Source organism: Lactuca virosa, chromosome 6, assembly GCF_052849685.1.
Source record: "Lactuca virosa cultivar CGN04683 chromosome 6, Lactuca_virosa_CGN04683_v6, whole genome shotgun sequence".
Taxonomy (NCBI): Eukaryota; Viridiplantae; Streptophyta; class Magnoliopsida; order Asterales; family Asteraceae; genus Lactuca; species Lactuca virosa.
The window spans coordinates 122,514,016-122,658,194 of NC_136431.1; the positions used below are offsets into that span (position 1 = coordinate 122,514,016).

Here is a 144,179-nt window from a genome sequence, read left to right on the forward strand (position 1 = left end):
CAAATGGACCATAAATTAATTCTTTTATGCACATTGGGCCGTGAACCACCTCTAAAAGCCCAATGGGCCGAAAACCTACTTAATGGGCTCATGGTTTCGAACAAAATCAAACAATGGCCCAAGATAAACTACTTCCTTCCTCCTAAGCCCAAGAATTCGGCCCAAGATAAAAAAAAGAGAAAAGAAAAGAGGAAATAAGATTAATGGGTGGTTAAGGGGAGGTTGACACCTCATAATTATACATGGGATATCCATGCACCAATCTCATACTTCCATGCACCCATCACCTCAAGACTCTTTCCCCTCTCTTTTTCTTCTTCGGCTGAGAGCACAAGGAAACACACATACACACACACAAAACACTTCAAACTCTCTCAAGTATCCTCCTCCTTCCCACTCCAAAATCTCGAAATTTTGTTTGTGTATCAAGAGGATCTCAAGAGAATATCATCACTTCTTGGTAAGTTGTACTTAGATCCATGGTTTAGTTTCTTGATTCTTTCATAAATCTGCTTCTAACTCATGAAAGTTCATGATCATGCTTCTTAGAACACATATAAGCCAAAGACCTCTCAAGAAGCTTGCTAGGCCGAAAGACCTCATCATTTTCTTCCATTTCTCTTCAAAACCGAACCCACAAACTCAAGGTGAGTTCATACCCCTCTATTTTCGGGTTTCATATGTTTTGTGGGGGAGAATACAAGTAAAATGTGAAGATCTATGTGTATTTGTATGTTATGTGTGATTTCTTATGTTTTTGTGGTATATGTGTGCTAAAAATGAAAGATATTTCGAGATCTATAGTTCAAGAAGGAAAAATATGTAATCTAGGTCATATTTCACTTAACATGTCAAGATAAACTAATATACAAGCCTTAAAATAACACACTACAACATAAAACTCATTATTGGGCTATTTTTGTCAAATAAACAAAAGTTTGGGAAAAAGTTGTCATTTACGGTTTTTGCAAGGTTCAAAATGTCAAAACAGTTAAAATGGAAATTTCTATGAACATTATGTTTTTCAAAGGACTAAAAGTGAAATTTGGGGCTTATTGGGCAAAATTTTGGACTTTTCGGCCCATAGGCCCAAAGTTGCGAAAAAATTGGATTTAAGGGGGCTGAAATGGTAAATTTCTCAAAACAGTGGGTAGAAAGGTAAATAAATCTATTTCTGGGGTTTGAAATGATCATATTTGTTAAAAAGGATTGAAAATGCAAAGATTTTGGATTTTGGGTAAAAAGTGTAAAAATTGCGAAAAAGGTGGACAAAAATGCAAATCTTTTAACTAAAGGGTTGAAAATTTCTAAAATTTACTTTTGGGCTTAAAACATTATTTAAATAAGTGTTTGGGTCAAAGATGTCAAGAAAAAGGGTTCAAGGACCTAAAATGTCATTTTTTTATAAAAAGGGCAAAATTGCCAACTTTACAAAATAAGGGGTCAAAATGTCAAACTAATGTTTTTGGTCAATTATGTTGATAATAATAATAACTGGGTCAAAATATACAAAACTTTATAACTTATGGGTTGTAAATAGAAAAATAACTATTTTATAAATCTATAAATCGTTATAAAACAAATGTGTGATTTATACGACATATCGATTAAACAACTCGCAACATTAATTCTATGCAAAACAAGTAAACGTTCAAATGGTTGGGCTTGAGAGATTCTAATCATGCCTAATGGGCCTTCGTGGCTCATTAACATGGCTTTTGGGCCCAACATAATTAATACATGTTATTGGGCCTCCTGCAACCCAATTACGTGCTTAAGGGACCCTCAATGGTTTTTACATGCTATTGGGCCTCAATGGCCCATTAGCATTACTAGTATGGTCCAAATAAATCGTATGCGAAATGGGCCAACGCGCTTTTCGTATACTCGACAGCCATAAATAACATACGAAACTAGTAGGGCCTAGTAGTCCTCTTCTCCTCGTCTGTTAGGATTATCACCTCTTCAAGTAAAATAAAAATTAGATCATTAATCAAGGTTAATCAAATTCATGTGGATTGAGTGAGTAATAACGGGTGACACCAATAGGTGTCGGTCGTAGTCTGTAGTTGTAATCAAAGTCTCCTGGAGGGAGAGCGAGAGTTTGTGTATAGATCTATACGGGGGTGACTCCCCCACACCTAAGCTGTTCGCTACAGTTAGACTCGGCCAGTCTAGGGTGACAAAGTCTTAAGATCAAATTTTGGTGTTCATTAGAATTCCAAGACAGACGAACTAGTCATTATCATGCATGGTTATAACGACTCACGTAGAAATCCGACATCATTAATCAAGGGAAATCATATTCATTCGATGTAACGATTCAATAAAGCGAAACTATCATAACTTTATATCGGAAAACATCGGGTTTTCCGGGGAAACAAATCTTACTCATTTGTACTTTCAAAAACTATAATGCAAAACGTCTCATTTATTCACGTATTGAAATCACTCACGCACATACTTACAGGATCATCACTACATTTTCAAGAAAAGTTTTAATACAGAAAACATCGGATTTTCTGGGTTTTTCAAATGACATAAACTGTTTCACATCAAACACACTTATGAACTCACCAACATTATATATGTTGACCGTTTTCAAAATAACTTGTATTCTCAGGTAATCGTTAGACAAGGAGGCATCCAGTGTGATGAAAGTTTCTTTTATAGTTGCTAATCACCAAACACTTTATATTTCGAAATCATGTAATGTAAACCTTGTACTTGATGTAAACAATGCTAGTTGTACTATGTAATGGTTGGTGATGCATATGTTATGTTTCATATATATTCATTGTGATGATATTTCAATTTAAGTCACACGAGCCCTCGGACGTGTCCGCCGTCTGGTTCGGGGGTGTGACAGGTTGGTATCAGAGCACTGTTTATAGTGAACTAGCATATCTAACCACACATTGATATGCAACTATAAACCCATAGAGGGACTAAATAACTCTGAACAACACAAATAAAATACACTAATAAACACTCTTATTTGTGCGGCTTAGAAAAATGAACATAATAACAAATCGAATAAGACGATTGGGAGAACCTGACATCTCGGTTAAGCCAGGACTGTTCACAGTTGTATTAGGGATGAATGTAGCCTGATCAACTACATTTATTCGTAATACAACTATCACATGCCCTGGAACGATCGCGGTGGTCAGTAAACCCAAGGCATACCCTATTGTTAATCAAGAAGAATGCATCAACCCAATTTCATAACAACTAAGAATATTTTAGGATTAATAATAGCTTATTCATATACCTCATTACGTGTTCCTCCTCACAGTCACCATGGAAGAAGAGCATCAGGGCATTTAGTTTCACCAAGTCTTGGTGAACCAAGGAATGATTGAAGATTACCCCGAGGAAGGACAAGGGGCAGCAAGCAACGTTGGATCCGAAGTGGAACAGGAAGAATATGTGGTAACTGATTACGGATATAACGAATCTGACCAGGAATTAGATGAAGAGAAGGACGCAGAGGAGGCACGTAGTGAACCCTACCTATCGAAAGCCCCATCAGATCCTCGTACGGTTCAGAAGGGTGATACAGACTATCTACGCTCTCTCGAGGAAGCAATTATCAGCCTCAAGCTTCAACTTTTTACGGCCAAAGCAAGGGCTGTACGAGCCGAGCAAAGGGTGGAGGTAATCACCCAAGAGGCGGATGAACTTGCTGAACTCCTGATATGTCAGCTCGATGATTGAGTGTCATCGTCATCTCTACTGATAGGACTTGCTCTACTACTTGCTATATAGGTCTCACCGTATGAGGAACAAGCCATATCTTTCGTCAGTATTACGCTAAATGATCCATGTTATGTACTGCCGACTCCATGTTTAAGTGATTACACTACTCATAGAGTCGTTATGCTGCCGAACTTTATGTCTGCTCTTTCGAGCAAATTTTCGTGTATCAAAGTGCGGATAATATTAGTGGAAAATATTATGTGTTTATTTGTGATGTTGTTATCTGTTATGTGTTTTATGTTCTTATTGATTAGTGTAAATTATTGAAAGACTTAGATGCGCAAACTGATTCACGAAATTCCCAACTTAAAAACAACACATACTCAACATCTTTCTGTTCCGTAACAGCAAGATGCCTCAAAGACCAAACCGCGGAAATAACCAACCACCGACACCACCGAAAGTCAACTCAGCCGCGTTTCAAGCCGCTGTATCTGCTGCGGTCACAGCAGCCATGGCGCAAATCCACCAGGGGAACAATGGCGGAAGAAACGGGCAGGGAGCTGGAACTTCAAACAACGGAATAAATCAAGGACCTACCAAAACATGCTCTTACAAAGACTTCACCAACGCCAAGCCACGAACCTTTAATGGAACGGGAGGCGTCATAGCCCTAAAGATGTGGATTGAGAAAATCGAATCCGTCTTTGAAATTTGCGGGTGTCCAGATGGGTGCAAGGTCAAGTTCGCAACATGTACCTTTGTCGATCAAGCTCTTTCATGGTGGAATGGTCACATTGAAGCCATGACCCTTCCAGTGGCAAACGCGATGCCCTGGGAAGAACTGAAGGAAATGATGTTGGCAGATTACTGCCCTAGAGTCGAGATACAAAAGATGGAACAGGAATTGTAGAACTTGACAGTTCAGAACTCCAACATCGAAGCATACATATCCAAGATTAGCGAGCTGTCCCTTCTGTGTTCGAGTATGATCACCTCAGAAGGGAAAAAGATTGAGAGGTTCATCTGGGGATTGACTGCACCTATCCAAGGGAATGTCATTGCGGCAAACCCTGAGACGTTTGATAGCGCCAAAAGATTGGCCAAGAAACTGTATGATCATGGAAACAAGAAGAGCGTTAAGATCGTGGAAGCGGATGTTAAGAATGAAGAAGAGAAGAAGAAAGGAATGAGTAACAAGAGAAGAGGTAAACAGAACTCAGAATCATCTAAGAAGCAACAGACAGTGACTGTCCACGCAGCAACCCAAGCTACTCCAGCACCACATGCTCCAGCCTCATCCACGCCAAATACTCCGAAGCAGTACATAGGGAATCTTCTCAAGTGTAACAAATGTAACTACCATCACCTCGGGGAATGCAGAGAGATGATGTGCACGAGATGCAACTGGAAGGGCCATACAGCAAAATATTGTAGGACCCAGTTTCCACAAAACCAGATGCACAACAACAACAACAACAACAACAACAACAAAAAAAACAACAACAACAACAATAACAACAACAACACCAAGGACGGAGCTAGTTATACCTGTTATGGGTGCGGGAAAACTGGACATTTCAGACGAAATTGTCCCAATGCAAACACCCAGGCGACAGGAGCAACAGGAAGAGTGCTGACTATGGGGCAAGGAGAAGCAGTTTAGGATCCCGCTGTTGTCACCGGTACGTTTCACCTTAACCACTCATATGCATGCATCCTGTTTGATACCGGAGTAGAGCAAAGCTTTGTGAGTAACAAATTCAAACACTTGTTAAAACAACAACCCCAAAAGCTTAATGAAACCTTTACGGTGGAAATGGCTAATGGGAAAACATAATCAGCCGGGGAAATCTATGTAGGATGTACCCTAACTTTAAATCTGTTGGATAAGGTGTCTAAGTCCATAACTTATTTGGTATATACTTGACCCGACCCGGCATGGTCCATTTGGGTTGCACTTCACCCGAACTAGTTATGGATAATTTTATGAGAATTGTATACTTATGATTTATTAATATAATATATTAATATATAGTTATGTTATTTAATTAGTTTTAATCTTGAATTAATTATGAATTAATTTAGTGATTACAAGGAAGACTAATTAAATCATGGGCTATTATATTTATATAGTGTGGGCTAACACTCATTTGGGAATGGGCTAAGCTTATATGGAAGTCCATGGATGATCCATGGAGCTTTTACCCATGGATCCTTGGAAGAGGAAAAGACATGGGTTATTAGGGTTTCACCCTAACCATGTACACTATATAAACAAGCTTATGTTGCATGAAAAAGACACTAATATGTGTGTAAGTGTGGTGGCCAAAATCAAGAGTTAGTATACTCTCTCATATATTTTCCAAGTTTGTGGTGATTTGTGATTTCCATTTGAGGCATTCACATTATTGGTGCTTGGCTCTCAAACTCCAAGGAATCAACAATCAACAAAAGGTATGTAATTCATCTAGTTCTTTTATGGTTAAAAGTACCCCATGCCATGCTAGATAGGTTATAAGCCTTGGAAAATAATATTTTGCATGTATCTTAGACAAACATAGATCCAAGGTTTAATAGGGTTGCATGTACACTTAGGAAGTGTTAGAATGCTCAAAACCCAACAGTGGTATCAGAGCCTAGGCTTGTTTGTTTGATACTTGATGCAAAATAGTGATAAAAAGTCAATTTTTTGCTGTCTGACTGATGAACTCGCCGAGTCCATGGGGGGACTCACCGAGTTCATGTGTAAACTCATCCTACTCGCCGAGTAGGTTCGTGCACTCGGCGAGTAGGAGCCTCAGAATGCAGATTTTCGACTTTTGCTGCTGGAAATGGACTAGAAACATTACCCTAAACTGTTTTGGTGTTTTAAAACTTGTTTTAGTTGGTGTAATGGTTGTTCTAATCCATTTACAATAGCTTATATCAAAATTTCATGTTTTGTATGTGTTCATATAATTCTTGAAACTTTGATGATCATGTTCATGTTCTTATGAATTCAGAAGATGATAGGAATTATTTGCTGAATTGTTTAGGATTAATTCTTGATCATTTATGTGTTTTAATGGAGTCCATAATTTGTCCTCAAGTTATGGATATCCAAAGGTCACTTCTTTTAAACACACACTTAAAACACATAAGTTACATGGAAATGAAGAGTCTTCATTTTTATGAACCTTTAATTCATAAGTTATGAAATGAAAAGTTTTGAATAGTTTCAAAACTTGTCCTCAAGTTTTGGAATTTGTAAAGTTACACACACTTTAATATACTTTAATTCCAAACCCTTAGAGTTTTAAAAGTTAAAATTCAACCCTTATACTATTTATAACATTAATGGTTAATTATTATATATATGTATAAGATCAAAGTCGTCTTACCGCTAGTACGCCTCATTCACGAAGCCAGTCTATAAGGTGGGTATAAGGTTGTTGCCTATAAAATGGCAACTTAATGGGTGTCCACTCTCACCCACCGCTTGCTTGACTGGTGGAGGGTCGTTAGCCGAACGGGTAGGACAAGGACTTATAAATTCTCATTAAAAGTATGATGAATATTATAAAGTAACTAAACCTTTTATAAATTCCCAATCTTAGTTACTTTAGGAAAATGTGATTATGGTGCTAACCCATGAAATTCACACTTTGTACCTTACCAAGTCGTTGGTGGAGCGTGTGTGGTTAACCGGCACACTAACTTGGACTAGTAAGGATCACGAAGGGTGACTTAATGTTTATCATAGATCGGTGGAGCGTGTGTGGTTAACCGGCACATTGATTAGGTGATAATATTAAGGGTACCAAGTGAATTTGCATGGTTATTCACACCTTGTTTTGTGATCCTCGGCATCCCAGTCACAAAACTTGAAGAGCACAATCGAGATTGAAACATGCCATTAAAAAGTTCAATGAATCTCAAAGGAATCTAGGAATTTCAAAACCAATTAAACCTAATAATTCATTTCGTTTTCATGGTGGAAATTGGTGAATCGTCATTCACCTACCTTCAAATATATTATAGCTTAGATTACGGCATCCATCTTCTAAGTTATAATATATTGTGTTGGATCCTAGCCTTAATATTACATTTGGGTGTATTATTAAGGATTCGATATATCTAATCTAAACTTGTTTTCTTCTTTTCAGATGTCTTCCCACAACAAAGCTTCGGGCTCTAACCCTACTGGCTCCTTTTCCCTCATGAACCTTTGTGGGAGGGTCATCTTTGATGGTTCCAACTTCATGGATTGGATCCGGAACATCAGGATGGTTACTCGTTACGAGGACAAGGAATATGTCCTCGATAAGGAGCTAAAGGAGCTTGATGAGTCCACTGCTACTCCTGAGGAGGTCGCTGAGTATCAGGCACATGAAAGAGATGCCACCAAGGTGGCATGCATCATGATGGCCACCATGACAGCTGAACTCCAAAAGTCCTATGAGGACTATTACCCTTTTGAGATGCATCAGGATCTGATGGAAAGGTATCATCAGAGTGCTCGTCAAGAGCGGTATGAAATAATCTCCTCCATGATCACTACCCGTATGAAGGATAGCGAACCAATCACGAGCCACATGCAGAAAATGCAAAGGTATGTGGACCGTCTAATGAAACTGAATGTGAACTTCCCTGAGGAGTTGGCAATTGATATCATTTTGCACTCCTTGCCCTCGTGTTATGATCAATTTCGTATGACATACCACATGAACAAGGAGGAAGTTACACTCAGTAAGCTTCAAGGACTTCTGAAGACGGCCGAAAGTGGTCTTAAGAGTAAGTCGGTTGCTACTCCTACTCCTACTACTACCCCTGTTTTGGCTATCGGGCAAGGCAAAGGGAAAAAGAGGAAGCACCCTTCGAAGGGTACCAAGGGAAAGTCCCTTGAAGGCTCCTCATCTGGAACCAAAGGTGGTTCTATCACTCCTTCTGCCATCCCTAAGGATGCTGAATGCTTCTACTGTCAAAATAAGGGGCACTGGAAGCGAAACTGCCCAAAGTACTTGCAGGATGTCAAGGATGGGAAAGTGAAACCATCCCATGCAGGTATTTACACTATATTGTCTAATAACTCACCATATTCTAATTCTTGGGTTCTTGATACAGGTTGTGGTATTCACATCTGTTGTGACTTGCACGGCCTAAGAAGAAGTGAGGATGTGGAGCACGGAAAGATAAACTTAATCATGGGGAACAAGAAGGTTGCACCTGTTACCAAGATTGGAGTTTATACTTTGTTGCTAGATAGTGGGTTAAAGTTAGATTTGAATAAATGTGTGTACTCGTCTGAAATGGCGAGGAATATTATTTCCTTTCATGCTTTGTGCAAACAAGGATTTACCTTTTCTTTTGATAATGAAGTTGGTAGTATTAATGCTTTCTTTAATAATGTTCTTTATTTTAAAGCATTACCTTGTGATGGTGTGTATGAAGCTGTATCGGTTGTAGATAATTTAGGAAATAATGTATTATGTATTGATTCTTCTACTAGCTTGGATAAAGCATCTTTGTGGCATTGTCGTCTTGGACATGTAAGCAAGAAACGCATAGGCCAGCTCCAAAAGGATGGAGTCTTGGAGTCGTTCGACCTCAAGTCGGATGATAGTTGTGAGTCTTGTCTACTTGGAAAAATGACAAAATCACCCTTCAATGGTACTTGTGCAAGGGGTGAGGGTTTGTTGGACCTTATACATACTGATGTATGTGGACCATTCAAAACCGCCACAAGGGATGCTAATCGCTATTATGTGACTTTTATTGATGATTTTAGTAGATATGGTTATGTCTACTTAATCAAACATAAGTCAGAAACTTTTGAAAGGTTTAAAGAGTTTAAACAGGAAGTAGAAAATCAATTGGGCAGGAACATTAAGATGTTTCGATCCGATCGAGGTGGTGAGTATCTTAGTACTGAGTTCCTCGACTATCTTAAGGAGTGTGGGATTGTCTCACAATTGACACCTCCCAGGACACCACAGCTGAATGGTGTAGCTGAGAGGCGCAATCGAACTTTGTTGGACATGGTTCGCTCTATGATGAGTCGAGCTTTGCTACCAATCTCTTTTTGGGGGTATGCCTTAGAGACTGCCGCCCACATCCTTAATCTAGTCCCTACAAAGAAGGTTGCCAAAACACCTCATGAGATGTGGACTGGGAAAGTTCCCAATTTGGACCACATCAAGATTTGGGGTTGCGAGGCTTTCGTGAGGCGCGAGACTCATGACAAGCTCGAACCTCGAAGTGAAAGGTGTATTTTCATCGGCTACCCACAAAAATACTTTGGTTACCTCTTCTACAGACCCAGTGAGAATGTGGTCTTTGTGGCTAGGAGAGGGGTCTTTCGAGAGAGAGAATTTATAAGCCAAGGAGACAGTGGGAGGCAAATTGACCTTGAAGAAATTCAAGACTCGATTGGTGAAGGAACCTCAGACACTAGCAATCAACTTGAGGAGGAAATTCCTGTTGATCCAGCTGACGAGTCTATACTTCCGAGGCGTTCCACAAGGGTTAGGAACACACCTGAGTTTTATTATGGATTTCATATTACTACGGAAGGTGATACATTTATCAGTGACAGTACACTGGTAAATCTGGATGAACCTAACAGTGTTAAGGAAGCCATGGAAGGCCCAGAGTCTGCTAAATGGAAGGAGGCTATGGACAGCGAGATACAGTCCATGTATGACAATCAAGTTTGGAACTTGGTTGACAATGTACCAGGCCGTAAGACAGTCGGGTGCAAATGGATCTTCAAGAAGAAGACCGACATGGATGGGAAGGTGCACACTTATAAGGCTCGACTGGTTGCGAAGGGGTTTACTCAGACTCAGGGAATTGATTATGATGAAACCTTTTCACCAGTAGCAAAGATTAAGTCTATTAGGGTTATGCTAGCCATTGCTGCATTTCATGATTATGAAATATGGCAAATGGATGTCAAAACCGCTTTCCTTAACGGAAAGTTGGTTGAGGATGTTTACATGAATCAGCCAGAAGGTTTTGTCAGTGCAGAGTACCCCAATAGAGTGTGCAAGCTTGAGAAATCCATTTATGGATTGAAACAAGCATCTCGAAGTTGGAATCTTTGTTTCGATGAGAAGGTCAAAGAGTTTGGTTTCTCAAGAAGTGAAGATGAGTCCTGCGTGTATGTCAGAGCTAGTGGGAGTATAGTTAGCTTTTTGGTACTGTATGTGGATGACATACTACTCATAGGAAATGACATCCCAACCTTGCAGGAGGTTAAGTCCTGGCTTGGGAAGTGCTTTGCTATGAAGGACCTTGGAGAAGCTACCTATATCCTAGGGATAAGGATATTAAGAGAAAGGAGTAAAAGACTAATTGGACTTAGTCAGAGTATCTACTTGGATAAGGTGTTGAAAAGGTTCAACATGCAGAATTCCAAGAAAGGAGAATTACCGATCCAAAGCAATGCCAAACTGAGCAAGGCTCAGAGCCCGAGTACAGAAGATGAGATAGCTGAGATGAGTCGATTACCATATGCTTCCGTTGTTGGTTCGATCATGTATGCTATGACTTGTACTCGTCCTGATGTGGCCTTCGCTTTGAGCATGGTCAGCTGATATCAGGGGAACCCTGGCAAGGCTCATTGGACTGCGGTAAAGAATATTCTCAAGTACCTGCGGAGGACTAAGGATTGGATCCTTACCCTTGGTGGGAGTGATGACTTGAGAGTAGTAGGGTATAGTGATGCTAGCTTTCAGACTGATAGGGATAACTTCTGCTCTTAGTCGGGCTGGGTCTTTACCTTAAATGGAGGGGCAATCACTTGGAAGAGTTCCAAACAGGAGACTGTAGCTGATTCGACTTGTGAATCAGAGTACATAGCAGCGAGTGAAGCGACAAAGGAGGCGATATGGCTGAGGAACTTCATCGGAGACCTTGGAGTTGTACCAGCTATTAAGGAGCCTATGGAGATTTTCTGTGATAGCAATAGTGCGGTTGCCTTAGCAAAGGAACCAAGAGATCATGGCAGATCCCGACACATTGACAGAAAATATCACTTCATAAGACACAAGATAGAAGAGGGACTCCTCGTGGCAAAGAGGGTATCGTCAGATGAGAACCCTACGGATCCCCTTACGAAGGGACTGACGAGGGTTAAGCATTTGCAGCATGCGAGGCGCATCGGGCTGAGGGACGATATTAGTTTTACAGATTAGATAATTTTTCTGAAACTTGTAAAATGTAATCGACATTTGATGATGAATAAAATGTGTGATTTATTTATGAGTAAAGTGTTACTATCATTGTCAATTATTTACTATTGTTTCAGTTTTGCATGTTTTGACTTCCAGAATAATTAATTTATTCAAACCTCCACAATCGGTCATACGTCGGAAGTAGGTATGAGTCAAGATTGTCATGAATTGGGATTGTAGATGACTAAAGGTGTTTAGCCATAGCAATGGTTGCTACAACATTCATGAGTACTCATAAGTTATGAGTATTGGAATAAACCCACGCTCACTTGTATCACTTCATGGAATTTATCTCGAGTGATCGTGAGACGGTAATATCATATAAGTCTTCAAACCTAGAGATATGAGTTGTTACCTATGAGTTGGTTGTGCATTGATTGCACGTAAACGCATCAGTAACTTGATGTTATAAAACGTGCCTTTGTGTGCAATTCAATAAGTAGTAGAACAAGCATATGAGTCGAAGTTTATCTGTTCCTTCTAGAAATAGAAGCGATATCTGGGCCCCTCGATGATTTTGTGTTGACCCATGTACCGGGCCCGGTCAGAACTAAATTGATGTGTTCAGTTAAGTTCTTTGTCAAACAAATCGGAAATCGAGAAACAACTGCTAGACAATAAGTAAGACATTGTTCCATGTATTTGTCCGGCTGATATCATGAGAGCAGAGGATTATATGATCACTTATCTAAAATGGCGCTTCATAGTTCACAAGAGTTTTCGAGAGCTACGATTGCCGGTTGGTTCCTGAAGTAATATAGGCAAATACAGTTATTAGACTTATCCAAGTGGGAGTCTGTTGGATAAGGTGTCTAAGTCCATAACTTATTTGGTATATACTTGACCCGACCCGACATGGTCCATTTGGGTTGCACTTCACCCGAACTAGTTATGGATAATTTTATGAGAATTGTATACTTATGATTTATTAATATAATATATTAATATATAGTCATGTTATTTAATTAGTTTTAATCTTGAATTAATTATGAATTAATTTAGTGATTAAAAGGAAGACTAATTAAATCATGGGCTATTATATTTATATAGTGTGGGCTAACACTCATTTGGGAATGGGCTAAGCTTATATGGAAGTCCATGGAGCTTTTACCCATGGATCCTTGGAAGAGGAAAAGACATGGGTTATTAGGGTTTCACCCTAACCATGTACACTATATAAACAAGCTTATGTTGCATGAAAAAGATACTAATGTGTGTGTAAGTGTGGTGGCCAAAATCAAGAGTTAGTATACTCTCTCATATATTTTCCAAGTTTGTGGTGATTTGTGATTTCCATTTGAGGCATTCACATTATTGGTGCTTGGCTCTCAAACTCCAAGGAATCAACAATCAACAAAAGGTATGTAATTCATCTAGTTCTTTTATGGTTAAAAGTACCCCATGCCATGCTAGATAGGTTATAAGCCTTGGAAAATAATATTTTGCATGTATCTTAGACAAACATAGATCCAAGGTTTAATAGGGTTGCATGTACACTTAGGAAGTGTTAGAATGCTCAAAACCCAACAAAATCAACATACCTTTCAAATAAACTTGATGCCTGTAACTATTAGGAGTTTCGATGTGATTATCGGCATGGACTGGTTGAGCCCCCATCATGCCGAAATTTTGTGTCGCGAGAAGGCCGTTCGCCTTCATCTCCCTAACCACGAAACCCTAATTATATACGGAGACAAACCCAGTATGAACCTTCGTCTTATCTCGTGAATTAAGGCATAAAAGTGTCTACAAAAGAAGGACTTGGCGTTTCTGGCACATATAGTGGATAAGTCCAAGGAAGAGGTCAATATTCGAGACATCCCAGTGGCTTGCGACTTCCCGGACGTCTTTCTCGAAGATCTTCCAGGGATACCCCCAGAAAGACAAGTCGAGTTCCGAATTGACCTGGTACCGGGAGCTACGCCAATGGCCAAATCACCCTATAGGTTGGCTCCTGCGGAGATGCAAGAACTGTCAAGCCAACTCAGCGAGCTCTTGAGTAAAGGATTCATCCGACCTCGCTTCTCACCCTGGGGAGCTCTGGTTCTTTTTGTTAAGAAGAAGGACGGATCTTTTAGGATGTGTATCGATTATAGAGAGTTGAATAAGCTCACTATCAAGAATCGCTACCCGCTTCCACGAATCGACGATCTGTTCGACCAGCTCTAGGGAGCAAATTACTTCTCTAAGATAGATCTACGGTCCGGCTATCACCAGCTCAAGGTCCGGGAAGAGGATATTCCCAAAACCGCTTTCTGAACAAGCTATGGACATTACATATTCGTTGTAATGCCCTTCGGTCTAACGAATGCCCCTGCCACATTCATGGACCTGATGAATCGAGTCTGCCGACCATTCCTCGACAACTTTGTCATCGTTTTCATCGACGATATTCTAGTCTATTCTCGAAGCGAAGAGAAGCATGGCCGACATCTCCGGCAAATCATGGAAACCCTACGAACTGAAAAGTTATACGCAAAACTCTCTAAATGCGAGTTCTGGCTCCGAAGCGTAAACTTTTTAGGTCATGTTGTCAGCCAAGAAGGGATACATGCAGATCCTTCTAAGATCAAAGCCATTGAAGGATGGGCAGTCTCAGCGACACCCACAAAAATTCGTCAATTTTTAGGTCTCGCAGGCTATTACAGGAGATTCATTCAGAACTTCTCCAAAACAGCCAAGCCACTCACCATGCTTACACAGAAGAGTGTACCATTTGAATGGACGGAAAAGAAGGAGGTTGCCTTCCGAACTCTGAAGCGAGCTCTCTGTAGTGCACCAATATTATCACTACCAGAGGGAACAGAGGACTTCGTAGTTTACTGCGATGCTTCGAATCAGGGTTTACGCTGTGTACTTGTGCAGCGTGGGAAGGTGATAGCTTATGCATCCCGACAACTAAAAACACATGAGGTGAATTATACCACCCATGATCTCGAATTGGGAGTTGTGGTCTTCGCCTTGAAAATTTGGAGGCACTACCTTTATGGTACCAAATGCACCATTTTCACCGATCACAAGAGTCTCCAGCACATTTTAAATCAAAAGGAGTTAAACATGAGGCAGCGAAGATGGGTTGAGCTGCTAAACGATTATGAGTGCGAAATCAAGTACCGCCCATGCAAGGCTAATGTGGTAGCTGATGCCTTGAGTCGGAAAGAATACTCCAATCGTCGTGTAAAGACTCTTTCAATAACCATCCAATCCCAGAGTATATAATTGAAATGGCTAATGGGAAAACGTCCGGGGGCTTGAGCGTGACTCCATTTTTGTAGTATCATCACAGAGTATATAATTGAAACATGACATCATCATCATCATCACACATGTAATATAACAACATTCATTGTTTACATCGAGTATTGTATTTTAATATTACATGCCAAAATAATTAAAGTCTGATGAAATAGAAATATAACAAAACATCCATTAGTTTGTTCGTCCCAACTTGCTTCAACGGTTTCCTGAGAATACAAGTTAATTTAAAAAGGTCAACATAAAAATGTTGGTGAGTTCATAAGCATGTTTGAGAAAATGATTTGTATAACTTTGTAATCACAAGAAAATCTTGTATTTTCTTAAATAGTTTAGTATGTTTGTGTCCGATCTTGTATTAATGCATGTGTGTTATTGATTAATAGAATGCCAAAAGAGAAATGTAAATAGAATGTCCCCAGACAACTCGATGTTGCCTGTAAAAGAAGAAAAGAGAAAGCTGTTGTACCAACCCCGAGGTTGAGTACCAGTGTGAGTAAGTTTCCGAGTAATCCAAGAGAAAAGAGAATGGTCTTCCGCAAACTTCATAACGTTAATTCCTCTAAGTGAGCCGTCATAACCATACTAAATAATGACAATTTCGCCTGTCTTGGCGTTTGTGAACGCTGACGGAAAAAATAGAATAAGGTTGTCGTCACCCTAGATTGATGTAGTCTAACTGTAGCGAACAGCTCAGGTGTGGGGTGTCATCCCCGTATAGATCTATACACAAACCCCGCTCTCCCTCCAAGAGACTCTGGTTATAACTACAGGCTACGATCGTACACTCAATATGTGTCAACCGACACATCTCACTAGATCCTTAATCGAATTTACGCGAAGAAAAACATATAAACTCATTCCGGTCCCAATGAACCATGTCTGCGGACCACTGAGTCTCACTGAACACGCAAGTCATTTTCAGGCCCGGAAGAAATGAGATTATATAAAATGGGCCCAAAATATATGTAAAAGGACAACTAATGCCCATTTCACATGTAAGGTATTTATAGGCCCAAATAGCATGCAAATAGTATCGAAGGTCCGTCGCGCATGTTAATGGGTCAGTAAGGCCCAATAAACAATTAAATAGTATTTAGGACATATCAAACATATTAATGGGCCGCTAAGGCCCAATATTATACGAATGACAAAATTAGTCCGTTTGTTATTTTATTGCAAGTATTAGCCAAATTATTTACCAAAATAGCATATAAAGCCCACTTTTTGTAAAAATGACATTCTTGGCCCAATAAGCCAAAAATTTACAATTAAGGTCCAATCTTAGTAAGAATAACACTTTAGTCCCTATTTTGTTCAAACTTGTATTTATGGCTAGTTTTTGGTAAAAATAACATTTCTAACCAATTTTTGTCAAAACTATCATTTTTGGTTTGATTTTTGTGAAAATACACATTTTTCTGGTTTTTGACTTTTCTGACCTGGTTGTTGGAAAAATTGTAGAAAAATCATCGTGAGTCGAAATTTGGATCCGTAATTTCTGGAAGTTTGGAAATTTTGTCTACTTTGTTCACAGTTTTTCTCATAATTTTTAATGGCCTCTATCCTATGTGAAATTGCTCACCTTCACAGGCTCGTCTGAGATTATTTCAAATATGATAGGAAGTTTTGTAAAATTCGCCAAAAATTGTAGAAAAATCGTATGAAAACATGAGTGTAGTCATTTTAAAGGTATAAATCTGAACGTTTTGCATGTAAAACAGTTTTGAAAAATATTACCATTAAGGTGGTCAAAACAGTTCGAGATTGGACCAAAACTTTTCTGTCAAGGGCTGATTTTTGAGTTTAAGTTATCCATGTTTGTACACAACACTTGTTTTTGCTTTTTAAGTGTATAAATCCCAGATCTACAAGTTTACATGTATTATATGTGATAATACTTCCTTTTATGAAGGTTTTCATGTAGATCCAAGTGATAAACTTCATATTCTTAACATATTTTTAGATCTATGAAGTAAATAACACATAACCACCAAATAAATCTTGAAAAACACACATATTCATGCATACACACATAGATCTACACAAAGCAACTTGTATTCTCTCCCAAAAATTAGTAAAAACCGAAAATAGGGGGTATGAACTCACTTGGCTTTGAAGTTTCGGTTTTGATGAAGAATAAGGTGAAGATCTCGGCCCTAGCAAGTTCCTTTAGGTGGTTTTCGAACTCGGTAAAGTTCAAGAGCATGGATCATGAAATGTTATGATTTAAGAAGACATTTTTGAAGAAATCAAGAAGTTAAACCATAGATCCAAGTAAGTACTTACCAAAGATGATGATCTAGATGAAAATCCTCTTGAAACTACACACCAAAACTCGAAAATTTTAGAGGAAGGAGGATGAGTTCTTGAGAGATTTTTGGAGGTGTTTGAAAGGAAAAATGGAGGTGTGTGGTGGGGGTTTTGGCCTAGGGTAGTAGTAGAGAGAGGAAGAGAAGATTGAGGTGATGTTTGCATGGCAAACCACCATGCAAACATGAGGTGTCACAAGCACAATATTCCTCATTTTTCCCCTTTTTTTTTGTCAAACTTATGGGCCAAGCATGTGGGCTAAAGAAAATGAAGATGGAGAGATCTTTGGTCCCATTCTTTGCCTTGTTCGAATTCATGAGCCCCATAAAAAATTTCGGCCCATTGGGCCCTTATGGAAGTTCACGGTCCAATGAAACCCAAGGGAGTAGTTTACGGCCCATTAGGATAAAAGAATTGGAGTTTGTGGCCCAATAGGGATAAAATGAATCATTCTAGGCCCATATGGCCCAAAGTGCTATAGCTTCATGAATTGGGTCCAGTTAGAGCCTAAAATTGGGTTCCTTGGCCCAAAATAGTCAACTTGAAAGTTTATTGGCCCAATAGGTCCGATAAGAGGATTCTAGTCCAAAATAAACTTGAACCGGGATTTTTAGGGTTTTCCATCCATATGAGATGTATTGTATTAGGTTTTGAACTTAAATCAAGAGTTTGGATTCAAATGGATGGTTTTGATTAAGCATAGAGTATGATTTTCACTTAAAGCACATGCCTTACAATAGATGATGTTTACATGAGAATAGAATTTCCTAGCAAAATGCTAGTTGTGACAGTTGACACTATGGATGTTTTCAGACAAATTGTTTTTATATTATTAAATGAAAAATGAAACTTTTCGTCTTAAGTTTTGGGATGTTACAAGTTGGTATCAGAGCCTTGGTTTGAGGGATTCGGACACACCTTCGCGGGTGTCTAGACTTAAATTGAGGGTTTGAGAAATTTTTACAATGAAAATAATTTTTCAAAAATTTTAAAATTAAGGGTTTTTTAGAAAGAACAAGGAGTGTGATGCGTGCAATCAGCCGAGCTCAAGTAATTTTTCCCCAAGATACCCTTACATGTTTGCTATGATATATGATATGATTATGAGAACGGCATGCTAGATTAGGGCTAAGGATCTAGGTAGGATGCCTTATATGCCTACTGTATGTGTATGAGAACTGCATGCTAGATTAGGGCTAAAGATCTAGGAAGATGCCTTATGTGCCTGCTGTATGTGCTTATTGAACTGCATGATAGTACTGATTAGTCAGTAATATCATGGCCTGATTAGGATATGCTTGGTTTTGGTTACTCAACGCTCGCATGCTGCTTGCTTTGTGCTTTTAGGAGTTCTAGTTATCTTTAATTATCTAGTAAACGAATACATTAAGTTACATATTACGAGGACTAAATAATTTCAGAAGGTTAGGTTTAGCCCTATTTTGCAGCTCTCGTTTGAGTCTAACCTGTGACGACCCGGAAATCTCTGTCTCTAAGTTACCTCGATAATTGAAAGTCAAACTCGTTTATGCTATCTTTTAGCATTGTTTAGGGTCTGTTTGAGTGTTCTCAACCTAGTACATTCAAGGTTTGGGTCAGGGGATGAGTTCTTTTCAGTTCATCGAGTCACATTCAATCCGAACACTCCTTCAAGAGGAGTGTACAGCCGTACACATGGGTGTACGGCCGTACACCCATCTATGGATGTGAACTCACCCCATGAGCATCCTATTCCTTCACTTTCACCTAAAGAGCTTCTAAACTTAGTGTTTATTCGAAGCTGGAGAGTTTGACTCATTCCGGAAACCATTCCCAAGGTGTGTACGACCGTACACAGGGTCCACGGCCGTGCACCACCTTCTATATATATGAAGTGCTCATTTTCTCCTCATTTGTTTCCCTCCTCCCAACCAAGATCACTCCCATTCTCTCTCAACTATCATCGGCTGTGAACACCCCAAAGGATCCAAAAACGTAAGTATTTCAACCTTAAACTAGTTATACATGAAAGACCAGTAGATCCAAGCCCCGATTCATCATATTTCTTCATAGTTCGTCACCTTGAAGGGTGTACGACCGTAAACCCTTCATGGGTTGGCCGTACACACCCAAAAAGGGTCCAAATCGAGTGTTTTCCCCACCTTCTTTTTGAACATTAGACCCACTAGCTTCCCCTTGGATCAAATCACATATTTTTCATGTTCCTTCTATGGGTGTACGGTCGTACACTCCATGGCCGTACACTCATGGCCGTACACACACCTTGACCGTACTCCATTGGTCGTACACTCTCCTGTATGGCCGTAAACCCCTTTTAGTCAATCACATGTGATTGTAACACTTAGTTTCAAGTGTTTCCTAGTCCCTAAGGGTGTTTCCTTGCATGTTAGTTGTCCAAAACACTAATTACATCCCTATATATTCTATTATATGTCATTTAGGACTTGTTGTGTCTCGGGAATTCATTCGTGGAACTCCTCATCCATACACGAACTTTCAATCGAATCAAACACATACGGTGAGTTCATATCCCTATATTTTCCGAGTTTTTAATGTTTTCAGGGGGGAATACAAGTAAATGCACAAGTAATCTTGTGTTTAAAATATAATTTGATTTATTATATTTTCCTATCGCTAGTATACATTAAACATAGAACTTACATACATAGTAAAACATCGTCACTACTAGACTTGAAATCGGGTTTACAAGACATGTTAAGATACAGTTTTCAGAACAAAGGAAACAAACTTATGAATTATGAAATAAAATATATTATTTTATAAGGATTTATAACAAAAAGGGTTTTCATAGTATTATTCGTGAATTCGTTGAGAGAGCCAGCAGTGTGAGACGCCTTGTAACCAGAGTCTCCTGAGAGGGAGAGCATGAGTTTGTGTATAGATCTATACGGGAGTGACAATCCCGCACCCTTACTATTAGCTACAGTCAACCTAGGGTGACAAACGTCATTTTTATCGACGTACGTCCGAGTACGTCGTATTGTTGATCGTCCATAGTATGGTTATAAGAATCCACAGGTGAAACAACGACTCGTTCACATAATAATACACCTAACAAACAGACACTAGGGTTAGTAACTATGTGATTACTTAGTATATACACTAGGGTAATATGAAATTAACATCCAACTTGCAGTGGGATGTGTGATCTCCGCCTCATTTCCTGTTCCTTGTTTGGTTGTGGGCTTAGGGCGGAATCACCCAATCGACTGTCTGTTCGATCCAAATTTCTATAACTCGTATGTACTAAGTGATCGCATGAGGGTATTCACACTACGGTATTCATACAAAGGTTTTCATATTGGTTTTCAAACAGAACAATGCTTAACAACATAAGTATGGTAGATGCTTATACTTTTTCGGTTTGGAACAGATAATTCAATAACTTACACTTAGGGAAAATATAGGACTTTCTAGGGTAAACATTAGTACTTTACAAACAAACAGTTATTCATTTCACTAATGAACATTTACTAATAATTCTGTAATTCCTTAGTTTATGCATCTAGGCTATGCGTGAGGAATATCCTACAAACCATGGAATGTGTGGTTTCCGCCTCATTTCCTGTTCCTTGTTTGGTTGTGGACTTAGGGAAGATCCACACAATCAATCGTTTGTTCGATATTGGTTTATACATAGCTAGTATGAGCTAAGTAGTTATAAAAAGAATTGGTTAATCATGCATTCAATAAGAAAATAATGGATTTTCTTGAGGAACACTTTCAACAGATATCAAAGAATCAATACAGTTAACTTTGTAAGTATCTAGTGAATACTTCAGGATTATGTACATAAGGATCCGACAACCAGTGGAATGTGTGGCCTCCGCCTCACTTTCTGTTCCTTGTTTGGTTGTGGGCTTGGGGCAGAACTACACAATCGATTGTTTGTTCGATCTGGTTTGTATATGATTTGTATACACTAAGTACTCGCAGGAGGAACTGGTAGGAATCATTTTACTTAAGGTTTATACATTCATTACATTAGAAAATATAAGTTTTTCTGGAGAAACATAATGTATTTTCGAAAGGACAAAGAACAGTTTTCTACAACAAAAAGCTTATGAACTCACCAGCTTTATGCTGATACTCTTTCAAAACCTACTTGTATTCTCAGGACATTAGTAGACATGTACACGCACCGGATTCGACAAGACGGAGCATAGTAGCTTCGAGTCTTTATATGCTATTTACTTTTAGAGTCAATCATGTATTATTCAAATGTAATGTAAACAATATACTATTAGTACAATGGTTGTTGTTGCTTTGATTACTATTATTCAATTTTTGTGATACTCTACATGACGTCCTCCGCCCCCGAACGTTTCCGTCGTTCCGGTTTGGGGGTGTGACAGATTGGTATCAGAGCATTGTTTATAGTGAACTTAGTATATTAACCCGTAAAAGATATACAACTATAAATAACAATGGGGCCGGAGTGCTCTGACTAAAAGTATACTTTTAAAATATAAGTATTTTACGATAAGTATACTAATAAGCATACATACTAAGAACAAGTATCACAATCAGAACAAGTAAGAACAAAACAAACAAAAGTATTTAGATGTTGGACACTACAGTCAAACCTAAGCAATTATGTAATCATATCTGGAATAAATATAACATGATCAACTATATTTATTCGAGATACGACCAACATGTGTTTGGGAGTGATAGTGGTGTCGCAACGAGTCTAAAACTTACCTAACTTCATATACAAAAGTATCATTAGAACAAAACATAAAGATAAAATACTATAGGAGTATTTTAGGCACTATAACAAACTTGAATGAGAACTAAAAGACCTTTACTGGCAGGTCTATGATTGTGAAGTGCATGCTTCCAGGGTTATATATAATTGGGATCTTATAGACTTAGAATTTGTGATCTTCGCTCTACTACCTGTTCCTTGCTTGGTTGTGGTTTTGGAGTAGGATCACCTATTCGAATGTCTATTTGATCTTGGTTATATACAACTTGCATGCACTACTTGACTATAGGAGGACCCAGTTTGGATCATCAATAACTATAAGAAGAAATGTTTACTTAATCTCATAAGATTCTTTAGACATCCCCATTCTCGCGCGAACAACCTAGATAGAGATAGCCACTCCACTACAATCACCAACAGAGAAGTCAATGAGGAATAAGAGAGGGTTCATAAAGTGGATTCCGAGAAGGAATCATACGAGGAGGCAAATCTCCCATCAGGAGGTGATGGAGATCTGCGGTAGAACCCGAAGCATGAAACTACAGTGAATAGGAAAACTATAGGAAAGTTCAGAGACAACAAATCCCCACGACTGAATTCAGAACCATCATAACTAGGACAGGAAACCCCTACCGAGGCGCGCAAGGTGGTAGAGAACCATATACGTCATACTAATAATTAACTAACTAATATGATCTAGCGAGTTAGTGATTACACTGCTCACACTATGTGTTAGGCTTATCGCCTTTAACATATCAGCTAGTAACAGTAAACCAGATCCCATAACTTCATTAAGAGGGTAGTCGCTATCAAATTCATAAGTCTATGTTTCATATACCTCTGTTATGAATTACTTCAAACGTCAGAACATGAAAACACTCGGAACTAAAACAAATTCGATTAAGATAACACTCGACTTGTAACCACTAAAGACTTACCCTCGTTTCGTCTTTTAAACCTTCTGACAGAAATATGCCACCGAAGAAGTCGACCAAAAACAAAAACAACACACCACCGCCGCCACCCCCTCAGTATGACCCAGTTGTCTTTGAGGCGGCAGTAACAGTCGCGGTGACAGCTGTCATGACACAAAGCAATGCAAGTGTACCAGTGGATCAGGTAGTGGAACCAACAACTCTAACCACGGACACACAAGGGAGTGCTCATACAAGGACTTCATGATCTGCGGACCCAAATCCTTCGATGGAAGCGGGTGAGTTATCGCCCTAATACGATGGTTCGAAAAGACAGAATCGATTTTTGAGCTCTGCGGGTGCCCAGAAGGGAGCAAAGTGAAGTTTGCTGCATGCACCTTCTCTGACAGAGCCCTTACATGGTGGAATAGCCATGTCAAGTCATTGACTCTTCCGATAGCAAACGCAATGGCTGGGAGAATCTAAAACAGATGATGCTGGAAGACTACTGCCCGAGGGGCGAAGTGCAAAAACTAGAGCATGAGCTATGGAATCTTACCATGGCAGGCTCAGACATAGATGCCTACTCAGATAGATTCAGCGACCTAGCTGCTCTATGCCCTGGGATTGTTACCCCAGAGAGCAAGAAGGTTGAGAGATACATTTGGGGACTACCTTCTCCAATCCAAGGAAACGTAATAGCAGCGAAACCTCTTACGTTTGACAGTGGCAAATGCCTGGCTTGAACATTGGTGGACTATGGGATCCGTCAAGGCATAATGGACCCTGTACAGGAATCAACCAAAGGAGATGATGATAAACAAAGGCTCGAGAGCGGGAAGAAGAGACAATCAACACAAGGACCCTCCGAGGGACAACAGACGGGTGCGGTCTATGCTGCCACGACACCAACCACTTCAATACCAGGTAGTCGTTACGCTGGAACCCTCCCTGAATACAACAAGTGTAACTTCCATCATACCGGAAGGTGTCGGAAGTTGTATTGCAAGAACTGCCTCCGAAGAGGACACACCATCCGTTTCTGTAGGGCACCGGCACGACCAATCTCTCAGGTCCCATTTGAGGAAGCAAGTGAGACCTGCTACGAACGCAGAGAAGCATGACACCACAGGAAAGATTGTCCACTGGTTAGAAACCCTGATGTAGAAGGACGGGTGCTAATGATAACTGCAGGAGAGTCCACCCCGGAACCACATGAGAACAACGGTACGTTTCCCAACCAAATCCTAACTATAATAGTTTCTTCCTCGTCTAAACTAAGCACATAGTTTATATAGAAACTAAATACTCTTTCTGGTAAGCTATAATGACTTGGTGTAAACATTAGGGCCATATATAATTAAGAACCAATAGACTTAGAGTGCGTGATTCCGCCTTATTTCCTGTTCCTTGTCTGGTTGTGGATTTAGGGCAGAGTCAATCAGTCGACCGTCTTGTCACTCTTAATTATATATGACTTGTAGACACTAAGTGATTATAGAGGGACCGGATGGAGATCATAATATCAAGTATCAATCACTAGAACAATCTTTCAGTTAATACACGTAAGGAAATACAAAACTATCGTAGTAGTAATATCAGGATCAAAACAGAAAGCACCAGAAACATACACTCAGATGCACCGATGTTCTTACAAAGCACTCTTTCCGAACTAACTTAACCCGCGATCCGACGACGTCATCCCGTCTATTTTAGTTGAGTCCACGCTACACCAAACCCACGTGTCACTGAGGAGACCCTTGCCTTAAACCGATCGAATATCCAAAACTCTCGTCACTCATAACGACAAACTAGACGCGGACCTCGGAATCATCTTTCACTTCAAACCTTCGAAGTACTCATACGCGGAGTACGGTATCCTCCCGTAACCTTCCTTAAGTATTCCCAACAGATTGTTTTGGAAATACCACTCGCGTAGCAAGTCAAGTTCAATCACAGAGGCTAGGGACAGATATGGTTAGCCTATCAATGTTAAATGTACACTCGAGGGTGGTATATAATTAAGATTCTACTGAATTAGGATGTGTGTTTCCGCCCTATCTCCTGTTCCTTGTCTGGTTGTGGACCTGGGGCAGAGCCACCCATCCGACCATCTTGTCAATCTTAATTATATACGACTTGTGTACACGAGACTGTGATAGATGAACTAGGTATGGGTCCTACCACGAACTTCAGGGTAAAGGCTGCTCAGGACCACAAAAGGGCATTCTACCAGTTGGATGAACGTGGTCAGGCAGGTCAAACCTACACACCATTCACAAACCAGAACAACATATTCAACAAGTGATGGTCCGCTGAAACACCAATCGAGGATCTGAATTCACTGGAGAACGCGAGGGTTTTATGAAACCCAAGTACCCTACCGATCCTAGAGAAGTGTCTATCCGATGAGACACTTGCGATACCCCTCATATTTTTCCAAGTCCACGATTTATATTCTCTGCATGAATTTCGGGACGAAATTCCCTCTAACAGGGGGGTGATGTGACAACCCGGAAATCTCTGTCTCTAAGTTACCTCGATCGTTGAAAGTCAAACTCATTTCTACTATCTTTTAGCATTGTTTAGGGTTTGTTTGAGTGTTCTAAATCTAGTACATTCAAGGTTTGGGTTTGGGGATGCGTTCTTTTCAGTTCATCGAGTCACATTCAAGTCGAACACTCCTTCAAGAGGAGTGTACGGCCGTACACATGGGTGTATGGCCGTACACCCATCTATGGCCGTAAACTCACACCATGAGCATCCTATTCCTTCACTTTCACCTCAAGAGCTTCTAACCTTAGTGTTTATTCGAAGCTGGAGAGTTTGACTCGTTTCGGAAACAATTCCCAAGGTGTGTACGGCCGAACACAGGGTCCGCGGCCGTACACCACCTTCTATATATATATATGAAGTGCTCATTTTCTCCTCATTTTTTCCCTCCTCCCAACCAAGATCACTCCCATTCTCTCTCAACTATCATCAGCCGTGAACACCCCAAAGGCTCCAAAAATGTAAGTATTTCCACCTTAAACTCGTTATACATGAAACACCGTTAGTCCCAACCCCGATTCATCATATTTCATCATAGTTCGTCACCTTGAAGGGTGTACGGCCGTAAACCCTTCATGGGTTGGCCGTACACACCCAAAAACGGTCCAAATCGAGTGTTTTGCCCACCTTCTTGTTGAACATTAGACTCACTAGCTTCCCCTTGGATCAAATCACCCATTTTGCATGTTCCTTCTATGGGTGTACGGTCGTACACTCCATGGCTGTACACTCATGGCCGTACACACACCTTGACCGTACTCGCCTGAAAGTACACTCTCCTGTATAGCCGTAAACCCCTTTTAGTCAATCACATGTGATTATAACACTTAGTTTCAAGTGTTTCCTAGTCACTAAGGGTGTTTCCTTGCATGTTAGTTGTCCAAAACACTAATTACATGCCTATATATGCTATTATATGTCATTTAGGACTTGTTGTGTCTCGGGAATTCATTCGTGGAACTCCTCATCCATACGCGAACTTTCAATCGAATCAAACACATACGGTGAGTTCATACCCCTATATTTTCCGAGTTTTTAATGTTTTCAGGGGGGAATACAAGCAAAAGCACAAGTAATCTTGTGTTTAAAATATAATTTGATTTATTATACTTTCCAATCGCTAGTATACATTGAACCTAGAAATTACATACATAGTAAAACATCGTCACTACTAGACTTGAAATCGGTTTTACAAGACATGTTAAGATACAAACTTTACAAACACAGTTTTCAGAACAGAGGAAACAAACTTGTGAATTATGAAATAAAAGATATTATTTTATAAGGATTTATAACAAAAAGGATTTTCATAGTATATTTCGTGAATTCGTTGAGAGAGCCAGCAGTGTGAGATGCCTTGTAACCAGAGTCTCCTGAGAGGGAGAGCGTGAGTTTGTGTATAGATCTATACGGGAGTGACAATCCCGCACCCTGACTATTAGCTACAGTCAACCTAGGGTGACTGTAACATCCCAAAATTTCGAGTCCAAAAATTTCATTTTAATTAACTGATTATAAAAGCATTCATAAGAAAACCACATAAAAGATATCATTCCGTAAATCCATATATCATGTCTGAAAACCCAAGTCATAAAATAGTATCATGTCAGAGTACAATCCCAGAATATCTCAAGTGCGGAAAATCAATGCGAGTGTGTATGATGTGCTACTACCGCGCCAGCTCCTTCCCCTTCGCTGAAGAGGTACCTGAAACCAAAACTATAAACTGTAAGCACGAAGCTTAGTGAGTTCCCCCATCGTACCGCATACCATACAATCACATAACATACATATACTGTCAGGCATATCTGGGTGCCCGACCTACCCCTTCGGTCCTCTCGACCGGATGCCGCCTAGCATATCAGGGTGCTGGCCTCCCCTTCGATCCTCTCGACTGGATACTGCCTAGCATATCTGGGTGCTGGCCTCCCCTTCGGTCCTCTCGACCGGATACGGGGGACTATTTCACCCCACTACTACTACCATATAACATGTAACACATAATCATATTCTATCTAGCATGACTGGGTATGACTACCACCTCCGGCCCTATCGACCGGAAATCTTGGGGACTATCTCCCCTACTACTAACATCATATCATACTAGCACATAACATAACAGGTAGTAGCAAACCTAGATGAATATCACAAAGACAATCATCTATCATACAACTCCTACTGGTGGGCCGGCATTGTGGCCGTAGACCCACCGCTACTGGAAGGTAACTCACCTCGTACGAGTAGCTGCTGATAACTTGCTCGGGAAATCTCTGTCTGTGGCTGCTCCGGAAATCCTCCGACTATAATCCCCACAAAACACTCAGTCAGAATCTAATATCTACTTTTAGGGTAAAATGATTGTTTTACCCCTGACCAAGTCCAAGTCAAGGCCAAAGTCAACTTCCAATTGACCTGACTCGCCGAGTTGGGCCGCCAACTCGTCGAGTCCTTATCCTTTTAATTGTCCTCATCTACGACTCTACTCGTCGAGTTTAGAAATGACTCGACGAGTTCCCCTTTTATGCGAACATCGAATGAAACTTCATCCGACTCGCCGAGTTGTATGAACAACTCGTCGAGTTCATCCTCATCCTATGAACCAGTCCTGTCTTCGACTCGCCGAGTTGTATGAACAACTCGTCGAGTTCATCTTCAAGAGTTGGGAGATTGCCTTGGACTCGCCGAGTCTGTTCTAGCACTCGTCGAGTCCTATGAACTCCAGGTCTCCCAACACGTCTAAACAGCTATGGGACTCCCTCTTCCAACAACTGACCATCGCAGAAGGGTTTAAGATGGCTGAAAGCGCACCGACTCGCCGCATCCCAAGAACGACTCGCCGAGTCCAACCTTGACCATTTCTATACAGTCGATCTAAATGGGATTTAACACACCAAAACCATAGATCTGGCCTCCTAATGTCCATTTTATACGTAAAGTTCCAAACTTGATGCACATGCATGGGGTTTTTAGCTCAAAAGTCCATAGAAGGTGCTCTACAATGTGCATGGGGCTCTCATGGCAATAAAGTTGGCAACTTTATGCCATGAAACCCCTCCAATGGCTCAGATCTGGAAGTAGAACCCCATGAATCACCTTACAAATCCGAAAATGGCTTAAGAAGCCCTTAATGCACCATGACTCTAGGCCCTAAAGATGAACACCCAAAAAGGAAGACCAAAATAGGGGGCATTTACCTTGCTTGAGCTGAAGATGAAGTAAGATCTCTGGATGTACAAGTCCCAACTCGAAATCCCAAGCTTCCTCTTTCCTCCCAAGCTTCACAAACCAATCAAGAGCACCAAAATGGCCTTAACACACACACACACACAAACGGCTAGGGTTTCGATATCCAGCTCTAAGGGAGTGTTAGGGACAAGGGAGGCTGAGTTAAGGTGTTTATATAGGGTGCAAACCCCCAGATTTAGGGTTTTACTCGCACAGCGCCTACTCGCCGAGTCCGTCTTCCGACTCGTCGAGTAGGTCACTTAAGATGTCTGCGGATCTCGACTCTACTCGACGAGTGGGTCCTTCGACTCGTCGAGTCCCAGGGAAAAACATAAAAATGCTTGAATTAAATACGTACCAGGAATTGGGTGCTACAAATCTCCCCCGCTTATTTTAGACTTCGTCCTCGAAGTCTGCTGCTCGTTCCTGGAAAAGTTCTAGGTAATGTTCCATCATCTCATGCACCGGCTCCCAAGTCCATTCTGAGCCCTTCCGGTGCTACCATTGCACCTTTACCATCTCGACCCTCTTGTTCCTCAAATCCTTCGACTTCCGGTCGAGGATTGCTACAGGTCGCTCGATGTAATTCAGGATGTCATCAACCTGAATATCCTCTAAGGGTACCACTGCTGAGTCGTCCACCAGGCACTTCCGCAGCTGGGAGACGTGGAAAGTGTTGTGGATCTGGCTGAGTTCGGCTGGCAGATCCAACCTGTACGCCACCTTGCCCACCCGGGCTAAAACCCTGAACGGTCCAATGTACCTGGGGCCTAACTTGCCCCGTTTCCTGAATCAGATGACTCCTTTCCATGGCGACACCTTCACGAGAACCATATCCCCGACCTGGAACTCCAGGTCTGATCGGCGCTTGTCGGCATAACTCTTCTGCCAACTCTGAGCAGTCTGAAGCCTGCTCCGGACCTGCTGAATCCTCTCCGTCGTCTTGAGCACCACTTCGGTGCTCCCCATGACCCTCTGCCAACCTCACCCCAACATATCGGGGTCCTGCACTTCCTCCCGTATAACATCTCGAAGGGAGGACGGCCAATACTCGCGTGGTAGTTGTGGTTGTACGAGAACTCAGCCAATGGGAGGTAAGTATCCCAACTACCATCGAAGTCTAACACACACGCCCGCAGCATATCCTCCAGAGTCTGGATGGTTCGCTCACTCTGACCATCTGTCTGCGGATGGAATGCAGTGCTAAAGTGCAGACGAGTACCCAGCTCGTCGTGGAATTTCTTCCAAAATCTAGAAGTAAACCGCACATCCCTGTCAGTAATCACGGAGACTGGCACTCCATGCCGAGCCACCACCTCCCGAATGTAGATGTCGGCCAGCTTCTCGGCCGATATACTCTCCTGGATCGGTATGAAATGAGCACTCTTGGTCAATCGATCCATGATGACCCATAGAGAATCTACTCCCCGCGCGGTCTTGGGAAGTTTGGTGATGAAATCCATGGTAATATCTTCCCACTTCTACATGGGAATATCCAACGGCTGCATCTTGCCGTGTGGTCTCTGATGCTCGGCCTTGACCTTCCTGCAGGTCAAGCACCGCTCCACGTACCATGCCACATCCCGCTTCATGCAGGGCCACCAATAGTCGAGACGAAGATCCCTATACATCTTCGTCGCCCCGGGATAGATAGAAAATCTGGACTTGTGCGCCTCATCCATCAACGTTTGACGCACGCCTCCATGATAGGGGACCCACACCCTATGGTGAAGGGTCAACAATCCCCGACTATCATAGTCGAAGGAGGAAACCTCACCCACAATACGCTCACTCTTCCGATGTTCCTCCTTCATAGCCTCCTGCTGGGCCCCTCGGATCTGCTCCAGCAGCGGAGTCACCATGGTCATCCGCATGTAAATATCCCTGGTCGGCGCTCCCTTGCGGCTAAGCGCGTCTGCCACCACATTGGCCTTCCCGGGGTGGTAAAGGATCTCGCAATCATAATCCTTCACCACGTCCAACCACCGTCGCTGCCTCATGTTCAGATTCGACTGATCCATGAGGTACCTCAAACTCTTGTGGTCCCTGTAAATGGTACAACGGACCCCATATAGGTAATGACGCCAAATCTTGAAGGCGAACACAACAGCCCCCAACTCCAAATCATGCGTCGGATAGTTCGCCTCGTGAGGCTTCAGCTGCCTCGAAGCGTAGGCGATGACATGACCCCTCTGCATCAACACCGCGACCAAACCCGAAATAGACGCGTCGCAGTACACAACAAAATCCTCTACGCCCTCTGGCAGGGCTAAGATCGGCGCCTCGCACAATCTCTGTCTCAGTGTCTCAAACGTTGCCTGCTGCTCAGGCCCCCAACGAAAGACTACGGCCTTCTTCGTCAGCCGCGTCAAGGGTACGGCTATCTTGGAGAAATCCTGGATGAATCTCCGATAGTAGTGGGCTAATCCAAGGAAACTCCGAATCTCAGATGGAGACTTCGGAACCTCCCATCTCATCACGGCCTCCACCTTGGCCGGGTCGACCAGAATACCGTTCTGGTTGACAAGGTGCCCAAGAAACTGCACCTCGCGCAACTAGAACTCACACTTGGAGAACTTGGCGTACAAGCTCTCTCTCCTCAGAGTATCCAAAACCTCTTACAGATGCTCCTCATGCTGCTCCTGCATCTTGGAATAGACCAAGATGTCATTAATGAAAACTATCACGGACCGATCCAGAATCGGTCTACACACGCGGTTCATGAGGTCCATGAACGCGGCAGAAGCATTGGTGAGCCCAAAAGGCATCACCACGAACTCATAGTGGCCATAACGCGTCCGAAACGCAGTCTTCTGCACATCCTCCTCTCTGACCCTCATCTGATGATACCCTGAATGTAAATCAATCTTGGAGAACCAAGATGCTCCCTGTAGCTGGTCAAAAAGGTCATCAATCCTCGGGAGTGGGTAACGGTTCTTCACCGTTACCTTATTCAGCTCCCTATAATCTATACACATCCGATGCGACCCATCCTTCTTTTTCACGAACAGAATCGGGGCTCCCCAGGGTGAACTGCTCGGCCTGATGAACCCCTTGTCTAACAGCTCATGCAGCTGTGTAGACAACTCCTGCATCTCCGGAGGAGCCAACCGATACGGTTCCCTGGCTATCGGAGCCGCACCAGGGGCAAGGTCGATCCTGAACTCCACCTGCCGCTCCGGGGGTATCCCAGGAAGCTCCTCTGGGAACACATCTGCGTAGTCTCGCACCACTGGAACATCACTCACCGTCGCCTTACCCGCCTCCCGGGTATCCATAACATAGGCGACATATCCAGCACAACCCTGCTGAAGGTAGCGCCTAGCCCTTGCTGCTGAGCACATGGTGGGTCCACGCTGTGGTCTCTCGCTGTGGATCACCAACTCTCCCCCACCTGGGGTCCTGACTCGCACTAACTGTTGTGCACAATCTATCACCACCCCATTAGGGCTCAACCAGTCCATGCCTATAATCACCTTGTTCCCACGCAACGGAATGGGAACCAAGTCTACCAAGTAATGCTCCTCGAATAACCTCAGCACACAATCTCGGAAAACTGCTGATGCTCGCACCGATCGATCATTGGCAATCTCTACCTCTAAAGGGAAATCCAACACGCCCGAAGACTCAGAAAACCTCTTGTTGAGCGCAAGAGAAACAAATGATCGAGTGGCACCTGAATCAAACAACACCTGTACCGGAATACCATTCACATGGAACGATCCTAACATGTATATACAGAGCATATATCAATATCATAAACATCATATAAATAGATCAGAGGGAAAGAATCATACCCGTCACCAAATCGGGTGCGGCGCGTGCCTCCTCGGTAGTCAACTGGAAAGCCCGACTCCTCACCACTGGAGCCTCTGCCTTGCCCTACCGGCCATCAGTAATCCGCAGGGTCACTGGAGCTGGCGCCTTCACTGGCGCTGCTGCTGTCAACTGGGGGCAATTGGCCTTTTTGTGGCCCCTCTGGTTGCAGTGGAAACACAGCAACTCAAATGTCTAAATAGTGGGTGCAGGGGCGGTACAATCCTTGCTGAAGTGCCCCGTCTTGCCGCACTTGTAGCAGCCCGACGATCCCTACCTGCATGCTCCCTCATGTAACTTGACACATTTCCTACAGCGGCCTCAGCCCTGCTGGCCTTTTGGCCCAGCATCTGATCCTTTGGGCTTCTTCCCTGAAGCCCCAGTCGTCTGTCCCTCCTCTACCTTCCTCTTCCGGATATGCTCCAGATCAATCTCCCTCTCCCTTGCCATGGCAATCATGGAATCCAAGGTAGGGCAAGCTGAAAAACTAACATGCTCCCGAATGTCAGCTCGTAGCATGTCATGGTAGCGGGTCCTCCTCATATCCTCATCTCCCGCATACTGGGGCACCAACAATGCCCTCTCCCGGAACTTGGCGGTGATCTCCGCCACAGTCTCCGTAGTCTGTTTCATATCCAAAAACTCCCTGGCCAGCTGCTGAAGCTCCACAGCTGGCGCGAACTCACTCCTGAACCGGGTCACAAAGTCCGGCCATGTCATAGCCTCAACAGCCGAGGCTCCCAGAGAGTCACCAACCGACTCCCACCAATCCATGGCCCTGTCTCTCAAGCACCCTGCTGCATATCTCACTTTCGACCCCTCGGGGCAGAAGCTGGTCAACTGTGCAGACTTAATGTCTGCAATCCACCATCTGGCCACAATGGGGTCCTTCGCCCCATGGAAATCCAGCGCACCACTTCCCCTGAAGTCCTTAAAGGACAGTGTGCGTGATCCCGACTGGCTGGTCGCCATGTCGCTCCTGAACGCCCGGAGGCGATCCTCCATCAGCTCGACAATCCCTTCCTTGATCGACCCAAAGATGACCGGGGTCGCATCAAGCATGCCTCTAGTGATCTCGGATGCGATGAACTCACGTAGCCTCTCATCCACTGGTTCGGAACCTGAGCCCGAACCCGATCCCTCTCCTGAGCTGCCAACTGCTGGCCTCGGACGTAGTACCACCATTCTGCAATACATAATGACAACCGTCAGTGATACTGATACATCTAGAGGGATCACATCCATCACAAGTTCCCTGGTCTTACCTCAGCCTTCCTTGATTCAAGTACGGATCCTCTGCTTTCAGTAGTACGGGCCCATACTACCTTCCACATCTATCCGTACTTTCCTCAAGTATTGCCTCGACTCCACCAAGTCACTTCTACTGCTACTGATCTCTGCTACTCTCATCCTAGGCTTGCCCTAGGGAAATCCCTGACTCCACCCAATCCAGTCCTCAGCTGCTGAAGGCCTCCTTGTAATGCCAATTAGCCATCACCTGGATACCATCACATGTGACGAGGCTCGGATAATCCTTCGAGTAAAAGACTCGTCCCTACAACGGTTAGACTCAAACGAGAGTTGCGCAATAGGGCCAAATCCAGCACTCTGAGATTATTCAATCCTGATCACATGTGACGTGACGTATTCACCTAATGGCTAACTCCCATCACTCAGAGTCCCACAAAGCACAAAGCAAGCAGCATTCAGACACAGGAAACTACTCAAGCAATTCTATCCTCATAACAAGAAATTGTACTAGCATACAATGCTAAGCTCATACTATCAGTCATAACCTAAACAGGCTATCCTACTACTGTCTACTCAATACTAGCATGCAATTCTAATAAAGCTGAAACACATATAGCAGGCACATAAGGCATCCTCCTAGATCCTTAGCCCTATTCTAGCATGCTGTTCTACTGAAACTGAACTGATAATCATAATATAAACTTGTATGGGTACTTTGGGGAAAATCTTACTTGAGCTCGGCCGGTCGCGCACATCACACACTTCGTTCTTTCTCAAAACTCCTTTAACTTATCTTTTAGAAAACCATTTTCTTGTAAAAAGCTTTTAATCCCTCGATTTGAGTCCAGACACCCCCGAGGGTGTGTCCGAATCCCTTAAACCAGGGCCCTGATACCAACTTGTAACATCCCAAAATTTCGAGTCAAAAAATTTCATTTTAATTAACTGATTATAAAAGCATTCATAAGAAAACCACATAAAAGATATCATTCCGTAAATCCATATATCATGTCTGAAAACCCAAGTCATAAAATAGTATCATGTCAGAGTACAATCCCAGAATATCTCAAGTGCGTAAAATCAATGCGAGTGTGTATGATATGCTGCTACCGCGCCAGCTCCTTCCCCTTCGCTGAAGAGGTACCTGAAACCAAAACTATAAACTGTAAGCACGAAGCTTAGTGAGTCCCCCCATCGTACCGCATACCATACAATCACATAACATACATATACTGTCAGGCATATCTGGGTGCCCGACCTACCCCTTCGGTCCTCTCGACCGGATGCCGCCTAGCATATCTGGGTGCTGGCCTCCCCTTCGGTCCTCTCGACCGGATACTGCCTAGCATATCTGGGTGCTTGCCTCCCCTTCGGTCCTCTCGACCGGATACGGGGGACTATTTCACCCCACTACTACTACCACATAACATGTAACACATAATCATATTCTATCTAGCATGACTGGGTATGACTACCCCCTCTGGCCCTATCGACCGGAAATCTTGGGGACTATCTCCCCTACTACTAACATCATATCATACTAGCACATAACATAACAGGTAGTAGCAAACCTAGATGAATATCACAAAGACAATCATCTATCATACAACTCCTACTGGTGGGCCGGCATTGTGGCCGTAGACCCACCGCTACTGGAAGGTAACTCACCTTGTACGAGTAGCTGCTGATAACTTGCTCGGGAAATATCTGTCTGCGGCTGCTCCGGAAATCCTCCGAATATAATCCCCACAAAACACTCAGTCAGAATCTGATATCTACTTTTAGGGTAAAATAACTTCCAGTTGACCAAGTCCAAGTCAAGGCCAAATTCAACTTCCAGTTGACCTGACTCGCCGAGTTGGGCCGCCAACTCGTCGAGTCCTTATCCTTTTAACTGTCCTCATCCACAACTCTACTCGTCGAGTTTAGAAATGACTCGACGAGTTCCCCTTTGATGCAAACATCGAATGAAACTTCATCCGACTCGCCGAGTTGTATGAACAACTCGTCGAGTTCATCCTCATCCTATGAACCAGTCTTGTCTTCGACTCGCCGAGTTGTATGAACAACTCGTCGAGTTCATCTTCAAGAGTTGGGAGATTGCCTTGGACTCGCCGAGTCTGTTATAACACTCGTCGAGTCCTATGAACTCTAGGTCTCCCAACACGTCTAAACAGCTATGGGACTCCCTCTTCTAACAACTGACCATCGCAGAAGGGTTTAAGATGGCTGAAAGCGCACCGACTCGCCGAGTCCAACCTTGACCATTTCTATACAGTCGATCTAAATGGGGTTTAACACACCAAAACCATAGATCTGGCCTCCTAATGTCCATTTTATACATAAAGTTCCAAACTTGATGCACATGCATGGGGTTTTTAGCTCAAAAGTCCATAGAAGGTGCTCTACAATGTGCATGGGGCTCTCATGGCCATAAAGTTGGCACCTTTATGCCATGAAACCCCTCCAATGGCTCAGATCTGGAAGTAGAACCCCATGAATCACCTTACAAATCCAAAAATGGCTTAAGAAGCCCTAAATGCACCATGACTCTAGGCCCTAAAGATGAACAACCAAAAAGGAAGACCAAAACAGGGGGCATTTACCTTTCTTGAGCTGAAGATGAAGTAAGATCTATGGATCCACAAGTCCCAACTCGAAATCCCAAGCTTCCTCTTTCCTCCCAAGCTTCACAAACCAATCAAGAGCACCAAAATGGCCTTAACACACATACAAACAGCTAGGGTTTCGATATCCAACTCTAAGGGAGTGTTAGGGACAAGGGAGACTGAGTTAAGGTGTTTATATAGGGTGCAAACCCCCAGATTTTTTTACTCGCACAGCGCCTACTCGTCGAGTCCGTCTTCCGACTCGTCGAGTAGGTCACTTAATATGTCTGCGGATCTCGACTCTACTCGACGAGTGGGTCCTCCGACTCGTCGAGTCCCAGGGAAAACATAAAAATGCTTGAATTAAATGTGTACCAAGAATTGGGTGCTACAGTGACAAACGTCATTTTTATCGACGTACGTCCGAGTACGTCGTATTGTTGATCGTCCATAGTATAGTTATAAGAATCCACAGGTGAAACAACGACTCGTTCACATAATAATACACCTAACAAACAGACACTAGGGTTAGTAACTATGTGATTACTTAGTATATACACTAGGGTAATATGAAATTAACATCCAACTTGCAGTGGGATGTGTGATCTCCGCCTCATTTCCTGTTCCTTGTTTGGTTGTGGGCTTAGGGCGGAATCACCCAATCGACTATCTGTTCGATCCAAATTTCTATAACTCGTATGTACTAAGTGATCGCATGAGGGTATTCACACTACGGTATTCATACAAAGGTTTTCATATTGGTTTTCAAACAGAACAATGCTTAACAACATAAGTATGGTAGATGCTTATACTTTTTCGGTTTGGAACAGATAATTCAATAACTTACACTTAAAGAAAATATAGGATTTTCCAGGGTAAACATTAGTACTTTACAAACAAACGGTGATTCATTTCACTAATGAACATTTACTAATAATTCTGTAATTCCTTAGTTTATGCATCCAGGCTATGCGTGAGGAATATCCGACAAACCATTGAATGTGTGGTTTCCGCCTCATTTCCTGTTCCTTGTTTGGTTGTGGACTTAGGGGAGATCCAAACAATCAATCGTTTGTTCGATATTGGTTTATACATAGCTAGTATGAGCTAAGTAGTTGTAAAAAGAATTGGTTAATCATGCATTCAATAAGAAAATAATGGATTTTCTTGAGGAACACTTTCAACAGATATCAAAGAATCAATACAGTTAACTTTGTAAGTATCTAGTGAATACTTCAGGATTATGTACATACGGATCCGACAACCAGTGGAATGTATGGCCTCCGCCTCACTTCCTGTTCCTTGTTTGGTTGTGGGCTTGGGGCAGAACCACACAATCGATTGTTTGTTCGATCTGGATTGTATATGATTTGTATACACTAAGTACTCGCAGGAGGAACTGGTAGGAATCCTTTTACTTAAGGTTTATACATTCATTACATTAGAAAATATAAGTTTTTCTGGAGAAACATAATGTACTTTTCGAAAGGACAAAGAATAGTTTTCTACAACAAAAAGCTTATTAACTCACCAGCTTTATGCTGATACTCTTTCAAAACCTACTTGTATTCTCACGACATTAGTAGATAGGTACACGCACCGGATTCAAGAAAACAGAGCATAGTAGCTTCGAGTCTTTATTTGCTATTTACTTTTAGAGTCAATCATGTATGATTCAAATGTAATGTAAACACTATACTATTAATACAATGGTTGTTGTTTGTCACACCCCCAAACCAACGATGGCGGAAACGTCCGGGGGTCGAGGACTTCATGTATAGTATCACAACAACGAGTATAATAGTGCTCAAAGTAAATACAACCATCATAAATATAATTGAAAAGTTACACCATAGTATATGTTTACATGTTTTAAAATCAATTACATTATGATGACAAAATGAACTGTTTGACGATATAACGTCCCATCCTCAAAATGTTGTTGGTTTCCTGTTTCAGTAATTTCCTGAGAATACAAGTAGTTTTGAAAAGTGTCAACAATTAAGTTGGTGAGTTTATAAGATTTCTGTTTGAGGAAAAAGCCATTTTTCTTGTAAAAACGATAGAGTATGATTCCAGAAAATCCAATATTTTCTTTATACAAGTCATGTAGTCCTAAATGTCAAGACCGAAATGTACAAGTATTTTTCCATACTTAAAGTAATTCATGCAAGTTTAAATCGACATAAATTCGTTTAATTTAGAAGTAAAACCCGTAAATCTTATGTTTTGTTAATACCCCATGCGAGTTATTATAACCATGCTATGACTCAGTCGGCCTCATAATACGACGTTCTTCAGGCGTCGTAAATTAAATGACACTTGTCACCTCAGACCTGCCGGTCTAGCTGTTGCATGCAGCTCAGGTGCGGGTTTGTCAGACCCAATATAGATCTATACACAACTATCACGCTCTCCCTACAAGAGACTCTGGTTACAATTTACAGGACTTTTGACTTTGTTACTTTGAAGGTAACACGAAGCGAATGTCTCACAAATTTATTCATTAACAGATTTACGTGAACTGAACTAAAAACCCCTTGGTAAATGAGTTTGACTGGTTAATGAAACATAAACTATACCTATTATAGTTTATCCAAAACGTTTGTAATGTAAAAGAACCCTTTTATGAAAATACATTAGTGCTATGAATCCATAAACTATTACTATTATGTAGTATATGAAAACCCATTTGTTTTGAGAGTAAAACCTTTCTCATGTAGTAAAAATCCATAAACTATGCTTATTATAGTTTATTATATGTGTTCGAAATGAATGAAGAATCCTTATCATGAATGACTAAATTTCAGCATTGAATCTCGAATCCTTATCAAGTGTGGGAAGAGATTTACTTACCAAGGTGTGTGAAGAGCTCAAGATCAGCCTTGAATCTCGAATTCTTGGTGAGAGGAAGTGAGAGAGAATGTGTTTTGGTTTTTGGTGAAAAGTGAGTGAAATGGGAGGAGAGAGGAGATTTTCAGCTTTTGATGAACCTTTACAGCTGGAGGAGGGGTGTCAAAGGACCAATAGTTGACTAGGTAGGGGGAATAGTGACTGAGGGTTGTACTATGAAGGTATAGGAGAGGTTGTTTGTGTCATACTCTAGATAAAGTCAACACTCTACCCCAAGATCTAACTTAATAGATTTTATTCTTGGACTAGGATTTCCCCCAAAAATATGATTAAAAATGAATATTTAGGGTCTCTTATATTAAATTACGAGTTTTGGTGAAAATCCCGCGTTAAAATCACGAAAAACGGGCCTAAAACGAAGATTGGGTCAAAAACCGGGAAGAAAATGCTGATTTCCGAAGTCTGGCCGAAGGTTGGGTCTTGAGAGGGTTAGAACCGAAGGTAGGGTTCGGTTGGTGCATTGGAACCGAGAGTAAGAGGTTCGGTCCGAGCCTCGCAGGCGAACTCACCAGAAGGGACCGAAGGCAAGGGTTCGGTTCAGCAGATCGGATCAACAGCTTCGGTTCGGTCCTCCTAGTTCGGTTCTTAAGGCTGTTCGGTCCAGGAGGCTTCTTAGGGTTTCGCTTCTTAGGGGTTTCGGTTCCTTAAGGGAGGTTCGGTTCCTAAGAGGGTTCGACTCCTTAAGAGGGTTCGGCTCCTTAAGAGGCTTCGGCTCCTTAAAGCTGTATTTCGCGTAAACTTCCGTTTTCGAGCGGTTTTCGACTAAATTAAGGGTCGGGATGCCCCGAGTGATTATAAAAAGTTGAGAGAGATTTGGGAGAGATTTTACACACTTGGAGAGATTTCTCATACAGAGAGAGATTTGGGAGAGATTTCACACACTTTGAGAGATTTCTCATACAGAGAGAGATTTGGGAGAGATTTCACACACTTGGAGAGATTTCTCATACAGAGAGAGATTTGGGAGAGATTTCACACACTTGGAGAGATTTCTCATACAGAGAGAGATTTGAGAGAGATTTCACACACTTGGAGAGATTTCTCATACAGAGAGAGATTTGGGAGAGATTTCACACACTTGGAGAGATTTCTCATACAGAGAGAGATTTGGGAGAGATAGAGTGAAAGAGGTTGAGAGAGACTTCGTTTGCGACCTTTTTAAGTGTTTGGCTTCGTAACTCAAGGTTTGTACACTCTGTTAAGCCTTGTTATGAACGTTATACGCTCCCGAGGGGTTAAGGAATAATGTTTTATCGAATAGATTCATCACTTACCCTGATTAGGGTTTAGAATTTCTGAACACGTGAAATCTCTAAGTGATACTTTGTATTAAGATTGCGAGTAGTACAATAAGAATCACAATGGAAACCCTAATATACAAGGGTTAGATGAGTTGACCGGTTTGACTTGTTGACTTTGGTTGACTTTGACTTGACCAAAAATTGACGGTTGTTACATTGTTGCTTTGATTACTATTATTCAATTGTTGTGATACTCTACATGACGTCCTCCGCCCCCGAACGTTTCCGCCAATCCGGTTTGGGGGTGTGACATAACCGTTGTAGGGTAGGACCTCTCATTCGAAGAATTATCTGGTCTTAGTAATATGTAATGGTATTCGCGAGCTAGTTAGGGAGAGATAGCAGGGACTTTTTGTTGGATTAGGTGTCTAAGCCCATAACTATAATTGGTATGTACTTGACCCGAGAGTAGCATGGTCCATTTGGGTTGCATATCACCACGGCAATTTGATAGGAGGGACTTTTGAGAAGAGGTTATTTATGATTTATTAATATATTATAAGTTCTAATATATTAATATGAAATCATATGATTTAATTAGTATTGATCAAGAACTAATTTAGAATTAATTTAGTGATCAAAAGAGACTAATTAAATTGATGGGGACTAATTTTGTAAATTGGTTATATATATGTTTTGGGCTTATGATACATGATGGACTAAGTTTATCGAAGAATCCATAAAGAGTTAGCCCACTTGAATCATGGATCATGGATAATAAGCCCAAGTGTATGGATTAGGGTTTACCCATGACTCTTGGATTCCTACACTATATATATGATACCCTATAGCCTAAAATTGGTTGCACAAGTTTTGCTAGAGGTTTCTTGGAGAGCCATAACCAATTTTAGTGTGTATAAGCTCTCTCAAAAGTCATCCTTTGTCTAAGGTGTGTTGTGAACCATTTGAGGTGTCACACTTGGGGCACTAAGTTCTTAAAGGCCAAATACAATAAGTTCTACAAGCTACATAGAGAGGTAAACTCCTCACTAGTATTTTATGTTGTTTATGTCATTTGTATGCTAGTTGTAGGCTTAATGATTTGGAAACAATATTGCATGTATAATTAGAGAAAACATAGATCCAAAGCATTTAGGGTTGTATGTGCACCATAGGATGTTGTAGTATACTAAAACCCATCAGTGGTATCAGAGCCTAGGGTTGTTTTCTATTATACTTGATGCTTATTGGTTTTTAAAGCTGGAAAATCTACAAATTTCGTTTCTGCATGCCCACCACGACGTGGTGATGCATCTGTGTGTAGAATTTCTAGTTTTTTTGGCCAATTTGGATTAGGATCATTACCCCAAACTGTTTTTTGAGCCATGAAATCTGTTTTTTGATATGGTAATGATATTGCTTGTCCAATTAAAATCCCAAGCCTGCTAAAGAAAAGGATAATTTATAACAAAGTTTTCGTCTTGTTGATTCCTAGATGTAGTGCTTCTTCTCCTCTGCTGCCTATTGGTACTAGTGGACTAGGATTGACCTGTAATACCATAGGTATAACCTTTCGCTCAATACTAGAATCGAGAATTGAAACATAGCATCTGAGGATGCATTAATCGAGGATACATGACAGAAGGAATTGTTACGTCCACTGAATAAAAACATTAAACTAATAGATAATTGTCATAATTTCAATATTTGTATTAGTTTATATGATTAGGCTAATTCCTTGAAGATTGATGATATGAATTATCTTGTTCTTATGAGTTAACTAGATCATGTATGTATTATTTGATTATTGAGTTAATTAAAATAATGATCTAAATGATTTTAATGAAATCCATAACGTGTCCTCAAGTTATGGAAAATGAAAAGTTTTCTTTTAAAAGGTCATTAAAACTCATAGGTTATGGAAAATGAAAGGTCTCATTTTTAAGAGTTATTTTAAATGGTTTTGAAGTCTTCCATAACTCGTCCTCATGTTATGGAACTTGAAAAGTTTTTCATAAAAAACCATATTAAACTCATAAGTTATGGAAACCAAAAGTTTTGAAAAGTTTCAAAACTTGCCCTCAATTTTTGGAATTTGTAAAGTCTCACCTTTTGAATACTTTAATTCCAAATCCTAGAGTTTTAAAAGTTAAAATTCGACCCTTATACTTTATAATATTATAGGTTTAATATATATATATATATATATATATATATATATATATATATATATATATATATATATATATATATATATATATATATATATATATATATATATAAGAATAAGTCAGTCTTACCGTTAGTAGGCCTCATTCACGAAGTCGGTCTATAAGGGGGGTATAAGCTTACTACCTATAAAATGGCAGTTTAATGGGTGTCCACTCTAACCCACTGCTTCCTTGACTGGTGGAGGGTCGTTAGCCGAACGGGTAAGATAGGACATTAATTTCCATTAAAAGTATAATGATAATTATAAAGTAACTAAAATTTTATTAAATTTCCAGTCTTAGTTACTTTAGGAAAAATGTGAAAATGGTGCTATTCCATGAAATTTCACTTTGCACATTGTTAAGTCGTTAGTGGAGCGTGTGTGGTTAACTGACATACTAATCTGGGACTGACAGTGCATTGCTAAGGGTAGCTCGATGTTAATCATAGATCAATGGAGTGTGTGTAGTTAACCGGCATATTGATTAGGTGGTTTGTAACATTGGGTGTACCGAGCTAATTTGCATGGTTATTCACACCTTGTTTGTGATCCTCGGCATCCCAGTCACAAACCTGAAGGGCACAATCTAGATTTAAACATGCCATTGAAAAGTTCAATGAATCTCAAAGGATCTAGGAATTTCAAACCAATTAAACCTTAATAATCAATTTCGTTTTTCATGGTGGAAATTGGTAAATCATCATTTACCTACCTTCAAATATTCTGCAATTGGATTACGGCATCCCTCTTCCGAATTGTAGAATATTGTGTTGGGTCCTAGCCTTAATATTTCGTTTTGGGTGTTATATTAAGGACTTAAATCAACTAAACTTGAATATCTCCCATTATAGATGTCTAGGTTAGGCAACTATGGTCTTCCCGAATCCTTTCTTTATAAAGATGATATTCCACAAGTTGATCAAGGTGAAAGATTAATCCCTTCTTCATGAAGTAGTGGAACTTCACTTCCTCCACCTCCTCCAATAATTCTCCCTAACCCACAAATTCAAGGTCACTCAAAGCCCTATTGGCAGGAAGGAAAGTTTGTATGCGCTCACGTCTTGGAGATAAAGTTACATATTGACAGGCTGGGAGAGTTGGGTGTCGAAGTCTCGAGGAAGTTGGCTGTTGACTGGGTTCTTTAATCACTTCCTGAGTCATATAGCGGGTTCATTAAGGACTACTACATGAAATACCACGACATGATCCTTATAGATCTTACTTATTTGCTAATTGCTGCTGAATCAACAATGATTTGGCGCACTGGTAAACCAAATTTGAATGGAAGATCTACTCCCCAAACTTCTATGGACATTGATAATGGAAATGTAACGACGTAAATTTTTCAAACAATTTTTCATTTTTCAAACATAACATATCTCATATAAATCATCTCAAAACTCAAGTGTTTCAAATGTTATCACGGTAAAACATATCCCAAAATCTCAAATACAAAATCCTCTGTCAGTGTGTACAAATCATGTCGGCGCCTTCCCGCGATCCTCGCTAGTACCTGAAACACATATCACATAACACGGTAAGCATAAATGCTTAGTGAGTTCCCCAAAATACCACATACAGCACATACGCCACTCGAGGCTATAACTCGGTACGACCCTCCGATCGATGTGTCTCAGCAGGACCCTCCAGTCCCGTAGCTCGTTGGACCCTCCGGTCCAGTCTAGCTCATTGGACCCTTCGGCCCGGTCAAAATCGTTGGACCCTCCGGTCCGGTCTAAATCGTTGGACCCTCCGGTCCGGTCTAATCGAGGACCCTCTGGCCTCGTAAGTCATTGGACCCTCCGGTCCGGTCTATATAACACATAGCATACACATAACACAATGCACATAATCTCAATCATACACATAACACATAAGACCCTCCGGTCTGCACATAAATACCACTCTAGGTAGTGTATAGTGAGAAGACTCACATCGTATGATGTCTAGTAAACTCTCGTGCTCGATATCCCCGATCTAGCCTCCGCCTGTCAAAATGATAATATCTCTAATCAATACTCTCTTATATTCTCATCTCTAAAGAATGGGTAGAAGACCATTCTACCCCTCCATGGCCTCTCTTGAATCAGTTTGACCAAACCATGAGGTCAACTGAAGTCAACTCCAGTCAACGGTCCAACTTTGACCAGACTCGTCGAGTGATCTCGGGTGACTCGGAGAATCCATGTGTGTCCTCTGAATCCTCCTAAGGCCTCACTCGACTCGTCGAGTTAACCTTTCACTTGACGGGTTACCACTGATCACGAATCGCTGGGCAACCCGATCCGACTCGTCGAGTCCTCTCATGGACTCGGCGAGTTTCCTCCATAGCAACACTCATTTGACCTTCTGAGGTCAGATCTGTTTCTCTAACTTATAGATCTGACCTTCTAACACTCAAAAGTCACGTAAAGGTTCAATCTTTATGTCCATGCACCACACATCTAACTCTTTTTGATGAAATAACCCTTACAATGGTGTCTTAGGCTCAATATTCTCATGTAACAGCATAAAGCTTGGTTTTTGGGACTCTCTGGACCTCTCAAGGTCCAGATCTAATCTCTATTCCTCAAAGGGACTCCACATGCTCCATAACTCAACTAAATAAGGGGTAAAGAAACCTTAGATTCATGAGATCTACTACATACACAAAATTAGGTATGGAATCATACCTCAAACAACAACTCTTGATGAAATGATAGCAGATCTGAGTCCCCTCCAATCAGCCTAGCTTGAATCTCCTTTCTTTCCTTGCAAGAATGCACTAAAATGGTGTAATTAGCTCTCTTCTTCTCTCTCTTTGCTCTCTGGTTCGTTTGAGTCTCTCAAGTATGTGTGGCCGCCAATAAAGGCCATAAGGACCCTTAAATAGGGCACAGGCCCAAAGATTTAGGGTTTATGTCCACAGCGCGGACTCGTCGAGTCCCTTCATTAATCCGAGTCATCAGTCGCGATCCTACTCGACGAGTTTAGGCGTCAACTCGTCGAGTCCCTCTTCTTAACTCAAAAATAAATACTTAAATTATGATACCTGGAAATCCGGATGTTACAATTCTCCCCCACTAGAATCAGACTTCGCCCTCGAAGTCTTACTCTGCAAACAACTCTGGAGGCTGCTCCCGCATCTCCGTCTCCGGCTCCCAAGTCAGCTCGGACCCTCTTCGATGTTGCCACTGGACCTGAACCAGAGGCACCTCCTTGTTCCTCAGAACCTTGATCTTCCGATCCAAGATCGCGATCGGCCTCTCAATGTAATTCAGGCTCGCATCCACCTGAATATCCTCTAGCGGCACTATTACCGTCTTATCGACTATACACTTCCTCAACTGGGATACGTGGAAGGTATCATGAATCTGGCTCAACTCTGCAGGTAGCTCTAAACGGTATGCTACCTTACCCACTCTCGCGGTCACCCTGAACGAACCAATGTATCGGGGCCCCAGCTTGCCCTTCTTCCTCAATCGGATCACTCCTTACCAAGGAGATACCTTCAGAAGTACGAAATCTCCAACCTGGAACTCGGGTTCGGATCGCCGCCTATCCGCATAACTCTTCTGGCGGCTCTGGGTGGTCAGTAACCTCTGTCTGACCTGCTGTATCTGCTCAGTCGTCTTAAGCACTATCTCAGTGATACCCATTACTCGATGCCCTACATCTCCCCAACAGATGGGAGTTCGACAGCTTCTCCTATATAAAAGCTCAAAGGGAGGCATACCTATACTCGAATGGTGGTTGTTGTTGTAGGAAATCTCAGCCAAAGGTAGGTATGTGTCCCAACTTCCACCGAAGTCCATAACACATGCCCGAAGCATGTCCTCGAGCGTCTGTATCGTCCGCTCACTCTGTCCATCCGTCTGTGGGTGGTAAGTAGTACTGAAGTGCAATCTCGTACCCAACTCGGATCTGAAATCTCATCTCGCCTACCCAACGCACCACCAGAGCCAAACTCAACTCGAGAGTCTGGTCCGATCCAGAATTGGAACCACTCGTCCTAATGAATCACTCAACTCATGATCCATGACCCACAACCCATGTGTACCTCACTTATCTAATTCCTTCTGATTATGATATCCACACTTTGCTCAGAATAGAACGATTCCCGATCATGGAGGAGACCCCCGTCTCACCCCTGGTCCGACCACCAGGCTCCCAAAAACTCCAATGTTAGGGCTACCCAAGTCTAAAATTCTTCTGCGTCATGCTCTGACTAGTGAGTACTACAGTTCCCCGCAGCATCACAACACTTACTCGCTGACTAGTGAGTACTACGGCTCCCTGTGGCATCACAACACCCTCTCTGACTAGTGAGTACTACGGCTCCCCGTAGCATCACAACACCCTCTCGCTGTCTAGTGAGTACTACGGCTCCCCGTAGCATCACAACACCCTCTCTGACTAGTGAGTACTACGGCTCCCCGTAGCATCACAACACCCTCTCGCTTTGTAGTGAGTACTACGGCTCCCCGTAGCATCACAACACCCTCTCTGACTAGTGAGTACTATGACTCCCCATAGCATCACAACACCCTCTCGCTGTCTAGTGAGTACTACGGCTCCCCGTAGCATCACAACACCCTCTCTAAATAGTGAGTACTACGGCTCCCCGTAGCATCACAACATCCTCTCGCTGTCTAGTGAGTACTACGGCTCCCCGTAGCATCACAACACCCTCTCTGACTAGTGAGTACTACGGCTCCCCGTATCATCACAACACCCTCTCGCTGTCTAATGAGTACTATGGCTCCCCGTAGCATCACAACACCCTATCTGACTAGTGAGTACTACGGCTCCCCGTAGCATCACAACACCCTCTCGCTGTCTAGTGAGTACTACGGCTCCCCGTAGCATCACAACACCCTCTCTGACTAGTGAGTACTACGATTCCCCGTAGCATCACAACACCCTCTATGACTAGTGAGTACTATGGCTCCCTGTAGCATCACAACACCCTCTCTGCATAAGCACCGCACCCAACCCCGATATAGACGCGTCACAATACACCACAAAATCCTCCATTCCCTCCGTAAGGGCTAACACCGGTGCTTCGCATAATCTCTGGCGAAGAGTCTCAAACGAGGTCTGCTGCTCGGGACCCCAAATAAAAGCAACGCCCTTTCGGGTCAATCTGGTGAGGGGAACGGCAATCTTGGAGAAATCTCTGATAGTAGCCGGCCAACCCCAGAAAACTCCTGATCTCAGTGGGGGATCTCGGCACCTCCTAACTCATCACAGTCTCAATCTTGGCCGAATCGACCAATATCCCATTCTGATTAACGAGATGTCCCAAGAACTGGACCTCTCGTAACCAAAAATCACACTTGGAGAATTTGGCATAAAGCCTCTCCGATCTCAATACTCCAAGGATCTCCCTTAGGTGCTCCTCATGCTGCTCTCTGGATCTCAAATACACTAGAATATCGTCGATGAACACAATCACCGATCGATCCAACATCGGCCTGCATACTCGGTTTATGAGGTCCATGAACGCCGCTTGTGCATTGGTGAGACCAAAAGGCATCACCACGAACTCGTAATGCCCATAACAAGTCCTAAACGTCGTCTTCTGGATATCCTCATCACGCACCCCCATCTGGTGATATCCAGACCTCAAGTCTATCTTGGAAAAACCAAGACGCACCCTGCAACTGATCGAACAGACCGTCGATCCTCGGTAATGGATAACGGTTCTTGACCGTTAACTTGTTCAACTCCCGGTAATCAATGCACATCCGGTGTGAACCATCATTTTTCTTGACAAAAAGGATCGGCGCTCCCCACGGCGAGCTACTCGGTCGGATGAATCCCTTCCCCAACAGGTCCTGAAGCTGCGAGGATAACTCCTGCATCTCCGGTGGCACAAGGCGATTGGGTGCCTTGGCAATAGGTGTCGCCCCCGGAATCAAATCGATGCGAAACTTCACCTGCCTCTCGGGAGGCACACCCGACAACCCCTTGGGGAAAACATCCGGAAATTCTCACACTATCGGTACCTCACTGACAAAACTCAGCCTCTCTGCAGCAACTCGTGTGCCCATCACATATGCTACAAACCCCCTACAGCCCTGCTGTAGACTCTGTCTCGCTCTGGCAGCCGAGCCAAATGCTGACCCAGATCGGGTACCCTCGCCATACACCATAAGTACTCCCTCACTAAGGTCTCGTATGGTCACCAACTGACGCTCGCAGTCGATAACAGCTCCCAATCGGCTCAACCAGTCCATGCCCACGATGACACAGACATCCCCCATCGCAATCGGTACCAGATCTATCGGGAACTCAACACCGAAAATATCGAGTACACATCCTCGAATCACATCAGTAGCATACACTCCTCGCTCGTCAGCTATAGAAACTCGTGGAGGTCGACTCAACGCCTCTCGTCGGATACTGATGTGCTGACTAAACGCTAATGACATGAAAGATCGACTCGCACCCAAGTCAAATAACACCAAAGCAGGTACAGAACTCACAAGAAAAGTACCAACCATGACATCGGGGGCTGCGCGGACCTCCTCCGCTGTTAACTGAAAGGATCTCCCGCGAGCCTTTGGTGCCTCGGCCTTCGCTAGCAGGGCCTCGGTAGCTCTAGCAGCAGGTGCAGATCGCTGTGCTGATCCCTGAAGTAGCTGTGGGCACCCGGCCTTCCGATGGCCAGTCTGGTTGCAGTGAAAGCAAACTGTAAACCCCTTGGTGAAATCCCTCGCGAAATGCCCCTCCTTGCCACACTTGTAGCACACCCCTGCTCTGCATACTCCCTCATGTCTCTTGTCGCACTTCCCGCAAGTACGGCCCTTCGGACCTCCAGATCTCGAATCAGCGGGCTTTGCCCACTTGGCTGTTGGCTGAGACTGTGCCGGCCGCCTATCCCTCTTCTGAGACTCGGCCTCCTCCCTGGCCTGAGTCTCTAGCTCAATCTCCCTGTTCTGAGCATTTGCCTGGAGCTCGGCAAATATCCGATATGTCGAGTTCGCCACGAACTCACGAATGTCTCTCCTCAGTATGCTCATATATCGACTCATACGTGCCTGCTCAGTGGACACGTGCTCAGGGCAGAACAACGCCCTCTCATGAAACATCTGTGTGATCACAGTCACGGACTTCGGCCCCTGCTTGAGGGACAAGAACTCCTGCGCCAACCGTTCCCTCTCCACCGGGGGAACATACTCATCTCGGAACATGGCGGTGAACTTCTCCCAAGTCACCGCGGTAAGCTCTGATGTGGTGAAATCAGCCATCACAAACTTCCACCAATCCTTCGCCCCCAAGCGAAGCTAGTTCAGCGCGAACCGTACTCTCAGATGCTCCGGGCAAGAACACGTGTAGAAGCATCCCTCAATGTCAGAGATCCATCTCATCGCGGCTATCGGATCCTGAGTCCCATCAAACTCTGGTGGCTTCATGTTGCTGAACTCTCGGTACAGCAACGAGTCACCCCCTTGTGGCCTCGCGGCAGCGACAGCTGCAGTGGCTGCAGCAGCAGCCGCCTCAGTAACAGCAACATATCTCTCGTCAAACGTCTCAATCAGTGTGGTCTTGATAGACCCAAACATCTCCGGAATGGCCTCCCGGATCGCCGCGGCCACCTCGTCATGAATCATCCGACGAATCTCCTCGTCGCTAACGCCGCTGCCCCCTGGTGTGTGGTGTGTCCCAACCATGATGTATCACAACACAAGGAAATCAGAGACTCGCTCGAGTATAGTCGCACTCGATAACTCAACCCTACTCGTTCCTTAGTACCCTAAGGATTCTTACTTGGACTGCTCACTGATCCGGTGTTTCCAGTAGTACGGGCCCTATACTACCTTCCACACCGCATCAGTACTCAACCCAAGTCCTCCTCCTAGGATCCCAGATCACAAGTACTCTATATCTCGCTAAACACATGCTACCCTCCAGTAGACCACTCATAAACTCCTCGCTGCTACCTACTCACTCTCGAAGTATCTCATAGTAGCAGTAATCTCTTAGGCCAAGGCATCACAAATCAGGCCACTCTAGTCCTAAATATGAATACCTAACCTACTCTAGCATGCATAGCACATCACATAATATCTCATGACACATAATGTAAGGGTATTTTGGGAAATCACCATTCGGGCGCTGGAGGATCGTACACACTGATCCGCTCTACTTTTCTCAGAATCTTTTATTCTTTTAGAAAAATTGTTTCTTTTATGAAAACTTTTCTCAAATCCTCAGTTTGAGTTCAGATACACCCGAAGGTGCATCCGAATCCCTCAAACCAAGGCTCTGATACCAACTTGTAACGACGTAAATTTTTCAAACAATTTTTCATTTTTCAAATAATACATATCTCATATAAATCATCTCAAAACTCAAGTGTGTCAAATGTTATCACGGTAAAACATATCCCAGAATCTCAAATACAAAATCCTCTGTCAGTGTGTACAAATCATGCCGGCGCCTTCCCGCGATCCTCGCTAGTACCGGAAACACATATCACATAACACGATAATCATAAATGCTTAGTGAGTTCCCCAAAAAACCACATACAGCACATACGCCACTCGAGGCTATAACTCGGTACGACCCTCCGGTCGATGTGTCTCAGCGGGACCCTCCTGTCCCGTAGCTCGTTGGACCCTCCGGTCCGGTCTAGCTCGTTGGACCCTTCGGCTCGGACTAAATCGTTGGACCCTCCGGTCCGGTCTAAATCGTTGGACCCTCCGGTCCGGTCTAATCAAGGACCCTCTCGCCTCGTAAGTCATTGGACCCTCCGATCTGGTCTATATAACACATAGCATACACATAACACAATGCAAATAATCTCAATCAAACACATAACACATAAGACCCTCCGGTCTGCACATAAATACCACTCTAGGTAGTGTATAGTGAGAAGACTCACCTTGTATGATGTCTAGTAAACTCTCATGCTCGATATCCCCGATCTAGCCTCCGCCTATCAAAATGATAATATCTCACATCAATACTCTCTTATATTCTCATCTCTAAAGAATGGGTAGAAGACCATTCTACCCCTCCATGGCCTCTCTTGAATCAGTTTGACCAAACCCTGAGGTCAACTGAAGTCAACTCCAGTCAACGGTCCAACTTTGACCAGACTCGTCGAGTGCACTCGGGTGACTCGGCGATTCCATGTGTGTCCTCTGAATCCTCCTAAGGCCTCACTCGACTCGTCGAGTTAATCTTTCACTTGACGGGTTACCACTGATCACGAATCGCGGGGCAACTCGATCCGACTAGTCGAGTCCTCTCATGGACTCGGCGAGTTTCCTCCATGGCAACACTCATTTGACCTTCTGAGGTCAGATCTGTTTCTCTAACTTATAGATCTGACCTTCTAACACTCAAAAGTCACGTAAAGGTTCAATCTTTATGTCCATGCACCACACATCTAACTCTTTTTGATGAAATAACCCTTACAATGGTGTCTTAGGCTCAATATTCTCATGTAACAGCATAAAGCTTGGTTTTTGGGACTCTCTGGACCTCTCAACGTCCAGATCTAATGTCTATTCCTCAAAGGGACTCCACATGCTCCATAACTCAACTAAATAAGGAGTAAAGAAACCTTAGATTAATGAGATCTACTACATACACAAAATTAGGTATGGAATCATACCTCAAACAGCAACTCTTGATGAAATGATAGCAGATCTGAGTCCCCTCCAATCAACCTAGCTTGAATCTCCTTTCTTTCCTTGCAAGAATGCAGTAAAATGGTGTAATTAGCTCTCTTCTTCTCTCTCTGTTCTCTCTGGTTCGTTTGAGTCTCTCAAGTGTGTGTGGCCACCAATGAAGGCCATAAGGACCCTTAAATAGGGCACATGCCCAAAGATTTTGGGTTTCTGTCCACAGCGCGGACTCGTCGAGTCGACTCACCGACTCGTCGAGTCCCTTTATTAATCCGAGTCATCAGTCGTGATCCTACTCGACGAGTTTAGGCGTCAACTCGTCGAGTCCCTCTTCTTAACTAAAAAATAAATACTTAAATTATGATACCTGGAAATCCGGATGTTACAGGAAAGATTGGAAGTCCAGAAAAGATTTCTCTTTAAAAGGGAAAGGGAAAGACTAAGTCTGTGATTGTCCCGTGTACCATTCCCAAAGAGTCCATATGTTTCTATTGTCAAGAGAAGGGGCATTGGTTGCAAAGCTACCATTTTTACCTGAAAGATTGCAAGGATGGTAAAGTCAAAAAGTTTGACTTTGGTTCAGGTAAGTCCATTATCTAACTCTATTAAGTTCCTATTTGGAGATTCTTAATGCATGATGAAATATAATTACATTTTTATGTTTTGTAGAATCAAAGGAAGCTTAAAGGAAGAGTATGTTGAGTCTGATCGCGAAGAGATGGATTTCGATCGCATGGTTCGATCATCAGATTTTTGAGTTGCTGCTTAAGAGTTATGATAGATTGCTTAGGAATAGATAACAACATATTTTCATATATATTTGCATTTCAAGGATAAGTTCTCCGCAAATTTTTAATAAATAAAGAAATATTTTTTTGTCTTATTTTAAGTATCCTTACAATGGCATTTCTGAAAATTGTTGTTTATATGTTTCCATTGATAGCAATATTGGAAAATGGATTTGATTCTTTCGTTTGTGGTAGTGTCATAATTTACCAAATAAAGAAAGATTCTCATCATCCAAGTTTCAGTTGGATAGAAATTTGGAATCATGCAACTTGTATTGTGTGATGAATGAGAAATTCATCTTTGGGAAATTAAGACTAATTCCTTGTTCACATGTATATGTGAGTCAAGTGAAGGACTAGGGGATCGGGTACACTTCGTTGTGCGCTGGTCAGGTCCACCACAAAAGACTATTCGTTATGATTTACTAAATTTTAGTAAATATGGTTCTGTTGGATAAGGTGTCTAAGTCCATAACTTATTTGGTATATACTTGACCCGACCCGGCATGGTCCATTTGGGTTGCACTTCACCCGAACTTGTTATGGATAATTTTATGAGAATTGTATACTTACGATTTATTAATATATTATAAGTTATAATATATTAATATAAAGTCATGTTACTTAATTAGTTTTAATCTTGAATTAATTATGAATTAATTTAGTGATTAAAAGGAAGACTAATTAAATCATGGGCTATTATATTTATATGGTGTGGGCTAACACTCATTTGGAATGGGCTAAGCTTATATGGAAGTCCATGGATGATCCATGGAGCTTTTACCCATGGATCCTTGGAAGAGGAAAAGACATGGGTTATTAGGGTTTCACCCTAACCATGTACACTATATAAACAAGCTTATGTTGCATGAAAAAGACACTAAGTGTGTGTGTAAGTGTGGTGGCCAAAATCAAGAGTTAGTATACTCTCTCATACATTTTCCAAGTTTGTGGTGATTTGTGATTTCCATTTGAGGCATTCACATTATTGGTGTTTGGCTCTCAAACTCCAAGGAATCAACAATCAACAAAAGGTATGTAATTCATCTAGTTCTTTTATGGTTAAAAGTACCCCATGCCATGCTAGATAGGTTATAAACCTTGGAAAATAATATTTTGCATGTATCTTAGACAAACATAGATCCAAGGTTTAATAGGGTTGCATGTACACTTAGGAAGTGTTAGAATGCTCAAAACCCAACAGTGGTATCAGAGCCTAGGCTTGTTTGTTTGATACTTGATGCAAAATAGTGAAAAAAAGTCGAATTTTTGTTGTCTGCCTGATGAACTCGCCGAGTCCATGGGGGGACTCGCCGAGTTCATGTGTAAACTCATCCTACTCGGCGAGTAGGTTCGTGCACTCGGCGAGTAGGAGCCTCAGAATGCAGATTTTCGACTTTTGCTGCTGGGAATGGACTAGAAACATTACCCTAAACTATTTTGGTGTTTTAAAACTTGTTTTAGTTGGTGTAATGGTTGTTCTAATCCATTTACAATAGCTTATATCAAAATTTCATGCTTTGTATGTGTTCATATAATTCTTGAAACTTTGATGATCATGTTCATGTTCTTATGAATTTAGAAGATGATAGGAATTATTTGCTGAATTGTTTAGGATTAATTCTTGATCATTTATGTGTTTTAATGGAGTCCATAATTTGTCCTCAAGTTATGGATATCCAAAGGTCACTTCTTTTAAACACACACTTAAAACACATAAGTTACATGGAAATGAAGAGTCTTCATTTTTATGAACCTTTAATTCATAAGTTATGAAATGAAAAGTTTTGAATAGTTTCAAAACTTGTCCTCAAGTTTTGGAATTTGTAAAGTTACACACACTTTAATATACTTTAATTCCAAACCCTTAGAGTTTTAAAAGTTAAAATTCAACCCTTATACTATTTATAACATTAATGGTTAATTATTATATATATGTATAAGATCAAAGTCGTCTTACCGCTAGTACGCCTCATTCACGAAGCCAGTCTATAAGGTGGGTATAAGGTTGTTGCCTATAAAATGGCAACTTAATGGGTGTCCACTCTCACCCACCGCTTGCTTGACTGGTGGAGGGTCGTTAGCCGAACGGGTAGGACAAGGACTTATAAATTCTCATTAAAAGTATGATGAATATTATAAAGTAACTAAACCTTATATAAATTCCCAATCTTAGTTACTTTAGGAAAATGTGAATATGGTGCTAACCCATGATATTCACACTTTGTACCTTACCAAGTCGTTGGTGGAGCGTGTGTGGTTAACCGGCACACTAACTTGGACTAGTAAGGATCACGAAGGGTGACTTAATGTTTATCATAGATCGGTGGAGCGTGTGTGGTTAACCGGCACATTGATTAGGTGATAATATTAAGGGTACCAAGTGAATTTGCATGGTTATTCACACCTTGTTTTGTGATCCTCGGCATCCCAGTCACAAAACTTGAAGGGCACAATCGAGATTGAAACATGCCATTGAAAAGTTCAATGAATCTTAAAGGAATCTAGGAATTTCAAAACCAATTAAACCTAATAATTCATTTCGTTTTCATGGTGGAAATTGGTGAATCGTCATTCACCTACCTTCAAATATATTATAGCTTAGATTACGGCATCCCTCTTCTAAGTTATAATATATTGTGTTGGATCCTAGCCTTAATATTACATTTGGGTGTATTATTAAGGATTCGATATATCTAATCTAAACTTGTTTTCTTATTTTCAGATGTCTTCCGACAACAAAACTTCGGGCTCTAACCCTACTGGCTCCTTTTCCCTCATGAACCTTTGTGGGAGGGTCATCTTTGATGGTTCCAACTTTATGGATTGGATCCGGAACATCAGGATGGTTACTCGTTACGAGGACAAGGAATATATCCTCGATAAGGAGCTAAAGGAGCTTGATGAGTCCACTGCTACTCCTGAGGAGGTCGCTGAGTATCAGGCACATGAAAGAGATGCCACCAAGGTGGCATGCATCATGATGGCTACCATGACAGCTGAACTCCAAAAGTCCTATGAGGACTATTACCCTTTTGAGATGCATCAGGATCTGATGGAAAGGTACCATCAGAGTGCTCGTCAAGAGCGGTATGAAATAATCTCCTCCATGATCACTACCCGTATGAAGGATAGCGAACCAATCACGAGCCACATGCAGAAAATGCAAAGGTATGTGGACCGTCTAATGAAACTGAATGTGAACTTCCCTGAGGAGTTGGCAATTGATATCATTTTGCACTCCTTGCCATCGTGTTATGATCAATTTCATATGACATACCACATGAACAAGGAGGAAGTCACACTCAGTAAGCTTCAAGGACTTCTGAAGACTGCCGAAAGTGGTCTTAAGAGTAAGTCGGTTGCTACTCCTACTCCTACTACTACCCCTGTTTTGGCTATCGGGAAAGGCAAATGGAAGAAGAGGAAGCACCCTTCGAAGGGTACCAAGGGAAAGTCCCTTGAAGGCTCCTCATCTGGAACCAAAGGTGGTTCTATCACTCCTTCTGCCATCCCTAAGGATGCTGAATGCTTCTACAGTCAAAATAAGGGGCACTAGAAGCGAAACTGCCCAAAGTACTTGCAGGATATCAAGGATGGGAAAGTGAAACCATCCCATGCAGGTATTTACACTATATTGTCTAATAACTCACCATATTCTAATTCTTGGGTTCTTGATACAGGTTGTGGTATTCACATCTGTTGTGACTTGCAGGGCCTAAGAAGAAGTGAGGATGTGGAGCACGAAAAGATAAACTTAATCATGGGGAACAAGAAGGTTGCACCTGTTACCAAGATTGGAGTTTATACTTTGTTGCTAGATAGTGGGTTAAAGTTAGATTTGAATAAATGTGTGTACTCGTTTGAAATGGCGAGGAATATTATTTCCTTTCATGCTTTATACAAACAAGGTTTTACCTTTTCTTTTGATAATGAAGTTGGTAGTATTAATGCTTTCTTTAATAATATTCTTTATTTTAAAGCATTACCTTGTAATGGTGTGTATGAAGCTGTATCGGTTGTAGATAATTTAGGGAATAATGTATTGTGTATTGATTCTTTTACTAGCTTGGATAAAGCATCTTTGTGGCATTGTCGTCTTGGACATGTAAGCAAGAAACGCATAGGCCAGCTCCAAAAGGATGGAGTCTTGGAGTCGTTCGCCCTCAAGTCGGATGATAGTTGTGAGTCTTGTCTACTTGGAAAAATGACAAAATCACCCTTCACTGGTACTTGTGCAAGGGGTGAGGGTTTGTTGGACCTTATACATACTGATGTATGTGGACCATTCAAAACCGCCACAAGGGACGCTAATCGCTATTATGTGACTTTTATTGATGATTTTAGTAGATATGGTTATGTCTACTTAATCAAACATAAGTCAGAAACTTTTGAAAGGTTTAAAGAGTTTAAACAGGAAGTAGAAAATCAATTGGGCAGGAACATTAAGATGCTTCGATCCGATCGAGGTGGTGAGTATCTTAGTACTGAGTTCCTCGACTATCTTAAGGAGTGTGGGATTGTCTCACAATTGACACCTCCCAGGACACCACAGCTGAATGGTGTAGCTGAGAGGCGCAATCGAACTTTGTTGGACATGGTTCGCTCTATGATGAGTCGAGCTTCGCTACCAATCTCTTTTTGGGGGTATGCCTTAGAGACTGCCGCCCACATCATTAATCCAGTCCCTACAAAGAAGGTTGCCAAAACGCCTCATGAAATGTGGACTGGGAAAGTTCCCAATCTAGACCATATCAAGATTTGGGGTTGCGAGGCTTTCGTGAGGCGCGAAACTCATGACAAGCTCGAACCTCGAAGTGAAAGGTGTATTTTCATCGGCTACCCACAAAAATCCTTTGGTTACCTCTTCTACAGACCCAGTGAGAATGTGGTCTTTGTGGCTAGGAGAGGGGTCTTTCGAGAGAGAGAATTTATAAGCCAAGGAGACAGTGGGAGGCAAATTGACCTTGAAGAAATTCAAGACTCAATTGGTGAAGGAACCTCAAACACTAGCAATCAACTTGAGGAGGAAATTCATGTTGATCCAGCTGACGAGTCTGTACTTCCGAGGCGTTCCACAAGGGTTAGGAACACACCTGAGTTTTATTATGGATTTCATATTACTACGGAAGGTGATACATTTATCAGTGACAGTACACTGGTAAATCTGGATGAACCTAACAGTGTTAAGGAAGCCATGGCAGGCCCAGAGTCTGCTAAATGGAAGGAGGCTATGGACAGCGAGATACAGTCCATGTATGACAATCAAGTTTGGAACTTGGTTGAAAATGTACCATGCCGTAAGACAGTCGGGTGCAAATGGATCTTCAAGAAGAAGACCGACATGGATGGGAAGGTGCACACTTATAAGGCTCGACTGGTTGCGAAGGGGTTTACTCAGACTCAGGGTATTGATTATGATGAAACCTTTTCACCAGTAGCAAAGATTAAGTCTATTAGGGTTATGCTAGCCATTGCTGCATTTCATGATTATGAAATATGGCAAATGGATGTCAAAACCGCTTTCCTTAACGGAAAGTTGGCTGAGGATGTTTACATGAATCAGCCAGAAGGTTTTGTCAGTGCAGAGTACCCCAATAGAGTGTGCAAGCTTGAGAAATCCATTTATGGATTGAAACAAGCATCTCGAAGTTGGAATCTTTGTTTCGATGAGAAGGTCAAAGAGTTTGGTTTCTCAAGAAGTGAAGATGAGTCCTGCGTGTATGTCAGAGCTAGTGGGAGTATAGTTAGTTTTTTGGTACTGTATGTGGATGACATACTACTCATAGGAAATGACATCCCAACCTTACAGGAGGTTAAGTCCTGGCTTGGGAAGTGCTTTGCTATGAAGGACCTTGGAGAAGCTACCTATATCCTAGGGATAAGGATATTAAGAGAAAGGAGTAAAAGACTAATTGGACTTAGTCAGAGTATCTACTTGGATAAGGTGTTGAAAAGGTTCAACATGCAGAATTCCAAGAAAGGAGAATTAACGATCCAAAGCAATGCCAAACTGAGCAAGGCTCAGAGCCCGAGTACAGAAGATGAGATAGTTGAGATGAGTCGATTACCTTATGCTTCCGCTGTTGGTTCGATCATGTATGCTATGACTTGTACCCGTCCTGATGTGGCCTTCGCTTTGAGCATGGTCATCAGATATCAGGGGAACCCTGGCAGGGCTCATTGGACTGCGGTAAAGAATATTCTCAAGTACCTGCGGAGGACTAAGGATTGGATCCTTACCCTTGGTGGGAGTGATGACTTGAGAGTAGTAGGGTATAGTGATGCTAGCTTTCAGACTGATAGGGATAACTTCCGCTCACAGTCGGGCTGGGTCTTTACCTTAAATGGAGGGGCAATCACTTAGAAGAGTTCCAAACAGGAGACTGTAGCTGATTCGACTTGTGAATCAGAGTACATAGCAGCGAGTGAAGCGGCAAAGGAGGCGATATGGCTGAGGAACTTCATCGGAGACCTTGGAGTTGTACCAGCTATTAAGGAGCCTATGGAGATTTTCTGTGACAGCAATAGTGCAGTTGCCTTAGCCAAGGAACCAAGAGATCATGGCAGATCCCGACACATTGACAGAAAATATCACTTCATAAGACACAAGATAGAAGAGGGACTCCTCGTGGCAAATAGGGTATCGTCAGATGAGAACCCTGCGGATCCCCTTACGAAGGGACTGACGAGGGTTAAGCATTTGCAGCATGCGAGGCGTATCGGGCTGAGGGACGATATTAGTTTTACAGATTAGATAGCCTTTTCTGAAACTTGTAAAATGTAATCGACGTTTGATGATGAATAAAATGTGTGATTTATTTATGAGTAAAGTGTTACTATCATTGTCAATTATTTACTATTGTTTCAGTTTTGCATGTTTTGACTTCTAGAATAATCAATTTATTCAAACCTCCACAATCGGTCATACGTCGGAAGTAGGTATGAATCAAGATTGTCATGAATTGGGTTTGTAGATGGCTAAAGGTGTTTAGACATAGCAATGGTTGCTACAACGTTCATGAGTGCTCATAAGTTATGAGTATTGGAATAAACCCACGCTCACTTGTATCAATTCATGGAATTTATCTCGAGTGATCGTGAGACGGTAATATCATATAAGTCTTCAAACCTAGAGATATGAGTTGTTACCTATGAGTTGGTTGTGCATTGATTGCACGTAAACGCATCAGTAACTTGATGTTATAAAACGTGCCTTTGTGTGCAATTCAATAAGTAGTAGAACAAGCATATGAGTCGAAGTTTATCTGTTCCTTCTAGAAATAGAAGTGATATCTGGGCCCCTCGATGATTTTGTGTTGACCCATGTACCGGGCCCGGTCAGAACTAAATTGATGTGTTCAGTTAAGTTCTTTGTCAAACAAATCGGAAATCGAGAAACAACTGCTAGACAATAAGTAAGACATTGTTCCATGTATTTGTCCGGCTGATATCATGAGAGCAGAGGATTATATGATCACTTATCTAAAATGGCGCTTCATAGTTCACAAGAGTTTTCGAGAGCTACGATTGCCGGTTGGTTCCTGAAGTAATATAGGCAAATACAGTTATTAGACTTATCCAAGTGGGAGTCTGTTGGATAAGGTGTCTAAGTCCATAACTTATTTGGTATATACTTGACCCGACCCGGCATGGTCCATTTGGGTTGCACTTCACCCGAACTTGTTATGGATAATTTTATGAGAATTGTATACTTACGATTTATTAATATATTATAAGTTATAATATATTAATATAAAGTCATGTTACTTAATTAGTTTTAATCTTGAATTAATTATGAATTAATTTAGTGATTAAAAGGAAGACTAATTAAATCATGGGCTATTATATTTATATGGTGTGGGCTAACACTCATTTGGAATGGGCTAAGCTTATATGGAAGTCCATGGATGATCCATGGAGCTTTTACCCATGGATCCTTGGAAGAGGAAAAGACATGGGTTATTAGGGTTTCACCCTAACCATGTACACTATATAAACAAGCTTATGTTGCATGAAAAAGACACTAAGTGTGTGTGTAAGTGTGGTGGCCAAAATCAAGAGTTAGTATACTCTCTCATACATTTTCCAAGTTTGTGGTGATTTGTGATTTCCATTTGAGGCATTCACATTATTGGTGCTTGGCTCTCAAACTCCAAGGAATCAACAATCAACAAAAGGTATGTAATTCATCTAGTTCTTTTATGGTTAAAAGTACCCCATGCCATGCTAGATAGGTTATAAACCTTGGAAAATAATATTTTGCATGTATCTTAGACAAACATAGATCCAAGGTTTAATAGGGTTGCATGTACACTTAGGAAGTGTTAGAATGCTCAAAACCCAACAGGTTCTGCTTACAAGTTTAAGTATAATTCTGAAACATTGGAAAAGTTTCAATGTATGGTAGAACGAATGAGAAGAATCAAATTAGGCAGAAAGATAAAAGTTTCTCCAATCTGAAAAGATGGGAGAGTACTTTAGTATCGTGTTTTATGATCATCTTAATGATTATGGAAAACCATATCATGATTGATCCTCTAAGGATATCTTAGTGCTTTTGTATGGCTAAGAAGAGGAATCGTGAATTGTTGAAATGTTTAAATCAAAAGGTGAATAATACTTCGTTCCAAAATCAGGTCTTAGAGTCATACTCCAAGATTGTAACTTGAGTGACATGGTCTTAAGAAAGGTTTATAACACTCATCAGATGTAGAGTAAAATGTTTTCTACTCTTGTACATTTGAAATTGGTAAGTTGTGATGTTTTGGATAAAACAAAGACCAATTAAGGCCAATTGTGTGAAGTGTTTGTCTTGATAAGAAACCGCACTAACTCTTGAATATTTGTTTGTCAAGGGATGTTTCTTGACAAGAGAATCTTATATGTCAAGAGGACAGTGGGAGTCTTAATGATCTTGAATAGTTTCAAGAACTAATCAAGAGTAAACCTATTGTTAATCACTAGCACACGACTTGAGGTTGGTAACCTATCGTGTTGACATATTCTTGTTTCTGTGACTATTCCAGTTAAAGTTGATTATGCATGTGAGTTATATGAGTTCTCAGTTGTTTGCATAACAACTTAGAAGCAATGGCAGGCCCTGTGCTGCCAGGTGGCAAGAAATTAAGATTGAACAAGTTCAGTCCATATGGTTTTGGATTTGTCACTAACCTTGTCTTGTGATTATGGTTATGACAAATTCACATGGATAGGAACGCATACACCATAAAAATCTAAGAGTCATAAGGTTTCTCTCCAATTCATGAAAATGATTGTGAGGAAACGCTTTCACTAAGTAGATTTTAAATAGTTATCAATTGTGATATTTGCATTCTCAAATTCGGTTATGATTACGGCATCCCTCTTCATAGTTCGAATTGTGAGAAATGGCAAAGGTCTAAACATTTGAGACTTATTGCTGTAAGTTCTAAAATTGTTTAGACACACATGTGAGTTATCTAAGGAAAGGTGTATGAGTTTGAGAAGCCTAGATAAAGTCTTATCGAAGCATCTTATATCAGAAATCTGAACTTTGGTAAGAAATTCAATAAGTATTGATTTCTAGAAGTCCAGCTGATTTCTGGGTACATGTCGAAGCTAGTGGGAGCATAAGTGTTATGCTAATAAGAATGTAATTATTAAGCTAGTGGGAGCGCAATTATTATGCTAAGTGTTGCAAGTTAGCAATGTTAATTATTGAAAACAAAAGTTTCAATTCGCAAAGTAGCAGGGTTTGAAAAGTTGTTTTGCTATAATTAAGGGAGAGGAATTTATACTTCATTTAAATTCAAAAATCTTAGATTGAGATTTTTTTGATCAAATTTAGTCAAGGATATATATGAATGCTACGTTGTAATGGTTCAACATAAGGAAAATCTATATATATGGAAATGTTAATTGCGTTCTCAAATTCCATTATGATTACGGCATCCCTCTTCATAGTTCGAATTGTGAGAACATGGAAAATAGAAATATTATAGCAAAAGACTGATCAAGTATCATGTCTCTATGTAATACATTATATATCATATCCCATATGATTCAGGTATAGGATCGATTGCATATGCTATAATATTTATGTGTTCTGAATTTTTCCAAATGCATAGGGCATTAAGAGGGAAAAAGGAATAGAACCGGATATGACTAAAGTGGTTAAACAACTGTTAAGGACAATCTAAGGTTTGCAAAGAATGGTTGCTTATGGACAGTTAGAAGTATATTTTGAATTTTGGAAGGACCATATTGACATACTCTGAGAAGAGGTAACTCTTGTTCAGAAATGATAGTCAAAATAGGAATATGGAAATGTTTCCATAAGTGGAAGTTATTCTTTAAATCTGTGTAAGATTAGAAAACTTAATGCAAAAAGGATGTTCAGAGGAATGTACTTTGAATGTGAGACCTCGTTTCCATGGAATTGCTCTCCATTGGAATACTTTGAAATGTCTGTTGCCAAGTCTCTGTGACTTTGTGCATAGTCATTACAAAAGGATCATTGCATATAAGTTTAAAATCTAACAGATTATAGCGAATGGCAAGAATTTGGCATTCTTACATTTACGATAAGGATTTGAAATTTTAAAATGAGCATCATTGAAATGTTGTCAATTGATCTATTTCACAAAGTAAGGATCATAGATAAACATAGTGTGCATGCTGGGAGCATGGGACAACTATTGTTTTAATTCAAGTATTAAGTTGATTATACGAAACATTATACAATGAATAATGAGTAATCAATATGGCACACAAAAGTTTTGGGGACATATAGGACTAGTATTATTCTTGTGTTTCACTTTGCATGTTTTGACTTCCCAAATAACTAGGTTATTCAAACCATCCACAGTCGATCATAATTTGGAAGTAGGTATTGAGGCAAGACTGTCATGAATGGGTCTGTAGTTTGTCTAGGTGTTTTAGACATAGCACAAGTTTGCTGCAGTGTTCATGAGTACTCCTGAAATAAACATTTAGTTCCCACCAAGGCGCTTCGGAAGTTCATCAATTGTGCATCCAAGTCTGAGGCACCAGAACATGTAAAAGCCAAGTTCGTAAGTCAGCTGCAGTGATACATTGAAGTCAGAGATTGGTTGTACCGGGCATATGTCTTCATCAAAGAAGATTCGAACTAGAAGACTGGATTGCTAAGTTCACTTAGGGGGAGATTGTCAATACCTGAAAGTGAACCTCTAGCAATCATTCAATAAGAAGATCTGAAATCAGTCTTTGGTACGAAATGAAGTGGTAGTCTGGAATGCTTTCTAGTGCGAAATGAAGATGATGTCCGAGATGGTGATTAAAGTCAGAAATGAAGTTTTGTGGTGCGAAGTGAAGAGATGTTCTGAGATAGTGTATCTGTCGAAGCATTTATTATTCTTGTCTTTTACTTGATGTAACCTTACATAGGACTTAGTTTTTTTTTTGTCAAAATGGATAATCAGAGTGTCATGAGTTATACTTTTATCCAGTCCGTTTTATGCATCTTGGTTATATTCACATTTACTTCACTTTCACCTTTCTCTCTAATCAAACTCTTTCAAACATTCTCCTTGTTCATTTATTGTCTTTACCTTGATTATACTCATAGTTCCATATTTAATACTTAAAGTACTTTGTTGATTCACATCTTCATTCTCGACTGGTCTTGCCAGACTTGACTGGAACTCTTAATCAGAAGCAGACATTGATCTTAAGCATTAACTCAAGGTTTGAGTTTTCAAACCTTGTCTCGGCGCAATCAGATCCTTGTTCTCACATTTACTCTGATAACGATGTTGTATTAATAAAGTTTTGATTACCTTGGTTTATGAAAATGAGATGATGTACTATTTTAGTAATTTAAAAATGAAAGCTTTTTGGGTCTTACTCTTTGGGACGTTACATTTTATTTTCTATAAATACAAGATTTTCACATCCTAATTCGGTGTGCAGAAAAAAAAACCTTCTGTATTACGAACAAATAAACCATATTATCGTTTAGAAGGCAAAGGAAGTCGAAGGAGTATAATTGAAGAAAACTTGAAGAATTCATTACGTTTGCAATGTTTAGTATTCTTTTTATGTTTTATTCTTGTTTTTCTGTCAATATGAGAAGCTAAAAAACTTATTTTCTGCTTAGATATAGATGAACTGAAATAGTATGATGTATATGTTGATTGAAATTTATGAAATTTATTATTTTTAATTTTTCGAATTAATTAATTTACCTTACTTGCAGGGGCGGTCCTAGCTAGGTGCCCGGTGTGGCACCGGCAACACCTAGCTTCCGCGCACGTAGTAGAAAAAATTTCGTTTTTTAAAAATTTTTACCTATTGTGCCACTACGTAAAAAAAATCGTGCAACTACTAAAAAAAATTTGTGCAACTAGCCAACTATATAAAAAAAATATTGTCACTGTATCGGGAATTACCAAACGAAATAAAATAATAACGAGCCCAAATGCCCAATGTTTTAATCAATTATTGTCTAATTGTCCAATTGCCCAAAGCCCAAAATAAAACTTAATTGGATAAATTAGCAATTGGGCTAATTGCTTGTAAAAAAAATAGCCCAACTGCCCAATCCTAATTAATTGAGTATTATCGGTTGAAAAAAAAATTCACGATTAGTCGATTATAGAATCAAAATTAGACTAGTAGACTTCATGTCTTCCTGATTTGCGTAAATCGTAATTGCGTCCAAAAATCCTTCGGCCAATCGAGAATCGACCTTCGTGACTTCGTCCTTCGATCGTGGCATTCGTGCCTTGGCAGACTCGTGAGACTTGAAGCCTTCAGCCAATCCAGATTATCACTCATTGTTGGATGATCGATCACAATTAACAATCCTTGATCAATTTCCACAATTCTCTTGAAGACTTGAAGCAAGTATCGACCCTTTTGCCTTTTCTGTCTTTTTTCAATTTCTACTGTTTTGGTTTATTGGTTAACAAATAACAAAATCCACTTCAAAGTTCAAACTTCAAAGCCCTACACTACAATGAAAAAAGTAAGTTCTACTACCAATTCATTTAGATATTTGAAATTGATATGTTTTTTTTGAAGTTATTGATTGACTTGGGTGAAATTGATTTGTTTTATTGAAGTTATATTGTTTGTTTAGGTACAATAGCTATGTTTTTTTATTGAATTGATTGTTTGATTAGGTGAAATTGATATGTTATATTGAATTTATTGTTTAATTAGGTGAAAGCAACTTGTTTTATTGAGGTCATTGTTCAATTAGGTGTAATTGTTATGTTTTGATTGAATTTATTGTTTGATTAGGTGAAAGCAACTTGTTTAATTGAAGTCATTGTTTGATTATGTGTAATTGACTAATTCTTATGTTTTTATTGAATTTATTATTTGATTAGGTGAAAGCAACTTGTTTAATTGAAGTCATTGTTTGATTAGGTGTAATTGACTAATTCTTATGTTTTTATTGAATTTATTGTTTGATTAGGTGAAAGCAACTTGTTTTTATTGAAGTCATTGTTTGATTAGGTGTAATTGTTATGTTTTTATAGGTTAAAATAAGTGGTTTTTTTACCAAAAGACAAAGACCTAATCCTAATGAAAGTGGTGAAGAATGTTCCCAAATACCAATCACCAATCAATCAATCCCTTCCGTTTCTAATCCTAATGCAACTCCACAAACACCAATCACCAATCAATCAATCCCTTCGGTTTCTAATACAACTCCACAAACATCATGCTCTAACCAACCTAATGATAATGTTGACTTGAAAGATCTTCCAAAGGACCCGGCGGATAGGCCATTGATTACAAGTTACAAACCAAATATAAGAGATGATGTAAGAAGAGCATATTTGCTTCAAGGACCGTGTCAAGTAAGGGCACATAAGTTTCCTAAAAAAAATAGGTGATAGATTTAAAAGATTCGTTCCTTCATGGTTTGATGACTTTGATTGGTTGGAATATAGTGTGAAAAAGAATAGTGCATATTGTTTATATTGTTATTTGTGTGGGGACCTCATGGGACAAAAAGGAGGGAGAGATGCATTTGTTTCCCAAGGTTTTGATATTTGGAATAAAAAAGATGCATTTCGGACTCATGTGGGTGGTGTTGGTAGTTTTCACAACAAAGCAAAAGAAAAGTGTGAGTTTTTAATGAGGGAAAAACAAGCTATTAATGTAGTCTTGAGGAGGCAAACCGAAGCAGATGACCATAAATATAAAGCTCGATTACGTGTTTCTATTATTGTTGTTAGACTTTTATTGAAAACCGGTTTACCGTTTGGTGGTCATGATGAGTCGGTTAACTCGGAAAATAGAGGGCTTTACATTGAAGTGTTAAAAGCCATTCGAGAGACTAGTGAAGATATTTTCAACAATACTTTAGAAAATGCTCCTAAAAACAATCAACTTATTTCCCCTAAAATTCAAAAAGAACTTGTGCAATGTTTTGCACAAGAAGTACTTTTGAGTATTCGTGAAGAGATTGGTCAAGATGTTTTTGCTTTACTAGTTGATGAATCTAGTGATGTTTCAAAAAAGGAACAAATGACTATTGTTTTGCGTTATGTCGATAGTCTTGGCTTTGTGAAAGAAAGATTCATAGGACTAGTGCACGTGAAGGATACATCTTCTTTGACACTCAAAAACGCCATAAATGAAGTACTTACAAGTAATAAGTTGAGTTTTAGTCAGGTAATTTATTCTTTACTTTTTTGTTATTTCAATTTAATTTAATATATATTTATATATTAATTGTTTTAAATTTTAATAGATAAGAGGACAAGGTTACGATGGGGCTAGCAATATGCGGGGGGGGGGGGGGAATTCAATGGTTTGAAAGCTTTGATATTACAAGAGAATGACACGGCTTTTTATGTACATTGCTTTGCACACCAACTTCAATTAGTAGTTGTGGCTGTAGCAAAGAAGCATGATGGTGTTAGTGACTTTTTTGAGCAAATTTCGTTGGTGGTTAATGTTGTTTGTGCCTCGTGTAAAAGAAAAGACTTACTACGAGAGCAAGCAAGAGAAAGGGTGCAAAAAGGCTTGTGTAGTGGTGAACTTGAAACCGGGAGAGGGTTAAATCAAGAGACAACACTTGTTCGAGCGGGAGAAACAAGATGGGGTTCACATTTCAACACACTCACAAGTTTGATGAAGTTGTTTGCGGATGTTCTTGTAGTTTTAGATTTTGTGAAAGAGGAGGGAGGGTCATTGGCAAACCGTCAACAAGCATCTGGAATCTTAGCATATTTTAAATCATATGAGTTCGTGTTTTACTTACATATGATGTATGACATTTTACACCTCACGGGTACATTGTCAAAGCAACTTCAAAGAAAAGATCTAGACATTTTAGAAGCGGCTTCGATGGTTAGAGGGACAATGGAGGCATTGCAATCTTTTAGAAACATAGGGTTTGCTAGCATTTTGCCAAAAGTATCATCTTTTTGTCAAACACACGAAATTGATACTTTAGATATGGAAGAGTTGTATATTGGTGCGAGAAAACGTAGGACTACAAAGACTAATAGGTTTCATTTTGAGGTTGAAATCTTCAACACGGTGGTAGATATGCAACTTACAGAATATCGGGATCGATTTAGTGAAACAAGCACCCAATTACTAGAATACATGGGTGCTTTGAGCCCTTGTGATTCATTTGCACAATTTGACAAATCAAAGTTATTGAAGTTGGGTAAGTTATACAAGTATGACTTTGATGATTCAGATATGATAGACCTTGAAGGACAACTTGATATATTTTATCACTCTTGCATCAAAGATGAGCGCTTCACTAGTTTGAAAGGAATTTCCGACCTTTCTCGTTTGATGGTTAGTACGGGGAAGCATCGGTCTTATCCTTTGGTTTATAAGCTTTTAAAGTTGGCTTTGATATTACCCGTAGCAACCGCAAGTGTAGAAAGATGTTTTTCAAAGATGAAGCTCTTGAAGACCGACTTGCGTAACAAAATTGGCGATGAATTTTTGAACAACGCATTGCTTTGTAATGTCGAGACCGAAGCACTTGCGAAAGTTGAGAATGAAAAAGTAATGGAGCGGTTTCAAAAGATGTCTGCACGAAGAGGACAAATTTAAATTCTAATAGATCGTTGTTATATTATGTTTAACCAGAAAAAAAATTTGTATTAGATGTTTTATATTATGTTTGACCGGATTTTATTTTTAATGTTTTATATTATGTTTGACCGGAAAAAAAAAATTGTGCAACCCCTACTACTAATTCCTGTGTCCGCCCCTGCTTACTTGTTAAAGTTCATATTTTTATTACTTACAACTAAGTTTCATGTAATTTCGACTATCTTATTATTGTAACTAAAGGGCACGGCCGGCCTGATGTATTGAAAATATAAGCTAGGGCTTAGGGCCCCATTTTTTAAGGGGCCCCACTTAACAAAAATCCTTTAATGTCGATTCCATGTTTTTCTTCTCGGCTTCTGCATTCGTTGATACGCATAAGACGCCTCAAATCAAAAGCGACGATCACACTTCTTCCTTCCTTCTCCATTCTTGCGAACTGAATCTTTGATTGACTGATTCCCCTTTCTCGATTCTAGTAGGCTTCTTCAATCTCGATTCTTGAATTGTTAAACACTGAAAGAAAGATTGAACCGCTGAAATAGCTTCTGTTCTTCTTCCTCCTCCATTCTCGGCTACTATTTAGACCGATGAATTTCTCTGGTGATTAAGGTATGTGCTGTGTTTTTTCACTTGATTTTTCTATTATCTGATTATCTATTAGGGTTAATAGTCGGTTTTTTTATTATCTGTTTTCACTTGATACCCTTCTATTATTGATTTCTTTGTTGCTATTTGATTTTTGATTTTTTGAGTTTGTATTTCCATTCATTTTTTGTGTTGCTGGTAAACTGAATCTTAATATGTTTAGTACTTGTCAAGGTATTACAAGATTTATATGATTTGGTGAACTAAACCGTTAAACCTTAATTTGTTTACATCTTGTGAATTGTGTTTTTGAGAATTTGTGTTTACCAAATTTGTCGAGGTATTCTATTGATTCATGAATTGACTATAACTACTTTTTTATATAAAATGTTTCTTTTCTTAGCATATTAAATAGAAATACTTGGATATGCAAGTCAAATAGGGAAAATGTTTCTCCTGTTATGAGCAGTCTAAGGAATGTTGGTTATTATCTATTGATCAATTTCTATGTATATGGCTTCTGGCTTGTTTATTGATTTTTGTGTTTAGTTGTGTATTTTTGAGTTAAAATAATCCTGCAAGTTTGACTTCTCCTTTTAATTAAAACAGTTCAAGTTTAAACAGAAAAAAAAGACAATCTTCACTTTTATATTTGTTTTTATTACACAATATAGAATCAGGGTTGGAACGAAAGGGCCCCAAGTTTTTAGTTCGCTTAGAGCCCCAAATCTGGTTGAGCCGCCCCTGCCAAAGGGCCAATGGTCTAGCGGTAAGGAGTGACTCTATCAAATTAGAGATTATAGTTTCAAGTCTCGGTGGAGATATATATAGGTGGTTATTTAGGAGTAGGGTAGTTAGTTTGTCTTTTCAAAAAAAAAATCTAAATATTGTAACTTGAATCTTAATGGTTTTGAACATAAACTGTTAGGACTAACGATTAAATAAATCCTATGAAGTAAAATAATATTAGTTGTTAATTTTGGCATTTAAGAGAGCATTGGTTTAACCAATTATGCTTGGTTTATCATTATGATCAATAAAGAGTAGACATTCAATTAATTCATAAGGAATTTTGTTAATTAAATTGGTTTTTAGACTTGGGGGAGTGGTGCGGTAGAGGGAGTGCGGTTTCGCCACCTAGGCAGCGAACACCGCCCTTAGGTGCGGTTTAGACCGCAGTGTGGTAAAAAATGGTCGCGATTTGTGATTGGGTAGGGAGAATTTGACCGTTTTGTGATTGGGTGGGGAGAAAAATAAAGTTTTTATTTAATTTTTTTTAAATAAAGTGTGGCAAAGAACCACACTTTTGTGGTAAAAAGTGATGTGGCGCTTATGTGGCAACGAAAGGAGTGCGGTTTTGGTGGCACCACTCCCTCCACCCTAAATAAGTTGCTAGTTTTATAACCATTAAATTAGTTGCTTATTAATCATTAGTATTAGTAATTTGATCCTAATTGCTAATCGTCTTATCTAAGTAGAAGTGAAGTATAAAAGATAAGTTTAAACACACACCCTTCCCCAATTTTATTTATCATTTCAATTAATTTAATCTGTTATTAGTCATACCTGTTCACCAGAGTCCAACACCCTTATTTATAAGAACTATATTATACTCAATCAGGTTTATTATCTGTGTGTATTGATAAAGTCATGATAGATTAAGGATCTATAAATTTAAAACATAATATTTTTAGTATAAAAAATACACATCAATATTCTATATAAGCTTTATAACTCTATACCCTTTAGATAAAGACTGAACATTTCATCCCTAGTCTTAGTAATGTGCAATCAACATATAACAACTACTAAAACATTCATGACAGTCATTTGACTGTCAATGGAATCGTCTCTTCAGCAGACCATAAGTTCCTTATATTAAAAGTAAAAGTTAAAATAGATTTTGACATGGTAAATTATAATTTATATATCATATGATGTTTCAAACAAGTTTGGGGAAAACATGAAAAAGGTGAATAAATTTTTGTCTTTCTTTTCCTATTACTTACTGGTTCCCCGTCAAAAACAGTTTAGCTTAAAAAAGTGCCAAAAAAGAAACTTGTTATCTGTATTACAAAAAAGAGTTTATACCGACCGGGAGGCCGAGTTATGAAATTCAATTCAATTTGAACATAAAATGACAACTACCATTTCCGAAAAAGGCATTCAATTATGCATCTATAAATGCTAAAATCTAGCAAGAAGCTAGAGATACAGCATGAGCACAAGCAAAATTCGACAGCATGAAAACAATACCAGTTAGCCCAAATTAACGACCAACCTTTACCATGACCGGTAAAAAAACAAAACAGTTACACGACATCAACAAGGGATATAATATTGGCATTAAATACGAAAGTTGTGATCACAAAAAAGTTTTTGTAATGGAAAACAAATTAAAAGACATGGTGACATGATAGAAATGTGTGCATCATATGTTACGCAAAAATATGAATTAAACAGTAAGGAAAATTAAATGTTGATAATGCGTCCCGAGTTGGAAACATGAACATGAACATGATGGCCTCAAACCGGCTCTCCGTCCACCCAAGAATATTTCTTGTCAGCAATTTTTTGCGCTTCAGGCCATGATACAATGAATTGGGTCTTTTCATTTAAAGAAGAAATGATATCTAGATATAAGATGTCAAGGATACCGACAATATTAAAAAGAAAAGAAACTTTAGTATGCAGACGGGATAGTTTTAGTTGTGTTTGGACTAGGACCGGAACAGATGGCACGAGGGATAAAAATTGCAACTGGTCTCTCGTCTGTGCAAAAGACATAAATGCCCCTGCCCATCCACATCCTCATCTTGGAAAGTCCTTCTCCAGTGTAAAGATATAAACAAAAATTAAATTACGATAAAAAGGATTCTTGTGACTGCATGTCGATACTTGGTATCTTCTAGTTTAGCAATGATCCCATTGAACAGGTAAAAGGGAGGAGGATCACATTGAAGTATCGCAAGTATGAGAGCCACTCCAGCTATGGTTTTCTCAACTGTGGACTGTGTCTCCCCTTGTCCAGGGAAGGAAACCTGCAATATTAATAATCACCATGTGCACATACAAACTCAATAATCACCACGTGTGTATATATATGTATACACACGTGCGTAATGTACAAAAACATATGTATATAATAGGAAAAATGACATATAGACCCTATTATGTTTCTAGGATTTACCGATTTAGCCACTTAACTTATTTTGTGGCTTTGTAAGGAAACGAAGTAGTGAGCAACCTGTCTTTTTAGTCACCTTCACCTATTATAGCAGGTTTCAATGCCACATCATCAAGATTTGCCCCATCAGCCATGCCATGTCATCGATGATCTCTGTAAGTGGCTAAATGGGTCAACGACGATGGTTTCGTCTACAAGCGTCTCAAACGCCCCCGTCTTGATTCCACCAGCGCATCGGCTGTTCCGCTTCCGGATCCTGCAGCTGAAGCGAAAGCACGCACAGAAAGAAAGAAGAAGGTGCTATTAAAGCTCAAAACCAAGTATCAGCAAGAGATCCACCATTGGGAACATTTGTCGAACACCTTGAAAGCATTGCAAGACCGTATGCAAAATCAACCATCGCCCACGGTACTGTCAGATCAGACGGTCTCCGTTTTGCCGGAAAATTCGTCAAATTCTCCTTTCCAGGATCTTACCGACACACTCCTTGCTCAGGTATTGGCCCACCCTTCAATAATTACCGTATTTGGATGTTGGATTGTTGATGTCGTTACTTGTAGAATTCAAAACTACAACTGATTTTCTTGCCCAGTTTCCACCAATAATCTTCTATTTCTAGCCCTGAATTCACGGGTGTTAAGGGGGGCGGTGATGTTTGATGGCGCGTCGAGGTTGTGTTTTGATTCAGGACAGACGTGTGGGTGGAGGAGAGAGAGCGGGGGTAGGGTGGTGATCGGAGCTGGAATCCCTTGGTTGTATGCGTTATTATCATCTAAATCTCGTTGATTCGTTATTAGACCCCTTGATTCTTGCGATTTTCTCTTCTTTAGATTATCCTTTGATTTTCATTATAACCAGCTCATGGAATTAGCAGGCAGATGAAAACGGGATACAGAGGATAAAAATTATTGTCTTTTCAATTGTCAAATCTATTGAATTTATTGTAAAAGAATACGTATGGACAATGGTTAAATTTACTGTGTAAACGAATGAAATTCAATAGAAATAGAAAAAATATTTATTAGATGTTAGTGTTTGGGTAAACTCTTTGAGAGGAAAGTTGAGAGGAAGAAGACGATGGTGGATGCCTCGTAGATTGTGTTATTGGGAGAGAGAGAGAGAGAGAGAGAGAGATATATGTGGGACCAAAGGTAGGAAAAATTAAAAGTCAACGTGAGAAAATTGGTCAACAAATGTCAATATGGAAAAGGGTAACTGGATGACCCCTTCAATTCTTCCAAAATGACCTAATAGACCCGACAAAAATGAGTTCATTCCCTTATTAGGCAAAAAAATAAGTTAATAAGACATGTTTGTTTATTTCCTATATGTCATTTTGGTAAACCCTAAAAACATTATAGGGTCTATATGTCATTTTTCCTATATAATAAGACATGTTTGTTTATTTCCTATTATGAAAAAGGAGCTTTATACCTCCATTTTCACACCTATGCAATTTGTGGGACCCGCCTCTGTATTATCAGCAGGACCTCGGTCCTGTTTTTATAAGAAACCAGAAGTAAGAAGATAAAATTGCCACAAGTCTAAAATTTGGTATAAGAAACAGACAAAAACCAACCTCCTCCTTTATCATTGTCAACCTCCCAGAAGAGCCTGGGACAAGTTTAGAAATCACATCTCCAAAACAATTATTCACAGTTGTGGAGATCTTTTGCATACAAAGATCCTTCTCTTTGTCCACTTCTGATAACATAGCTCTGGTTACCTGGTACACAAGATGGCAAAGTTATTAAAGAAGTGAAGGCACACTTGGGGAATTGGAAGGAAAAAATAGGTGTGGGAAAATGTGAAAAAAAAAAGTTATTAAGTTGTTCTTTCTATATTAAGTCTAAACAAACACCCAATATAAATATATAGTCTATTGGGTTAACCGAGGTCACTTACAGTAGCATAGCGTTCAAGATCCTCTATTTGTTTCTTAGAGTCTGCTATTAAGTTTTCTGGTGTATTGAATATTTTTCGTCTCTTCTTGGAATTGATAAGCCGACCCTTTAATTCCTCTTCTTCCTTTCCAGTGTACCTGTATTTTGACTATGTTATTGTTAACAAGAGAAGCATACATTTGAGGAATACAAAAAAGAACCACCACTAAAATAAATTATTATGCATGAATGCCAAAGAGGTGGGACATGGACTCAATCTTGATCTATCATCTATGTCCAAAATAGCCCTAGAAAACCTATCCAATCCTATCGGTCAGACAATATAAGAAGAAATTTTGTTCATTTAAATAAGATCTACGATCACCTTTCCGAATCAATTGATTTACGCAACTCTGCAATTTCTTTCTTGTACGTTTCTAAATATCCTACCAATTTATCTCTTTCTCTTTCAAGTACTTGTACAATTCTATTGTTGATGTCTTTGAGGCATTCTCCCTTTTCAGAGCATAAATTTCCGTTTTCTCTGATGATTTTCGCAAATTTTAGCTTTAACCGGTTTTGATCGTAAAATCCACCCCTCATAATTCCTTTGCTAAATTGAAAGCCTATAACGGATGAAGACTAAACTTAATAACAACAAAGTTAAGGAGGAAAAAAAAAGATGGATAAAACAGTACCTTTGGGTGTAACATAGTCATAACCATGCATCGTAATTTCACGTAGATCTTCTAAATACATGGCATTACCAAATATCTGAGAGAAGAACGATAATTCAAACTTTAAAAAAAAAAAAAAAAAAAAAAAAAAAATAATCCCAGTGACATTCATATAGTTCTCTCCCAAGAACATAGTTCTAAGAACAAAATCAATAGCTGCTCAACTCCTCCTCCTCCTTACCTCTTATTTATACTAAACTAACAAGTAAAATGACTAAAAGACCCCTAACCCAAGCCTTGACCTGTTTGACCTTATTTATTTGACCAGTTGACTTCCCCTTTATTTTCATATCTAACTCATAATTCCTTTGCTAAATTGATAGCCTATAACGGATGAAGACTAAACTTAGTAACAACAAAGTTAAGGAGGAAAAAAATTGCTAACCGGAGAAAGTGCCTTCTCGTGAAGGGGGGAACACTTTAGAAGTTTTAAAAGGGGAGTCATGTGCGATGCTTCACGTTCTCTATCATCGACATTACAAGTTGTGCGAGCCTGATCCAACAGCCTTAATGTGACTCTTCCAGCTTTGGCTTCATTCAAATGTTTGGCTATCGTCTTCGCAGTCTCAGTATTGTCCACTGCCACATGGAATAAGCTGCAAAAGAAAGTTCAAAGGAAGGAAACCATATTCAAAATCCTAAAAAAAAATAAAAAAAAATAAAAAAAAAAAAGCATCCAAAGACTTTGTACAAACAAACCTTTTCCCAGCAATCACTTCAACAGCAGTAAAATATTTTTCTTCGCAGTCAATTAACTTGTAGATAGGACCAATAAGCCCACTAATGTTGGACTCTTTGCATATTCTTTCAACACCCTCCACTCCTTCCCGTATTCCCTGTTACATTATATCATATTCATATCACCACAAGAATAAATTAACTAATCAAACCACTTAATTGCAAGATCTACGGGGCTCTCAAAGATTTTGCTTTTTCATCATCAAAAGATGTGCACATACACATATAAGCTATTCTCCACAATTTGCCTGAAAAAATTTGATATGCTAATGTACGTACTAACATACCTTAGGAGTACCATCATATAAGCTATCTGTTGCCTCCCTGGTATCTTTCTCAAGTTTCGTGATTTCAGCTCTACAATTCTCTTCTTCCTGCAATAAATGCTCTAGTTCTTCCAATTCTTTCTCAAGTTCACTGACTTCCCCATTCACATACATCTCTATAGCCTGATCTTGTGCTTTCACAGACTCAAGCTCCTACAGCATGAATTTTTAATTATGTTAAAAGGTAGATCAGCTTTTTCGGACCTCCATAGGTCTCGGATTGCAAGGAAATGTCAGTATCTATGTAATGAGTTTATGTAGTTACTATACCTGGTTATCGACATCTTGCTGCTTCTGTTTCAAAGTCTTGTCATAAAAATGTCTTGTATAAGTCTCTACAGTTTGTTTGACATAGACTTCATTATCCCGCAAGCTGGCTCGTATAGTCTCTACAATATTCTGCTTAGCTGCTAATAGACTTTCAGTGGCCTTTACCTGCTTCTCCACCTGCACGCATCAAGTGAGACATGAGTGCATTAGGCATCATGACATGATTATACAAATTCTTAGCATGCTATGCAACACAGATGTGAATCCTTATACTCCGATAAAATCTCTTATTTACCTCAATGTGGTTGATGGTGATTTGCATAAAGTTTTCCTTGTGGCTTTCAAACTCTTCGACATTTCCACGCAGCATGTTTATCATTGTACCTGATTTTACAAAACATTTAAGAAAACCATCTGGTCAAATGCAACAAACAACCAACTTAAGAGTTAAGAATGACTTGCCTATATTTGCCATTTTGTTATGGATTTCGGCATGGTGCTCTTCATAGATTTGAGCCCCAATAAATTTCTTAAGTAGATTAAGTCTTTCTACATCGTCCATATCAATCAACGATGCTATCTACAAACAATCGCATGGTTATTAATTAAGAACACTTTGACACCACACACATCAAAATCAGAAAGAAAATATCTAATACCGGGTTCGGCAGCATAAAACAATATAAACTGAGTCTAGCAGCTCCCAGTAGATTCATTAATTCATTTTCCCTGCATTGTTGCATTACCTTGTTTATTAATTGTTATAACACTTGACAAGATAAACCAGAGAATTCAATAAGGGCAACATGAAGGGTAGAAGGAAACAAATAATCCGAATGGTAGGTAGTGGTACTCACATTATACGCTTCTCATCCAGATAATATTCATTGCTTGTTCTACGCAAAACTACCTCCTCTTTATCAACCTTCAAGTGGTAGAAAAGAGTTTCAGCAACCAAAAAATGCAACATAGAAACTACACAAATTCTATAAACTTCTATTTTTAGTAATAACAACAGTTATCCACAAACATATGAGTGTTTATCCTTATCAAACTTGATTGAATTTTGGCATTGTTTAATTGTGTTTACTTCCCGTAATTATGAAATTATGTAAGATGCTCCTCCTTTGTTTGTTTCTTCCTCCTTTCATTTACTCAAATATGTATGCAATATCAACTCCGTGAGCAACTTCATTGCTACACTACGGTTAATTATAATATAGAAAAAAACACACAAAATGTTATATGCATACAAAGAAAGAGTGCGTTGTTTAAGAGATGATGAAGATTACCGGAATGATATGATCGGAGTTATCAAATACAATCTCAACAGTTCCTTCCTGAGCAGTCTTCACATAAAAAGTGGCAGTTAATACATCATCAACCTGCAAATATGACTACTTGATAGGCGATAAAGACATAACTAAACAACATACATTGACGTCTGTGTTCTGTGTCTTGTTGTCGCTTAATACAAAGCATATTGCTGTGGAAGTAAAATAAGTAGGTTGAGATGTTGATTAGTCCTCACAGAAAAAAGTAAAAGAGTGATAACAGATTATTATTATTATTATTATTATTATTATTATTATTATTATTATTATTATTATTATTATAAGATAAGATTATTAGCATGTTGAGATAGACATACCACGGGATAAAAGTGACTCCATATCAGCATCTGTACCGAATGCAGTAGAACCATTTTCTATGTTATAATAGGCAGGAAAAATATTGGGTGTAAATCTTCTAATAGTCCTTCCTCATAAGGAGTAATGATATATTACACATCTTTATTATGTAAGAATAATAGCTATGAATAAATACACCGGTAAAAAAAGCAGAATGAATATCATTACCGATGTAGTTAGCTTTTCGGCTAAGGTCTCGAAAAACAACACCTTTATGGTTCGCAAAACCTAGAATGGAGATCTGCAGTATAATCCCACATGCAGATGTTAATTCTTAATAGATAGGAATGAATTCACGAGTAGAGGATACAAGGAATTAATAGGTAAAAGGAACTAAAAATTGTACCTGCTTTATGTACATTCTGATTAAACTAGCTTGTCTGCACCTCCTAATAATCAACATAGAAGAACAGCTTATCTCAAAAATTAGCAACCATATATAACTGAGTGAGACTCAAAAATAAGCAGATGAACAACACTTTCTACGAACATACTATACAAGTAAGGCTAAGGCATCATGAAATTCAGCACCTGATTCAAAAATTTTAAATAAAAAAGCTCCATAGTTTTAATGAAGCCTACTCAAGAAACTCTGTAACTTAATTCGTGTGTGTATATATATATATATATATATATATATATATATATATATATATATATATATATATATATATATATATATATATATATATATATATATATATATATATATATATATATATATATATATATATAGAAAAGTTCAATAGATAACCATAATTATTGGTTCTTCAAGGAATCAAATCTTTTTTTCAATTTCTAGAGCTTATTCTTTATCGAAAAAAAAAATCAAAAAATATCTAAATTCATATATTAACATTGTTAATGTGAAAAATATTTTTCGGATTCACCGTGTGAATCCGGATTCACATTGTGAATTTTCAAAGATTCACATTGTGAATTTGACGTAAAAAAAAAAAAAAATTCGAATTTGATATCATTGTAAAAAGGATAAAAAATTATAAATTTCTATATTTTTAGTTTTTTTTTTATGATAAAAAATAAGTTCTAAAAATTGAAAAAAATATTGGTTCATTGGTTCCTTGATTAATTATGGTTCTCTATTGAACCTCACTCTATATATATATATATATATATATATATATATATATATATATATATATATATATATATATATATATATATGTTTAGGTTCTATGGAAAACAAAAAAACCTTAAAAATGCATAAAAAAAATAATTAGAGATCACAAAACTTTCGCTGAAAAAATATTTGAAAAAAAATTTTTTTTTACAAAAAAGAAAATTGATTTTTTTTTTATTTTAGGGTTTTTTGTTTTCTAAATAACTCCTCTCTCTCTCTCTATATATATATATATATATATATATATATATATATATATATATATATATATATATATATATATATATATATATATATATATATATATATATATATATATATCATCTTCCGTCCGACACAAGACATAGTAATTTACCAAAAAATTGTCTAAAAAACTACTTTAACTGTAAGAAGATGTAATCAGAATTGCATAAGCATCCTCATCAATCAGACCTCCAACACAAACTCACAAACGGCTGCATTACATACATATTTGCTTTTAATTTAGCAATGCGGCTGAAAGAAGCTAAACTGTTATTAGGTTTGTGATAAATATTTAACCATTTAGCAATGACGACCACAAATAACCTGGGTTAAACATATAACACTCAAAAATCGACTTCAAATACCTGATAAAAAATGCGTTTTTGCCCTAAGGTTCAGGGCGTCGCTCTCTCTGTTTGAGTAATTTCCCTCCCTTTTTAGTACATGTTTCGTCCCCAATCGTTTTCTTTTTAACTATACTTATTAGCCGAGATTATCCTTTTATCACAGCAAAGATTATCTTTCCTATAATTCTGAGATATTAGTCGGTTAAGATATTGTATTGTACATATCCTATATCGAAATAGTTTGACACATGTCCTTCTCCTACTATAATAAAGTATATTTTTTTTGCAAGTCTTTTTTTCCCGCCAAAAAATATACAGAGTAAAATACCGAGTATGCCCTTCTGGCTTTTTATATTCATTTACGACTCAAGTGTTTTCCTCCTCATTTTCATATTTCAATCGATCACAAAATCAGGAATTTATATTCTAAATCTGCAATCAGCCTCAAATCTCGGTTCCTTGATTCACTCTGATTTGCATTCCAAAATCCCACAGATATATAAGAACTTAGACTGATTTGGCAGGTATGTATTTCAGCTACTATCACGCATCAATCAAATCTTCTCCAATTCAAATTAACTTCATAATCAGTAATGGTTTTGGAATTGATTCCATTAAATTTCTCTATTTATTTATCACTCACTTCCCATTCTCACCCTTGTGTGACTCCAAATACACGGCTACAAACGCGGAATGTTTTTATTCACTTTTTTTTTTTTCATACCTTCTGTTTCCAGTTTCTACCTTTGTGTTATCATTTCTATGGTTGTTTTAATGCCTTATGTTTGCTTTCTTAGCCATTAGTGAGAACCAAATATAGGTGTTTGATAAAATGTACATGATAAAATATGTTGTTAGCGCCACTAAGTCGGATGTTTTAACTGCAATTCCCTTTGCTAGTTAGAACGATTGATTTTCATTTCATAATTTCCTTCAACTTATTTTCCCATCTGGTATTACGTACAGTGTTTGTGTGTGTTTCCAGTAGTGATGTATGTTAGGAAGATACACATTCTAATACATGTACTTCCAATATGTGTGATGATGCGTAGGAATGAGGGGCTGCTCATTTTTTACTTAGTAAGCTTAATATGTTAGTTTCTTTTTTACATGAAATAACCTTATAACAAACGAAAATGGAAGTAGGATGCTATAGCATAAATAAAATGAAAGTATGTTACTATTCCTTGCATTTAGCCTTAAAAAATATTGTGATTTACCTGAAGTAACTGCTTTCGATGCAAACCACATGTAATGTAATATTAAATTAAAGTCGACATGTTATAAAATGCAACACTAAAATCGTTTAAAACCTATGACAATACCAACTGTGTTGCATCTGTAGTTCTGTACAGCAAGTTCCATTTTTAAGGTTGAGACTTGAGAGTTGTCAAGTTTGAAAATCAGTCGTCTAAAGGGATTATTAATGAAATTTAAAGATACTAAAAGGAGTTAACTACAAGGGGTTATATGCACATTCTCAAACAACTTGAACTAAAACCTTTTGGACCAAGATCTTTACATGCATATATATATATATATATATATATATATATATATATATATATATATATATATATATATATATATATATATGTATATTGTACAGTTAACTATAGTCTTAAAACTCTATTGGTTTTTGTGTTTTTACATTAAATATTATATTTATTTTGATCTTCTAATTATTAATATGTTTAACTCTTTATTTTATTAAACATTCAGAAATGTTTCATTTTACCAGCTAATTCAAGAATCTGCAAAAAAGAAGGCTAATTCAAAAAATGAACCATAGATCTGTTGTAAAAACAATATTGCAAGCAAAATTTTCAACTTAATGGAGGGTATTTGTGGAAGGATGGGTGATTTGGGTGTTATTCATCATAAGTTTAAGTTCAGACACCAAACATGAGCCTATCAAAAAAAAAAAAAAAAAACAAAACAAATATTAAACAATCAAAATAGTAAGTAGAGGATTTTTTAGTCAATATAAACATTTTGACCTTTTTGTCTAATTTGATCGTTCTTACAATTTTTTTATTTTTCTTAATTTTGGCCACTGTAAATGAAAAAAATATATATACTGTGTTTTTGTTGTTATTTACGTTATGTAGTTTCTCAACCATGTAGCACATGTGTTTGTAAACAAATAAACAAATAAATGAAATTGTCTTCTTACTTTTATTTCTTTCTATGATGTGATTATAGTTTGAATATTTTTCTTATTAGAACATTGTCGTTTCAGTTTTTTTTGTTATCAGGCTATTAGTATTTATCTATTTCATATGGTTAATGTTTGGTTTCTATTTATTCTGATTTAATCGTAAACGGATCAATTAAACTGTAACCCAAACTCTATTCGATTCAAGTTCGGTTGATATTATTGAAATTTAAAAATACCGATTAAACTCAAACGCACAAATGATAATTGTTAAACGAACTGCATATGGTTAACAATATGATCTTTATGTTTGTGTATATCAAAAATCTTTATTGGATCGATTTTAGATCGATTTTATTTTGTTTAACGAGACATTTCATTATAAGAAACTATTACATCCAGTGTTGTATGAAAAAAAAATTGGAAATTTATGATTTATGATTATTTTTTAATAATATTTAGTATTGTACAAACTCATAATTTTATAAAATATCTACACATACAGAATGTAAATCGGATATTCATAACAGCGTATATATTTATTTTAAAAAATCATTATATACAAAACTTATATTTTTATAAATTAATAACTTTTTTACAAATCATTGATTAATCATTACCATTTGGAATTATAAATAGTTTTTTTCTTTCTCAACCGTGGCTTTCACGGGTTTAAACCTAATCTTGTATATATATATATATATATATATATATATATATATATATATATATATATATATATATATATATATATATATACTTGTATTATTAATGAAATACAGACGGGTTCAACATATCTATTATCATGGTATCAGAGCACACAATCCTATAAAAATCCTTCTCAGCCGCCAATCTTCTTCTCCCTTCTTCTATCGATTCTTCTTCTCCAATGGATCCTAAAATCACCTTGTCATCACAGTTACCAATATCCGAAATTTCATCTCGTTCACTCTGGAAATGGAGAATGGCCAATACACTTCATGGGATGAGATGTTCAAAATACACCGTCGAGCATTCCAACTCGGAAACCACATCGATCCCTAAGCCAAAACATCACCTTCCGCTCCCTTATCTTCAACAGCTACTAAGGCAGAAAAGGTCAAACTAACTTCCGAATCTGAAATCTAGTCTCGTCTAGATGGCATTGTTCTTCAATGGATTTATAGTACAATATCCAATGATCTCCTTCACACTGTCCTATAACCTAACACTACCACGTCATAGGCTTGGCAAGCTCTTGAAAATATCTTTCAAGATAATCAAAGTTAAAGGGTTATCTATCTTGACATCAAGTTTGTCACCACTCGTCTTGATCATCATCCCAACATCTCCTCTTACTACCAAGCTATGAAGATGTTGGCAGATCAACTTGCCAACATAGGAAACTCAGTGTCAAATCAAATACTCGTTCTATAATTGATTGTTGGTCTTAATGAAAGTTACGAAGGTGTCTCCATGATCATACAACAAACCACTCATCCCTGACTTCTATGATGTTCGATCAAAACTAATCATGGAAGAATCTCATAAAGCTCACCAAGTTGCCATTGGCTCAACATCATCTAACGCCGACACCACCACCACTGTTTTTAGCAGCCTCCACGACACCTACGAACCCCAAAAACATTGAAAACAACAACCGCTTCAACAACAACAACCTAATTTCAGCACTTCTCATGGACAGGGTCCTGGCCGAGGAGGTCATGGTCGAGGTCGATCGAATAAGCAGGGGACGAGGCTACAACAGCGGATCGCATCAACCTCAATACACTTCTAGTACACGTTCCTATCAACCATGGACTACACCACCTCCTTGGTCATTTCAAAACCACTCCACCGTGTCCCTATCATACACAACAGTTTGATAATCATATGCCTCCATCTAATGGAACTGGTATCCTTGGAAGCCGACTCCAGCAGGCCTACACTGCCTCCGACTCCAGCTACATGCCAACAAATTTGGAGTAGCCCTTCCACATAATGTTGCTTCACCCACCTTATAGTAGTTGGTATGCTGATAACGGTGCAACTTCTCAGATGACAAATAATTCAGGAAACTTCATGTATTCTCAAAATAATTGCCTCTTTTGGAATGTAATTATCGGTAATGGTTCGACTATTCCAATCCAGGGTACCGGAAATCAAACTCTTCCTTACCTTCCCCCCCCCCCTTTTACTTCTCAAAAATGTTCTCCATACTCTTAACATTATCAAAAATCTTTTATTTATTCGTCGCTTTACTATTGATAACAACCTTTCTGTTGAATTTGACCATTTTGGTTTTAATGTGAAGTATTTCCAGACACGGACACCAATTCTTCGATGCAATAGTTCTGACGACCTTTATCCTTTCACACTCCAATCACCATCCCAAGTTACAACACCCTCAACATTTGTTGCAATAACTAAGGATTTATGGCACCATCGGCTCGGACATTCGGGATCTGATATTTTATCTTCTATAAAGTCTACTTTGAATTTTAGTTCTCGTTCTAAAACTTCATCTCCTATTTTTTTTTCTTGTGTGTTTGGAAAACAATCTAAAATTTCTTTTTCGGTTTCGAACTCTATCACGCGTTTACTGTGACAACCCGAAATTTCTATCCGGTAAAACCAATCAATCCAATCAAATGTCAGACTTGTTTCTGCTATCTTTTAGCATTGTTAGGGGTCTGTTTGAGTGTCCTAAGCCTAGTACATTCAAGGATTGTGTGTAGGGATGTGTTAGCTAAAGTTCATTGGGTTGTAAAAGAGCCGGAAACTCCATCACAAGGAGTTTACGGCCGCAAACAAGAGTTTACGGCCGTAAACTCTTGGCAGCCATGAACTCCTTCCCTTATGTATCAGTTTCCTTCATTTCTTCATCATTCTTCACATCTTCAAGTCGAGAAAACTCATTCTCTCTCAAGTATCATCAAGAACACTTCCATTTCTCTTCAAAAACGTAAGTGACTCATCCCTTTTACTAGTTAATCTTCATGATCATATGAATCCTATGAATCACATCCTTGAATTCATCACTTTTCCTTCAAGATCTTCAAGTCTTCATCTTTTCACCAAGAACACACACACATGTTCTTGGGCCGTAAACACCTTCAAGACTTCCATTAAGTAAGTATCCTTTCCATATACTTGTTATCCATTAGAAGCTCTTGTATCCTCATGAGACAAATACCCTATAAGCATGAATCAAGATCCAAAATACATCATCTTCAAGTGTATACGGCCGTAAACACTTCTTGTGGCCGTAAAATCCCATTGGCCGTGAACACATCTTTGTGTGGCCGTAAAATCCCTTTCATACAATCACATGTGATTGTAACACTTCATTACAAGTGTTTCCTAGTCCCTAAGGTTGTTTCCTTGCATGTTAGTTGTTTTAAACACTAATTACATGCTTATATATGCCAATATATGTCATTTAGGACTTGTTTGTGTCTCGAGAATTCATTCGTGGAACTTCTCATCCTTACGCGAATCTTCAATTGAATCACCCACATAAGGTGAGTTCATACCCCTATAATTAATCTTTTAAATGTTTTTAAATGCTTTTAGGGGGGGGGGGGGAATACAAGTTGAACACAATGAATATTGTGTAAATATTTACCTGTGATAATCATCACATTAAAAGATTTCTTATGTTTTTGTAAGTGATCAAAGCGATTCAACAACTATTTTTAAAGTATTAGTTTGATTGTTTGTAAAACTTCATTCTTAAAAGTACATGATTAACTCAGTAGATAATTGAGTCTTTTCTTGAAGTCAGTAACAATTCAAGTAACCATACTAGTAAACTATAATATGTATAGTTTAGGGGTTCAGTTCATACTATACCTAGTACAGGGAGGAGCATACTATAACTAGTACAGAGAGGAGCATACTATAACTAGTACAGGGAGGAACATACAATAACTATAACAGAAGAACAAATCATGATTTGCATACTTATACTTTACATTTCCAGTAACCTAGGAAGGAAACGTATCATTAACTCATTGTTCGAAACAAAAGATGATAATAAACATGGTATAAGGTTATATATATATATATATATATATATATATATATATATATATATATATATATATATATATATATATATATATATATATATGGTGCATCTACAAAGTGCCAAGATTTATATATATGGGGTACATCTACAAAGTACCGGAGGTATATATGGGGTACATCTACAAAGTACCTGATTTTATTTAAAAAGGGTACATCTACAAAGTACCAGGCCATAATAAATAAAACATGTTAATATATACAAAACTCACAACAGTATCGACTGAGGCGTTAAGAGTGCAGGATTTTATTACTTCTAGTAGTCGTCCTAACAATAGAACAAAGCCACATAACTTACTCGTAACATGAGCATTCAGTTAGAAGGGGGCCTATAATGCTAACTTTATGATTCATCAGTAGATACATCATGGATATATATTAATCGGGTCCGACAGACAGTTGGATGTGTGCTTTCCGCTTCATTTCATGTTCCTTGTTTGGTTGTGGTCTTAGAGCACATTCACCCAGTCTACTATCTATTCGATCTTAGCTATATATATCCCGTATACACCAAGTAATCATAAGGAGTATCAGGTATGGGTCATGTCATAGCATACAAATTCAGTATACCGTTTTCAAGTACAAAAACATACTTTTCAGATAGAGCATATAGTAAGCTAAACTAGAAACTTATCAGTGAAAGGGTTTAATTCATTTTTTAAACCAGTATAACTTAAAGGACCTTTAGTGGTTAATTCTATAATACCTTAGTTTATACATCAGGGTTATATATAATTAATATCCGATAGGCAGTTGGATGTGTGCTTTCCGCCTTACTTCATGTTCCTTGTTTGGTTGTGGGCTTAGGGCAGATTCATCCATTTAACTGTCCGTTCGATATTAGATTATATATAGCTTGTATAAACTAAGTGATTATAGAAGGAACTATTGTGGTTACCATTTTTACTAAAGGAAATATATGATTATCTTAAAGAATGTTTTCATCAAATATAAAGAACTATTACAGTTAATTCCGTAAGTACCAAAATGAATACGCCAGGGTTATATACAGTGAAGATCTAACAAACAATGGGATGTGTGACTTCCGCCTCATTCCCTGTTCCTTGTTTGGTTGTGGGATTAGTGCAGATTCACACAATCGACTTTCTGTTTACTCTAAATTGTATATAACTTGTATCCATTTAGAACTCATAGAAGGAATTGTAGAGTCATTTTTACTTTCATTCATCATATCGGAAAATATAGGATTTTCTGGAGGAACAGGCGAACTTTTCTAAAAGAACTTACAACTTACTTTTCATCACTTAAATACTTATGAACTCACCAGCTTAAATGTTGATCTACGCTTTCGAAATAACTTGTATTCTCAGGAAACTAGTAGAGAGGTACGCGCTCTGGGATTCAGAATATGGAGTACAGTAGCTTCATGTTTTGTTTTGTTTGGAGTCAAACTTTTGTGAATCACATACATTGTAAACACTTTAATATTAATGCAATTGTTGTTTGTTACTTTGATTACTATGATGCATGTGTTGTGATACTACATATGACGTCCTCTGCCCCCGAACGTTTCCGCCGTTCCGGTTTGGGGGTGTGACAGATTGGTATCATAGCATTGTTTATAGTGAACTAATTATATCAACCTATAAAAGATATACAACTATAAATACAATGGGGCCGAAGTGCTCTGACTAAAAGTATATTTTAAGATATAACAATAGTTTATAAAAGTATACATACATGAATACATATATACATACTAGAACAAATATCACAAGAAGAACATAACAGAAGTATTTAAAGGTTGGACACTACGGTCAAACCTGGACAGTTATGTAATCATATCGGGGATCAATATAGCCTGATCAACTATATTCATTTGAGATATGACCGGCATGTGTTTGGGAGTGATGTGGTGTTGCAACAGTCTTAAAACTTACCTAACTCTATTCAAGGGATTTCTAGATCAGAACATAAAGTTAAAATACTATAGGAGTATTTTATGATACTATAAGACAACAACAAGTTTAAAACTTACCAAGTTCATTACATTAAAATACTATAGGAGTATTTTAGGCACTATAAAAACTTATGTGAAAATTTAAAAGACCCTTCTGGTATGTCTATAATTTCGGAGTGTATACTCCCAAGGTTTTATATAATTGGGATTTTATAGACTTAGAATTTGTGATCTATGCTCTACTTCTTGTTCCTTGTTTGGTTGTGGTTTTAGAGTAGGATCACTTATTCGAAGGTCTATTTAATCTTAAATTATATACAACTTGTATACATTGCGCAATTATAGGAGGACCCGGTAAGGATCATGTAACGCCCGTGTTTCTAGACTAGGCATTAATATTGACATAATGGTCTAGGTTAACCTTTGTGACTCATTTTGAAGAAATGAAAAAGGAATTATGTGAATTCTATGTGTTTTATGTGTTTTATGCTTAATTACTAGGAGTTAATTAATTAAGAATAAAAATAAGCGTCAAAATTAAATTTTAGATAAAGCCGATATCTATTAAGAAAGTTGTAGCGGTCGTGACAAGGATTACGGATATATAAAGAATGCCGAAATCCGAGTTATAACAAAGAAGTTATGACCTGTCGAAGTTTCACGACAAAACCGGCTCGGTGCTGAATGTCGTAAAAAGTGAGTTTTCGATAAACTACTTTTTAGCCTTAGTAATCTAAACGAAACTTGTAGTGTTGGTTAAACCGAGAAGTTCGATAAAAAGAACGCCCGAATCTGACTTCGTATGAGGAAGTTATGATTTTTCGAAGTTTCAGCTTAGCAGTAAACAGCTAAAAACTCGAATTTTAGATCGAGTGATTTTTAGCCGACACAACCTAAATGAGAATCGAAGGTCTCGTAAATAGTAGCACAACGGTAAAAAGTCTGATGAAAACGGACGTCGGATGAAGAAGTTATGAATTTTTAACGGAATTCCTGTCCCGGTCTGTTAAAAATAATAATATAAAAATTAAAGTCAAAATTAGCCGACGAAGTTTAAACGGAAGTTGTAGAGCGTAATTTTACCTACGCGTGCATATAAAGAACGTCAAAAACGGAGCTCGTATGCGAAAGTTATGGATTTTAGAAGTTTTTGCACAAAAACCGAGAAAATTCGCATAGTCACGAGTTGCCACGTCACCCTCGCCTCGCATGTGCCACTTGTCCGAAATGGTGAGTCATGCGAAGCCACGTGTCGGATTCTGATTTGACCGAAGGGAGGCCCAATCCGAACCTCGCACGCCACGACTCCGAGCCTCACACATGGACTGCGAGTCCGCGGTCCAATCAGCAACTGCCACCGAGGCCCTCGCACGTGCTGCCATCTGCGCACCCTCGCCTGCGGACCCCACCACCAGAACCGACTTCGGTCCATTAGGAGGCTGCCAGCAAGCCTTCGCAGGTGCGAGCCTCGTGCGAGCCTTCCCCTGCGAACTCCGGATCATCGACGCGTGGCCTCTTCTCAGCGGTTGGATCAGGAGCTTCGGCCCCTATAAATAGGGGGGTGCGAGACCTTCCGGGGGTATTTTGAAAACTTGTCACTTTTAGACCCTAAACCCATATTTCTTTTATATTAACATCCCCCGAAGCCCCGGTATCAATTATAAGCCCCGGAATACGCCACGAAGTGCCCGTGAAGCCCGAAAAATTTATCTTTTCGGTTTCGAAGCCCGACTTTTGCAGAGCCCGGTTTCTCAATAAAACTCCCGGTTTTATTAGAAACGAACGTTTTAGGAAACGAATTGCTGCCCGATTATCATCAAATCATGTGAGTGTGTAGTTACTTTCACCTTACACATAGATATGAAGTATTTTACATAAAATACGTATTGTGTGAATATATATTGTTTGTTTATTTGAGATGGGTGTTGAAGGAATGATTTATACAGGTTTTTAAATAATTTAAACTGTATATGTATTTTTATCTACGAAAAATGTTGGGTAAAACATGGGTAGATGAAATAGTGGGTGTGATGAAAGGTGAGTTGGATAAAGGAGATGATTAGTAATATTGATCATTAGTTGAGGGTGAGTGGTGAAATTTGAGAGAATCACTTACCCAAAATGTTGGCCCCCATCATTCAGCAGAGTATGGATGACAACCATGGACTATTCTAGACAGTCTGTGGAACACTAGCAGGCCCGCAACCTGTAGGTGTAATGAACTATATGTTCATTTGATGTACTCTAAAAACTCATTGACATGTATTGCAGGGGGGAATACCTGTAAATAATATTGTCGATAAATGAGAGCTATGGACTTAGCACATGTTGAATAAACCTTGGCAGCTATGGACTTAGTGCGTTGTATAAACCCTGGTGATGGTGTGACCTTGTGCCTATTCCCTAAGATGAATCCTTAGGAAGGAGTGATAGTTGATTCTTAGGTTAAACCCTTAAGAAATAAATAAGATAATGGGGTTGGGGTAATTTGGTTGATTGTTTGATGTTTAAGTACAATAAATTTATTTATTGTGGGTTGAAAACCCTATATGCTCACTACGCTTCCAAGCCTGACCCACTCAGCTTTTTATGATTACAGGTATTGGATCCCGAGCATAGTCGGATGATGATGATGAGTGATTTATGGATTATAGGCCAGTAGTTATAAATAACTGTTGTAAGGCTTATAATGTCTTGTTTATGCTTTTGATCTGTATCGGAACATGACATCCCGAGGTTTTAATATAAAAAGGAAATTATATATTTCTTAAAGAAAGGTTTTGATAAACTTTTATCATATGTTGTTTTGGGGACCAATTCCGCAACATCTTTTAAAAAGATTCTCTGATTTTATTTTAAAAAGCATAAATTAAATCGGTCTTTTCTGGCCGAGAATTTAGGGGATGTCACAGTTGGTATCAGAGCATTAGTTTAAGCGAACTAGGAAATTTGTAGGATTTCTAGACTTAAACTTAGAATGCTAAGCAATGATTGTGAGTTGAGTGTGTCTATTATATTTTAGGTAGTACACCTAAATTGACACGAGCACTAGTTTATTTTAGGAAAGATGCCTAAAATGCTTTTATGTGCTAAATGCTATATGTTTGCCATATATGCCATTATTTGTTCGGATCTATGGTCTGTTGCCGACCGGATCTGGAAACCTTATGTGTGTAGGATTCTAAACGTATGACTACGATATTAGAACTAACATATAAACGTTTCGGAGTAATAACGAAGATTTAACGCCTATCGAAAATAAAGATCTAAATTCACCTACGAATGGTGTATAGATCGAAATGGCGAGTACTCAAAGTGGATTCGGAAAAGATAATCCACAGCCTGAGCCAATCACGATGGTTGGGGTGCAGGCAATGGTGCGTACGATGTTGGATCAACAGATGGAAGAAACAAAACGTTTACTTCAACAAAGTAAGGATGAACTTACTATGCCAGTACGTCAGGCATCTGTTCTTGAGGCAACTATTAGGGTTGCTAAGTCTATTGAAGAAATGATCAATGACAGGACCGCCAACAAGGTTGAAGTTGGCAAGAAGAGGAAATTTGAGGGGTCTTCAAGGCCTAATAAGAGAAACATATCCTCAAAGTCTGGCAAAAGAGGAGGTAAAGGAAATTGGTGCGGGAAGTGCAAAAATAAACACTCTGGGGATTGTGACAGGAAGGTGAAGTGCTTTAGGTGTGGAGAAATAGGGCATTACGCCAATAAGTGTACGATTCCCAAGGAGGTGTGTTATGTATGTAAAGAAGAAGGCCATATTTCTAAGAACTGTCCGAAGAACAATGAAGTAACAAGGCCAAGTGCACCATCAACGCCAAAGGAATTTCAGGATATCCTTGACGAAACGATTAATAACGCTAGGAAGTAGAAGTAAAGACTTGATACCCGAAGATCAAGTTACGAAGTAGTAATGTGAATAGTAACAAGTGGTTTAGCCTATTAGATGCATAGTATAGGGTAAACTTGAACCTTTGTGTAATCGTTTCAAGGAAATAATATAAACCCTGGTTTTGTCATCTGATGAATGGAATGGTTGGTGTAATTTTTGAAGTTGTCCCAATCGTCTGGAATTTCTATCACCAACCAAGTTGAAGCAGAATTGATGATTGAAGATATGTATGGAAGAAGTCCTAGTAGAGTCAAGGAAAATTTTATGATTAATTGGACACATTCGTATGTGTTAAATTGTTTTGTGATTTTAGGACTTGGGGACTGCGAGACAGTACTTGGGACGAGTATGAGTAGGTGTGAATAGTAGTAGAGATCTATGCTACTGGAAGCACAGGACTCACACTTGGATCAGGGAAAGTCACAAGGTTACCAAGGAGCTAGTAATTGATTCCGTCTTATTCTAGTCTGTCGTTACCATCGTTTCGGTAATGACTAAGAAGATGATTGTTATTCCGACCTTAGAGGTCATATCGAATCGAGTCCGACTAAGATGAGTTTATTATGTGGTTCAGAGAACCAAGTTCGATGTAGTATTTGACTTAAGCCAGAAGATTGAAGTGAGAAATGATCAAAGCGATCAATAGAAGTATCGCACTCATTGTTAAAGAAGTAGGTAGTTAGAAATAATACATGTTGAACTGTGATTGTATCACATTAGAACATGAAGGAAGGTATAGTTTGCTCCGAAATTTGTCCCTAGGAGATCTGAGTCTAAGTAGTGCAGTATACAATGAGAGATCATTAGAACATGACCCATCGGTCTGTTACAATAAACGAAGGAAAATACTTATTCTAAGAAGAAGAAGGAGTCCTCAATAAGGATTTATTTTCTAACTCGAAGGTTACGATTGAAAGTCCTATGGAGATCTAAAGCTTTTTAGGATTAGCTGGATATTATCGCTAATTTATCCAAGGCTTTTCTTCGATGGCGACTCCATTGACAGCTTTGACCCACAAAGGAGCTGTCTATACTTGGAATAAGAAGCATAGGAAGCTTTGAGAAGTCAAAGAAGAAGTTGTGTGAAGCACCGATTCTTTCGTTACCTGAAGGAGTTGATGACTTCACATTTTATAGTAATGCCTCTAGAGTTGGGTTAGGTTGTGTTCTGACCCAAAGTGATAAAATGATAGCGTATGCATCAAGGCAATTGAAAGAGCATGAAAAGAACTACCCCACTCATGGTCTGGAGTTGGCAGCGGTAGTGTTCGCCTTAAAGATATGAAGAAGGAATTGAACATGAGGCAACGACGCTGGCTAGAGTTACTCAAGGACTACGACTGTGATATACTTTACCACCCTGGTAAAGCAAATGTTGTTGCTAATGCTCTCAGTCGGAAGGTAAATCTTGCAAAGAAAAGGCCAAGAGCATTGAGAATTGAAGTTGTCTCGACAGTTGTGGAAAGTATAAAGAAAGCTCAAGAGGAAGCTTTAGAGAGAAATGATCGAAAGGAGGAACGTTTGGGAAAAACGTTGGTGTTTGATACAAACGGTCAAGGACTGAAGGTATTCAAAGTTAGGATTTGGGTACCTAAGGCGGGAGGAGTAAGAGGTCTTCTGATGGAAGAAGCTCACAAAACCATGTACTCGATTCAGCCCGGCAGTACGAAAATGTATAGGGATCTAAAACCCTATTACTAGTGGCCGACGATGAAGCTCGATGTTGCTAAGTATGTGGCCGAGTGTGTAACTTGTGCTAGGGTTAAGGCACAACATCAGAAACCGTATGGGAGTTTAGAACCTTTACCTATACCCATGGGTAAATGGGAAGATATCACTATGGATTTTGTGACTAAACTGCCCAGAACAAGGAATGGTCACGACATGATTTAGGTGGTCGTTGATCGCTTCACTAAGAGTGCGCATTTCATAGCCTCTAACGAGAAATGGACTATGGATAAACTTGTGAATTCTTACGTGAAGGAAATTGTGAGGCTACACGGTGTTCTGTTAACGATTGTATCCGATCGTAACAGCCGTTTTACCTCAAGGTGTTGGAGGAGTCTGTAAGAGGAATTGGGTACCAAGTTGTGTTTGAATACGGCTTACCATCCGCAAACCGATGGTCAGAGCGAACGAACGATTCAAACATTGGAGGATATGCTGAGAGCATGTACCCTAGAATTCCAAGGTAACTAGGATGAACACTTACCTCTAGTAGAATTTTCCTATAATAATAGTTTCCACTCAAGCATTAAGATGGCACCTTATCACGCTTTGTATGGGGAAAAGTGTCGAACGCCATCATGTTGGCTGGAAGCTGGGGAAAAGCAGTTTATGGGACCTGAAATAGTCCATCAAACTGCTGAAAAGTTGAAAGTGATAAGGGAGAGGATGTTAGCTGCTCAAGATCGACAAAAGAGCTATGCTGACAAGAAAAGACAACCGATATCCTTCAAAGTTGGAGATTCGGTTTTACTTAAAGTCTCGCCGTGGAAGGGACTTATAAGATTTGGTAAAAGGGGAAAGTTGAGTCCAAGGTTTATTGGACCATTTAAAGTTCTTCAGAGGATCGGGAATCAAGCTTACAAGCTAGAATTACCGGAAGAACTGGAGGGTATTCATAACACATTTCATGTGTGTTATTTGAGGAAGTTCACGGGAGGTGTGCCCGACATAATTCCCATTTCTGAATTAAGGTTGGATGAGAGCAAGAGGTTAATTGGAGAACCTGAGGCAATCGTTGACCGTAAGACTAAGAAGTTGTAACGTAAGATAGTCGATTTAGTGCTTGTGCGATGGAAACATATAAATGGGCCAAATCCCACCTAAGAAACAGAGAGAGACATGGTGAGTCGCTACCCGTAGTTGTTTGTCGTTGTGTGATTTCGGGGACGGAATCATCCTAAGGGGGAGAGAGTTGTAACGCCCGTGTTTCTAGACTAGGCATTAATATTGACATAATGGTCTAGGTTAACCTTTGTGACTCATTTTGAAGAAATGAAAAAGGAATTATGTGAATTCTATGTGTTTTATGTGTTTTATGCTTAATTACTAGGAGTTAATTAATTAACAATAAAAATAAGCGTCAAAATTAAATTTTAGATAAAGCCGATATCTATTAAGAAAGTTGTAGCGGTCGTGACAAGGATTACGGATATATAAAGAATGCCGAAATCCGAGTTATAACAAAGAAGTTATGACCTGTCGAAGTTTCACGACAAAACCGGCTCGGTGCTGAATGTCGTAAAAAGTGAGTTTTCGATAAACTACTTTTTAGCCTTAGTAATCTAAACGAAACTTGTAGTGTTGGTTAAACCGAGAAGTTCGATAAAGAGAACGCCCGAATCTGACTTCGTATGAGGAAGTTATGATTTTTCGAAGTTTCAGCTTAGCAGTAGACAGCTAAAAACTCGAATTTTAGATCGGGTGATTTTTAGCCGACACAACCTAAACGAGAATCGAAGGTCTCGTAAATAGTAGCACAACGGTAAAAAGTCTGATGAAAACGGACGTCGGATGAAGAAGTTATGAATTTTTAACGGATTTCATGTCCCGGTCTGTTAAAAATAATAATATAAAAATTAAAGTCAAAATTAGCCGACGAAGTCTAAACGGAAGTTGTAGAGCGTAATTTTACCTACGCGTGCATATAAAGAACGTCAAAAACGGAGCTCGTATGCGAAAGTTATGGATTTTAGAAGTTTTTGCACAAAAACCGAGAAAATTCGCGTAGTCACGAGTTGCCACGTCACCCTCGCCTCGCATGTGCCACGTGTCCGAAATGGTGAGTCATGCGAAGCCACGTGTCGGATTCTGATTTGACCGAAGGGAGGCCCAATCCGAACCTCGCACGCCACGACTCCGAGCCTCACACATGGACTGCGAGTCCGCGGTCCAATCAGCAACCACCACCGAGGCCCTCGCATGTGCTGCCATCTGCACACCCTCGCCTGCGGACCCCACCACCAGAACCGACTTTGGTCTAGTAGGAGGCTGCCAGCAAGCCTTCGCAGGTGCGAGCCTCGTGCGAGCCTTCCCCTGCGAACTCCGGATCAGCGACGCGTGGCCTCTTCTCAACGGTTGGATCAGGAGCTTCGGCCCCTATAAATAGGGGGGTGCGAGACCTCCCGGGGGTATTTTGAAAACTTGTCACTTTTAGCCCCTAAACCCATATTTCTTTCATATTAACATCCCCCGAAGCCCCGGTATCAATTATAAGCCCCGGAATACGCCACGAAGTGCCCGTGAAGCCCGGAAAATTTATCTTTTCGGTTTCGAAGCCCGACTTTTGTAGAGCCCGGTTTCTCAATAAAACTCCCGGTTTTATTAGAAACGAACGTTTTAGGAAACGAATTGCTGCCCGATTATCATCAAATCATGTGAGTGTGTAGTTGCTTTCACCTTACACATAGATATGAAGTATTTTACATAAAATACGTGTTGTGTGAATATATATTGTTTGTTTATTTGAGATGGGTGTTGAAGTAATGATTTATACAGGTTTTTAAATAATTTAAACTGTATATGTATTTTTATCTACGAAAAATGTTGGGTAAAACATGGGTAGATGAAATAGTGGGTGTGATGAAAGGTGAGTTGGATAAAGGAGATGATTAGTAATATTGATCATTAGTTGAGGGTGAGTGGTGAAATTTGAGAGAATCACTTACCCAAAATGTTGGCCCCCGTCATTCAGCAGAGTATGGATCACAACCATGGACTATTCTAGACAGTCTGTGGAACACTAGCAGGCCCGCAACCTGTAGGTGTAATGAACTATATTTTCATTTGATGTACTCTAAAAACCCATTGACATGTATTACAGGGGGGAATACATGTAAATAATAATGTCGATAAATGAGAGCTATGGACTTAGCACATGTTGAATAAACCTTGGCAGCTATGGACTTAGTGCCCGTTGTATAAACCTTGGTGATGGTGTGACCTTGTGCCTATTCCCTAAGATGAATCCTTAGGAAGGAGTGATAGTTGATTCTTAGGTTAAACCCTTAAGAAATAAATAAGATAATGGGGTTGGGGTAATTTGGTTGATTGTTTGATGTTTAAGTACAATAAATTTATTTATTGTGGGTTGAAAACCCTATATGCTCACTAGGCTTCCAAGCCTGACCCACTCAGCTTTTTATGATTACAGGTAGTGGACCCCGAGCATAGTCGGATGATGATGATGAGTGATTTATGGATTATAGGCTAGTAGTTATAAATAACTGTTGTAAGGCTTATAATGTCTTGTTTATGTTTTTGATCTGTATCGGAACATGACATCCCGAGGTTTTAATATAAAAAGGAAATTATATATTTCTTAAAGAAAGGTTTTGATAAACTTTTATCATATGTTGTTTTGGGGACCAATTCCGCAACATCTTTTAAAAAGATTCTCTGATTTTATTTTAAAAAGCATAAATTAAATCGGTCTTTTCTGGCCGAGAATTTAGGGGATGTCACAGTTGGTATCAGAGCATTAGTTTAAGCGAACTAGGAAATTTGTAGGATTTCTAGACTTAAACTTAGAATGCTAAGCAATGATTGTGAGTTGAGTGTGTCTATTATATTTTAGGTAGTACACCTAAATTGACACGAGCACTAGTTTATTTTAGGAAAGATGCCTAAAATGCTTTTATGTGCTAAATGCTATATGTTTGCCATATTATTTGTTCGGATCTATGGTCTGTTGCCGACCGGATCTGGAAACCTTATATGTGTAGGATTCTAAACGTATGACTACGATATTAGAACTAACATATAAACGTTTCGGAGTAATAACGAATATTTAACGCCTATCGAAAATAAAGATCTAAATTCACCTACGAATGGTGTATAGATCGAAATGGCGAGTACTCAAAGTGGATTCGGAAAGGATAATCCACAGCCTGAGCCAATCACGATGGCTGGGGTGCAGGCAATGGTGCGTACGATGTTGGATCAACAGATGGAAGAAACAAAACGTTTACTTCAACAAAGTAAGGATGAACTTACTATGCCAGTACGTCAGGCATCTGTTCTTGAGGCAACTATTAGGGTTGCTAAGTCTATTGAAGAAATGATCAATGACAGGACCGCCAACAAGGTTGAAGTTGGCAAGAAGAGGAAATTTGAGGGGTCTTCAAGGCCTAATAAGAGCAACATATCCTCAAAGTCTGGCAAAAGAGGAGGTAAAGGAAATTGGTGCGGGAAGTGCAAAAATAAACACTCTGGGGATTGTGACAGGAAGGTGAAGTGCTTTAGGTGTGGAGAAATAGGGCATTACGCCAATAAGTGTACGATTCCCAAGGAGGTGTGTTATGTATGTAAAGAAGAAGGCCATATTTCTAAGAACTGTCCGAAGAACAATGAAGTAACAAGGCCAAGTGCACCATCAACGCCAAAGGAATTTCAGGATATCCTTGACCCACGGGAGTGTTCGTATAAGGACTTCATGAACTACAAACCCAAATCCTTTAATGGAAATGGGGGAGTCATTGCTCTGATGCGATGGTTCAAGAAAACAGATTCGGTCTTCGAAATCTGTTTGTGCCTAGAAGGGAGCAAAGTGAAGTTTGCTGCCTGCACCTTCTCCGACAGAGCCCTAACATGGTGGAATGGCCATGTTAAGTCACTGACCCTATCAGTGGCTAACTCGATAGGTTGGGAGAACCTAAAAGAGATGATGTTGGAAGAGTACTGCCCTAGGGGCGAAGTTCAAAAGCTGGAACAAGAGCTATGGGAGAATACCATGGTCGGCTCAGACATAGTAACCTACACTGACAGGTTTAGCGACCTGGCAGCACTATGCCCCGGGATGGTTACCCCGGAGAGCAAGAAGATAGAAAAGTACATCTGGGGGTTATCTACCCCGATTCAGGGGGATGTACTGTCTTCTAACCCAACAACCTTCGATAGTGCCAAACGCCTGGCCCAGAGACTCATTGACCATGGAGTCCGCCATGGCGTGGTAGTCCCTGTTCCCGAGCCATCAAAGGGAAGGGACTATAAAAGAAAGTCAGGGAACAAGAGGAAGGAGCGAACGACACAAGAACCCCCGTAGGAGCAATAAGTGGTTACTGTGTACGCCGCTACAACACCTACCACTCCAGCGTCTGTCGGTGGATATGTTGGAACTCTCCCGAAGTGTGATGAGTGTAATTACCACCACACTGGAGTATGTCGGGAAATGCAGTGCATGAACTGCCGCAGGAAGGGGCACACTGCCCGTTTCTGCAGGCTGTCGGCACAACCGATCTCCCAAGTCCCCGGAGTTGAAATGAGCCAGGCCTGCTATGGTTGTGGTGAGATTGGGCACTACAAGAGGGACTACCCGATAACGAAGAACTCAGGCGCGGATGGACGAATTCTGATGATCACCGCTAGAGAAACTACCCCTGAATCACCAGCGAGCAGTGGTACGTCTTCGAAATAAAACAATTACTTTAGAAATTTTATTTATATATAAGATTAAAACTTGGGGAAATTTTAAATGTAATTATAATAACTCACTCATCTGAACAAGTCACAACATTCATAAGAGAACTAAAGATCCGTACATGTGAACTATGATGGCTTAGTATGTACATTAGGGTTGTGCATAGCTAAGATTTTGCAGACTTAGTGTGAGTGATTCCACCTTAATTCCTGTTCCTTGTCTGGTTGTGGATTTAGAGCAGAGTCACTCAGTCGACCGTCTTATTCATCTTAATTATACATAACTTGTATATGCCATGCGATCATAGAGGTACCGAGGAGGATCATAATATAAAGTATCGACACTAGTTATCAAATCACTTCCACTGTTAGTACTCGCTCATCGTGGTACGATTTGTGGCAGTGGTAATATCAAGGATAAAACTGAAAGCACTAGAAAGTCTACACTGAATACATAGTAGAGCACACTAGAGATACATCATCGTATAGCAAACGTTTCTTTCAAATCGGCCTAACTTTTGTTTCTGTAAAGAGTCCGTTGTCATCATTCGTCATGGATTGGCATGGTCCTTACCATACTAAGTTCATATATTTCGAAATTCCATCGCCTTAACCGACAAATTCACGAAACCCTAGTCATTTGTAACGACAACCCGACCTAGACCTCAGTATTATCTCTTTTCTTTTAAACCCCAAAGTACTCATGCGAAGAGTACCTTGCCCTCCGAAACCTTGCCACCGTATATTCAGCAGACCTTCCCGAACTACCACTCGTCCAACAGATCAAGTTCAAGCACAGAGGCTAAGGACGAATACAACCCACCTATCACTATTAAGTGTATACGCGAGGGTGGTATATAATTATGATTATGCAGGTGTAGTATATGTGTTTCCGCCCTATCTCCTGTTCCTTGTTTGGTTGTGGACCTGGGGCAGAGTCGTACATCCGTCCGTATTACTAATCTTATCATGAGCGTCAGGGTTAAGTTGCCTAGGTCTACAAGTGGGCATTCTTCCATTCAGAGAAGTACAACCCCAAGAGTACTGCTAGGAAAGCTAATTTCAGGACGAAATTCCATCTAACGGGGGGATGATGTAACAACCTGAAATTTCTATCCGGTAAAACCAATCAATCCAATCAAATGTCAGACTTGTTTCTGCTATCTTTTAGCATTATTAGGGGTCTGTTTGAGTGTCCTAAGCCTAGTACATTCAAGGATTGTGTGTAGGGATGTGTTAGCTAAAGTTCATTGGGTTGCAAAAGAGCCGGAAACTCCATCACAAGGAGTTTACGGCCGCAAACAAGAGTTTACGGCCGTAAACTCTTGGCAGCCATGAACTCCTTCCCTTATGTATCAGTTTCCTTCATTTCTTCATCATTCTTCACATCTTCAAGTCGAGAAAACTCATTCTCTCTCAAGTATCATCAAGAACACTTCCATTTCTCTTCAAAAACGTAAGTGACTCATCCCTTTTACTAGTTAATCTTCATGATCATATGAATCCTATGAATCACATCCTTGAATTCATCACTTTTCCTTCAAGATCTTCAAGTCTTCATCTTTTCACCAAGAACACCAAGAACACACACACATGTTCTTGGGCCGTAAACACCTTCAAGACTTCCATTAAGTAAGTATCCTTTCCATATACTTGTTATCCATTAGAAGCTCTTGTATCCTCATGAGACAAACACCCTATAAGCATGAATCAAGATCTAAAATGCATCATCTTCAAGTGTATATGGCCGTAAACACTTCTTGTGGCCGTAAACTCCCATTGGCCGTGAACACATCTTTGTGTGGCCGTAAAATCCCTTTCATACAATCACATGTGATTGTAACACTTCATTACAAGTGTTTCCTAGTCCCTAAGGTTGTTTCCTTGCATGTTAGTTGTTTTAAACACTAATTACATGCCTATATATGCCAATATATGTCATTTAGGACTCGTTTGTGTCTCGAGAATTCATTCGTGGAACTTCTCATCCTTACGCGAATCTTCAATTGAATCACCCACATAAGGTGAGTTCATACCCCTATAATCAATCTTTTAAATGTTTTTAAATGCTTTTAGGGGGGAATACAAGTTGAACACAATGAATATTGTGTAAATATTTACTTGTGATAATCATCACATTAAAAGATTTATTATGCTTTTGTAAGTGATCAAAGCGATTCAACAACACTTTTTAAAGTATTAGTTTGATTGTTTGTAAAACTTCATTCTTAAAAGTACATGCTTAACTCAGTAGATAATTGAGTCTTTTCTTGAAGTCAGTAACAGTTCAAGTAAACATACTAGTAAACTATAATAGGTATAGTTTAGGGGTTCAGTTCATACTATAACTAGTACAGGGAGGAGCATACTATAACTAGTACAGGGTGGAACATACTATAACTATAACAGAAGAACAAATCAATATTTGCATACTTATACTTTACATTTCCAGTAACCTAGGAAGGAAACGTATCATTAACTCCTTATTCTAAACAAAAGATGATAATAAACATGGTATAAGGTTATATATATATATATATATATATATATATATATATATGGTGCATCTACAAAGTGTCAGGATTTATATATATCGGGTACATCTACAAAGTATCAGATTTTATTTAAAAAGGGTACATCTACAAAGTACCGGACCATAGTAAATAAAACAAGTTAATATATACAAAACTCACAACAGTATCGACTGAGGCGTTAAGAGTGCAGGATTTCATTACTTCTAGTAGTCGTCCTAACAATAGAACAACGCCACATAACTTACTCGTAACATGAACATTCAGTTAGAAGGGGGGCTATAATGCTAACTTTATGATTCCTCGGTAGATACATCATGGATATATATTAATCGGGTCCGACAGATAGTAGGATGTGTGCTTTCCGCTTCATTTCCTGTTCCTTGTTTGGTTGTGGGCTTAGAGCATATTCACCCAGTCTAGTATATATTCGATCTTAGCTATATATATATATATATATATATATATATATATATATATATATATATATATATATATATATATATATATATATATATATATATATCCCGTATACACCAAGTAATCATAAGGAGTATCAGGTATGGGTCAGGTCATAGTATACAAATTCAGTATACCGTTTTCAAGTACAAAAACATACTTTTCAGATAGAGCATTTAGTAGGCTAAACTAGAAACTTATCAGTAAAATGGTTTAATTCATTTATGAAACCAGTATAACTTAAAGGACCTTTAGTGGTTAATTCTATAATACCTTAGTTTATACATCAGGGTTATATATAATTAATATCTGATAGGCAGTTGGATGTGTGCTTTCCGTCTTACTTCATGTTCCTTGTTTGGTTGTGGGCTTAGGGCAGATTCACCCATTTAACTGTCCGTTCGATATTAGATTATATCTAGCTTGTATAAACTAAGTGATTATAGAAGGAACTATTGTGGTTACCATTTTTACTAAAGGAAATATATGATTATCTTAAAGAATGTTTTCATCAAACATAAATAACTATTACAGTTAACTCCGTAAGTACCAAAATGAATACGCCATGGTTATATACAGTGAAGATCTAACAAACAATGGGATGTGTGACTTCCGCCTCATTCCCTGTTCCTTGTTTGGTTGTGGGTTTAGTGCAGATTCATACAATCGATTGTCTGTTTACTCTAAATTGTATATAACTTGTATCCATTTAGAACTCATAGAAGGAATTGTAGAGTCATTTTTACTTTCATTTATCATATCGGAAAATATAGGATTTTCTGGAGGAACAGACGAACTTTTCTAAAAGAACTTACAACTTACTTTTCATCACTTAACTACTTATGAACTCACCAGCTTAAATGCTGATCTACGCTTTCAAAATAACTTGTATTCTCAAGAAACTAGTAGACAGGTACGCGCTCTGGGATTCAGAAGATGGAGTATAGTAGCTTCATGTCTTGTTTTGTTATTTACTTTTGGAGTCAAACTTTTGTGAATCACATACATTGTAAACACTTTAATATTAATGCAATGGTTGTTTGTTACTTTGATTACTATGATGCATGTGTTGTGATACTACATATGACATCCTCCGCCCCCGAACGTTTCCGCCGTTCCGGTTTGGGGGTGTGACATTTACCTTTTGATATAATTCACACTGATTTGTGGAAATCACTTGCATTAAGTTCTAGTGGTCATCGATATTATCTCTTATTTTTAGATGACAATACTATTTTTTTTGTGGAAATACCCAATTACACACAAATCTTAAGTCTTTTCTACTTTCATTCTAATTTTCACACTTATCAAAACCCAATTTCACTTTACAATAAAAACAATACGGTATGATAATGGCCGTGAGTACGAAACTCAAAATTTTCATTAATTTTGCTCTTAAAATGGCATCCAGTTTCATGTCCACACACCTCTCCGTAAAATGGCAAAGTGGAAAGAAAAATCCGCACAACTAATATTATATTCTTGTTCATTCCATGGTACCATTACGTTTTCGCACTATGCCCTCCAATATTCCACTTATCTCCTAAATATTCTTCCAAGAAATATTCTTCATAAACTTATACCTACTCACCTTCTATATAATCTCCAACCCACATATTCTCATTTACGCACTTTCGAGTGTCTCTGTTATCATCTTACCTCTTGTACTACCATACACAAATTAAACAAACATTCATCACCTTGTGTTTTCTTGGGTCACCCATCCAACCATCAGGAGTATAAATGTTATGAAATCTAAACTCGTACCATCATTCTTTCCCGCCACGTCATTTTGAAGAAACAATATTTCCATTCTCTAAATTTCCATCTTCAACATCAACTCCTTCCAATACCAAAAAAAACCCTCACCCTTCCTTGTGGTCTACTTCTGACCCATCACCAACACCAACTCCAAAATCCCCATCCATTTCACTTACTCTTGTTGCTCCAATCTGGTTTCACCTCCACCTTCAGTCACGTAGCAGCCAATCCTTCCCCCCCCCCATGTTATAATCCACTGCTACTGCAACTCGAACCATATAAACTCGAAGTATGTCCTGAATTTCTAAATCACAACCCTTTCCATGCATCATCATCTATTTGTAACATCCGGATCCTTGAGCTTGAAGAGAAGAAGGTGTTTTGGTTGTGCATCCAGCAAGGGAACATGATCATCATCATTTTGTGCTTACTTTGGACCCTTGTAAGTGTCAAAGCTTCAATCTTTATTGTTGAATATTGCTAGATCTAGGTTTTTTCCCATTTTCTCTATGTTTGAGCAAGCTTGAGTGAAAGAAAACCATAAAGTTGGCAACTTTATGAGTTCTAAGGGTCCCTAGAGTGATATAAAGCTCAGATTTAGTAAATTGTTGATTTTTGAGTCCTTACATGAGATCTTTTGTGATCCTTTCTACATTTTTGACCTAATATGAGATCTAGACATGTATTGGACATACATGTCCATAAAGCACTGAGTTTTATGTTGATTTTGGAGTTATATGACCTTATGGAATGTTGGATTGCATGAGTGAAAAGATTAGGGTTGAATACATTAAGATGCCCATTATGTGTAACTCATGACGTGACCATTTCGAGGTCATGACGTGAGTTTGAAAATCCTCGATTATTTTGGCCTGATGTTGTCAAGATATGAGGAATTGATCCTCACGACGGATAGTGATTCAAATCATTTAGGGTTGTGGTCGAACTAAGTTGACTCGTGACTGAGTATTACTATTTCTAATTAATATATTATTATCATAATATATTAACAAATTATTTATTTCAATTTATTAATCAAATAATAAATCAACCTCTCTCTCTAAAAATCATCTTGTCTAGTTGCTAGTCTTGAGGGAAACCCAAAAGGATTGTGCTACTATCAATTCAAGTATATACCAGTTATAGTTATGGGCTTAGACACCTAATTCAACAATCTCTCACTTGGATAAGTTTAATAACTATAGTTTCCAGTATATTCTTCTAAAACTGATCAGCAAATTGTAGCTCTCAAAAGCCGATGTCGAACTCTGACCTAGTCAGTTACATGTCCTAGGTGATCATATAACCCTCCGTTCTGCAAGATATCATTCGGATATGAGACATGGAACAAAATCAACATCATTGTCCAATACTTTATTTCCCGATTTTTGATTTGTAATGACAAAGAACTACTAATCGAACACATCAATTTAGTCATGGTCGGGTCCGGCACATCAATTTCTGATTTGTAATGACAAACAATCCAATTATTCAGGAAGTAAAAAATGCAAAATGAAACATAAAATAAATAATAAACAGAAGGTAGTAATCCAACTCATAAATAAATATCCATTATTTAATCACCAAAAGTAAATTACATTTATTTCGTTACAAGTTTCGAAATTAACTATCTAACTATTAAAACTAATATCATCCTTCAGACCAAAGCTCCTAGCATGTTGAACATGCTTGACCCTACTCAAACCCTTTGTGAGGGGATCCGCAGGATTCTCTTCTGACGATACCCTCTTCACGATGAGGTAACCTTCTTCTGCTCTATGTCTGATGAAATGGTATTATATGTCGATGTGTCTTGATCTACCATGAACTATTGGTTCCTTTGTTAAGGCAACCGCCCCTTCATTATCACAAGAAATCTCCATTGGCTCCTTAATGGATGGAACAACTCCAAGGTCTCCGATGAAGTTTTTCAACCAAATAGCCTCCTTTGATGCTTCGCTTGCCGCTATGTACTCTGATTCACAAGTAGAATCAGCCATCGTCTCCTGTTTGTAAAGTTTCTAGGTTACCGCTCCTCCATTAAGGGTAAACACCCAGACAGACTGAGAATAGAAATTGTCTCTCTCTGTTTGAAAGTTAGCGTCACTATACCCAGTTACTCTTAAGTTATCACTGCCACCAAGCACAAGGACCCAGTCCTTAGTTCTTCGCAGATACTTAAGAATATTCTTAACTGCTATCTAGTGAGCTCTACCTGGATTTCCCGGATAACGACTGACCATGCTCAAACCAAAAGTCGCATCATGGCGAGTACATGTCATAGCAAACATGATTGATCCAATGGCAGAAGCATATGGAACTCTACTCATTTCTGCTATCTCTGTATCAGTACTCGGGCTCTGAGTCTGTCACAACTAGCATTTTAGCTAGGAAATTATATTCCTGTGTAATCATTCAACCATTGTAAAACATATACTCTAAGTAAATATCACTCAGTTCTCATTTAAATCCACCTTCATGTTCAACAAAGAGTCTGAAAACCCTAAGAATCCTGGTTTAAGTCTATATTGGACTAGGAATTCCTTATTCGGCCTAATGGACCAATAAGTATTCAATTCAACTATTTTGGGCTTGGAAACCCTATTTGGATTCTAAATGGACCCAATTCACAAATCTATAACATTTTGGACCATTTGGGCCTAGAATGATTCATTCTAAGCCTAATGGGCCTTATTGGGCCATAGCTAATCAAATTAAACCTAGTAAGCCATAAATCCATTCTTTTATTCCATTTTGGGCCGTGAACTACCCTAAATGCCCAATGGGCCGAAAACTTCTCTATGGGCCTCATGATTTCAAGTAAGGACCAAGTTTTGGACCAAAATGAATCATCTTCTCCTTCTTGATGCAATTCTCGACCCATGAGTAAAAAAAAAAAGAAATGAAATGAGGGTTGACTTTGGGGGTGCCACCTCATTTTTATTTGATGGACAATTAAGCACATTACACCTCAAACAACCAAGCCATCTCATGTTTCCATGCAAACTCATCTCTTCTCTCTCTTTTTCTTTACCTCTCGGTCGAAGATACACACACACTCCATTTGCAAACTTCTCTCAAACACTCACAAGAACACTCCTTCTTTTCCTCTCTAATTTTTGATATTTTGAGCATCTTCAAGAAGGTTTTCACCACCAAAAATCATCATTCTTGGTAAGTCTTTACATATCCAAGTTATATAACTTCTTTCTCATGTTAGATCACTCCTTATAAACAAGCTTTTGGTGATCATACTCCGAGAAACTTCTTAAGCTCGAAAACTACTTCAAGGTGTTGCTAGGACCAAAAATCTCTTCATTTCTTCTTCAAAACCGAAACATCAAAGCAAAGGTGAGTTCATACCCCCTTGTTTTCGGTTTTTACATGATTTTTGGGGGAGAATGCAAGTAAAATGTGTAGATCTATGTGTTATATGCATCTCTTGTGTGATTTCTTAGTTTATTTTGTAAAAATATGTTAGATCCTAACAAATCTCGACATCTTATGTAACATTGAGTTAAGATCCGTGAACTAAGACACCTTATACATCATACTATCAAGTTAAAAGTGTTATATGTTTAAGACATAAAAATTTAAGGCAAAAACCTTGTTAAGGGTCAAAAATTGTCAAGAAAACAAAAGATAAGGGTAAAAAGCGACATTTATGTTTTTATAAGGATCAAACAGGTTCTACTTGTATAAAAATGGATTTTTACGATAAACATGCTTTTCAAGGGGGCAAAAATGTAAATTTTAGCTTAATGGGCCAAACATTTGGGCCTCACGATTTTGGGCCCAAATTTGCGAAAAAGGGAAAGTTTTGGGATTAAAAATGTTATTTGAGCAAAATTTGAGTCATAAATGTAAATAAACCAAATTTATGGGTGAAAATAACATTTATTTCTAAATTGGACCAAAAATGTAACTTTTATCAAAATTGGGCCGAAAGTGTAAATTTTTACAAACAATGGGCTGAAAATGCACTTTTCTGCAAAACTGGGCCAAAAATGTCAAAATATAAATTTTTGGACTAAACCCGTGAATTTCTAAACATTTGGGACGAAATTACAAATTTTTATAAATTATGGACTAAAGTGTTTTTTTTTACAAAACTTTGGGCCTTAATTGAAAATTTGAGGCTTTTGACCAAAAAATGTGGTTTTACGAAAAAGGAGACTTGTTATAATGAATTTGGTAAACCTCGAGCTAAAATAAACAACAAAACAATAACGAATGGACGAAATACATCGATAATAATTTTATTGGGCCTAATATTCATTTTACGTAGCCAATGGGCCTTAAGGGCTCATTCAACTGTATATTGAGCTCAATATTTTCCATGACATGTTTATTGGGCCTTGCGACCCATTTACATGTTAACTTGGGCCTGAGTTAGGGGTCACATGTTTGTTGGGCCTTTGTGGTCCATTTACATGCCTATTGTGCCCAAATTACCCACTTACATGTTATTGGGCCATTGTGATCCATTTACATGCTAATTGGGCTTGGACTGAAATTCACATGCTTAGTAGATTGTAACTATACCTTTACATAACTATTGAACTTCGTATACTTATATATGTACCTTTGGATTTGATAACATACAACATACATGTAAACATTAAACATAGTACGAAAGGTTGAGAATCTAATGAGACGTGTCGGTTGGCACCTTTGAGTGTACAATCGTAGCTTGTAGTTATAATCAGAGTCTCCTGGAGGGAGATCGAGAGTTTGTGTATAGATCTATATTGGGTGAGCCCCCACGCCTTAGTTGTTCGTTATAGCTAGACTAGGCTAGTCTAGGGCGACAAAACCTTGAGCAAATACCGGCATTTGGAAAAATGCCAAGACAGGCAACCTAGTCATTATCATGTATGGTTATAACGGCTCATAAAGAGATTCCAATACCAATTTAACATTTTGGATATTAACCCTTCGATTGTGTCAATACAAAACAACTTATGTAATGATACAAGTACCTCGACATTATAACAAATCAGAAAATATCGGATTTTCTGGGGAAATACTAATATTCAATTATCACTTACTTACAATACAAAGAAATCTAAACTACATTCATATATGTTACTACTACGAAATTCACACATGCATCTATACTTGATTTTCAAATCATTTTCAGACACTTTACAGAAAATATCGGAATTTATGGGTTTTTACAAAGGATACAAAGACTTTTATTCAAACATACTTATGAACTCACCAACATTATATATGTTGACCGTTTTCAAAATAAGTTGTATTCTCAGGTAATCGTTAAGCAGGAAGATTTTCAAGTGTGTATGGTTTATTTTATGTAACATCGCTCCTCGTACTATTAATACTTTGAACTCATGTAATTTAATACAATGTGCTTGATGTGAACAATGATGGTTGTTATATGTAATGTTGGTGATGAATGTGTTATGTTTCATGTATATCCATTGTGATGATAATTCAATTGTTAGTCACACGAGCCCCCGGACGTTTCCTCCGTCTGGTTCGGGGGTGTGACAGGTTGGTATTAGAGCCAGGTTTATATTGAACTAGCATATTTAACCATACATGATATGCAACTATAAACACAATGGGACTAAATAACTCTGAACAAAACAAAAATTTCACACTTATGTGCGCAAATTAGAATAATAATCTAACAATATCTAATAAAAGCTTCTGGAGGAAATTGAACACTATGATTAAACCTGGGCAGTTATGTAGTCATATTAGGGATAAATATAGCCTGGTCAACTATATTTATTCAGAATATGATCAACATGTGTTCGGGAGTAATCATAGCGGGAAATGAATCCAAAAGCCTACTTCACTCTCCAATAACTCTAGGGAACCCAAACTTAAAGAACTAAAAATATACTATAGGGATAATCAAAAGGCACTTCTCAGTATGATCAGGATCAGTAGTATATCTTATTAGTATTAGATTTATCTTAGGTGTACTATGCTATGTACTATCGACTCTATGTTTAAGTGATCACACTACTCATAGGGTCGTTATGCTGCCAGATTTTATATTTCCCCCATGTACTGTATGCCTTCTGGCAAATTTTCATGTATCAAAACTATTAGTATTAATGAAAATGCTTTATGTTTTATCATGACGTTGTCATCTGCTACGTGTTTTATTTTCTTGTTTTATGTTAATGCATGAAATTACTTAAATACACACACTATACGCCTAGTCTATGGGATTCCAAACTCGCAAAACAATAGGCACTCAACATCTTTCCGTTCCATGACAGAAAGATGCCTCAAAGACCCAACCGTGGAAACAACGCAACACCGACCCCACCTGAGATAAACTCGGTTGCATTCCAGGCAGCAGTGTCCGCTGCGGTCACTGCAGCACTTGCGCAGATTCGTAATAGAAACAACGGAGAAGGCAACGGGCAGGGAGCCGGAAGCACAAATCAAGGGACAAACCACGGAGCCGCTTGAACATGCACCTACAAGGACTTCACCAACGCCAAACCTCGAACCTTTAATGGGACAGGAGGCGCAATAGCCCTGAAGCGATGGATCGAGAAAATAGAATCCGTTTTTGAAATCTGCGGGTGTCCGGATGAGTGTAAGGTCAAGTTCACAGCATGCACCTTCATTGATCAAGCCCTTTCCTGGTGGAATGGCCACATAGAGGCCATGACACTCCCGGTGGCAAACGTGATGCCCTGGGAAGAGCTTAAGGAAATGATGATGTCTGAATAATGTCCAAGAGGCGAAATCCAGAAGATGGAACAAGAGTTGTGGAACCTCATGATTCAAAACTCCGACATCGACGCATACATATCCAGGTTTAGTGAACTATCTCTTCCGTGTCCCGAAATGATCACCTCATAAGGGAAAAAGATTGAGAGGTTTATCTGAGGATTGACAGCACCTATCCAAGGGAATGTCATTGCGGCAAACCCTGAGATGTTTGATAGCGCCAAGAGACTGGCCAAGAAATTGTATGATCATGGCAACAGGAAGGGTGCCAAAACAGCAGAAGCGGAGGTCAAGAAATAAGGTGAGAGCAAGAAAGGTAAAAACAACAAGCAAAAGGGAAAGCAAAACTCGGAATCATCTAAGAAGCAACAAACTGTGACTGTCCATGCTGCAACTCAAGCTACCACCACACCACATGCTCCAGCCTCCTCCACGCCAAATGCTCCAAAGTAGTATTTAGGAAATCTCCCCAAGTGTAACAAATGCAACTTCCACCATCACGGGAAGTGCAGAGAGATGAATTGCACAAGGTGCAACCGGAAGGGCCATACATCAAAGTATTGTAGGGCTCAGCTTCAACAGAACCAAATGACAAACAACAATAACAACAACAACAAAAACAACAACAACAACAATAACAACAACACCAATGCTGGAGCCAGTTATACCTGTTACGGATGTGGGAAAACCGGGCATTTCAGGCGAAATTGCCCCAACGCGAACAATCAGGGGGCAGGAGCAGCAAGGAGAGTGCTGACAATGGGTCAGGGTGAAGCAGTGCAGGACCCAGCCGTTGTCACTGGAACGTTCCTACTTAACAACTCGTATGCATGCATCTTATTTGATAGTGGAGCGGCACGAAGTTTCGTTAGTAATAAATTCAAATACTTGCTAAATCAACAACCCCAGAAGCTCAACGAAGCCTTTATGGTGGAAATGGCTAATGGGAAAACGGAAACAACCAAAGATATCTATACAGGATGTATGTTAACACTAAACAACCACTCTTTCCAAATAAATTTGATGCCAGTAAATATTAGGAGTTTTGATGTGATTGTCGGCATGGATTGGTTAAGCCCACATCATGTCGATATTATGTGTCACGAGAAGGCCGTTCGCCTTCATCTTCCTAATCACGAAACCCTAATAATCTATGGAGATAAACCCAGCGCAAACCTTCGCCTTATCTGCTGTATCAAGGCACAAAAGTGTCTACAAAAGAAGAACTATGCATTCCTTGCTCATGTGGTGGACAAAACCAAAGAGGAAGCGAGCATTCACAACATCCCAGTGGCGTGTGATTTCCCGGATGTGTTTCTAGAAGATCTTCCGGGAATACCCCCAGAACGACAAATCGAATTCCAAATCAACCTAGTTCCTGGAGCCACTCCAATCGCCAAATCACCCTATAGGTTGGCTCCTGCCGAAATGCAAGAATTATCAAGCCAACTAAGCGAACTCCTGAATAAAGGATTCATCAGACCCAGCTTCTCGCCATGGGGAGCTCCGGTTCTTTTCGTTAAAAAGAAAGACGGATCCTTCAGGATGTGCATCGACTATAGGGAATTAAATAAACTCACCATCAAAAACTGGTATCCACTTCCACAAATCGATGATCTATTTGACCAGCTTCAAGGAGCTAGTTACTTTTCAAAGATATATCTGAGATCCGGTTATCATCAACTCAAGGTCCGAGATGAGGACATTCCTAAGACTGCTTTCCGAACTCGATACGGTCATTACGAATTCGTCGTAATACCCTTCGGTCTAACAAATGCCCCCGCTGCATTTATGGACCTCATGAATCGAGTCTGCCGCCCATTCCTTGACAAATTCGTAATCGTTTTCATCGATGATATTCTCGTATACTCTCGAATCGAAGAAGATCACAGCCAACACCTCCGACAGATTTTAGAAACCCTGCGGGCTGAAACGTTGTATGCAAAACTCTCCAAGTGTGAGTTCTGGCTCCGCAGTGTGAAATTTCGGGGCCATGTAGTCAGTCATGAAGGAATACATGTGGACCCCTCCAAGATCAAAGCAATCGAAAACTGGGCAATTCCGTCAACGCCAACAGAAATTCGCCAATTCTTGGGTCTTGCAGGCTACTACCGAAGATTCATTCAGAACTTTTCCAAGATAGCCAAACCCCTCACCACATTGACCCAAAAAGGCGTACCTTTCAACTGGACCGAGAGGCAAGAGTTTGCCTTCCAAACCTTGAAGCAAGCCCTCTGTAGTGCTCCAGTGTTATCCTTACTAGAGGGAACCAAAGACTTAATAATTTACTGTGATGCTTCGAATCAAGGTTTAGGTTGTGTCCTCATGCAACGAGAGAAGGTAATTGCTGATGCATCCAGATAACTGAAAACTCATGAAGTAAATTATACCACGCATGATCTTGAACTGGGGGCGGTGGTCTTCGCCTTGAAAATTTGGAGGCACTACCTATATGGTACCAAGTGCACCATCTTTACAGACCACAAGAGCCTCCAGCACATTCTAAATCAAAAGGAACTAAACATGAGGCAGCGAAGATCGGTTGAGCTATTAAACGATTATGAGTGTGAAATCAAGTACCATCCAGGCAAGGTCAACGTGGTAGCCGATGCCCTAAGCCGAAAGGAGTATTCAAGTCATCGTACGAAGACTCTGTCAATCACCATCCAATCTCATCTAGCCTCACAAATCAAAGAAGCCCAACTGGACGCATTGAAGCCGGAGAACGTCGCTAGTGAATCACTACGAGGAATGGAGAAGGAACTCGAAGTTAGAGACGACGGAACCCTCTACTTCATGAATAGAATCTGGGTTCTCAAAATTGGGGGATTCAAAGAGATAGTCATGCATGAAGCCCACAAGACGCGATATTCTATTCATCCGGGGTCAGATAAAATGTATTTGGATATCAAGCAGCAATATTGGTGGCCTAATATGAAGGCAGAGATAGCCACTTTCGTGGGCAAGTGTCTTACTTGCGCCAAAGTGAAAGTGGAATACCAAAAGCCCTCGGGACTATTGCAACAGCCAGTGATACTCGAGTGGAAATGGGAAAGGATTACTATGGACTTCGTGACCAAATTGCCAAAGACAGCAGACGGATTGGATGCTATCTGGGTAATTGTCGATAGATTAACAAAATCCGCTCATTTCCTGCCAATAAAAGAGTCGTACAAGATGGAAAAGCTTACCCAAATCTACCTTAATGAGGTTGTGAGACTCCATGGAGTGCCAGTATCTATTATCTCGGATCGAGATAGCAGATTCACTTCAAGATTCAGGCAATCTCTTCAGAAGGCAATGTGATAGCTTATTTTATTTCCTTATTTTTATTAGTTTATTTTAGATTTTTAGATCTTTTATCATTATTGCATTGTATTTTATTTATTTTTCTTTAGTATGGATCGTATCGGGTGCTTTTTATGTCGCATGAGGTATTTTGCAGGGTTTTGGAGCTTATCGCGATTATGGATTAAAGCGAAGACGGACTTGTGGGCTCTCGAGGCGCTATTGGGCTTGGCGGATCCATAAAAGAAGACTTGGGCCTTAAAGAGTTGAAAACTTGGATATTTTGGACTTGTGAAGATGGGTCATAAACTTCTATTTTTGGGCTTGGAGCATCCACTTTTGTACCTAAATGATGATTGGTTAGTTTAAATCACATGGATATGGAGGGGACCAAAGGAATCTTTGGTAGTGGAAGGGTGGAGTGGTGGAATGAAGGACCAATAGCATTCCAGCAGCACTTGCGCGGGTGGATTTTCCGTTACGCGAGTACCTGCGCAACTGCCCAGTTTTGGGCATTTTTGTCATTTGGTTTGCCATTACCTTGGGGGATCAGATCTAGCAGCCATTACTTCGATTTTACACCATTAAAGACCTGGAGAAGGCGATTTTGAAGCTCAAGACTCATTTCTCTTCATCTTTCCAAGTTATTTGGTAGTTTCTTTATGCAATTAGACTTTTGTGATTGTTGTTCTATTGCCATGAGTGGCTAAACTCTTTATTTGGTTAACTTTGGCTAAAAACCATTGAATATTTATTTGTGGGTTTTTGAAGGATTCATGTTTGATTATCATTTATCTCGTGCTTATGATTCTAGTTCATATTTCTTATGCTTGTTTGATACTTTGATCATGAGCTTGGTACTTGAATGAGCAATTGTTGGTTTATTTCTTTGGTTTTGCATTGAATCATTGAATTTACTTAGAACACGAGCTTTATGATGGTAGAAATCATCTCTAGCTTATGAATCATAGCTCCTTTATGGGTGTGTAAGCATTGACATCCTCTAGGAATTGGGGATTCCTTCATTCTTAAGGCTAATTGACTTCTTGGGTTCAATTGCTTCAATTGACCCTTGATCTTGATTAAGAAGGTGTGTTGTGGGCTTCCCCAACCTCCATACTACCTATGAGGAATCTTGGCATATCATGCTTCATGATGGCTATAACCAATTTGGGATGAATGATAAGCTTTGTATTGAGTCCTAATGATAAACACATAAATGTTCATTGTGTTGAATTGCCTTGGTTAACCAATTGTTCCCAACATTTGAGCATCTCACCATCTTGCTTAATTGCAAGCTTTTTAGTTATTCAAGTCTTTTATTTTTCAAGCAATCACAACAACCCCCCTTTTAGTTTAATTGTAGTTAGTTAGTTATTTACACTAGTTCTATTAGATTGCATTGGTGATTGAATACAACCATTTCCCCAAGGATCGATACCCCTTTTTACCATTATATTACGTTTTATTTGCAAACAAAGGGTGTAATTTGCTTGGTGGACTTGACATCCCATCAAGTTTTGGCGCCGTTGCCGGGAAAATTGGTTATTATTATTTGATTGTTTATGCCTAGGTCTACAAGAACCGGTGAACTACTCTACAACCCGGAAATTGAAAAAGAAGAAAAAAGATTGAAAAAGTTAGCCAAACAAGCAAAGCAACAACAACTAGTTCAAGCTTCTTCCTCTTCTCCACTCATCAACATAGAAGACCAAGTTCACACTTCAAGTGATACCGACACCGAGCCGAGTTCTCTAATTGTTGGTCGATCCTTTGAAGACATTCCGTTTGAAAATTACATAGCCATGAATCACACTCCACCTCACAATCCCAACCCAAACCCAAACAATCAAGATGCCAATACCCCAGCCCAACAACCAAGACAACAACCACAAGAACCTCTCATTGATATGCCACCTTAGAATCAAGCCCCTCCTCAAAACCAACCCAATTATCAACAACCACAAAACCAACAATTCCACCAAAACAATCCACCTCAAACCAATTATATTCAAGTTCAACAAGTACATTACCCAAATCAACCCAATTATCAAAACCCGATATACCCACAACAACAACCTCCCCACAACCAATACCTAAACTACCAACCTTATCCACCACCAATGTACAATCACAACCAATACCCATACCCACCTTACCAACAACCGCCCAATTACTTGCAACAAAATCCCAATTACCCCAATCCACCCAATCCCCCTCAATAGTTGACACTTAGACAAATGATGGAGACGGATGTTACTCATACACCTCTTGCTATTGTTTATCCCGCAAACCGTCGAGGAATTAAATTTAAGTCAAGTTTCATACATCAACTTACTAAGTTCCATGGGTTGGATAGAGAAGATCCTCAAAAGCATTTGAAGTCCTTTCATATGATATGTGTTAGCATGTTGCCCGAAAATGTGACATTGGATGATTTCAAGCTAACCGCCTTCCCGCTCACCTTGGAAGATAAAGCTAGAGAGTGGTTATTCAACTTACCACCGAGATCTATTCACACATGGGAAGAGTTACTCAAAGCCTTCAATAGCAAGTTTTATCCCACCTCCTGGATATCAAGTCAAAGAAGTGACATTTTGGGGATTCGTCAAGGGGAAAACGAGACATTTCATGATTTTTGGGAGCGGTTCAACAACTTGTGTACAAGTTGTCCTCAACACAACATTCCTGAACAACTACTTCTTCAACAATTTTATGAGGGCATGAATGAAAAAGATCGAAGGATGATTGATGCTTCAAGTGGTGGTGACATCTTCAACAAAACACCTCAAGAGATAAGATCACTTTTTGGAACAATTTCTCAAAATCAAAGGAACTTTGGGACTCGAAATGAAATGAAGAGAAGTTCTCCCCAAGTGGTTGGTGAAGTTAGAAACACTCAACACTTGGAATCAAAGATCTTGGATTTGACTAATGTGCTAAGTCAAATGGTGGTGGGAAGTGGTCAACAATTGATGGTATGCGGTATTTGTGCAATGACGGGGCATTATATGGATAAGTGTCCCACACTTGGAAGTGAACCGGAGGATGTGAATGCAATGGGTGGATATCAAGGTCAACCAAGACCCATGGGATTTCAAAACAACTTCAATCCAAATTGGCGGAATAACCCAAACAACCCATACCCACCAAAGCAAAATCCACCAAACATTTTGATGAGACCCCAATTTTCTCAATACCAATCAAAAAAACCTCCATATCCACAAACATCTCATCCCCCTCCAAATTACCAACAACCTCATCAACAAGGCCAATCAAGTGGTAACCATCAAATGAGTCTTCAAGAACTCGTTACTTCTCTTGCTCAAAGCCAAACCTAATTTCAACAAGAGACCAAGAATACTTTCTCCAACATTCAAGCACAAATTGGAGACTTGGCCACCGCTCTCAACAAGATGGAACAAAGGGGTAAACTTCCATCTCAAACCGAGAAGAACCCCAATGTGAGTGCAATAACCTTAAGAAGTGGAAAAACCCTTGGAGAAAGCAACCCCAAAAGAGTTTCAAGAGAAGAAGAGGATGAGGTTATTGTTGTTGATCCTCCGAAGGTTGTAGTTCCTCCAAAGGAACCGGTTGTTCCAAACATTGATCAACCCGACTCTTCCAACAAGAACATCAAGCCATTGGTCATACCACCACCTTTCCCCTCCCGGTTGGCTTCCTCAAAGAAACTACAGGAAGAAAAAGAATTTCTTGAGACTTTCCGCAAAGTTCAAATCAACATTTCACTATTGGATGCCATAAAGCAAATTCCACGCTATGCCAAATTTCTTAAGGATTTGTGCACCAACAAGAAGAAATTTAAGGCAAATGAGAAGATTCAAGTCAATGCAAATGTGTCTGCGGTTATCCAAAAGAAATTACCACCAAAATGCAAGGATCTGGGCATGTTTGTTATTCCTTGTACCATTGGTGATTTACATGTTGAAAGTGCCATGTTAGACCTTGGAGCCTCAATCAATGTCATGCCATATTCGGTTTTTCAATCTCTCAATGTTGGACCTTTGGAAGAAACCAGAGTCATTATTCAATTAGCGGACAAGTCAAGTGTATTTCCAAGAGGTGTGTTGGAGGATATACTAGTTCAAGTCAATCAACAAGTATTTCCCGCGGACTTCTATGCCATTGACCTTGAAGAGAAGACTCCCTCCAAGTCATCTATGATCCTTCTTGGAAGACCTTTCATGAATACCGCTCACACGATAATCGATGTCCATAATGGGAAGATCACCATGGAGTTCGATGGAGAGACCATTCACTTCAACATCAGCAATGAGGTATCCTAGCAATATTTCTCCATTGTATCGGGTTGATGTGATTGAGCCAATCACCCAAGAATTATTCGAGTTATCAAATGGGGATCTTTTGAAGATGGTGCTCAACATGAGTCTTGATGGTGAAAGATTGAAAAAAACATTGGATATGTATACATTGGACTCCGAAGTTGAAGAGATTGTAACAACTTTAGAAGTTAACAACTCAACAAAAAAGGATGTTGCTCAAGTTGCCTTATCTCATTCTCCAAACAAGATGCCACCTTCCATAATCCACCCACCCACACTAGAATTGAAAGTCTTACCTAGCTATTTGAAATATGCTTATCTAGGTCAAGATGAAACTCTACCGGTGATCATCTCTTCTCAATTGAAAGACTTTGAAGAAAACCAATTGATTGAAGTCTTGAAAGATCATAAAGAGGCCATGGGGTGGACAATAGCAGACATTAAGGGGATAAGCCCTAATGTATGCACTCACAAGATACTCATGGAAGATGATTGTAAGCCTAGGAGGGAAGCTCAAAGACGATTAAATCCTCCCATGATGGAAGTTGTCAAGAAAGAGATAATCAAACTCCTTGATGCGGATATGATTTACCCGATTTACGACTCCAAGTGGGTTAGTCCAGTTCAAGTGGTTCCTAAGAAAACGGGAATCACGGTTGTTGAGAATAACAAAGGAATAATGGTACCCACTCGAGTTCAAAATGGATGGAGGGTATGCATTGATTATCGAAAGTTGAATTCAAGCACACGAAAAGATCACTTTCCTCTTCCTTTCATCGACCAAATGCTCGAGATATTGTCGGGCAATTCACATTATTGTTGTCTCGATGGATACTCGGGTTTTCATCAAATACCTGTTGCCCCCGAAGATCAAGACAAGACGACCTTGACATGCCCCTTTGGCACGTTTGCCTACAAGCGGATGCCATTTGGATTATGCAATGCCCCCGCCACATTCTAAAGATGCATGGTGAGCATTTACTCCGAGTATGTTGAGAATATAATTGAAGTATTCATTGATGACTTCACAGTGTATGGCAATTCGTTTGATGAATGCTTGGATAATCTTAAGAAGATTTTGAAAAGGTGCATTGAGAAAAAGTTGGTGTTAAACTTTGAGAAATGTCACTTCATGGTCAATCAAGGCATCATCTTGGGACACATCGTCTCCAAAAAGGGAACTGAAGTTGACAAAGCCAAAATTGATGTCATCCAAACCCTTCCTTACCCAACATGTGTTAGAGAAGTAAGATCTTTCTTGGGCCATGTGGGATTCTATAGAAGATTTATCAAATATTTCTCGAAGATTACGCGACCGATGTGCCTCCTTCTACAAAAAGATGTTGATTTTGACTTCAATGTTGCATGTCAATAAGCCTTTGACAAACTTAAAAAATTGCTCACCTCCGCTCCAATAATCCAACCTCCAAATTGGGCGCTTCCATTTGAAATAATGTGTGATGCAAGCAATTTTGCAATTGAAGCGGTCTTAGGTCAAAAGGAGGGCAAAGCATCACATGTCATCTACTATGCCTCCAAAACCTTGGATAATGCTCACACCAATTACTCAACCACCGAGAAGGAACTTCTAGCCATTGTATTCGCCTTGGAGAAATTCCGGCAATACCTTCTCGGGACAAAAGTGATTGTATACTCCGACCATGCCGCATTGAAGTATCTCATGACCAAGAAAGATGCCAAGCCACGGTTGATTCGATGGATTCTTCTTTTACAAGAATTCGATCTTGAGATAAAGGACAAAAGTGGTGCTGAAAATCTAGTTGCGGACCACTTAAGTCGGTTGAATATTGGTGACTCCTCATCTTCTATCCTTGATGAATTACCGGATGAGCACCTCTTCTACATTTCAAACACCATCCCATGGTATCCGGATATTGTGAATTACTTGGTTACTAAAGAAATTCCTCACGCATTTACTAAGTACCAAATGGCCAAGTTGAAGAGTGATTCCAAATACTACGTGTGGGACAACCCTTTTCTTTGGAAACATTGTCCGGGTCAACTAATACGGCGGTGTATTCATCAAAATGAGGTCGAATCAATCTTGAAGTTTTGCCATGAGTATGCATGCGGAGGACATTTTGGTCAAAACAAAACCATGCGAAAGATCTTAGAATGTGGACTCTATTGGCCAACAATGTCAAGAGATACCTATCTATTTTGCAAAAGTTGTGATAGATATCAAAGAACGGGAACCGTATCCACGAGGCATGAAATGATTCAAATCCCTATCCTCATTTGCGAGATCTTTGATGTATGGGGAATCGATTTCATGGGCCCTTTCCCCGTCTCTTTCGGATACACTTATATACTCTTGGCGGTTGATTACGTCTCAAAGTGGGTTGAAGCAAATGCTACAAGGTATGATGATTCCAAAACCGTGATTGACTTCTTGAAGTCAAACATTTTTGCAAGATACGGTGTACCGAGAGCCTTGGTAACTGATAGGGGCACTCATTTTTGCAACAAAATGATGGAAGCCATGATGAAAAGATATGGTGTCACACACCGGATATCAACCGCTTATCACCCACAAACGAATGGCCAAGCCGAAGTGTCAAATAGAGAAGTCAAGCAAATTCTTGAAAAGACAGTCAACACGACCCGAAAAGATTGGAGCTTGAAGTTAGAAGATGCATTGTGGGCGTATCGGACCGCCTACAAAACTCCAATTGGTATGTCTCCATTCCGCCTCGTCTATGGAAAGTCTTGTCATTTACCGGTGGAATTGGAACACAAGGCATATTGGGCGGTTAAAAAGTGTAATTTCAATCTTGAAGAAGCCGGAAAGCACCGAAAGATGCAACTTCAAGAAATCGAGGAGTTGAGGAACGAGTCTTATGAAAATGCAAGCATCTACAAAGATATGACAAAAGCGTTTCATGACAAACACATCACTCGTAAGCATTTTATTCCGGGCCAAAAAGTTCTACTTTATCATTCACGCTTAAAGCTATTCCGGGGAAAGTTACGATCTCGATGGCACGGACCTTTTATTGTTATAAAAGTGTTTGATCACGGTGCGGTTGAAATTAAGAGTTTGGAAACAAATCAAATATTCAAAGTGAATGGGCACCGCTTGAAACCATTTTATGAAGGCTTTGACACAAGAGAATTCGACAATGTCACATTGGAAAACCCAAACTACGAAGGTTGAAGGAAGCGGGGCTAAGTCTTGGCAAAGACGTTAAATAAATGCATTGTAAATAAATAATCTCCGCTTGAAGTTTTGGGTGCTTCTAAGCTTGAAGTTGGTCTAAAAATAAGCATATGGAAGTCTTGCAATGATCTTGGTGAAGTTTGAAAAGTTCCAAAAATTTGAAATTTGTGCTGGTACCCGCGCAAACTTTGCGCGACCGGCCCCCAGCCGCGCAAGTTCTGAGTTCCAAATTACCCCAACATGGGGTTGCATCTGATTAGTCCGCGCCCCCAAACTCCACCCTTGCAGCTTCTCGCGCGGCTAAGAAGAAACCTCCACCTTCCTTGCGCGGCCAGCCCATAATACCCACAAATGATTTGCCCCACCCAGTAGCCCGCTCCAAACCCGCTCATTACCCGGAACCGACCCAATTATAACCCGATAACCCGACCCATCTAACACCACCCTTATACCCCCCCCCTTAACCCGTCGGATCTCCCTTTCCCCCTTGTGCCCCCGTCCACCACGAAGACAGCGTTTATCCATCTTCCGCCGATCTCCGATACACCCGCAGCCACAGATCCCGACCAAGCTTCGACTTCCTGCCACCTCCGATCTTCTCTGTCGCCTGCCTCCGCCGCCATCGCTAATTTCTCTACCTCCTACAGCAGAGTAACACCGCAGCGTCCAACAGCCCCGTTCGCAGCCCCCCCCCCCCCCCCTTCGTCGCCGGATACGCGACGCCGACTAACACAGCCTCACCACTTGCTTCTTTCGCCGACGCTCCCTCGCCACCTTAATCCCCACTTAATTCCAACCATTTCGCACCCAACTATCCACCGACAAACTGCACGCAACCACCAACCATCACCTCGCCGGAAAATCGTAAAACCTCCATTCCACCACCACCTTCCATCAAATTCCAATTTTTCTTGGAGCATTCTTTACCACATACTCCTGTGCACACCGATCTACTATACATTTGGCCAAATTTAATCGCCGGAAACCCTAGCTCTGCCGCCGGCCGCCGCCTCTAATTTTGACCAAAAATTTCAAAATTTTTGTTTCTCACCGGAGTTTTAAAAAAATTCAATCTTGCGGGTCAAATTCAAGCTTGGGGTGCGGTTTTAGCGAATTTCTTTTCGGTTTTCAACACACGAATTTGGTACATTTCTTTTAATTTTATTACATTCAACTTCTAATTTCAATAGGCTTGTGCTATGCATTAGACTGATTTGAATTGGACTTAGTTTGCTTTGAATTGATTGGATTGCATTGAATTGTGCCAAATTGCAAATTTGGAATATCTGCCCGGTTTATATTCTTGTTATTTAAATTGATTGGATTGGTGTGAGGCGAGTGTGAGGGATAATTTTGGCCAAGTTTTTGTGTTTGCTAGGTTTATTAACAAGTACAATGGCAAGGGACAAAACCATTCACGCCTCTCATGGTTCTTCCTGTGAGGCTTCATCCTCGCGATCCACAAAAAAAGTGTCAACCGAGAATACTGATCGTGTGGGTAACCTTGTCCTCACTAGCGCGCAAACCAAACAATTCAAGTCCAACCTCCAAAAACGTGCCATTCGAGCCACCAAATTTTACCACCAAGACTCAATGACGCACCTTGGCCTTGACGATTGCCTGCAACAACTGTTCTTCAACATCGGTTGGCACGAATTCCTCGCTCTTTCCGCGGGCGCATACCCACAACCCACACTAGAGTTCCTCTCCACTTATGCACTGGATGATGCAGCAGAGGTGCTCACATTTAAACTACAGGGTCGGCAGCACCGACTCACATACGACACCCTCAACACCATCATGGGCACATACGATAACAACAACATCGACATCTATAGCCATCAGTGGACTCGATTCAAGAGCGTGCCTAATGTAGAGTTTTGGACTCAAATAACAAGTCTTCCAAACTTCAATCCAAGTCGACAAAAAGATCCTTACATCATCCATCCTTGTTGGAGAATCGCCCACCGAATCCTTTCAACTTCCATCTTTGATCGTCACGAGCCGGGACAAATCAACACAGTCGAACTCTATTTCCTCTATTGCATGAGCAATCTACATTGGTCTTGCCTCGGTTTCGCCACCCTTTTCTTGGATAAGTGTGATAGCATCCGCACGAAGACCACTGGCGATATTTGCATTGGAGGTTTCATTACCCTAATTGGTTTGGGTGTGGGCCTTTAATTTCCCGAGTCTGAGTATGTGCCAGTGGATGACCCACCCCTCTACCTCCTTGACTGCATAGCCCTCACCCAGATGGAATTACTGATACCTCATCCTACCCGTCCTAAACATTTTTCTTGGCTCAATCATGTCAAGGAACCAGTTTACATCTTGCCTAATCCTAGCATCTCCGCCTTTTCCACCAGCGACCCCGAAACTTGGTTCTTGCCTGAAGAGTTACAAGATGATGATGCAGAAGATGATGATGAAATGCATGTCGACAATTCCAATGCTGGTAGTCCATTTGAGGCCAAAGACCATTATGACCTCCCGATCCGACAATTGCCACCACCTTACTATGATCAGCCTTTGGGATCACACTTTCAGCCGCAACATGAGTACCACTCCTATCAGCAACACAATGAGCCCGATCCCGAGCACGAATTCCCTCTTGATATCTACAGTCAGCTTGCCTTATTGCGCCTTCAGGGCAACCGGAACACAGCAACCATTCGCCGCATCGAGGAGCAGCAAGCCCGCGCCAACAACTATATGGAGGATCTTTGGTATCATTTTCGGCCGGAAGACGGTTACCCCCCTCGTGGGCCTCCTCCACCTTGATCCCGGTATGATCCTTCCTTACTCTCATCCTAAGCATTGAGGACAATGCTTAATTTTAAGCTTGGGGTGAGGTAATCTTTATCTTTTATTTTTTTTATTGCATTTAGGTTGTATATAGTTTCATTTAGAGTAAGTCATTTAGGACATTCATAAAAAATTGCATAAAAAAAGTTCAAAAATATTGCATATTTTATTTCTTTCTTTTCTAATTTTCATGCTTTTTAGATGCATTCTAGTTTAAGTTCATTCATTTTTGTTCTCTCTTGTCTTCTCATCCCTACAGGTACCAGAGCACCGAGTCATAAGTATTGAATCATAGATTGGTCCCGGGTCTTGATATGGAATTCCTTGTATTTGATAAGTGGGACACGTTTTGAGCCTCACAGACCATTTTAAGACCGCTTGTGTGGGGGTCAGATGCAGGTAGCTTGATTGGGTCTAGGTGCGAAGGGATGTGGTTGGTCATGCCAATATGTGCGAGCAAAGATTAGCCCGGTAGGGTATTTTGAAGACATTGAAGATATTGAAGACTCGCATCTTGGTTTTGGAGGGAGTACCCCTTAGTACTCCCGAGTCTCGTCAGAGCCTAACTTAGCTAGATTCTCACCACCTTTTTAAGATAGGTTATTTTTTAGGGGTCTAGAGTAGATAGTTAGATAGATTTTTGTTTATCACACCTTGCATTGAGGTGCTTGATGAACCTTGAAGTGAGTCCCCCAATACACATCTTTTGGGACCAAGTTTTTTTCGGTAACACCCATTTTTGAGTCATTCCCCACCCTTTTGAGTAGATCTTGGCACATTGTCAATGATCATTAGGTGTTCATGTTAGCCTCCATCCTATGTTACATGGTGAAATTCCTTAGACCTTCAAAGAAGAAAACACAAAAAAATGTAGAAATTGGAAAAGTGAAGACAAAAAGAAACAAAGAAGAAAAATGAAGAAAAAGAGCAACACAAAAAGAAGAACAAGAATCCAAGTTCAAGACTTTCTTTCAAAAAAAATTGAAGATTTAGGAAGACTGAATATCAAGCATCAAAGAGGCTGAAGACCAAATAACATAAGTTCAAGATTGAAGATTTAAGTTGTTAGGTTTAGATTTAGGTTAAGTAGAATTTTTATTATTTTATTTTATTTTTGATTTTTGGTGAGAAAAGGCCTTGACGATGAGACGGTAAATTGTAAAGGACAGTACAAGGGAGAAGCATCTGAAACCGGATGTTTGCCCGGAGGCCGCGCTGCAAAACCTTATTTCGTACTATACACTTTAGTCTGACAAATGTAGGAATCATAGTGTGTGAAGAGGCGCCTTTCCTTCGTGCATTATGATCTGCATTAGTGATTTAAAGTGCCCCCACTGGGCGCATCTCTGTTTCCTTTGTCTTGCACACCGCGACTACATTCGGCCGTGATCTATTCGCCCATCAAGTGGTTGAGAATGTGGTTTATGGCTCTAAAGCGGGGAACATTTTGAAGATGCGTAGGGTCCATGAAGGACTAATTCTGACCATGTTGACTGATGTTGACCAAGTTCTATGGTATCTTTCTTTTTCCTTTTTAGTTTAGCTCATCCCGAGCTCATATTAGTCTTATTCTAACTTGAGGACAAGTTAGGTTTAAGCTTGGGGTGATTTCATAGCTTATTTTATTTCCTTATTTTTATTAGTTTATTTTAGATTTTTAGATCTTTTTATCATTATTGCATTGTATTTTATTTATTTTTCTTTAGTATGGATCGTATCGGGTGCTTTTTATGTTGCATGAGGTTTTTTGCAGGGTTTTGGAGCTTATCGCGATTATGGATTAAAGAGAAGACGTACTTGTGGGCTCTCGAGGCGCTATTGGGCTTGGCGGATCCATAAAAGAAGACTTGGGCCTTAAAGAGTTGAAGACTTGGATATTTTGGACTTGTGAAGATGGGTCATAAACTTCTATTTTTGGGCTTGGAGCATCCACTTTTGTACCTAAATGATGATTGGTTGGTGTAAATCACATGGATATGGAGGGGACCAAAGGAATCTTTGGTAGTGGAAGGGTGGAGTGGTGGAATGAAGGACCAATAGCATTCCAGCAGCACTTGTGCGGGTGGAATTTCCGTTGCTCGGGTACCTGCGCAACTGCCCAGTTTTGGGCATTTTGGTCATTTGGCTTGCCATTACCTTGGGGGATCAGATCTAGCAGCCATAACTTCGATTTTACACCATTAAAGACCTGGAGAAGGCGATTTTGAAGCTCAAGACTCATTTCTCTTCATCTTTCCAAGTTATTTGGTAGTTTCTTTATGCAATTAGACTTTTGTGATTGTTGTTCTATTGCCATGAGTGGCTAAACTCTTTATTTGGTTAACTTTGGCTAAAAACCATTGAATGTTTGTGGGTTTTTGAAGGATTCATGTTTGATTATCAATTATCTCATGTTTATGATTCTAGTTCATATTTCTTATGCTTGTTTGATACTTTGATCATGAGCTTGGTACTTGAATGAGCAATTGTTGATTTATTTCTTTGGTTTTGCATTAAATCATTGAATTTACTTAGAACACAAGCTTTATGATGGTAGAAATCATCTCTAGCTTATGAATCATAGCTCCTTTATGGGTGTGTAAGCATTGACATCCTCTAGGAATTGGGGATTCCTTCATTCTTAAGGCTAATTGACTTCTTGGGTTCAATTGCTTCAATTGACCCTTGATCTTGACTAAGAAGGTGTGTTGTGGGCTTCCCCAACCTCCATACTACCTATGAGGAATCTTGGCATATCATGCTTCATGATGGCTATAACCAATTTGGGATGCATGATAAGCTTTGTATTGAGTCCTAATGATAAACACACAAATGTTCATTGTGTTGAATTGCCTTGGTTAACCAATTGTTCCCAACATTTGAGCATCTCACCATCTTGCTTAATTGCAAGCTTTTTAGTTATTCAAGTCTTTTAGTTTTCAAGCAATCACAACAACCCCCCTTTTAGTTTAATTGTAGTTAGTTAGTTTATTTACACTAGTTCTATTAGATTGCATTGGTGATTGAATACAACCATTTCCCCGAGGATCGATACCCCTTTTTATCATTATATTACGTTTTATTTGAAAACAAAGGGTGTAATTTGCTTGGTGGACTTGACATCCCAACACAATGGGAACACAACTAGATATGAGCACTGCCTACCACCCACAGACGGATGGTCAGAGTGAGCGTACCATCCAGACACTCGAGGATATGCTCCGCGCTTGCGTGATTGACTTCGGCAAGTCATGGGATACCCACTTGCCTCTGATCGAATTCTCCTATAACAACAGTTATCACACGAGCATCAAGGTTGCTCCCTTCGAGGCTCTTTATGGTCGTAAATGCATATTTCCCTTATGCTGGGCTGAGGTGGGTGACAGTCAACTAGCCAAAGGGAAATCGCCGGCCAGTGCTCTTACAGGACCCGAAATCATCCGTGAGACGACCGAAAAGGTAGTCCAAATCAAGGCTCGACTTCAAACATCGCGAGACCGACAGAAGAGCTATGCTGACAAGCGGCGAAAGCCATTAGAATTTCAAGTCGGGGATCGCATGTTATTAAAGGTTTCTCCTTGGAAGGGAATGATTCGCTTTGGGAAACGATGAAAACTGAACCCGCGATACATTGGACCGTTCGAGATCCTTGCCCGGATTGGTCCAGTGGCTTATAAGTTGCAGCTACCTGCCGAGCTCAGCAACGTACACCCAGTGTTCCACGTCTCAAATCTGAAAAAGTGTCTATCAGATGAAACCCTTGTCGTTCCTCTGGAAGAGATTGAGATAAACGAGAATCTCCTGTTCGTCGAAGAACCAGTCGAGATTATGGATAGGGAGGTGAAGCATACAAAGCAAAGTCGCATACCGATTGTTAAGGTTCGATGGAGCGCTAAACGTGGACCGGAATTCACGTGGGAACGTGAAGACCAAATGAAGCAAAAGTACCCTCACTTATTCTTTCCTTCACAAACCTAGTTTTCAAAAGAATTTCGGGACGAAATTCCTTCTAACGGGGGGATGATGTCACAACTAGCATTTTAGCTAGGAAATTCTATTCATGTGTAATCATTCAACCATTGTAAAACATATACTCTAAGTAAATATCACTCAGTTCTCATTTAAATCCACCTTCATGTTCAACAAAGAGTCTGAAAACCCTAAGAATCCCGGTTTAAGTCTATATTGGACTAGGAATTCCTTATTGGGCCTAATGGACCAATAAATATTCAATTCAACTATTTTGGGCTTGGAAACCCTATTTGGATTCTAAATGGACCCAATTCACAAATCTATAACATTTTGGACCATTTGGGCCTAGAATGATTCATTCTAACCCTAATGGGCCTTATTGAGCCATAGCTAATCCAATTAAACCTAGTAAGCCATAAATCCATTCTTTTATGCCATTTTGGGCCGTGAACTACCCTAAAGGCCCAATGGGCCGAAAACTTCTCTATGGGCCTCATGACTTCGAGTAAGGACCAAGTTTTGGACCAAAATGAATCATCTTCTCCTTCTTGATGCAATTCTCGACCCATGAGTAAAAAAAAGAAATGAAATGAGGGTTGACTTTGGGGGTGCCACCTCATTTTTATTTGATGGACAATTAAGCACATTACACCTCAAACAACCAAGCCATCTCATGTTTCCATGCAAACTCATCTCTTCTCTCTCTTTTTCTTTACCTCTCGGTCGAAGATACACACACACTCCATTTGCAAACTTCTCTCAAACACTCACAAGAACACTCCTTCTTTTCCTCTCTAATTTTTGATATTTTGAGCATCTTCAAGAAGGTTTTCACCACCAAAAATCATCATTCTTGGTAAGTCTTTACATATCCAAGTTATATAACTTCTTTCTCATGTTAGATCACTCCTTATAAACAAGCTTTTGGTGATCATACTCCGAGAAACTTCTTAAGCTCGAAAACTACTTCAAGGTGTTGCTAGGACCAAAAATCTCTTCATTTCTTCTTCAAAACCGAAACATCAAAGCAAAGGTGAGTTCATACCCCCCTTGTTTTCGGTTTTTACATGATTTTTGGGGGAGAATGCAAGTAAAATGTGTAGATCTATGTGTTATATGCATCTCTTGTGTGATTTCTTAGTTTATTTTGTAAAAATATGTTAGATCCTAACAAATCTCGACATCTTATGTAACATTGAGTTAAGATCCGTGAACTAAGACACCTTATACATCATACTATCAAGTTAAAAGTGTTATATGTTTAAGACATAAAAATTTAAGGCAAAAACCTTGTTAAGGGTCAAAAATTGTCAAGAAAACAAAAGATAAGGGTAAAAAGCGACATTTATGTTTTTATAAGGATCAAACAGGTTCTACTTGTATAAAAATGGATTTTTATGATAAACATGCTTTTCAAGGGGGCAAAAATGTAAATTTTAGCTTAATGGGCCAAACATTTGGGCCTCACGATTTTGGGCCCAAATTTGCGAAAAAGGGAAAGTTTTGGGATTAAAAATGTTATTTGAGCAAAATTTGAGTCATAAATGTAAATAAACCAAATTTATGGGTGAAAATAACATTTATTTCTAAATTGGACCAAAAATGTAACTTTTATCAAAATTGGGCCGAAAGTGTAAATTTTTACAAACAATGGGCTGAAAATGCACTTTTCTGCAAAACTGGGCCAAAAATGTCAAAATATAAATTTTTGGACTAAACCCGTGAATTTCTAAACATTTGGGACGAAATTACAAATTTTTATAAATTATGGACTAAAGTGTTTTTTTTTACAAAACTTTGGGCCTTAATTGAAAATTTGAGGCTTTTGACCAAAAAATGTGGTTTTACGAAAAAGGAGACTTGTTATAATGAATTTGGTAAACCTCGAGCTAAAATAAACAACGAAACAATAACGAATGGACGAAATACATCGATAATATTGGGCCTAATATTCATTTTACGTGGCCAATGGGCCTTAAGGGCTCATTCAAGTGTATATTGAGCCCAATATTTTCCATGACATGTTTATTGGGCCTTGCGACCCATTTACATGTTAACTTGGGCCTGAGTTAGGGGTCACATGTTTGTTGGGCCTTTGTGGTCCATTTACATGCCTATTGGGCCCAAATTACCCACTTACATGTTATTGGGCCTTTGTGATCCATTTGCATGCTAATTGGGCTTGGACTGAAATTTACATGCTTAGTAGATTGTAACTATACCTTTACATAACTATTGAACTTCGTATACTTATATATGTACATTTGGATTTGATAACATACAACATACACGTAAACATTAAACATAGTACGAAAGGTTGAGAATCTAGTGAGACGTGTCGGTTGGCACCTTTGAGTGTACAATCTGTCACACCCCGAAACCGATGGCGGAAACGTTCCGGGACGGATGTGACGTCATGTAGAGTATCACAACCAATGTACATAGCAAGCATAGTAAACACAACCATTACATTACATAAGAAAGTTTTACATTTGTTTGAAGATAAAGTACTACAAGTTTTCTTAGATACATTGGTTAGAACAAAAGTAAAGACGAGTCTTCTATATGCTCCGTCTTCTTAAAACAGTTGGTAGGAGTACCTGTCTATGGATGCCCTGAGAATACAAGCAGTTTTAAAATATCAGCATAAAGCTGGTGAGTTCATAAGCGGTTTGCTTTCTGGAAAAAGATTCAGTTTCCTTTTGTTTCATGAACAGTTGATATCCAAGAAAATCCCGTATTTTCTTATAAAAGTAGTTTGGTTATCCCTTTGTTACACAATTTGAATTAAGAAAATCCTTCAAATTTCCTTATGAAAATATGGTTTGATTTCTCGTTAGATGTACCATACAACCTTGTTTATGAAAAGTTTCGTTATCCCAAGAAAACCCTATGTTTTCTTATGTAAAACATTCGTTGGTTATCGATTCTGAAATGATGTGTACAAGTATCTACCATACTTGTATCGATTGAGTGAAACATACTGAATGTCTAGTATCCCGTGTTAAGCGTATTAGTTTTGACACGTACACAAAACTAACAAGTGAGTAGTGAACTGGTAATAATCAAAGACAGTTATTACTAGAAGGTTAGTTCACTAGGTTCGTTATTACTTTATCAGTAAATCTCCATTATCTAAGTTGCGAGTTCCATAACCATACGATAGACTAGACATGGCAATAAGAAGTCCATCGTCATTTTATGACTTTTGTCACCCATGGATCTGACGATCCAACTGTAGCTAGCAGCAGGGTGCGGGGTAGTCAGTCCCGTATAGATCTATACACTCAAGTCACGCTCTCCCTCCAAGAGATTCTGGTTACGGGAGTAGTCCTCCACTCTCGTAATCCGTGTGGAGTGTTACCGAGGACGTGTCTCCAATCATAAGAATAATGAGCTTTACAAGTAATAGTATAGAAAATCCCGGTTTATGAAATGACATGAAATCCTTGTGAAATGTAAAAATGTAACATTTTATAATGAGTTTCACAATTGGTTTTGAAAACTAACTCCACGAGTTAGACGGTTGGTTAAAACGGATTTTCAATGTTTAAAACATATTGAACATGTAGTTATGTTATACGAAATAACAGATTTGAGTACAAGTTTCCTTGTACTTTTGCTTGTATTCCCCCCCTGAAAACATGAAAAACACAGAAAATGGTGTAGGGGTATGAACTCACCTGACGAGAATATGCCGATTTAGATGCTAAGTATTCGTTTAGGGCTTGAACACGCGTGAGGTTCCTATGTAACATGAAGAGATACATAATTGTATCTAATTAGACTTTGATTTACCAAGATAGTAGGATAATACACTCCGAGGCACGAAAACACTTCAATCCTAGTGTTAGGGATGGTACGGGTTGTATCTAAGGAGTGTAGGGCCTAGATAAGGTGTTTACTCTTCAAGTGTAAACCCTTAGGGGAGTTTACGGTCCAAAGACCATATCCCCCATGAGTTTACGGCCGTAAACTCATGGGTGTGGTAGTTTGAGTGATCCCAGGTCTCATCTTGCACATAGGAAGGATCTAGGGTTGATTCGAAGGCTTAGGAAATGATCGGGACATGAAATGGCCTAGGAATTAGGGTTTACGGTCCTTGGACCACCCTGGGGAGTTTACGGTCGTAAACTCAAGGGTTTACGGTCCTGGGACCACCCTTGGGGAGTTTACGGTCGTAAACACATGGGTTTACGGCCGTAAATCCACCTTTGTCCATGTTTGTCCATTTTCCATGTGTTTTGGTGGTTTGTAGGCCATTCATGCAAGTTCTAGACTCAATTACAAGCCATGCAAGGTGTTTGGAGCATTAAAACACCCTTGGAAGGTGTTTACGGTTTTGGGAGACGTTCCCAAACCGTAAACTCGAGTTTATGCTCATTTGGACATGTTTTTAGGGTTCTAAGATCATTCAAGCAAGTTTCAAGGCCATTAGACATGCATTGGAGGGGTTAAGGAGCATCAAAACCCCATGAAAGGGTGTTTACGGTTCTTGAACATTCAAAGACCGTAAACTCATGTTCATGGCCAAAAACTCATGATCTTGTGGTTCTAACTCCATGCATGTAAGGATCTAAGCATTAGAAGAGGTTTGGAAGGGTCTTGGGGCTTCAAAAAACCCCATTGAAGGAGTTTACGGTTTTTGGGAGGCTCCCCAAACCGTAAACACGAGTTGTTGATGCATTTGAGAGTTTAAGACATGGATTTGCATGCATGTTAGGATAAACCACTAGTTAGGAAGGATCACTTACCAAATTGGAGCTTGAAAGTGAAGATCCTTGAGAGAAATCCGATTTTAGAGAGAGAAAGTAGAGAGAGAAAGTTCAAGTGTGGGAAAAGCTCAAATGGTGGTCACTCCACCCTTTTATGTGTGACTAGAGTTAGTGACCCGGTGGGAATACACCCAACACCGGCATTAAACGGAGCTTAATATTTTACCCGGGTAATAACCATTACCCGTATTAGTCGTAGTCTAGAATTTCTCAAAAGATTATTTAGAGTGTTTTCGCTCAAATAAATATTTCGTTTCAACACATAGGAAATAATAATAATAATTCTAAATGAATTATTTAATTTGAAAGTTAACGGAAAAACCCAAAATAAAATAAATTTTATTAACGGCATGGGTTACGTTAACGGAATATCTTTCGGGTTGTCACACAATCGTAGCTTGTAGTTATAATCAGAGTCTCCTGGGGGGGAGAGCGAGAGTTTGTGTATAGATCTATACGGGTGACCCCCCACGCCTTAGCTGTTCGCTACAGCTAGACTAGGCCAGTCTAGGGCGACAAAACCTTGAGCAAATACCGGCATTTGGAAAAATGACTAGACAGGCAACCTAGTCATTATCATGTATGGTTATAACGGCTCATAAAGAGATTTCCAATACCAATTTAACATTTCGGAGATTAACCCTTCGATTGTGTCAATACAAAACAACTTATTTAATGATACAAGAACCTCGACATTATAACAAATCAGAAAATATCGGATTTTCTGGGGAAATACTAATATTAAATTATCACTTACTTACAATACAAAGAAATCTAAACTACATTCATATATGTTACTACTACGAAATTCACACATGCATCTATACTTGATTTTCACATCATTTTCAGACACTTTACAGAAAATATCGGAATTTATGGGTTTTTACAAAGGATACAAAGACTTTTATTCAAACATACTTATGAACTCACCAACATTATATATGTTGACCGTTTTCAAAATAACTTGTATTCTCAGGTAATCGTTAAGCAGGAAGATTTTCAAGTGTGTATGATTTATTTTATGTAACATCGTTCCTCGTACTATTAATACTTTGAACTCATGTAATTTATAACAATGTACTTGATGTGAACAATGCTGGTTGTTATATGTAATATTGGTGATGAATGTGTTATGTTTCATGTATATCCATTGTGATGATAATTCAATTGTTAGTCACACGAGCCCCTGGACGTTTCCGCCGTCTGGTTCGAGGGTGTGACAGAGTCTTACTCAGTTTGGTATTACTTTGTATAGGTAGTTCTTCTTTCTTGGAGTTTTCCATACTAAAACTCTTTAGTACCTTTTTCCAAGTATGTACTTTGACTAAGTCCAATTATCCTTTTACTCCTGTCTCTCAAAATCCTTATCCCCATAATATAAGCAGCCTCACCTAGATCCTTCATAGTGAAACACTTTCCAAGCCAAGACTTAACCTCTTGAAAAGTTGGAATGTCGTTTCCTATAAGAAGTATGTCATCAACATACAAAACCAGGAAGGTTACTATACTCCCACTAGCTTTGACATATACACAAGATTCATCTTCACTTCTAGAGAAACCAAACTCTTTGACCTTCTCGTCAAAACAAAGATTCCATCTGCGAGAAGCTTGTTTTAATCCATATATTGATTTCTCAAGCTTCCACACTCTATTTGGCTATTTTGCATCCACAAAACCCTCTGGCTGACTCATGCAAACATCCTCATCCAACTTCCCATTAAGGAAAGCGGTTTTGACATCCATCTGCTAAATTTCATAGTCATGAAACACAGTTATGGATAGCATTACACTAATAGATTTTATATTAGCTACTAGTGAGAAGGTCTCATGTAACGACCCAAAAATCAAGGGTAAAAATTTCATTTGTAATATAGCTAAAACATTGATACCATTTAATTCAAACATTTCAAATCATCATTAAGTAAAACATTTATCAGAGTTCATCCCAAAATCATTCATTGCGGAAATCATAGGTGTGTACACAGCGATCAATCCGAGCCCTTCCTTTCCAAATCAATGATACCTGAAACCAAAACTGTAAACCGTAAGCACGAAGCTTAATGAGTTCCTCAGAGCATACCCCACACAATCCACATAACCACATAATCCATATCAGTTATAACAGCTACATAAACCATAACAATCGCATAAGCATGCATATACACATATGAAGAAGCCATGGAAACCCTCCAAGGTCTTACATCGGGTGCCACTGGAACCACCACGTGGTCTTAGCCCACTGCCATGGGAACCCCCGCATGGTATTAACTAGGAAAGCCATGGGAAACCCCACATGGTCTTATATCACTGCCATGGGAACCCCAACATGGTCTTAGCCTGGGATGCCATGGGAACCCCCACATGGTCTTATATCCCACTGCCTCGGGAACCCCCTGATGTCTTCCATGCAAGCAACACAGAGTCAACTAGCACACCGCATATCACAGAAATATCTAGCATACCACATATCACATAATAGCTAGCATACCGCATAACACATATAACTAATTGCCATGGGAACCCCCACATGGTCTTAGTCTACTGCCTCGGGAACCCCCCGAGGTCTTCTATGCAAATGTCATACTAACATAACACATATTCAGCTAGCATATCACATATCATAAAATGGGCCGGCCTTGGTGCCTTAGACCCATTGGTATGGTGAGGAGACTCACTTGGCACTGCTGAAGTCTCGCAGATAAAAACTCCAGTGCTGGTTGACAGGTTCCCGAACTGTCAACATAAACACATCACCCAATTAATAATTGGGTTCCACTACATAACCATAAATACATACTTTGGATAATTACTACATTACTCCAAGCTTGGCTTTATTCCAGCCCAAGGTCCAATCCATAGGCCCAAAAGTCAAACTAGGAATCAAAGCCCAACATATGGCCCAATTTTCCAAATTGGGCCCAAGCCTTTACATGGTCTTATTCAAAGGCCCAACCATTTATTCCGGTCCAGCATTTGACACTCTAATGGCCCAATATCATATAATCCTTAAGGCCCAAACTATGGCCCATCTATGGCCCAATTTTCCAAATTGGGCTCACACCTTCACATGATCATTCTTGGGATGGCCTATTAATGATCCAATTACCAAAGCCCAATGGAAAGGCTCAACTCCAGGCCCAAGTGAAATTAGGGTTTCACATAAAATGATGATTAGGGTTAAGTGTTTCTACTTAACCCATTAAGGACTTATTCCATTAAGGACTTAATCCATTAAGTCCAATATTGCTTTAGATTAATTTGCCAACGATTATTAATTAATAATTTAAGTTTAATAAATAATCCCGATTCGGGTCCCGATCAGTCCCGAAATTAGGGTTTCATGACATTAGGGTTTTCCAAACCCTAATTAGGGTTTCCTACCCAATACTAGCCCATTAGTCAATTGGTTGGGCTTTTAGGTCACTTTGGGCGTCATTGGACCCATTAGGGTTTTATTAGGTCAATTAGGGTTTCCTGGGGCCCATTATGGCCTCATTGGGCCCACTAGGGTTTCATGCATCCCAAACGAATCAAACACAATAAAGCAAAGCACACCGCCACCCGACGCGACGGCCGGTGGCGGCAGGAGGCGGCAGCCACCACCTCACGGTGGTGGTTTAGAGTTTCTTTTCATTATTCCGATCCGGTTACAATTTACAATGATATACTCAATTAGCACACACACACAGTAATCTAACACACACAACCACCTTAAAGCAGCAGTCGGCGGTAGAGAGCGGCAGCCACCACCTCACGGTGGTGGCGGTGGGGTCTTCCTTTGGATCTCCGGCCAAGAAGCACACTTGAAGCCCTAAACCATCGCAACACACGAACACCAACACCCTAGCACGCACACAACCACCACCACACGTCGGCTGGTGGTGGCAGAACAGCAAAAGATGGCGGCAGCCACCATGGTTGGCGGCCATGGTGGTTTTCTTCCACTTCCGTCAATAGAAAAAGGCGTATACACCAATAGCAGCGGCGGCACTCGACTCCTTATGCCAAAAACGGACGCCACCACCCACCTGGTGGCGCGCAGCGATCGGAGGACGACAGAACCGCAAGCAACAGCAGCGCTAACCGTCGGCGGTGCTCTTCAGCGACATAAAAGAACCCGGTCTCCGGCGTGGAACAATGGCGACGAATGGAGTCCCGAGCGGAGGAAGGAACAGCAGCAGCCACAACGAACCCAATCGTATTCGCATACCTCGACACTCTGAGCAATACGTCAGGAATGAGACTCCCCTCTTCGTCGACAGTGAGACGGCGATGGCGCTTCTGGTGGTTGTTGGCCTCAACGTCGGCGGATAACGACTTCATCGGAGGTGGTGCTATGTGGCGTCGGAAATCGCAAAAGTGAGAGTGGCGGCTGGAAACACCCTTAGGGTTAGGGTTATACAGAGGGTTATATACCCGATCACTAATTCTAACTTATTGCCATAATAACAATTATGGTCCCTCCTTCCTTCTTTTCTTTCAAATGAAGTCCAATAGTTACCATTTCTACCCTAACTTCGAAAATTCCTTACATAAATAATCCTAATAATTACCAAGCAGCCCTCAGCACTTCAATATCTTTTCAATTTAAGTCCCAGTCTTACCAAGCAGCCCCTGACTTCTGAAAATCTTCACACAATAAATCCCAGAAATACACTTTAGCCCCCAAATAATCCAATTTATGACATTCGTTTCCCCAAAACCAACACTCCACTAAATAATATGGATTTAGGGTGTTCTATTCGTTCATCAATTTGTATCTATTTATTTATTTTATAAACAGGATGTTACATCTCATCATAGTCAACCCCTAGGGTTTGAGTAAAGCCCTTCGTAACCAGTCGAGCCTTGAAAGTGTGTACCTTTCCATCAATGTCGGTCTACTTCTTGAAGATCCATTTGCACCCAACTGTCTTACGACCTGGTACATTTTCAACCAAATTCCAAACTTGATTGTCATACATGGACTTGATCTCGCTGTCCATTGCCTCTTTCCATTTGGCTGACTCAGGGCCTGCCATAGCTTCCTTGTAGTTAGCTGGTTCATCCAAATTTACCAGTGTACTATCACTGATAAACGTATCACCATCTGTAGTAATATGGAAACCATAAAACTCAGGTGGCATTCTAACTCTACTGGAACGCCTAAGAGGTAATGACTCGTTAATTGGTTCAACTGGAATGTCTTCCTCAGGTTGAGCCCTAGCATTTTAAGAAGTTCCTTCATCGTTTGACTCTTGAATTTCTTCAAGATCAATGGTACTCCCACTGTCCTCTTTGCATATGATCTCTCTCTCTCTCTCGAAAGAATCCCCTTCGTGCTACGAAGACCTCATTCTCACTAGGTATGTAGAACAAATATCCAAAGGACTTTTGTGGGTAGCCAATGAAAATACATCTCTCACTTCAAGGTTCAAGCTTGTCGTGAGTCTCTCATCTAACGAAAGCTTCACAACCCCAAACCTTGATATGTGCTAACGAGGGAACCTTCCCTGTCCACATCTCGTGAGGTGTTTTGGAAACTTTCTTTGTTGGGACAAGATTAAGAATGTGGGTGGTAGTCTCTAAGGCATACCCCCAAAAAGAGATTGAAAGTGAAGCTCGACTCATCATGGAATGAACCATGTTCAACAAGGTTCGATTATGCCTCTCAATCATACCATTAAGTTGTGGTGTCCTAGGAGGTGTCAATTGTGAAACTATTCCACATTCCTTGAGGTAGTCGTGGAACTCGATACTAAGATACTCACCGCTTCTATCGGATCTAAGCATCTTTATCTTCCTGCCCAATTAATTCTCGACTTCTTGTTTAAACTCTTTGAACTTTTCAAAGGTTTCTGACTTATGATTGATTAAGTAGATATAGCAATATCTGCTATAATCATCAGTAAAAGTCACATAGAATCGATTTGCATCCCTTGTGGTGGATCTAAAGGGCCCACACACATCTATGTGTATGAGATCCAACAATCCTTTACCTCTTTCACAAGAACCATTGAAAGGTGATTTTATCATCTTTCCCAATAAACAAGACTCGCATCTATCATCTAAACTTAATTCAAATGATTCCAACACTCCATCCTTTTGGAGTTGGGTCATGCGTTTCTTGTTAACGTGTCCAAGACGACAATGCCACAAGCACACTTTGTCTATACCATTAGACGAATCAATATGAAAAACATTATTACCTAAATTGTCTACAATCATCACAGTTTCATACACACCATCACAAGGTGAAGCTTCAAAATAAAAAACACCACTTTTATAAGCATAAATAGAACCATTCTCATCATTAAAAGAATATCTAAAACCTTGTTTAAATAAAGCATGAGATGAAACGATGTTTCGTGTCATCTCTGATGAGTAGAAATAGTTTATTAAATCTAAACCTAACCCACTACTAAGCACTAAGCCATAAACTCTAATCTTGGTGACAGGTGAAGATTGCCTATTCCTCATGATTAAGTTCATCCTTCCATGCACCATATCCTCACTTCTTTTTATCCCCTACAAATCAGAACAAATGTGAAATCCACATCCTGTATCAAGGACCCAAGAACGAGAATACGATGAGTTATTAGATAAGATAGTGTAAATACCTGCCGAGGTCGGCTTCACTTTGCCATCCTTGATGTCCTGCAAGTATTTTGGGCAGCTTCGTTTTCAATGCCCCTTGTCATTGCAATAGAAGCAAGTGCCCCCCTTGCGATCAGAAACAGGGGGAGCATCAGAACTGGACTTTCCTTTGCGTCCTGTACTTGACGACCCAGCTTGGGACTTTCCTTCTAGTTTTTCTTTGGAGGACATTTCCTTTTCCTCCCTTTCCCTTGACCTATGGCCAGAACAGGTGCACTAGTAGGAGTGGAGGCAATACCATTTCCCTTCATTCTTGCTTCAGTTGTTCGTAGGAGGTTGTGCAATTGTGACAATGTAGTTTCATTGTTGTTTAAATGATAGGTCAATATGAACTGATCATAACAACTTGACAGAGAGTTCAACACTATGTCGATTGCCAACTCTTCATCAAAATTCATGTTGAGTTTGATTAGCTTATCCACGTATCGTTGCATTCTCTGAACGTGGCTACTAACAAACTCACCCTCCTTCATCTTGATAGAAATGAGAGACTTTACCACCTCGTACTTTTCTTCACGAGCTCGCTTATGGTATCTCTCCATAAGGTCCTTGTTTATCTCGTACGGCCAGTAATCCTCATAGTGACTTTGCAATTCTGGAGTCATTGTCGCCACCATGATACACGCAACTTTTGTGGCATCATTATAGTGTTTCTTGTAGGTGACCATTTCTTCAGGAGTGGCCTTCTGTTCGTCAATTTCATCCGATGATTTTTTGAGGACATATTCCTTGTCCTCAAAACGAAGGGCCATTTTGATGTTGCACATCCAATCGTTGTGGTTGGTGTCATCCAATTGCACCTTCGAACAGATGTTCAACAATGAGAACTTGTTGTCGTTGGAGGGGGAGGAGGAACCAGAAGCATCAGTTGGAGTAGACATCTGAAAGAGAAGAAGGATAATTTTACTTAGATAAGAATAATCCTCAATGTAACACCCAAAATGAAATATCAAAGCTAGGATCCAACTAAATAATTCACAACTCAGAAAAGGAATGTCGTAATCTAATTGTAAATTATATAAAGGTAGGTAAATGACAATATACCAATTTCACCATTGAAAAACGAAATTTGAACGAATTTGGTTTTTTAATGAAATTCCTAGATCTTTTTTAGATTCATTGAACTTTTCAATGGCATGTTTAATCTCGATTATGCTCTTACATTTGTTACTGGGATATTGAGGATCACAAACAAGATGTGAATAATCATGCAAATTAGCTTGGTACTCTCGATGTCATTTATCATCACATTTTAATGTGTCGATTAGCCACACGCGCTCCATTAATCAATGATAATTTACGAGACACTCATTGCCACTATTTATTACTCCCTATTAGTGTGCCGATTAACCAAACGCGCTCCACTAACGACTTATAAAGTGCAATGTGCAATTTCATGGGTTAGCATACAAGTTCACATTTTCCCTAAATAACTAAGATTGAGAATTTTTTTTTAAATAAGTTTAGTTACTTTATAATTCATTATACTTATTAATGAGGATTTGTTTGTCCTATCAAACCCGTTCGGCTAACAACCCTCCACAATCAAGGAAGCGTTGGGTGAGAGTGGACACTCATTCAACCGTCATTTTATAGGCAGTTTCCTTATACCCCCCTTATAGATCGGATTTGTGAATGAGGCGTACTAGTAGTTTGACTGACTTGTATTATACATATAGAAATATTAGACTTTTAATGTTACATATAGTGTAATGGGGTATTTTTAAAATCTTTTCAAAAATACTAGGTCATATTTTAAATTTTGAAAAATTAAGAAATTAATTTTTAATTTAAAAATAAACCAATCATGAATTCAAGATAAGGATATCAAATTACTTAAAAAAATACTCAGTTTTATACAATTAAAACATTATTAAAGGTAATTATCCTAATCAATTCATGAGATAACAATAAAACCGAATTTTATGGATCTGACAGTCTACCACTTCGTGGTAAACAAATACCACGTCGTGGTAGAGCAAAATCGTAGCTCACCACGTCGTGGTGAAAGCCACCACGCCGTGGTGGCAGAACAGAATGACGATTCTGTTTTACTTCTCCTTTTTCAAGTTCAACGATTGTATCAATTCAATAGAAAACTAAACCTACGCTCTAATACCACTGATGAGTATTATGAAAAACATATAATTCATATGTGTGCATGCAAACCTAATACTTGATCTATGTTTTCTCTTATTGAACATACAACTTTGAACAACAATGTAGAAACCCTATAACACTAGCATATTTTCGAAAAATACAAATAGGGTTAGGAGAAACATACCTTGATTGCTATTTAGTAATAACAATAAACAATCTGTGTGTTGTTGAAGCCTTGAGAGCAAGTGTCACAAATGTCACGCCTCTAGTGGTCCACACCCAACACAAGCCAAGGGAGAAGATTGAGAGAGAAGAGGGGGGCTTGGAAAATTCGGCTAGCTCTTCAAAAGAATGAGTAACCGAAAATTCTAGGGTTGAGGCTCTACTTATAGTGCAGTCAGGAAACCCTAAATAAGCCCAAATCCAAGATTATTTTAAACTGGGTATTATCCACCTTCCTGATTATACACCATGGATAATTCTAGAATCTTACCTCTTGCTCAACTATTAAACAATTGCACTTCAGTCCCTGCACTTTTGATTAATTCTTTTAATCCCAAAATTAATTCCAATTAATTTAGGGTTAAATATTAATTAAATATTACTATTTATAATTAATATATTATTCTCATAATATATTAACAAATTATTTATTTCAATTTATTAATCAAATAATAAATCAACCTCGCTCTCTAAAAATCATCATGTCTAGTTGCTAGTCTTAAGGGCAACTCAAAAGGACTGTACTACTATCAATTCAAGTATATATCAATTATAGTTATAGGTTTAGACACCTAATTCAACAGGAATATCATATCTCACATTATGATTAATATTCTCATATGTTATTACTTTGCAAAAAAAAATGTAAATATTTAGTGGAGTAATTTGTAAAATATAAGTTAAACTTTAATAAAAATGTTGGTTTTATCCAAGGTATAAACTTGTTTGTGTAAAAGAGCATGGGGAAAAATATTTGAGTTCTTAAGTTTGAAAACAAGTTGCAGCCATCGGTTTGCTAAGTCAACATTATATATCATCAAACACTACTTAGGTCATCCATATCAGTGTAATGTCACTAATCTTTCAATTATGTGACATCAGTTTATCAGTTTTGCAGTGACTACTTACATCAGTACAATAACACTCATCTTTCAAAAGTGGTTATCATTGCCACGTCAACAATTACTTTATATATATATATATATATATATATATATATATATATATATATATATAAATTTAATTATTATAATACTAACATTTTCTTTAAAATGGTCCCACTAAAAATTAAAAAAAAAATGTTTTATATATCTTAAAATATATATTTGTGTGTGTAGGCATTAGAAATAATATGGATATATAATAAAAAAAGAATACATTTGCAAGCCTTTCTAAACTTGCAAGATCAAATCATATATGGCAATGAAAACCCATTTGCAAGAACATTTGCACACCGGTGTGGATGGTCTTACATACTTCATATTATATCTTGCAAGGAGTTTTACATAAATAAATCCATATATATTTCTCATGTTATAGCATGTAGATGGTCTTACATACTTCATATTATATCTTGCAAGGAGTTTTATATAAATAAATCCAT

The 144,179-nt window shown here is 39.4% G+C and overlaps 3 protein-coding genes and 1 long non-coding RNA gene across 5 annotated transcripts; 2 read left to right on the plus strand and 2 right to left on the minus strand.

Moving 5' to 3' along the window:
* The first annotated feature begins 23,193 nt into the window (after positions 1–23,193).
* Positions 23,194–69,428, plus strand: LOC145121916 (uncharacterized). Its single transcript, XM_079057597.1, has 7 exons — positions 23,194–23,340; positions 66,555–66,578; positions 66,636–66,665; positions 66,725–66,754; positions 66,878–67,194; positions 67,295–68,021; positions 68,130–69,428. The coding sequence occupies exons 1-7, from the start codon at positions 23,194–23,196 to the stop codon at positions 69,426–69,428; spliced, it is 2,574 nt and encodes an 857-aa protein (XP_078913723.1).
* Positions 69,429–72,340: 2,912 nt separating this feature from the next.
* Positions 72,341–76,636, minus strand: LOC145120921 (uncharacterized). Of its 2 annotated transcripts, XM_079056712.1 has the most exons (7): positions 76,209–76,636; positions 75,785–75,860; positions 75,472–75,712; positions 75,109–75,244; positions 74,783–74,929; positions 74,638–74,700; positions 72,341–73,057 (listed from the first exon to the last, which is right to left on the minus strand). In XM_079056712.1, exons 1-7 carry the CDS (start codon positions 76,266–76,268, stop codon positions 72,872–72,874), a joined length of 909 nt encoding a protein of 302 aa, XP_078912838.1. In that variant the 5' UTR covers positions 76,269–76,636; the 3' UTR covers positions 72,341–72,871. The 2 variants fall into 2 exon arrangements, with proteins under 2 accessions (XP_078912838.1, XP_078912837.1); XM_079056711.1 differs by lacking the exon at positions 76,209–76,636 and having other exon boundaries at positions 75,785–76,164.
* On the plus strand, positions 73,126–74,123 carry LOC145120922 (uncharacterized). Its single transcript, XR_013714418.1, has 2 exons — positions 73,126–73,698; positions 73,796–74,123. It is a non-coding gene; the product is annotated as an uncharacterized LOC145120922 (long non-coding RNA).
* Positions 76,637–140,622: 63,986 nt separating the features above from the next.
* On the minus strand, positions 140,623–141,529 carry LOC145121917 (uncharacterized). The gene is made up of 3 exons (XM_079057598.1): positions 141,518–141,529; positions 140,851–141,354; positions 140,623–140,805 (listed from the first exon to the last, which is right to left on the minus strand). Exons 1-3 carry the CDS (start codon positions 141,527–141,529, stop codon positions 140,623–140,625), a joined length of 699 nt encoding a protein of 232 aa, XP_078913724.1.
* Between the last annotated feature and the right edge of the window lie 2,650 nt (positions 141,530–144,179).

Bases quoted from the DNA above. Each gene is read 5' to 3' on its own strand.
- LOC145121916 (XM_079057597.1), top strand. From the start codon at position 23,194: ATGCCACCGAAGAAGTCGACCAAAAACAAAAACAACACACCACCGCCG. The intron at 66,579-66,635 runs GTCATTGTTCAA...TTGTTTGATTAG, and splicing joins AAGCAACTTGTTTTATTGAG to GTGAAAGCAACTTGTTTAAT. The intron at 66,666-66,724 runs GTTTGATTATGT...TTATTTGATTAG, and splicing joins CTTGTTTAATTGAAGTCATT to GTGAAAGCAACTTGTTTAAT.
- LOC145120921 (XM_079056711.1), bottom strand. From the start codon at position 75,956: ATGTTCTTGGGAGAGAACTATATGAATGTCACTGGGATTATTTTTTTT. The intron at 75,245-75,471 runs GTGATCGTAGAT...GTCAAAATACAG, and splicing joins AAATCAATTGATTCGGAAAG to GTACACTGGAAAGGAAGAAG. The intron at 74,701-74,782 runs GTTGGTTTTTGT...TTATAAAAACAG, and splicing joins TGACAATGATAAAGGAGGAG to GACCGAGGTCCTGCTGATAA.
- LOC145121917 (XM_079057598.1), bottom strand. The intron at 140,806-140,850 runs GCAATCGACATA...TGTTATGATCAG, and splicing joins TGAATTTTGATGAAGAGTTG to TTCATATTGACCTATCATTT.